This window comes from Pan paniscus, chromosome 6, assembly GCF_029289425.2.
Source record: "Pan paniscus chromosome 6, NHGRI_mPanPan1-v2.0_pri, whole genome shotgun sequence".
NCBI classification, from domain to species: domain Eukaryota; kingdom Metazoa; phylum Chordata; class Mammalia; order Primates; family Hominidae; genus Pan; species Pan paniscus.
The window spans coordinates 37,280,339-37,412,886 of NC_073255.2; the positions used below are offsets into that span (position 1 = coordinate 37,280,339).

At 41.3% G+C, this 132,548-nt stretch overlaps 2 protein-coding genes and 1 pseudogene across 10 annotated transcripts; 2 read left to right on the top strand and 1 right to left on the bottom strand.

Moving 5' to 3' along the window:
• The window catches only part of LOC100980870 (ADP/ATP translocase 2-like), a 2,352-nt pseudogene extending 1,608 nt beyond the window's left edge, over positions 1-744 (top strand).
• A 13,157-nt stretch (positions 745-13,901) lies between these two features.
• LSM5 (LSM5 homolog, U6 small nuclear RNA and mRNA degradation associated) lies at positions 13,902-22,188 on the bottom strand. 4 transcript variants are annotated; one of them, XM_034963902.4, is made up of 5 exons: positions 22,115-22,188; positions 16,124-16,219; positions 15,494-15,521; positions 14,553-14,625; positions 13,902-14,161 (listed from the first exon to the last, which is right to left on the bottom strand). In XM_034963902.4, the coding sequence occupies exons 2-5, from the start codon at positions 16,176-16,178 to the stop codon at positions 14,129-14,131; spliced, it is 189 nt and encodes a 62-aa protein (XP_034819793.1). In that variant the 5' UTR covers positions 16,179-16,219; positions 22,115-22,188; the 3' UTR covers positions 13,902-14,128. The 4 variants fall into 4 exon arrangements, with proteins under 4 accessions (XP_034819793.1, XP_003833447.1, XP_034819792.1 ...); XM_003833399.7 differs by lacking the exon at positions 22,115-22,188 and adding an exon at positions 17,195-18,267; XM_034963901.3 differs by lacking the exon at positions 22,115-22,188 and adding an exon at positions 17,006-17,177.
• Positions 22,189-22,245: 57 nt separating this feature from the next.
• AVL9 (AVL9 cell migration associated) lies at positions 22,246-112,608 on the top strand. 6 transcript variants are annotated; one of them, XM_034963904.3, is made up of 16 exons: positions 22,246-22,831; positions 68,588-68,708; positions 70,136-70,221; positions 74,303-74,374; positions 76,776-76,865; positions 77,676-77,742; positions 79,166-79,206; positions 79,996-80,034; positions 84,001-84,070; positions 84,372-84,907; positions 94,809-94,943; positions 97,359-97,578; positions 100,134-100,251; positions 104,133-104,186; positions 104,710-104,798; positions 107,700-112,608. In XM_034963904.3, exons 1-16 carry the CDS (start codon positions 22,739-22,741, stop codon positions 107,813-107,815), a joined length of 1,947 nt encoding a protein of 648 aa, XP_034819795.1. In that variant the 5' UTR covers positions 22,246-22,738; the 3' UTR covers positions 107,816-112,608. The 6 variants fall into 6 exon arrangements, with proteins under 6 accessions (XP_034819795.1, XP_063461746.1, XP_063461745.1 ...); XM_034963903.3 differs by having other exon boundaries at positions 22,318-22,831; positions 94,809-94,955; XM_034963906.3 differs by lacking the exon at positions 104,133-104,186 and having other exon boundaries at positions 22,378-22,831.
• Positions 112,609-132,548: the final 19,940 nt, after the last annotated feature.

Sequence of the window (132,548 nt, forward strand, 5' to 3'; positions counted from 1 at the left end):
TCAAAATGTGTTCTAAACAGTATGTTCATCTGTATTTGAAATCTGAAGGCACATTTTGTAGATAAAACTGAATTATTTTCATGGGGGCAAATACCCATCATGTGACTTGAAACATTGCTGCTCAAGATCATCGCTGCATTTTAGAGTTTTAATGCCTTGGGTTATTCTGTTCCCACTGCTTGGAATGCGTTTCCCCCTAGCAGGAAAATATTAACATGCATTACCTCTTCATGCATTACCATGACTACCTCTTCAGGAAACCCTCTCCTGACTTCTCCCAGGGGAGCTGATCACACTTCCCCTTCCCTTTGTGTGCCCATGGCACTTTCTTTTTTCTTTTTTTTTTTTTTTTGAGACGGAGTTTCACTCTTACTGCCCAGGCTGGAGTGCAATGGCACGATCTCGGCTCACCGCAACCTCTGCCTCCCAGGTTCAAGCAATTCTTCTGCCTCAGCCTCCCTAGTAGCTGGGATTACAGGCATGTGCCACCACACCCGGCTAATTTTGTATTTTTAGTAGAGACAGGGTTTCTCCATGTTGGTCAGGCTGGTCTTGAACTCCCGACCTCAGGTGATCCACCCACCTCGGCCTCCCAAAGTGCTGGGATTACGGGCATGAGCCACCGCGCCCGGCCTGCCCACGGCACTTTCTTTCCACTCCCCTGTACAGCACCCTGCAGCTGAAAGGGCGTGCCTGGTCCTCCGTCTAATTAAGAACTTTTTTGCTAGCTTCTCTTGCCATTTTTTGTACTGTCTCTAAACAGCACTGGCATATAATGGGCACTCAACATACATGACATAAGAGGCCATAGATCAGTGAGTTTCAAATGAACCCATATGTTAAATAAGTTAAGTCAAGGGCTGGATTTAAATCAGACGCTAGAAGTGTCTCACCCTTACATTGTTCACTTTCAACGAACCACTCCAGGAATGAATTATTGCAAACATAAAAAATGAAAGAAATCACATATCTTTGAGTAAATCAGGGACCTGTGGATGGGATTATCTGGCTTGTGCATCCCCAGACCTGCTGTTCTTTACCTCCCTCTGGCTGTCCACTCTCCAAGAATAGGCAGAGTTATAATAACCCTATCCTTCAGATCTTGTCGTTGCAGCAGCTCTCATTAAAGTTTTGTTGATGTAACAGCCAAATGTAATGAGTAGACTTGGCTTGAATTCTAATTCAGAAACCCACTGTAAAAACACAGTTTTGAGACAACTAGGTAAATGTAATACAGCTTTAATCCTAGGTATTAAATAATATCAATGAATTACTTCCAATTTTATTATATGTAATAATGGTATTATCCTATAAGAAAATATGCTTATATTTAAGAATTGTATACGGAATTATTTAGGGATACAAAGACATATTGACAGAGGTTTCCTTTAAGAGACTACAGCCGGCCATGCGCGGTGGCTCACGCCTGTAATCCCAGCACTTTGGGAGGCTGAGGCGGGCGGATCACAAGGTCAAGAGATCGACATCCTGGCTAATACGGTGAAACCCCATCTCTACTAAAAATACAAAAAATTGGCCGGGCGTGGTGGTGGGCACCTGTAGCCCCAGCTACTCAGCAGGCTGAGGCCCAAGAATGGCATGAACCCGGGAGGCAGAGCTTGCAGTGAGCCGAGATTGCACCACTGCACTCCAGCCTGGGTGACAGAGCAAGAGTCGTCTCAAAAAAAAATAAAACCCCACAGCCAAAAGAAAAAACAAAAGAGAGAGAAAAGAAGGGCAGAGAGAAAAAGGGGGGAAGAAAAGGAGGAGGAAGAATGAAAGTTGAAGCAAATATGGCATTATGTTCATCACTGTTGAATCTAGGAATAGGTATTTTCTCTAGTTTTGTGAATGTTTGAATATTTTCATAATAAAACAGGGTTTCAAAAGGCTTTATGGGAAAGTAAATGTAAAGGAGTTGATAAAAATAATGTCAAACAATCTTTGGATTCATTTCATTCCTGTAGCTTTTCCCAGGCTTCTGCGAGCCAGCCCCTGAAGGCTTCGTTGGCCACAGACATCTGAACCAACTAAGAGCAGGAATTCCCCTGAGGCAAGCTGTTCCAACTTTCCTTGCTTTGGAAAATTCTGTCTTGTCTCCAACAAGCTCCGAATCCAGGCCCAGGACAGCCTCCAACCTGGGCAGCAGAAGTCTTCTGTATAGTCTGATCTCAATCAGTAGGACGCTATGGCTTGCATTTGTGCCTGTATCGGTTAGGCTTAACCAAGTGGGTTAAATAAGATGGCTTACTCATACAAACGGCCAGGTAGGTGGTCTACAACTGGTATGGCAGCACCACTACTGCCTTCTTCCTTTTCCTCCGCAGCACTCATCTCATCCTCTACCACTTCATCCATACTTCATTGGCCACGATCTTGTGACATGATTCTTACATGATTAAACTTTGCTGAAATGGAGGCATAGAAATGTGTCTTTAGCTGGGCAGCCATGGAAGGAAAGAGTGAAAAATGGAAGCCAACCAGCCATTTCTTCCACCGTGCCCAAGCAAGAAAAAATGCTTATAATCCTCTGTGCATATATTTTTCCTGGGGGCCACTTAGAAAAAGGTGGATGGTCAAAGGCAAAAAGCAGGTGTCCAGGGCCCCCTACAAAATGCTATATTAATATCACTTCTATTGATGGTCTTTCTGCTGGGCTTTCTGCTGACACCAAAATGTGGGTCTGCATCCTTGCTCTTAACTCCATCAGGGAGAGTGTGCCTCAGAATGGAAAGAACAAGGAGGAGAATAAGGCAAAGAGATGGAGAGACTGCATCCTGATGACATCTTTAGAGCCCGTGGAGCTAGGCATGCCAGAAACTGGAAGGTTAAACTACATGAACCAATAAATATACCCCATTTTTTCTTAAAAAAAAAAAAAATACTGCTTAACCTTTGTCACTGTAACATGTCACCTGCACAATTGGAGAAGTCTTGAGGGTAGAGAGCTCTGCAAAGGAAGGAAGATAGGAAGCGCTCCAGGCACTGCAGCTGTTGCCAGGAGTGAAGAAACTCCCTCCTGTGGGGCACCTACTGCCCATCCCGCACCGTGGGGTGCTGTCATATCACATATATTTCATATATATTAGCCCTTATATATTACATCTATAATATAATATATATTATCAAATACAGTATTTCATATCATTCTCATATAACCCTGAAGTACATGTTACCATCCCCATTTTGCAGAGTAGGGCACCAAGGCTTAGAGATATTAAGTAACTTCTCCAAGGTCACACAATTGAGAAATGACAAAACAGGTATTAGAAGCCAGATTCCCCCACCCCATCCCCAGGCTGCCTTTAAATTCCTCCCTGGGCCCTCTTCCTTGCAGGCTCCTGTCCCATCAAAGTCCCTCCTCCTGATCCCCCCACATCATTTGTCTTCTGCTGCTGATTGTCAGCATTTCTCAAGGTCCCAGGGGCTGTGAGTTGGAAGAGGCATCACTCTGAGAAGTAATGCACCTGCAGGGAAGAGATGGCTCTTTAGAAATAAACTAGAAATGAGTATCTCTATGATACCCATGGAGAAAGTACAAGAGTTTGGACACAAGTGGTTTCAGCCTCTGGGGGAGAGGAAGGTAATTTTATCCAGGGTAACCCAACCATCATCATCCAGTCACATAGGTGGAGAGGCACAGCCAAGAGCTCTGAATCAGGTTCCAATGATCTAAGCACCAGTTCCAGCACAGCCCCTGAATCCCTTATCAAGTTAAGGCCTCTCTTTGAGCCTAGGTCTCCCCACCTATAAAGTGAGGGACTGGGCCTAGAGGTGATGTAAGCTCCCTTCCAGCTCATCCCACTCTGGACCCGTGCCTTGAGAAGCCACAGATCTCAATGCAGGCTTGTGTCATACTCAAGCACTAGTCACTGGAAAAGCAGGAAGTCCTTGGGTGAGGTGCTTACCTCTCGGAGTTTATTTTCCCAACACAGGTGTCAGATGGAATAGAAGAAACTAGGTGTCTATGCATGCTCATTTGTGGTTTCTATCACAATGGAAAATTCCTTGAGCATCTACAATCCCCACCTGTGGTAATGTGAACACCCAACCTGGGCCAAATTACTCCACTGAGCATTTCCCTTCTTCCTCAGCCCTTTCTCACCCTCCTGCTGGCACAGGCTGCCACTTGCCTGACTCAAGTTTCTCCACTTACTAAATGTCACACTTCCAGCTGCAATCAACAAGAGATGCTCTCCAGGCAATTCAGTACAGGAAAAAATAAGGTCCTTCCCACTTCTTATTACCCTCATGAGATGCTGACTGTGGAGCTGGCTAAAACCAATGACAAATAACAGGGTTACTATGAGGAAGTATGAATGGGACCTATGGCCCAAGAAGCAGCAATTATGGACACAAAAAAATGCATGAAAGGAGGTAAGCAGAGTCCTTCCCAGAGAACAGAGGAGGCAGCAGAGCCCATGACCCACATCTGAGTCACCACACCCCATGGCCACGATCTTCTATTCTAGTACATTTCCCTATTGTTATAGCAGATACAATGATAACTTATTTTATAGGATGCCACAGCTCTTTTTGGAAAGCAATATAGATGTAAAAGCTAGCCAGGATGTTATCAGCTGATATCCAATGATGAAGGAATAGGGATCCAGTTAGCCCTCATGTCAACATGGAAAGTTAATTCAAGTTAAAGCATTTCACACCTATGAGCCCTTTGGATCTCCAGAATAACTGTGTGGAGTAAGAAAGGTCTGAGTCACTGCTTTGGCTTAAAAGATGAGAAAACCAAGACCCAAAGAGGGAAAATTGCTTGCCGGGGCTCACTCAGTCTGTAGCATTAGGGCTTCTACACCAGACCATGATTCCTCTTGAAGTGGCTTTCAGTCTGATGGTTTTCAAGTTTCTTCTCATTGAAACAGAAGAGAAAAGGAGAAGGAAGCAAGGAAAGCAAGGAGCATTACAGCTTTAAAAGATGAGCTACAGTGGCCGGGCGCAGTGGCTCACGCCTATAATCCCAGTGCTTTGGGAGACCAAGGCGGGAGGATGGCTTGAGTCCAGGAGTTCCAGACCAGCCTGAGCAACATGGTGAAACCCCATTTCTACAAAAAATACCAAAAATTAGCCAGGCACTTGCCTGTAGTCCCAGCTACTCAGGAGGCTGAGGCAGAAGGATGGCTTGAGCCTGGGAGGCAGAGGTTGCAGTGAGCCAAGATTGTGCCACCGCACTCCAGACTGGGCAACACAGCAAGACCCTGTCTCAAAAAAAAAACAAACAAACAAAAGGCCAGGTGCGGTGGCTCACGCCTGTAATCCCAGCACTTTGGGAGGCCAAGGCGGGCAGATCATGAGGTCAGGAGATCAAGACCATTCTGGCTATCACGGTGAAACCCCGTCTCTACTAAAAATACAAAAAAAAAAAAAAAAAAAATGAGCCAGGCACCCTGGCAGGCACCTATACTCCCAGCTACTCTGGAGGCTGAGGCAGGAGAATGGCATGAAGCCGGGAGGCTGAGCTTGCAGTGAGCCGAGATAGCGTCACTGCACTGCAGCCTGGGCAAAAGAGTGAGACTCCATCTCAAAAAAAAAAAAAAAAAAAAAAAAAAGATTAGTTACCATATCCAAAACTGCTAAATTCCCACAGGACATTAAGTCAGAGCAATCCACAGATGTGGGGACAGGCTCCTAAGTTCCCAAAGACTCCCAATTCACCTCAGATTCCAAACACAGCATGGCCAGCAGTGATGGGATGCCCATGGTTAGAGGGAAGAGGGAGCATGCCTGAGCCCCAAGGACATGACCCCTCACCAGAGGTCAACCTCCCCTTCTCCCCACTGAGGCCTCAGGCCCTGGGCTGATGTCCTCTTCCATTGAAGTGCAGACAACCAAGGCAGAGAGTCAGTGCTAGAAAGGAACCCAAACATTCAGCTTCACTCTTGTTTTATAGGTAAAAATGTTGAAGCCCTGAAAGAAAAAAGAGTGACGTGCCCCAAGGTTACACAGCCACTTGGTGACAAACTCAAGTTTCCTGATTGTTCTTCCATCTCCCTTTCCAAACTGTTGACCTCCCTTCTTCTCCTGTGTGTGGCTGACACAGTCCCCGGACTCCTTCCTATCAAGGGGCCCAGGGAAAAATACTGGGTCCAGAAGATGCATAGTTTACATCTGGAAGCTGTGCAGCTCTTGTCACTGGTTTGGTTTTAGTTTTTACTTAACCCCTCTACTCTCCAGGGTAGGAGATTTAGCTTTGTCAAGCAGAGTCACTATGCGCTCCCGGGATCTTTACTCCTTTCTGAACTCATGCTGTTTTTTGAAGCCACTTCATCATACCTATGACTCTTTATTCCCCTGTGATAAAACCTCCAGACCTCTAAAATCATCCCTTCATCCTGGCTTCCAAAGCACTCTCCTCTCAATTCTATTTTACAATAGAAAAGGCACCTCATATAGAAAATATGAAATAAATGAATGAAAAACAGATTCCTCTTTTGCAAAAAAAAAAGGGAAGGAGGCGTGAAATAGTAGTATATTCAACCCTTTACCTGCCCTTGTGGTGTGATCCGATAGGAAGTTCAGCAGAGTAGGAGACAAGAAACCTGAGTTCAAATGAGGCTCTGGGGAAAACTAAAAAGCCTTGGCTCTAGCAACTAGCTGCCTGCCTAGTTCCACAGTGTCCTCTTGTGGTCAGTTGGTGTCATGCATGATTTTTCTTAAATTCAAGAATGAAATGTCTAATAAAGCAAAGATTCAGTCAGGGTCACTCCTGGATAAAGTAGATGAGGTCTGTTTTCTGACCACTCTCTATTCCAGCCTCATGCCCACTAACCTCAACTCCTTGTGACTGAAGTATATAGAGCATCAATTTGGGTGTCAGGTTGATGTGAGAAGTACCAGCTCCACTTCTTAGAGAGATGTCAGCCAGGAGGGCTGCTGTCTTCCAAGAGTGGTACTCATAGAGCACCAGGACCCTGCTAGAGCTCCCAAGCTTCTGCCTCTGATCTTCCCAGGTAACAGCCAGAAGCCCACTTGCATCACTGCACTGAGGGCCAATCGACCACACCAGCCAAACTCAACAGCCATACTCAGATGATGGGGGCCCATACTCTAGTCTATGGTCCAACAATGTAATAGGATTTGTTTCCTTTGAAACCAGGACTGTGCATGGTATGAACTGCTTGAGGCTGTTGTTTTTCTAGGAGAGAGTAGCTACTCAAGACAGTTTCACAATATAACAAAAGCCTCCATGACCTGTCCCATATAAGCATTGAGTAGTGATAGAGGGCTGAGGGTTCCCATAGGACTTTCTGGAGGAAGAGACATTTGAGCCTAGTCTTGAATACAAGTAAACCAAATGAAGATAGGTTTGGAGATAAGGCTCTTCCCACAAAAGTCCAACATGAGTAAAGCCAAAGGCCAAAGAGGGGAAACAGCCAGTGTTATAAATTCTGTGCTGTGAAGGCAAGACTGAGATGTGACTGAGAAGGTCAATAGGCACCCCTCATGGTAACCTGTTAAGGAACCTGGCCTTTCATTGTATAGAAGGTAACTTACTGAAAAGTTTGAAAGCCGGCCAGGTGGAGTGGCTTCACCTGTAATCCCAGCACTTTGGGAGGCCAAGGCGGGTGGATCACCTGACGTTGGGAGTTCAAGACCAGCCTGACCAACATGGAGAAACCCCGTCTCCACTAAAAATACAAAATTAGCCAGGCGTGGTAACTCATACGTGTAATCCCAGCTACTCAGGAGGCTGAGGCAGGAGAATCGCTTGAACCTGGGAGGCAGAGGTTGCTGTGAGCCGAGATCGCGCCATGGCACTCCAGCCTGGGCAACAAGAGCGAAACTCCATCTCAAAAAAATAAAGCCAAACATAGCATGACCATATCCTGCATTTTAGATCAATCAGTCAGTTGCTCTGATGGTCTGATGGCTGGGATGGACAGATATGACAGGGTAGAGATGGGAGGCAGGCAGGAAGGCAGAGGAGGTTTTTGTCTTAGTACAGCAGAGACTCAAGGGCTATTGGAGTCTTGAGGGGGGCCAATAATTAGCACTCTTCTTCCACAATTGAGTTCTGAACCAATTGAGAACAAAGGCAAAGTAGAAAACAGACAGCGGTCATTGTTACTACTACTACATTGGATGATGTAACTTATATCTACAGACTGTAGTTAACTTCTTTGTTTGGAACTCCAGAATTATTCAGATGTATCCACCAAACCATAGGCAAACCACAAACCACCCCAGACTTCTTCATGTGGAAGCAGACACCTCTAAAACTTACAGGAAAAAGCAGAGCAGAACCCCCACTCCCTCAGGCAACTCAGTCTGCATGTCTCCGGGCATACAGAATAAAAGGACAGAGAGAGGGCAGATGTGTTACACTAATTAAGCTTTCATGTAGAAGAAAACATCAGAGGTAGAAAAGAAGCATTCTTCCCTTACATTCCCCATCTTTTTGTTCTTTTCAAACTCACTGAACTTAACCATTAGAGCCATAGAGAAGAACACAGTCTATCACTCCCAAATCCAACTGCCATTGGGATCACTGGAAGCAGTTTAGATTTTGCCCCAAAAGGCTCTAAACAGAGTCAGAATAATATATTAATTAAGGCAACTCCAAGGCTTCTGTAATTCTAAGTCTGAAAATTCACTCCATTTCCCACCCAAAGTATGCCCACCACATGGTTGAGGCAGGAAATTAAAGAAAAATAAACTTAAAAAGAAAGAGAAATAAGTTTTCCTGTATTAGGCTGACTTGTCCCAGAGGCAGCAAAAGGCACAGCCCAGACCCAGGAAGTCTTGATAATATTATCTAATGTGCTCTGGAAACTCTCCCAGCATTCCCTCAACATACGGAGAAGAAAAACAAATTTTCCTTCGTTTTATGGAATGAGTTTATAGATTCCTGTTCTCTGTAACCAGTGGCTTCAAACATTCTATTTTATCTAAGCAGTAGAGTGAAGGTCAGAGCCTCTGAGCAGGCCTGTGTTATGGCCACCTGGGCGCCATAGTGAAGGTTATAGGATAAGCCCGTGCCTAGGCAAAACCTAGATAACAGACATCTGGGTTGACTGGCAATGGTCATGTGTAATCCTGAGTTATGATCTGTTACAATTTGATTAACTGTCTTTGTCCTGCCTCTGTATCCCTGCTTTCAGGCCACTGTAAGCTTGCTTCAAGCTAGCCCACCCCCTTTTGTGAAGTGTGCATAAAATCAAGTGCTGTCTTTGTTCTGGGCCCAGTCTTTGAATGTTAAGTCTGCAGGGTCTGAGTGCACTCAATAATAAATATATCCTCCTCTATACACCCCAAGGTCTCTCTCTGGTCCTCCTGATCCTGCAACATGATCTGTGATGGCTAATTTTAGGTGTCGAGTTAACTGGATTAAGGATATCTAGAAACCTAGTAAAGCATTATTTGGCTGTGTTTATGAGGGTGTTTCCAGACTACTTTAGGGTGTGAGTCTGAGTGGACTAGGTGAGATGCACCTTCAATGTGGGCCAGCATTCAGTTGACAGAAGGTCCAAAGAGAACAAAAACACAGAAAAGGCAACATGTCTGTCTCCCTCCTAGAGCTGGGATAACTCTTCCTTCTCTGTCTTTGGATATAAGAACTCCTGATGTTCTGATGATGTTGTCCTCTGAGGACAGAGAAGGAAGAGTGATCCCAACTTTAGGAGACCTCTGGACTCCAGGACTTACACCAGTAGCCCCCTGGGTTCTCAGGCCTTCAGCCTCAGACTGAGAATTTTATCATCAGCATCCCAAGCTCTGAGGTCTTTGGACTTGGACTGAGCCACATCAAGGTCTCCAGCTTGCAGACAGCCTGTTTTGGGGCTTCCCAGCCTCCATAATCGCATGAACCAATTCTCCTAATAAATCCCCTTATATATCTATATACATATACTATTGATCATCTCTGGAGAACCCCAACTAATAAATGGTCTAACCTGGCATATCAGCACACCAACACCCAATAATAAAATGCCAACAACAGAGATGCCCAAATCTACATAAAATCCTGTGCCATTATCAAATTTACTGGAATTCAAAAATTAAACCTCCTTCCAAATCAAAGTCCAAAAATGTTAAACTCCACTAGAATTAAAATCCAAAACTAAATACCCTTATTTTTGTAAGTTAAGAATCAACCAGCCTAGGCAACATGGTGACACCCTGTCTCTACAAAATATTAAAAAATTAGGCCAGGCACGGTGGCTCACAACTGTAATCCCAGCACTTTGGGAGGCCAAGGCGAGTTGATCGCTTGAGCCCAGAGTTTGAGACCAGCCTGGGCAATATGACAAGACCCGGTCTCTATCAAAAATACAAAAAATTAACCAGGTGTGGTGGTGTGCACCTGTAGTGTGGGAGGATCACCTGAGCCCGAGAAGTCGAGGCTACAGTGAGCCATGACCACTGCACTCCAGTCTGGGTGACAGACCGAGACCCTATCTTTAAAAAAACAAAAAGAGAAAAGATAGCTGGGCATGGTGGCACCTGCCTGTGGATCCAGCTACTTGGGAGGCTAAGGGGGGAGAATCGCTTGATCCCAGTGGTTCGAAGCTGCAGTGAGCACTGATCACACCACTGCACTCTAGCCTGGGTGACAGAGCAAGACCTTGTCTCAAAACAAACAAAAAATGTCCAACATTCTTAAGTTAAATGCCCAAAACAACCTTCCCCAAATCCTTATTCTGTTCAGTCTTAACCAGAGGGGGGTTTGATGCTTAGGTGGTTAAAGTCCTTTCAGCTGCCACAACCCAAGCCGTCACTCATGGGAAAGTAATTTCTTTAGGGCCTCAGAAGTTACACTAGATATGCCTCAGATACATCACTTTTTAAAAATTGGGATGTAATTCATGTAACATGAAATCCACTCTTTTAAGGTTACAATTCAGTGCTTTTTAGTATATTCACAAGGTTGTGCAACCATCTAATCCCAGAACTTTTTCATCACCCGAAAAAACAAACCCATACCCATTAGCAGTCACTAGTATAGTTGTCTATTTCTGTGAATTTGCCTGTTCTGGATCATATAAATCAAATATGTGGTCTTTTGTGTCTGGCTTCTTTCACTTAGCATAATGTTATAGTTCATCCACACTGTAGCATACACAAGTACTTCATTCATTTTAACAGATAATATTCTATTGTATGAATATACCGCATTTCAGTTATCCATCCATCCATCGATGGACATTTGGGTTGCTTCCACTTTGAGACATTAGGAATAATGCTGCCGTGAATGTTCATACAAGTTTTTGTGCAGACATGTTTTTAGTTCTCTTGGGTATGAACTGAGGAGAGGAGTTGCAGGGTCGTATGGTAATTGTTTAACTTTTTGAGGAATCATCAAATTATTTTCCACAGTGCATGCATCATTTTACATTCGCACCAGCAAGGTACTGGGGCTCCAATTTCTTCATATCCCAGCCAATACTTGTTACATTAATTTTTGTACAATTCTTGTTACAATAATTTTTTTATAATTATAGCCACTCTATAGCACCCATGAAATGGCGTTTCATTGTAGGTTTTGAGACGGGGTCTCACTGTCACCCAGGCTGGAGTACAGTGGTGCAATCATAGCTTACTGAAATCTCAAACTCCTGGGCTCAAGCAATTCTCCTGCCTCAGCCTCCCAACTACGTAGGACTACAGGTGCATGCACACTACCACACCTCACTAATTTTTTAAAATTTTTGGTAGAGATGGGGTCTCACTATATTACCCAGGCTGGTCTCCAACTCCTGGCCTCAATCTATCCTTCCACCTCGACCACCTACAATGTAGCACTGGGATTACAGACATGAGCCACTGCACCTGGCCTAACTCCTATGATGAAAAAAGGAAGAGCTTGGGTATGACTATTAGCTCCCCTGGGATAGCAAATAATAAAGGGGTGGAAAGAAGCAGGTGTTACATCACTTACTCCCCTCCAAAGGGAAAGAAACAACAGTGGAGGGAAAGCATTGCCCCCAAGAGTTAGAAGCAAAGTGTGAGGCAACCAGCTCATACTGGCTCCTGAGAATCAACCGTCAAATCCTTGAGAATTTTGCAAACCAGTTGTTAAAGCCTTGGTAGCTTGAAATTAGCCAAGGCAGTAGTACTGACAACATGTAAATCAGAGAAAACTACAAATCAGTGCTTTGTGTTTTGGAAAATAAGGTTGGATCCTTTTTCCATGTGGTAATACCAAAATTCCAGATAGATTCCAGATTTAAATCAAACGCAGAAAACATAAAGTGCCCAAAGAAAAGTATAATCAAAGCAAAGGTTTTCCAATCCACGTGGACCAAATACAAAAACCATAATGGACTAGGTCAACATGCAACTACATTAAAATACATCATTTATGTCAAAAATAGCACTAAGTGGCAAACTACAAACTAGGGAAATTATTAGCAAAATACATGACTAACAGAAACCCATCAAGAATTCTTACAAATTAGTAAGAAAAAGACAAACATCTCAATGGCAAAAGCCTCAACAGATAAGTCATTTACAAAATACAAATGAGATCAAAATTAATCAAGAAAATTTTAGGCCAGGCCTGGTGGCTCATGCCTTTAATATCGGCACTTTGGGAGGCTGAGGCAGGTGGATCACTAGAGGTCAGGAGTTCAAGACCAGCCTGGCCAACAAGGTAAAACCCCATCTCTCTAAAAATATAAAAATTAGATGGCAGTGGTGGCGCCCACCTGTAATCCCAGCTACTCAGGAGGGTGAGGCAGGACAATCACTTGAACCTGGGAGGCGGAGGTCGCGTTGATATCGCGACAAGGCACACCAGCCTGACTGGAGGTTGCAGGGAGCCAAGATCATGCCACTGCATTCCAGTGAGACTCTCCAAAAAACAAAAAAAAAAAAAAAGGAAAAGAAAATTTTAGACATGCCAGGTTTTCTTGTAAAAATGGCAAAGAGGAGAGAACGTAGAACACAGCTAATGCTGGGAAGGATATAAATGGTACTATGAAAGACTCCTGGCAAAAATATACAATGGCACAAACTTTTTCTTGGCAACACAATATACACCCTTTGATCTTACACATTTTTGAGTTTATTCTAGAAAAATACAAATGTATAAAGATCTAGTTAGACTACTGTGGCCAGTAAGAATAGGCTAAATAATTTATAGTAAATCCATTTAATACTATGTACATATTAATGTTGAAATACTTGACACAGAAAGATATTCACCATTTAAATTCAAAAAATGACTTAAGTGGAAGGTAAAAACAGTATAATCAGGATGAGCAAGTAAAATAAAACGTGTACTGAGAGTGGACTGAGAAAGTCTACGAAGACATAGAGCAAAGCATGATCAACCTTCTCCTTTTTGCTTACCTACAATTCTACAATGTGCATATATTACCTGTTTGTTTTTAATAGGAGTTCTTTGACTTAATTTATGCAGTTCAATGATCTTATTATCAGTTCCTTGATTTGACCTGAGTCCTGGAGTTCTTAGCTGTTTTTAGTATCCTTTATCTTAAAGCTCTGTCTCCACTCATTTCCTGGCAATTCAGTAATAACTACATTAAGGTAATAACCTTCTGAACCAATTTTATAAGCAAATAGATAAAATTTCTATCTTTAGGGTAATTCCAATAGATAATTCCTGCATTTCTACAATGTGCATATATTACCTGTACATTGTTTGTTTTCAATAGGAGTTCATGGAATTTGAAATCAGAAGAAAAATCCTCATTACAAAACAACAGCATTTTAATTGAATTTTCTAAGTGATCATTTCCGGTTGTTTAAATGCACCTGTTCAAATCAAAGTTCATCATTTTGTTTGGAACAACTTTTGTTTGAGAATCAAATGGTCACGTAAATGACAAAACAAACAAGCATATAATGACAGAAAAGTAAGTGGCAAAATAACTACAAACTTTGTTCCACTGGCTACTGCAGTACAATAAACAAAATGACAGTTAACCAAAAACACCTTTATTTTCATCTGCAAAGAAGAAGCTCTTTTCTTCTTTTTCCAGGATAATCATGATTAACTTACAAAAATGGGTACACATCTTCAAAGCACTTCCCTTTAACGGGAAACTTAGCTTTATGGGATTTAAACATTAGAAAGGTGGGAAAAAAAATTCCATTTTCTTGTCATTATAAGCCAAAACAAAATCTAGTGTAAGTCAAGGAAACTCATTCACACTTCAGGTCCTTCTCCTCCAGGAACCAGCTGCATAAAGAGGAAAAAGAGTTTATTAATAACACTACCACCATGTCATCTAAAAACCCCTTGCTCTTCATTAAGCCACCTTTGCCTGTCCCCTGCACTCCACATTCCCATTTTCTCCAGATTGTCAGTATCTATTTACAATTCCCAATGTCATCAATTAATACTTACTATCTCAACAGCGATTAAAAGTTCCAAGCAAACTAACCTTTAGACCCAATGCCTCTTCAATAGCTGAGCTTTAGGACCCTGACCACAGAGAACCCCTTTCCCATCTTATGCACCACTGGGCCATGATCATTTAGTCAAGCAAGCAACATTAAGGTTAGTTCTGTAATCACTGCTCCCCAAAAATGGGCTCCCATCAAAATAAAACAGTTTCAATGTGTCTTACCATTGTTATATTATTTCCATTTAGCAAAATCTGATCTAATTTAGTAATCCTTCTTCCTTCTGGTGTGATTTCACTAAATGAATAGACAAAATACAGTCAGGACAAACAGTGAAAATCAAAGCCAACATTTTGGAAATACTTACCCTCCCTAAAAAGGTTATCCTTGTATACAAATTACACTGAGGTTGAGCAATTATATCCACAATTTTCAGATACAAAGGTTATCCACTAGGTAATGTAACCTTCATTAAAAGCAACAGAATGAACTCACTGACCTAAGACCCACGTCTATCAGACAGAGCTTCATAAAAAGAAGTGAAAGCTTGCCCAGGAGATCAAATATGAAATGAAATGTTTTTTGGGTTTTTTTTTTTTTTTAAGAGACAGGGTCTTGCTCTATTGCCCAGGCTGAGTACAGTGGTACAATCATAGTTCACTGCAGCCTAGAACTCCTGGGCTCAAGGGATCCTCACCCTCCAGAGCAGCTAGGACTACAGCTGCCCCCCACCATACACAGCTAATTTTTAAATTTTTTATAGAGACAGGGGTCTCCCTTTGTTGCCCAGGCTGGTCTCAAACTCCCAGGCTTAATCCTCCTCCTTTGGCCTTCCAAAGTGCTAGGATTACAGGAATGAGCCACCATGTCCAGCCTAAATGCTCTTACTATCAGTTCCTTTATTTGACCTGAACCCTAAAATTCCTGGCTCTTTTTGTTATCTTCTACCTTAAAACTGTGTCTCCACTAATTTTCTAGGTGTTTACTAATAATTACATTAAGGTAATAACACTCTGATCCAATTTTACAAGCAAACAGATAAAACGTCTATCTTTAACGTTATTCCACCAAGAGGTAATGTTTTCTCATAAATAATTTTACTCAAAAGTAGTAAAACTGTCTTTAATTAAGAACAGATTCCCCCCAATTCTTTAACACTACTCACAACTCAGTGACATCTTCCAGTACCATATCTGAAATTTGGTGTTAAGAAAATAAATACAGAATTTACTCTAGCTTCTGCCTTTGTTCAGCTTTTGTTTTTTGTTTTTGTTTTTGTTTTTGTTTTGAGACAAAGTCTCGCTCTGTCATCCAGGCTTAAGTGCAATGGTACAATCACACCTCACTGCAGCCTCCACCTTTTAGGCTTAAAGGATCCTCCTGCCTTAGCCCCGGAGATTAGCTGGACCCACAGGTGTACATCACCATGCCCAGCTAATTTTTGTAATTTTTGTGGAGACAGGGTTTCATCATCTTGCCCAGGCTGGTCTCAAACTCCTGGGCTCAAGCGATCCACCCACCTCGCCCTCCCAAAGCGCTGGGATTACAGGCGTGAGCCACTGGGCTCGCCTGTTCAGTTTTAATTACAATGTTTAATACAATGGCTCAAATTCAAAATGCTTGTTGTTGATAGGAACTTTACCGTCTTTCAATACATACCTCTTAAAACATTATCATAAGTTCCCTGAGAATGAACTGATTTTTATTATAATAATCACAAATATACTGATTGTCTATAGTTCCTATGTTATTACTTAAGAAAAACCTATACCACCACCACCTTTTAAAAGGATACTGACAAAGTCATCAAATCCTAGAAGAGTACCAACAATTTCCTTATCACTCTTCATCACGATGTGAATTCTTGATCCTATACATTTGTCCACAAGCTCTGAGGAGGGAAAAAATATTATTTTACCATTCATTATTTCAACAAATATTTGAGTGCCTACTGGCACTCTTACTTGCATATAGTGAAAGAAAAACCAGGAAAAACATTCATTCAATAACTTTAGGTCTTATAATACAAATCTCAGTTCAAGCACAGCATCTGGCACATAATGAGCATTCCAAAAGAGTCTGTGGCATGAAGGAATGAAAACTTTTCAATCACGGCCACGACCACTAGTTCAATCACTCTTCACCAACTACAAAAATATAAGAGGAGATAGGTATAATTATATTCACCGGAAACTCTCCGGTCACTGCTTCCCTTTCCCAACTCTGTCTATCCTCTGTGCTCTGACGGTAGCTTGAACATCTCTTTAGCTAGCCTAGCATTATGTGGCATGATGTCTACTTGTCCAGTGTTCTCTCCTCCACTGGCTTGTGTGCTATTTGAAGGCAATGGCTATGGTTTATCATTGAAAAATGCCCAGGCACGGTATCTAGTGTATAGATACTCAGTTACTACTTATTGAATGAATAAATAACAAACAGAGCTGGTTTCCAGATTCCTCATTTAAGGCTCATTCCGGACCAGGGTGTTAGTGTCACTAACCAACCACATACATAACATGGTCTATCTAATCTGGGGATCGTAAACGCCAGGCTGAGAAGTAGGCCTACTACCTATAACACTGCAGAGGCGGGCTCACAACAAAGGAGGCCGACGACGCGTTCACTAAATGTGGACCTTTTCCAGTGAAGGTCTGGTTTGAGAAGTCAAAGTCCTTGCCTGGAGGAGCCCGACCACGTTAAAGAGCAGGGGCGGCCTGCTGTCGCGAAGACTTGGAGCTCAGAGTCGAACCGCATTTGGTCTTATACATTTCCCCACACTCGGCCAGGGCCTGCCTCGGAACAGCCCCTCGGCCCCCAATCCTGAATGTCAGCTCCCTGTTCCTGCTCCCCAAAGGACGGCGATTACCTAACGGCAGCAGCTGCGACGGGTTGGTAGTAGCGTTAGCCGCCATGGCTACGCCGGAAGTGGCCTGCCTTCATTGATGGTGGGACGACTTTGAAAAGCGCGCTTCCGCTTTTTCCGCAGCCCAAACAGGCTCGACCAATCTGAGGCCGAGCGCACGATCTAGTCAGCTGCGTGGGTCGCGTTCACTGGCTTTTTTCCCCGGCAAGTGAGATCCGGTGAAATATTTCCTGCCCACTGGACATTTTACCATCTCGGCAGATACCCATTCTGCCCTTGAAGTTTTGGAGAGACGTTGAAGATATTTTGCCTTGTGAATAAATTGTTCCTGTAACGTTTGAGTCTTCTTCCCCCGTAAAGTTGCATTTCCTCTCAAGCCAGAATCTTCAAACCAGTATAAATCAATTCGTATTTCCTGCCATCAATTAACTGTTACAATTTTCGTTACAACTACTCATTAAGGAATCTATTGTTTCTTTTTAAAGTCCAGTGGATTGAAAATCTGCAGCTAGCATTTTTTAAAATTTTTCTTTAGTGAGGATTTAAGATATGTTTTTTAAACTTTTTACTACTTTAATTCATCGTTCTTATCTTTTTATGTCTGGTAGTCTTATTTATTATAGGCTTTTAAATTCAGTTTCTTCAACAATTCTTGTCTCACAGGCAACCACCAGATGTCACTCTAAATTATTCCAGAAGTGTAAAATCATGCTTTCCACTTCTGTGTTGAAAACAGCAAAGTATCGGCCCTAGTCTGTTTTATATTTGTATCCTAGGAACTTAAACCTGAACAGTCTAGGTCAGGCGCAGTGGTAACGACTGTAATCCCAGCACTTTGGAAGGCCGAGGCGGGCGGATCACCTGAGGTCAGGAGTTCGAGACCAGCCTGGCCAAGATGGGTGAAACCCCGTCTCTACTAAAAATACAAAAATTAGCTGGGCGTGGTGGCGTGCGCCTGTAGTCCCAGCTACTCGGGAGGCAGAGGCAGGAGAACTGCTTGAACCCGAGAGGCAGCGGTTGCAGTGAGCCTAGATCATGCAACTGCACTCCAGCCTGGACAACAAGAGCGAAACTCCATCTCAAAAAAAAAAAAAAAAAAAAAAGCTAAACAATAAACATGAGCGGCCACAAAGAACGTCATTCATTCATACAACAAATGGTCATTAAGCACCCATCATTCCTTCATAGACTGAGTTCCTCAAGGCTGAGAATTATGGGAAGCAGTAGTTTACGTGATTAAATTTCTTCATTTTGAATTAAATGACTTTGGTTCAAATTCCATGGTCAGTTATTTGACAATGGGCAAGTTATTTTAACTTTTTAAGTCTCAATATACCCATTGGAAAAAATGGGGACAATAGTATCTACTCATAAGATTAATGTGAAGATTAATTGAGATAATCTATGAAAAGTGGTCAGCATAGGACCTGGCACATAGCCCTTTTAAACATGAGCTGTTATTACTTATCCTTGTTTTCTAATACATGATGTCTGGCTCAGAGTGAAGCTACATAAAGCTAGCATTGCTAGCTGGTTTTGCATTCATCTTATTTTTATAACCAGACATAAGCCACTTTAAGGAAGCAATTTCTTATTTTATACACTGTGCACACTACATTTTCAGGCACACTGTAGGGCCTAATGAATATTCTTTAAATTGATTCTCACTATTTCATTCACACCCATCAACATTCTCCTTACTCTTCATAAGATTTTAAATACAAAGTAATGCCAGATTTGTTTGTGATGCTTCTTTCTTTCTCTTTCTCTTTTTTTCTTTTTGTCCAATCCTCATTTGGTTGAAAACTACCTCTTTTCCTGGTTTTCCTTTTCTATTCCTATTTTATTTTCCCCATACCATACTGACAGTATGGGAGAATTCAAAACATTGTTGTTATTTGATAGAGTTTTTAAAAATTAGAAAAATAGGCCGGGCACAGTGGCTCACGCCTATAATCCCAACACTTTGGGGGGCCGAGGTGGGCAGATCACGAGGTCAAGACATGAAGACCATCCTGGCCAACATGGTGAAACCCCATCTCTACTAAGAATACAAAAATTAGCTGGGCGTGGTGGCACAGGCCTGTAGTCCCAGGTACTCAGGAGGCTGAGGCAGGAGAATCGCTTGAACCTGGGAGGCAGAGGTTGCAGTGAGCCAATCGTGCCACTGCACTCCAGCCTGGCGACGGAGTGAGACTCCATCTCAAAACAACAACAACAACAACAAAACAGAATAAACATTAGCAATTTTGAATGCCACTAATAAAGAATAAAGAAAATCTCTTTAGAATCTGAAAAAAGGAATGATATATAGTTCACTTACATAGTAGAGTTAATGGGGATTTCAGGGAGTGGTATTTTTATTATTTTCTCTCCTGAGGCAAGACACAAAAAGGAAGAACAGGCCAATTCCAAATGGAGAGTTGTTATGAACTTGAAAATATGTCATAGCTGTATGTCTCAAGGATTTTTCTCCCTTTAAGTCTTAAGTAGAAGACATAAAATAGAATTTATAATTTATCATAAAATACATGTAACTACCAAAGGCTCTTCCATGTATTATATGTTCAGAAAGACATTTCTAATTTTCTCCCTCGAGTTAAATTAGAAATTTTATTATTTTCCCAATAGACATTTGTCCTTGTGGACAATATCTTGTTAATGAATTTATTCTACATTAATGCAACTCATTTAAAACATAATGTAAGATGTGCATGGTGGCAGGCAACTGTAGCCCCAGCTACTTAGGAGGCTGAGGCAGGAGGATCCCTTGAGCCCAGGAGTTTGAGGCCAGCCTGGGCAACATAGCAACACCCCATCATATTTTATTTATTAATTTAGAGACAAGACCTCACTCTGTTACCCAGGCAGGAGTACAGTGGTGTGCTCGCGGACTCAAGCAATCCTCCCATCTCAGCCTCCTGAGAAGCCAGTACCACAGGCGCGTGCTACCAAGTCTGGCTATTTATTTTTTATTATTTTTTGTAGAGATGAGGTCTCATTACATTGCTCAGGTTGGTCTCGAACTCGTGGACTCAAGTGATCTACCCACCTTGGCCTCCCAAAGTCCTGAGATTACAGGTGTGAGCCGCCATGCCCCACCTATATTCTAAATTCTTAAGTGGTCCAGTCTGTGTATTTAGAGATGAAAAAAATCCTGGAAATTCCCTTGTTCACTTTCTGTCTCAATTTTCCCAGTAACTAACTTTTTATTTCTCTCTCTCTCCCTTTCTTTATTTTTTTGAGATGGAGTCTCATTCTGTCATCTGGGCTGGAAAGCAGTGCAGTGACACCATCTCAGATCACTGCAACCTCCACCTCCCGGGTTAGGGTGATTCTCTTGCCTCAGCCTCCCTAGTAGCTGGGATTACACACACCACCATGCCTGGCTAATTTTTGTATTTTTAGCAGAGATGGGGTTTCACCATGTTGCCCAGGCTGGTCTCCAACTTTTGGCCTCAAGTGATCTGCCTGCATCGGCCTCCCAAAGTGCTGGGATTACCAGCATGAGCCACCACGCCTGACCCTGTTTTTATATGTATCTTTTTTTTTTTTTTTTTTTGAGAGGAAATCTCGCTCTTGTCCCCCAGGCTGAAGTGCGATGGTGCAATCTTGGCTCACTGCAACCTCCACCTCCCGGGTTCAAGCAATTCTCCTGTCTCAGCCGTCCGAGTAGCTGGGATTACAGGTCTAATTTTTGTATTTTGTACTAGAGAGGGGGTTTTACCATGTGAGCCAGGCTGGTCTAGAACTCCTGACCTCAGGTGATCTGCCTGCCTTGGCCTCCCAAAGTGCTGTGATTACAGGCATGAGCCACCACACCCGGCCCTTATATACATCTTTAAAAGGTGTTCAATTAGACAGTAATTTTAGCCATGCCAATTGTGGAAAATATCAAGACAGGTTATATCAAGAAAATATTAATAGTTAACACATCACACAGCTGACAGCTCAAAACAGTTAATATATTAAGAAAACAGTTAATATATTCTGCATACAGGGAGCAATATAGTTTTAAACAGTTTTCTGAGCCAATGCCAATAATTTTGTAATACAGAAAAGAAATGTATAGCAGCATCTTGAAAAATGTCTGCAGTATTAGCATTAAAACAGTTCTACTGAATCACAGAAACTAAATTTGATTTAGGAAGCCTACTGTTTTTCTCAGCTATGCTTAGATTAGAACAGAGCTCCTTACTTTTCAAGACCAGAAGTGCAAAATATCACAGTTACTGTAGTAATCTCGAATTCTGTTTGAAGCAGACACTTATCCTTTAGGTTATTTGAAAACTGTCCTAGATAAGACTTGTTAAATCTTTTCTATAATGCACTTTAAATTGACATGAGATTCACTGCTTAAAAAAAAATTGTAGTACAATCAGTAAAGGAATTAAAAAACCCTGGTGACAACAGAGCCCATATATTTTGTATTGACCAGAGTACTACACCCAAAATGAGATGGTATGAAAAGAATATTCTTATAAAATCGCAGGACTAGAATAATCATTTTACACGTATCCAAGTAAACTTCCTTTGTTGTCAAGGATATTCTGTTTCAGGTTTTAAATGCGTCTCAGATTCCTACACATAATATTTAAACGAAGAAAAAAAAACTCTAGAAAGAAACAAACAAGAATTCTCGGGTAAGCAAGTAATTTAAAGGCTGAATACACAGATACGCAACCTCACCAGTATGCTCCATGTTACTACATATTTAAGAATAAGGACGGGGGCCACAGAGGCAAAGGCAAGGAGGTGAAGGAATCGGACACTCGGAGAGTGAACCGAAAAGATGTGAAAAAGCAAGGAAAACAGAAGAGAAGAGGGAAGTGGGAAAACTTTGAGGAAAAAAAGAAGGCAAAAGAGAAGGAAGTGCTTTGAGATTGAATCCAGGGAGGAAAAAGCAGGTGTGCCACGCCGCACCTCCAGGTCCCGCGGACACCACAGGCTCTGCAAGCCCAGCCGCCCGGGTCACGTAAGCCCCACCCCGCCGCTCCTCGTCAAGTCCCACCCGAACCCGCCTGCCCCCCGCTCCTCCCCCCGCTCCTCCCCCCGCTCCTCCCCCCGCTCCTCCCCCCGCTCCTCCCCCCGCTCCTCCCCCCGCTCCTCCCCCCGCTCCTCCCCCCGCTCCTCCCCCCGCTCCTCCCCCCGCTCCTCCCCCCGCTCCTCCCCCCGCTCCTCCCCCCGCTCCTCCCCGCCCCACAGAGTCGATCTCTCCTCTCCTAGACCCACCCCGCTCCCCCAGGCTCCACCTCGGCCTCTCAGACCCCGCCCCGTCAGGGCCCTCCCGGCCTTGCCCAGCCCTGCCTCGCCGGCGGCGGCCGCCGTGTCAGGTGACAGCCCGGAAGCTGCGGAAGCGGATGAGGGAAGGGCGGCTGTGGCCCTGGGGGCGGCGGGAGCTGCTTTGCCTCCACCGATCTCCCTGTGCGGCCCTCATGTGCTGTGCTCGCTGACACCCGAAGTCCGCGGCTTTCCGCACACGGTGGGGTCGTCAGACCCGCTGCCCTTGGCGGTCGAAGTCGTCGTGCGGGCCCGCGGCGGCCGCCCATGGAGAAGGCCAGGAGAGGCGGGGATGGCGTCCCCCGGGGGCCCGTACTGCACATCGTGGTGGTCGGATTTCACCACAAGAAGGGCTGCCAGGTGAGGAAAGGGCCCGCCCCCGCCCCCAGCCGTTCGGGCGTTCGCCCCTTCCGGGGCCCCCCTGCCCTGCTTCTGTGTGCTCAGCTCGCGTCGAGCAGTCCTCCCCACAGCGCCCGCGACCCTTCGCCTCTCAACCTGACTCCTTTGCAGCTCCTCCCACCCGCCCCACATGAAGCCCAGCCCCCACAACCTCTTCCTTCTGTCCCTGAAAAATGGTTGTGAGCAGCGGAGGAGCTGGTTGATATGTGTAGGTTGTAGGTTTTTAACTCCTGCTTTGGTGGAGTGGGAGGAAAGCATCGAAGACCGGCCCCACTCTCTTCCCCGTCCATCATTGTCTCCACTGGCTTTCTGGGTGTCCACCTATAATGGGAGTCTAGAAAAATTCAGTGCTTGGACTCTGCTTTCAAGGTAATAGGCTCAGTGGGCTTGCATACTAATGCTTCAGGTAGCTTGCAGCACATGCAGCCTCCGTAGAAAAATCAGCTTCCTTTGTTTATCTGATGGAAGCCTTGGAATCTGTCCTGTTAGGTACGGTTGTCGATTGACCTTGCCTCCCCCTTCCCATTGGTCCTTAGTTTTGCTATTTCATCTTCTCCAGATTTTGCCTTTTGGTGAGAGATTAATCTCTCCATATCAACCGCAATAAGAGAAAGTGTATTACCAAACCGTTCAAATATAAAGGCGTTTTTCAGCAGCCTCACTGAATCTTTCATGCAGCATCTGAAATGGAATATTTGCAATCTATGTATTGAAGGCAAGAGAACAAAATAGAAACAGGATTATTGAATGAGCAAGCAAACACTGGAAGGGAATGATGTCATAATGTGCTAGTGAACAGTAAATTGAAATGCTTTTTTGAAGTATTAAAAATAGTAATTGCCACCACTAGCTAATGAAGCATTTAGTTTCTTGCATTCCACAGGAAATGTAACATTTTAGAAGACTTATTGGCAAAAATTAAGTTCTCTAGGGAATAACAGAAAAGTGATGGGAGTGAAAAAATCGTGTTTGTGCGTAATTTTGAAATATATCCTCACACCTGTAATGCCAGCACTTTTAGAGACTGATATGAAAGGCTCACTTGAGCCCAGGAGTTTGAGACCAGCTTAGATAACAAAGGGAAACACTGTCTCCACAAAAAAATTAAAAAATTAGTTGCATGTGATAGCGCACTTGTAGTCCCAGCTACTCGGGAGGCTAAGGTGGGAACATCGCTTGAGCCCAGGAGGCTGAGGCTAGTGACCCTTGATCCCACCACTGCACTCCAGCCTGGGTGAGAGAGCAAGACCCTGTCTCAATCCCAGCACTTTGGGAGGCCGAGGCGGGTGGATCACCTGAGGTGAGGAGTTCGAAACCAGCCTGGACAACACGGTGAAACCCCGCCTCTACTAAAAATACAAAATTAGCTGCGCGTGGTGGCACATGCCTGTGATCCCAGCTACTTGGGAGGCTGAGGCACGAGAGTCGCTTGAAGCCGGGAGGCAGAGGTTGCTGTGAGCCGAGATCACGCCATTGCACTCCAGCCTGGGCAACAAGAGCGAAAAAAAAAGTTTTGGAAAGTGTGTGTTACATGCATAAGTCTTAGAATGACTGGTCTAGAATCTGTTCTTTATAACCTGTACATCAGGTGTTTTCAGAGGCTTTAATTAAAGTATGTAAGATTTGCCCCAGGATAGATTAATCAGCTACCTAATTCTCCACTTTACTATTTTACTTCCAGGTGTAAATTAAAGGTGCATGGCTCATTGAGTTGTGACTCTGACTTAACATGGTTTTAACTTGTGTGAGGGTACTTAGACTGCTCTTCCAAGTATTCAAAATTGCCGTGGGTCATGTTGACCATTAGTTCTTTTTTTTTTTTTTTTTTTTTCTTCAGATGGAATCTCACTTTCTCACCCAGGCTGGAGTGCAGTGGAGCTCGGCTCACTACAAGCTCTGCCTCCTGGGTTCACACCATTCTCCTGCCTCAGCCTCCCGAGTAGCTGGGACTACAGGCGCCCGCCACCGCGCCCGGCTAATTTTTTGTATTTTTAGTAGAGACGGGGTTTCAGAGTGTTAGCCAGGATGGTCTCGATCTCCTGACCTCGTGATCCACCCGCCTCAGCCTCCCAAAGTGCTGGGATTACAGGCGTGAGCCACCACGCCCAGTCATGACCATTAGTTCTAAATGTGCGCTGAGATTGTGCATAGGGAAGATTCCTATACTTGGTCGTAATTTGTAACTTTTAAATAGAAGTGACTGAAGTAAAACCTTTGTTTTAAAAGTGATGCCTTTCAGCAGTCCGCTTGGTTAAGCATGATAACTTTGTCATTTGACATGGACCTCAAAGTAAAAGCCATCTTCTAATACTGCTGTGTTGAAGACCCAAAACTAGGCTTGTGGAAAATGTTAGTTCATTTTGTTTCTAGCACTTTTTCCACCTTTGAAGTCCTCAGATGTATTTTTTTTTTTTTTTTTTTTTTTTTTTTGAGACGGAGTCTTGTTCTGTCACCCAGGCTGGAGTTCAGTGCAGTGGCGCGATCTCCGCTCACTGCAACTTTCACCTCCTGGGTTCAAGTGATTCTCCTGCCTCAGCCTCCCAAGTAGCTGGGATTACAGGCATGCACCACCATACCTGGCTAATTTTTTATATTTTTGGTAGAGACGGGGTTTCACCATGTTGGTCAGGCTGGTCTAGAACTCCTGACCTCAAGTGATCCACCCGCCTTGGCCTCCCAAAGTACTGGGATTACAGGCATCAGGCCAGATGTATTTTAAATGAAAAATTCCTTCATTTGAATTTAAATGAACATCTATTAACTTCATCACTTGATCTTTTTTTTTTTTTCACTTTTATTTGGGTAACTTGTGGAAGTAAATTCTTCTGTAGATAGCGTGTTAGCTTCTAGATGTCATTTTTTTAGTTTACTGATATACTTAACATTTAGAACATTTTAAGTGATTTTTTTGAGTTCTACCATAACATTTAAAGTTGTTTCAAAATATTTACTCATTTCAACTTTTTACTGAATTGTTTAAAATTTAATATTTAACAAGGGATAATTTAACATTTAACAAGGGATAATAAGTGTGGCCGGGCGCAGTAGCTCATGCCTGTAATCCTAACACTTTGGGAGGCTCAAGTGAGGTGGATCACTTGAGCTCAGGAGTTCAAGACCAGCCTGGGCAATATGGCGGAACCCAGTCTCTACTAAAAATATAAACATTAGCTGGATGCGGTGGCGTGTGCCTGTAATCCCAGCTACTCAGGAGGCTGAGGCAGGAGATTTGCTTGAATCTGGGAGGCGGAGGTTACAGTGAGCGAAGATCTGCCTACTGCACTCCAGCCTGGGCGACAGTGAGTCCCTGTCTCAAAACGAAACAAAACAAAAATTTATCTGACATTAGACCCTTTGGCATGAAATAATTTATGGATACCTTCTCTGTAGTAAATTGGCTTGTTATAGATTGTGTATTCCAGAGTTTTGTTTGTTCCAATATATAAATTATACTTGTCGGACTACCAAAATTTTTTGCTAAGTAGCATCAAATATATATCACATTAACTCTGTTTTTTTTTCATAAACAGGTTAGAACTTTTTTAACTACTCAAGTTAAAAGGGAATAGGTTATTTTCCAAAGTGATGTCATAAAAAGTTGAAATAATTACTTAATTTTTGGCCACTTTTCTGATAGTTTATTGTTTTGTATACATAGCTAGCAGTTTTAAGTCTTAAGTAAACTGGATTTACCAAACTGTATTTCTAATACAAAAAAGGCAGAATAACAATTTTTTTTTTAATTATACTTTAAGTTCTGGGATACATGTGCGAAACATTCAGGTTTGTTATATAGGTATACATGTGCCATGGTGGTTTGCTGCATCCATCAACCAGTCATCTAGATTTTAAGCCCCATATGCATTAGGTATTTGTGCTAATGCTCTCCCTCCCCTTGCCTCCCATCCCCCAACAGGCACCGGTCTGTGATGTTCCCCTCCCTGTGTCCATGTGTTCTCATTGTTCAACTCCCACTTATGAGTGAGAACATGCGGTGTTTGGTTTTGTGTTCCTGTGTTAGTTTGCTGAGAATGATGGTTTCCAGCTTCATCCATATCTCTGCAAAGGACATGAACTCATTCTTTTTCATGGCTGCATAGTATTCCATGGTGTGTATGTACCACATTTTCTTTATCCAGTCTATCATTGATGGGCATTTGGGTTGGTTCCAAGTCTTTGCTATTGTGAATAGTGCTGCAATAAACGTGTCTGTGTGTGTCTTTATAGTAGAATGATGTATAATCCTTCGGGTATATACCCAGTAGTGGGGTTGCTGGGTCAAATGGTATTTCTGGTTCTAGATCCTTGAGGAATCACCACACTGTCTTCCACAATGATTGAACTAATTTACACTTCCATCAACAGTGTAAAAGCATTCCTATTTCACATCCTCTCCAGCATCTGTTGTTTCCTGACATTTTAATGATCACCATTCTAACTGGCATGAGATGGTATCTCATGGTTTTGATTTGCATTTCTCTAATGACCAATGATGATGAGCTTTTTTTCATATGTTTATTGGCGGCATAGATATCTTTTGAGAAGTGTCTGTTCATATCCTTCGCCCACTTTTTGATGGGGTTGTTTTTTTTCTTATAAATTTGTTTAAGTTCCTTGTAGAGTCTGGATATTAGACCTTTGTCAGATGGGTAGATTGCAAAAATTTTCTCTCATTCCATAGGTTGCCTGTTCACTCTAATGCTAGTTTCTTTGGTTTAATTAGAGCTCTTTAGTTTTTTTTTAATTTAAGCTCTTTAGTTTAATTAGATCCCATTTGTCAATTTTGTCTTCTGTTGCAATTGCTTTTGGTGTTTTAGTTACGAAGTCTTTGCCATGCCTATATCCTGAATGGTATTGCCTAGGTTTTCTTCTGGGGTTTTTATGGTTTTAGATGTTAGTTTAAGTCTTTAATCCATCCTCTGTTAATTTTTGTATAAGGTGTAAGGAAGGGGTCTAGTTTCAGTTTTCTGCATATGGCTTGCCTGTTTTCCCAGCACCAGTTATTAAATAGGGAATCCTTTCCCCATTGCTTATTTTGTCAGGTTTGTCAAAGAGCAGATGGCTGTAGATGTGTGGTGTTATTTCTGAGACCTCTGTTCTGGCCCGTTGGTCTATATGTCTAAAAAGCAGAAGTATAAAAGAGCTAGAACTAATCTTAACACTAGTTCCACCAGTGAGTAAAGCAACCAGCAGCAGTGAAGAAAATGGCAGATTTTCCTGTTGGTGTGAGTGGACTGGTCACAAGAAAGTCTCCATGGGGTAGCAGAATGTTGCATTGCAAATTTAGAAATGGGTTGATATTAGGGGGATTGTTTATGTTGGAGTGCTACAACTATACTCAAGCCCTGAGTGATTCAGGTTTTGGTGACAGATGACTCACTGACAAGCCTTTTTTGGCAACTGCTATTAATGAAATCCTGTGGTGACAATAATGAAACATTTGGGAGGGTTTGTTTGATTCTTGTTGCAATAAGTAGTTCTTTGGAACAAGAAAGAAGAAAACTGAAGGGTTAGCAGTTAGGGAAGAATAACCTTTTAAGATTCTTTTTAGCTGCTAGTTTTACAGAAACTTTGTTCTGAAACAAGATTGCATTTTCTGGCCCTTCACTGCACTTTTATTTCTTCAACTTTAATATTTTGGTAGATGGTTTTTCCTGATTTTGGCCATGCTTTTTGTATATGCTGAAATTATGAAAATCTCTGACTTAGCAGGGCTGCAGCATTGACAGAACAATGGAATAGTTTTCATTCAGGCTTTGGCATTGTGGCTAAGCGGAGTGGGTGTCAACTTGTGTACTAGAACTTTGAAATATCAGGAAGATTCCTTCGTTCTCTTATGGGTCCTCCCAGCTAGCAAGAATGTGCCTAATTTCTTTCTTTGGCTTAAGCCTTTGATCCCTAGTAAAATACTTATACACCATGAGTAATCATCTACTTCATGTCATTGATATGATTCAGATCCTTTGCTGAATGTAGATTTTTGCTAAAGGGAAGACTGCAGAAGGGCCCTAATCTACTAGGGATGGACAACAGAAAGATGCAGACACATAGGGAGAAAAGCCTACTTACCTACTTAATTTTAAGACTGCTCCTATTTTATATGGATTAAGAACTCAGGTTCTCCCTAGGATATTTTTAGAGGATATTATCTAAGCTGATATATTTGGCAGTTTTTAAATCATATTTCAGTATTTTTGAAAATAACATTTATGATAAAAAAATATATATATATGTACTGGCCAGGCACAGTGGCTCATGTCTGTAATCCCAGCACTTTGGGAGGCCAAGATGGGAAGATCGCTTGAGCCCAGGAGTTCGAGACCAGCCTGGGCAACATAGGGAGACCTCATCTTTGCCAAAAAGTAAAAAAAAATAGCCAGGTTTGGAGGTGCATGCCTGTAGTCCCAGCTACTTGGGAGGCTGGTGTGAGTGCACTGGTCACAAAAAAGTGAAGCAGGAGTATCACTTGAGCCCAGCAGGTCGAAGCTGCAGTGAGCCGAGATGGCACCACTGCACTCCAGCCTGGGTGACAGAGTAAAACCCTTTCTCAAAAAAAAAAAAAAAAGAAAGAAAGAAAAGGTATCAAACCATAATCATGTTTCATGGCCTACCTTTTTCATGTGAAATATACCATTAATATTTTTCTGTATTAGTAAATAATTGAATTATGTTTTAAAATTGCTGAATAGTATTTTGTAGAAATGCTGTTATTTATTTGACTGATCTCCTTTTTAGATACTTAGGTGGCATTCTAATTTTTCACTATTTTGAATAGCGCTGCAAAGAACATCCTTGTGGCTTTTTGCACCTTTTCTCATAAGTATAAAGACTTCATTGTAGCCATTTTTTCGTGAAGTTTGTATTAAAATGGATTTTGAAAGAGAACTTACTGAACACAATTTAAGTTACTCTGGGTGACTCTCTTCAGAGCAAATGTCACTCATACTGTGGCATTCTCCGTTTAACATAGAGTGATTTGCACATGGCTCTGACTTCGTTGGGCCCTAGCCGGCCAGACAGAGAGGTGACAGATATGTTAGTAATTATTTCCCAATGTCAATACTATCCATAGTGATGGTGGTGTTTTCCGCTTCCCTTTATTTGATGCTTTTCTTCCATTGATTGGGAGACCACGTCTACTGAATCTGTTGTGTGAAATAAAATGACTCAGTCATGGGTTTTGAAAGGAAACCTAAAGCCTTCTTGGTATACTGTCAAGAGCTTTATAATAGCTGGTTTTGCTGATAGATGTTTTTTTCATTTGTTTCTGGTTCTTGGCAGTTTTGTAGGTAATTAAGTTGTCAGAAGTGTGACTTCTGAATAAACTCTGGGTGTTCATTTAGATTTCAAATATGGGCCAGGTGCGGTGGCTCACAACTGTAAATCCCAGCACTTTGGGAGACCGAGGCAGGTGGATCACTTGAGGCCCGGAGTTCGAGCCCAGCCTGGCCAACATGGTGAAACCCCCATCTCTACTAAAAGATATATATATCTATATCTATATATATAGATATAGATATAGAGAGAGATACACACACACACACACACACACACACACACACACACACACATATTAGCCGGGCTTGGTGGCACGTGCCTGTAGTCCCAGCTACTCGGGAGGCTGAGGCAGGAGAATCGCTTGAACCTGGGAGGCAGAGGTTGCAGTGAGCCGAGATCTTGCCATTGCACTCCAGCCTGGGTGACAGAGCAAGACTCCGTCTCAAGGGAAAAAAAAAAAAAAAAACTAGATTTGAAATATGGCCCTCTGCACTTGTGCCTTTCATCACATCACTGTGCTCATTGTCACAGGGTATGCTGAGTGTTCATATATGTGCACATGGCTACAAGGTTCTTTTTTTTTTTTTTTGAGACGGAGTCTCACTCTGCCACCCAGGCTGGAGTGCAGTAAAATGATCTTCGTTCACTGCATCCTCCACCTCCTGGGTACAAGCAATTCTCCTGCCTCAGCCTCCCAAGTAGCTGGGATTACAGGTGTGCACCACCACACCCGGCTATGTTTTGTATTTTTAGTAGAGTCAGGGTTTCACCCTGTTGGCCAGGCAGGTCTCAAATTCCTGAGCTCAGATGATCTGCCTGCCTCAGCCTCCCAAAGTGCTGGGATTACAGGCGTAAGCCACCGCACCTGGCCTTTGCAAGATTCTTAATGAAACCCACGTCTGCCCCATGGCCTTCACTGACGGTATTAGGAATGTGTTAGGCTCCCTTTGGTGGGTGTGATGCACTCCCAGAAATTATAATATCTTTATTGCCTCATGAAATTTCAATATTGAAATGAAGAAAATTGAAATGTTAAACATGAATTGATGTATAAAAGATTGCCAGGATAAAGTTCATTAACATTTCAATTAAATACATTGATTTAATTTAATAAATCAATTGATTTGATCATTTGTTGGGAAAGTTCTAATTTTTTTCCTGTAAGAAAAATGGTTTTTATAGCTTTGATGACATCTTTGTATATATTTTCAGGAACCTGGAGATAATGTTCCATTTATATCATCTCATTCAGAAAACCAGTCTTTATCATTACACCTTATGTTTTGTACAAATCGTTGTCTTATCCTCTAGCAGAGGATCTTTATATACAATATTTCTTTTTTTTATACTTACAGCTCTGATAAATTCTCTCTTATCTCTTTTACCATATGAGAATCAAGATGTAAGTTTGGACCTAATTGTCATTAGGTGCGTAAGCTGGGGCAAGTTGCCTAATGTTTATGGACTTCAGTTTCTTCATCTATAAAATGAGAGTTTTAAAGTAGGTGACTGCTAAGATTATTTCCACTTCTATGATTCTAAGATGAAATTAGCAAACATTTGCTGAATACCTGCCATCAGAGGCTACATTCAGAAACATGCCCAGGACATTCCAGGACAGGCAGAAGTAATATTTAATGATAGCAATCTGAACAGAGGAACTTTCTAGGATGGTGAAAAATCTGTGCATTGATGAGGTATTTGCCCATGAATGTGTGGATCCTCAAAACCTATGAACTCTGTACACTAAGATTTTTTATTTTATTTTATTTATTTTTTTGAGACGGAGTCTCGCTCTGTCACCCAGGCTGGAGTGCGGTGGCATGATCTCAGCTCGCTGCAACCTCCACCTCCTGGGTACAAGCGATTCTCCTGCCTTAGCCTCCCATGTAGCTGGGATTACAAGAGTATGCCACCATGCCCAGCTAATTTTTGTATTTTTAGTAGGAACAGGGTTTCACCATGTTGGCCAGGCTGGTCTCGAACTCCTGACCTCAAGTGATCTGCCAACCTTGGCCTCCCAAAGTGCTGGGATTACAGGTGTGAATCACTGCACCCAGCCTGATCTTTTTATTTTATACTTCGTAATATATATCAAATCTAATTTAAAAGTTTTAGAAAATAAACCCTTCGGCCGGGCGTGGTGGCTTACACCTGTAATCCCAGCACTTTGGGAGGCCAAGGCGGGCAGATCACAAGGTCAGGAGTTTGAGACCAGCCTGGCCAACATGGTGAAACCCCATCTCTACTAAAAATACTAAAATTAGCCGGGCATGTAGCAGGCGTCTGTAATCCCAGCTACTCGGGAGGCTGAGGCACAAGAATCACTTGAAACCGGAAGGCAGAGGTTGCAGTGAGCTGAGATCACGCCACTATACTCCAGCCTAGGCAACAAGAGCAAAACTCCGTCTCAAAAAAAAAAGAAAGAAAGAAACCCTTCTACTTTGTAGCAAATCACAAAACCCTACATTCTTTAGTACTTTTGAAAGAGGCTTTTCAAAATTGCCATTTAATTAATATGATTTTCTTTCTTTAAATTGCTTATACTAGTACAGAGGTAGGAGATATAGTGACAGTTCTCCACTTGCGTTCTTTAATTTTGAGACTTACAAGTATGTAATTTAGAAAAAAAAGAGTAACTCAAACAATAGCTCTGCTGTTTTTTTATATTCTATTTTCCACATACTGTTCTAAGCAAACATTGTGTCTTAGAGAAATAAAAGCCACTACTTAATATAGGAACCCAGACCTCTCTTGGATGCTCATATATATATTTATGTACTGAGAGCATAAATTTCTATTAAGTAGAGTCGTTTTCTTCACTCTTTGTAAGCAACAGCAAAGATTCTAAGTCCGTAAAGTGTGCCCTAAACATAATCTCTGCTTGTTATGAACTATTTTTAAAAACTATCCGTGAGGGTCACCATGCAGTTCATTATTGTAATTCTATGAAGATGTATATTTTTCTAATTTTTTTCCTGTACATACATATGATAAAGTTTAGTTTATAAGCTAGGCACAAGAGATTAACAAAAAATTTTTTTTAATTTTTAATTTAAAATGTTTCAACTTTTTAATTTTAAAAATTTTAAACTTTTTAAACAAAATTTTTTAAACATTTAGAAATCAGGCATAAGAGATTAACAAAAATAACTAGTAGTGAAATAGAATATTTATAACAGTATGCCAACATCACTACTCTTGGGCTTTGGGGTCATTATTAAGTAAAATAAGAATTACTCAAACACAAGCACCTTGATACTGCTGCAGTCAATCCGATAACTAAGATGGCTGTTCAGTGACTAATGAGAGGGTAGCCTGTACAGCGAGGATAAGCTGGATGATGGGATGATTCACAAGTCAAGTGGAATGGAGAGGGACAGTGTAAGATTTCATCATGCTCCTCAGAATGGCACACAATTTAAGACTTATGAATTGTTTATTACTGAAACTTTCCATTTAAAATTTTCAGAATGTGGTTGACCATGACTAACTGGAGCCATTGAAAATGAAACTGGGCAAGGTGCAGTGGCTCACACCTGTAATCCCAGCACTTCAGGAGGCCAAACGGGAGGATTACCTGAGGCCACAAGTTTGAGACCAGCCTGGACAACATAGACCCTGTCTCTATTTAAAAAAAAAAAAAGAAAGTGAAACTGCAGGTCAGGGGGACTACTGTAATGAAGAAAATACCAGTCCTTCACAAACTCTGTCAGAAAACAGAAGAGGAGGGAACATTTCTCAACTTATTTTATGAGGCCAGCATTACATTAATACCAAAGCCAGACAAATTATTATAAGAAAAAAACAAAGATCAATATCCCTCATGAACATTGATGCAAAAATCCTTAACTAGATAGTTGCAAAAAAAATCCAGTAATATATGAAAGGAATAATACATCATAACCAAATGGGGTTTGTCACAGGTTGGTTTCATATTTGAAAATATCCATTCACAATATTAATAAATAATAGGGTAAAGCTATATGGTCCTCTACAGTTGGCAAATGGGAAGGGAAGGTAGAAGGGGAAAGCTCCTGGGGTTTTTATGTATATCCTTGTCCCTCCCACCCAGAATCACAACTTGTCAGAATTCACTTTTCAAAGTTAGGCCTTCTTGATAGGCACATTCTTTAAAAGAAAATGTTTAATGTGAAACATCATACATACACAGAAAAGTGCTTCCCTTCCCAATATATAGATCACACTGATTGATCACAATTGTGTGTAATTACCTCACAAGTCTAGAAATATTAATATTGACAGCACCCCAGAAGCGACTCTTGTGTCCTTTCCTACTTTTCTTTTTCCTCAACGCTAACCAAAAACACAAAGATTTATTGTTTTTACCCTTTCACGTTATATCTTATGTTCCACCTGAAAATGATTTTTTGAATGAATTGTGAGGTAGAAATCATTACTTACTCATTTGGGCATCCAGTTGCCTTAAGACCACTTTATTGAATATAAAAACAGTCCTATCTTCACTGTTCTGTTATGCTACTTTGGTATTAAAGTGTCCACATATGTGTGTCTTGTTCCTGTATTCTGTGTCATTTGTCTATTTTTCTATGCTTGCACCAGTATTACACTATCTTATTATAATTTTTGTAATAAGTTTTGATACCTGGTAAAGAAGAATTTCTTCTTAGGAGAGTCTTGGCTACTCTTGACCCTTTACATTTCCATATAAATTATAATCAGCTTGCCAGGTTCTGCAAAAATATCTTTTGGAGTTTTGATTGAGATTGTATTGAATCTAAGGATCAGTTTGAGGAGAGCACTTCTTTTTATATTATCTGTTCATCAGATGCTCTCATCTGGGTAGGATCTGGACATGCTGTGCCTTCCAGACTCTGCTACCTTTCCCTTTCTGGCGTGGAAGCAGCTAACTGAGAGGGAGGCTCAACCCTCAGCTTTGATGAGAGCACTGGAGGGCCCCCTCCCTCTTTTTGCAGGAGACTTTCCTTAAGGGCAGAAAGTCCCTGGCAAGATTCTGGATTCTAGGATGAAGAAAAATGAAGTCTGGGAGGAACCAGACCCAAAAAAACACAATAAAAAACAAAACTCTGTCCCCTGTATCTATATAGCAGGGGCCTTGTACCCTGTGTGTGAGTTCTCAGGGGTCATCTGTTCTTGCATTGACTTGAACCTAGGGCACATCAACACAACTTACCCTACTTGAGAACAGATTAACGCTTTTTACTCCTCACTCTCCTCTTTCTCTGTCATCAGTCCTATAGTTTGCTTTGTGGTTTCAGACCAAGTTCCATTGAGAAACCAGTTCCAAAGGCAGAGGCTTGTATATCCTAGCTGACTAGACAGGAGAGGAAAGGAACAGACTGTCTTGGCCGGGCGGGCGGATCACTTGAGGTCAGGAGTTTGAGACCAGCTTGGCCAACATAGTGAAACCCCTTCTCTACTAAAAATACAAAAAATTAGCCAGGCGTGGTGGCGGGCGCCTGTAATCCCAGCTACTCAGGAGGCTGAAGTGGGAGAATCACTTGAACTGAGAGGTGGAGGTTGCAGTGAACCAAGATCACACCACTGTACTCCAGCCTGGGCAACAGAGTGAGACTGTCTCAAAAAGAAAAAAAGACTGTCTAGAAAAAGGTAATCTCTAGAATCTGAAGAGGGTTAACAAAATGAGGATTAAGGCAAAATACAGTTAGTAATAAGATAACAAGGAATCTGATCATGGAAAAGGGGTCCTTGTAACTTACTGAGGCTGAACGTTGGTTTACCATCTTACATTTTCTACGTCCATTAAATCAGCCTTCTGGGAATCCGCAGTCCTGGCAATTCTGAACTGCCCCAGTAGGAGGGAAGCCATCTCTCTAGGGTGAGATAGGTGAGCCATCAGGTCTGGTCGTGGGAGTCCACAGTCCTGGCACTTCTGAACTGCCCCAGTAGGAGCGAGCCCATCTCTCCAGGGTGAGATATGTGAGCCGTCAGGTCTGGTTGTGGGAGTCCACAGTCCTGGCACTTCTGAACTGCCCCAGTAGGAGGAAAGCCATCTCTCCAAGGTGAGATTTGTGAGCTGTCAGGTCTGGCTGAGAGAATGCACAGTCCTGGCAATTCTGAACTGCCCCAGTATGAGGGAAACCATCTCCCCAGGGTAAGATTTGTGAGCCGTCAGGTCTGGCTGTGGGAGTCCACAGTCCTGGCACTTCTGAACTGCCCCAGTATGAGGGAAGCCATCTCTCCAGGGTGAGATTCATGAGCCATCAGGTCTCGTTGGGAGAATCCACAGTCCTGGCACTTCTGAACTGCCCCAGTATGGGAGAAGCCATCTCTCCAGGGTAAGATTTGTGAGCCGTCAGGTCTGGTTGTAGGAGTCCACAGTCCTGGCACTTCTGAACTGCCCCAGTATGAGGGAAACCATCTCCCCAGGGTAAGATTTGTGAGCCGTCAGGTCTGGTTGTAGGAGTCCACAGTCCTGGCACTTCTGAACTGCCCCAGTATGAGGGAAACCATCTCCCCAGGGTAAGATTTGTGAGCCGTCAGGTCTGGTTGTAGGAGTCCACAGTCCTGGCACTTCTGAACTGCCCCAGTATGAGGGAAACCATCTCCCCAGGGTAAGATTTGTGAGCCGTCAGGTCTGGTTGTGGGAGTCTACAGTCCTGGCACTTCTGAACTGCCCCAGTATGAGGGAAGCCATCTCCCCAGGGTAAGATTCGTGAGCCGTCAGGTCTGGCTGTGGGAGTCCACAGTCCTGGCACTTCTGAACTGCCCCAGTATGAGGGAAGCCATCTCTCCAGGGTGAGATTCATGAGCCATCAGGTCTCGTTGGGAGAATTCACAGTCCTGGCAATTCTGAACTGCCCCAGTATGAGGGAAACCATCTCCCCAGGGTAAGATTTGTGAGCCGTCAGGTCTGCTTGTGGGAATCCACAGTCCTGGCACTTCTGAACTGCCCCAGTATGAGGAAAGCAATCTCTCCAGGGTGAGATTTGTGAGCCATCAGGTCTGGTTGTGGGAGTCCACAGTCCTGGAAATTCTGAACTGCCCCAGTAGGAGGGAAGCCATCTCTCTAGGATAAGATGCAGGGGTGTACTAGGTTGTGGGGATTAGAGTACAGGGGACTAGCAAGAGGGGCTATGAGGAGGGCGAGGGGGAAAGATAGGAGGACACTTGGAAAGGGGTGCCTGACGAGCAGGGCGGTGGCATACGGACGCTCTGGAATTAACAGAGGAAGAGCTGGATAGGGAGTTCTGGGAGGTAGGGTGCTGGGAAGGGGCGACATTAATCAGCTGGGGGAAACAGGTACGCTGGAAAACTGAACAGCTTGGACGGTCCTGGAGAGGAGGCTGAGGGCAGGAAGTTTGAGGAGTAAGGGGAGGAAGGAGGGCTGGAAGACGAGAGCCAGAAGGAACAGAAAGAAATGGAGGCCAGGGTTGAGGCCGAGAAATTGGAGGTAGCTTTCTGGTCATTTTTCCAAATGAGTGCTGTAGTAACTCACTTGTCCAAATGAGTCAGAATGAATAACTGAGATGTGCTGAGACCGACTCCAGCATTTATCTCCTCAGGACATTCCATCACAGAATGCCTATTATGAAACATACATTTATCTCCTTAGGACATTTCTTGACGGAATGCCCATTATGAAACATACATGCTCCCTTTTGTTCTAGTGAGGAGGCCCCATCAATCAGGGAAATGGTCCCAGTTTCTCAGTTTAAGAGTGGTCATGGGAAGTAGCAAAGAAAATAAATGGATCTGTAATTATTGGTCCTTGTTCTTGGGATACCATGTAGTTTTGCCCCTCCATAGGCAAAGATTGATCAAGGGGCTAACAGAGGCAGGGGCTTGGGGCCTAGGAGAGCAGTTCTGAAGCAGGAATTGGGAAAATGGGAAGTCAGTATCCTAGTCTCTTTTCCTTACTACATTGTTCAAAGCCCTTTCACATCATTTACCTCACTGTGTGAATGCACATGATTAGAGATGTTACATTCATTTTATCGATGAGGACACTAAAGACCAGAAGACGAACTACCAGTAGGCACAAAGCAGGTGGGACTAGAACTTGGCCAGAAAGAGGGCTGGTGGGAGGGAGCACAGAATGGCACAAAGTGCTTACCAGCATCTTTGCCTCCTCCTATGTCTCTGGACAGGATCTTGTAGGAGGAGCTTAAGAGCAGAACTGTACTTTTCGTAGCTTACCTCTTAGTTCCTGTGTTCCCTTGGTTTGATGCCTTTCTGTTCACTGGAACCAGAAACAAAAGGCCAAAGCTGGTACACTCTCTGCCCATTGAAACTGTGCCCCAAAGAGCTGAAGAAAGCAGTAACAGAAATCTTCGAGCTTGCAGGATGGCAGATAAGAAACAACTTGCTAAAATAAAACTCCCTCCCCTTCTAAGAGAATGAAATTGGCTAAAATTGGTTAAAACTAATATGGCCAATGAATATATGTAGAATGAACTCGCTGATATCACAACCCAAATTTCTACCACATGTTTCATACTGACTCCTCTTGTTTCCTACTAACTCCCCCTGAATTTGTGTATGGGATCCATGAGGAGGCATGGAGAGATAACTGTGCATGCCTGAGGGACTTTGCAGATGTTCCCTTTCCTTCTACCAACCACTTGCTAATCCCAGAATCAGCCCCTTAACCTTTTCTAATAAAAGTACTGCCTTAAAGCCAGCACAGGGAGACAGATTTGAGCTGGACTCCTGTCTCCTTGTTGAGTAACCTGCAATGAAAAGCTTTTCTTTTCTCAAAAACCTGGTGTCATAGTATTGGCTTTGGAAACCAAAAATAAAATTCAAAGGCACCCCTGCAACCATCCCAGTGGATTCCCTCCTCAGCCAGGGCACCCTAAAATTTAACCAAAAAAGACTGGTTCAGGCCTTGAAGCCAGGTGGGGGTTGAACTTGCTTCATTATACCCTTCCAGCATTACTATCATCACAGACCTTAAGAAACATTTACAGTCTATTCTCTCTAAAGCCTGATACTTGGAGGCTTCATCTGCATGATAAAACCTCCGCAACCCCTTGTCTTCACCCAGACATTCTTTTCTATAGATAAAAACTCTTTCAACCAATTGCCAATCAGAATATGTTTAAGTGTACCTATGACTTGGAAGCCTCCTTCTTTGAGTTGTCCCACCCTTCCAGATCAAACCAATGTAAATCTTAATGTATTGGTGGATGTATTGAAGGGGGCCTGCCCCTCCACACCTGTAGGTATTTCTCGCAAGGTGGAGATGAGAGACTGAGAAAAGAAATAAGACACGGAGACAAAGTATACAGGACGAAAAGTGGGCCCAGGGGACCGGTGCTCAGTAAGTTAGGACCTGCACCAGCGCTGGTCTCTGAGTTCCCTCAGTATTTATTGATCACTATCTTTACTATCTTGGTGAGGGGAATGTGGTGTAACTATAGGGTGATGGTGGGGAGAGGGTCAGCAGAAAAACATTTGAGCAAAGGAATCTGTGTCATAAATAAGGAAAGGTGTTGTGCCTGGATGGGCACATAGGCTAGTTTTATGTTTAACTTTACATAAACATTTCAGTGCAGTAAAAAGTAACAGAGCAGTATTGCCACCATGATGTCTCACCTCCAGCCATAAGGCGGTTTTCTCCTATCTCAGAATAGAATGTATGCTCAGTTTTACACCAAGTCATTCCATTCCCAGAGACGTGCAGGAAACAAATGCCTCCCTCTTATCTCAACTGCACAGAAGTCTTCCTCTTTCACTAATCCTCCTCAGCACTGACCCTTTACAGGTGTCGGGCTGAGGGGCTGTAAGGTCTTTCCCTTCCCACGAGGCCATATCTTAGGCTGTCTCAGTGGGGAGAAACCTGGACAATACCCAGGCTTTCTTGGGCAGGGGTCCCTGCGGCCTTCCACAGTGCATTGTGTCTCTGGTTAATAGAGAATGGAGAATGGCGATGACTTTCACAAAGCATACTGCCTGCAAACACATTTTTAACAAAGCACATCCTGCACAGCCCTGAATTCCTTAAACCTCGAGTCAATACCGTCAGGCCTCTGAGCCCAAGCCAAGCCATCGCATCCCCTGTGACTTGCACGTATATGCCCGGATGGCCTAAAGTAACTGAAGAATCACAAAAGAAGTGAAAATGCCCTGCCCCGCCTTAACTGATGACATTCTACCACAAAAGAAGTGTAAATGGCCGGTCCTTGCCTTAACTGATGACATTCCCCCACAAAAGAAGTGAAAATGGCCGGTCCTTGCCTTAAGTGATGACATTACCTTGTGAAAGTCCTTTTCGTGGCTCATCCTGGCTCAAAAACCTTCCTTACTGAGCACCTCGTGACCCCCACTCCTACCCGCCAGAGAACAAACACCCTTTGACCGTAATTTTCCTTTACCTACCCAAATCTTATAAAACAGCCCCACCCCTATCTCCCTTCACTGACTCTCTTTTCGGACTCAGCCCGCCTGCACCCAGGTGATTAAAAGCTTTATTGCTCACACAAAGCCTGTTTGGTGGTCTCTTCACACGGACACGCATGAAAAATACAGCACATGTTTTTGTGAGCACAGGGTTGGGACAAGAGTTACAGATTAACAGCATCTCAAAGCAGAACAATTTTTCTTAGTGCAGATCAAAATGGAGTTTCTTATATCTTCCTTTTTCTCCATAGACACAGTAACAATCTGATCTCTCTTTGTTTTCCCCATAATGTATTATGTCTCCATAAAATGTATAAAAGCAAGCTGGAGCCTAACCACCTTGGGCATGTGTCCTCAGGACCTTCTAAGGATGTGTCACAGGTACGTCTTTAACCTTGGCAAAATAAACTTTCTAAATTGATTCAGACTTGTCTCAAATACTTTTTGGTTTACAAATTGGCAACCGATGAAAGAGACTCTGAGTATAGGTGGCCTCAACCGTTGACAAATCTATTGATATTTAGTACCAGCTTTTAGCTGTCTTTATGGTCGAAACCAACAGGACAATTGGCTGAGACCTGGGAGCCCTCCTCCCTCCAGAGAATCCTCATCTCCCCAAATTTGGTTGAGATCCAAAGTGTATTTTGCTGTACAACTCCTTTTCTAGAGTTTTACTTGCTTCCAACAAGGAAAGCAAGTTTTCCTGCTTCCATGACAATAGAAGGCAGGTAACTCCTTTCTGGAGTTAGAGCTCACTTCCAACAGAGAAGGCGAATTTGAGTTTTCCTGCTTCTAGAATGGTAGAGAGCAGTCTTCAGCCTGAGACCCATTCCTAGGTAAGTGACTGAATTGGGGTTTCATCTTGGTTAAAGTTATGATGCAGCTGGTCGTAGTTTCTCCTTACTGTTATAGCGCTCAGTAATCATATTGTTGGGTTTTTGTTGTTGTTTGTTCTAGTCTTTCTCCCGTCAGATTTGACCAATTCTGCCTGACTTAGTCAAATCTGAATAAAAATTCCAAATTGTAGGGAACAAGGCCTCTCTGAATTAGCTAAAATTCCTTGCTGCTGCAAAAGAAAAAAAATCAATTTCTGGTTGCTTCCTGTCTTTAAAAAAAAATTGTTCTTTCATTTACTTTTCTCTACCCTATTCCTCCTTCCCCACTTTGCCATACTCAGTACGAAGAAAAATCTAGAGATGACTCAAACCCCTTAAAGAACACAGAACAAAGGCACCACTCACCCCATTTGGGGGTGTTCTGTTTTCTTTGTGGAGTTTCAAGAGTCATGGGCAGATTCTTCTTAGGTCTAAAGTTCTGCTTTCCTGTATTACATTACCTCACCTCTTTGGCTTTTGTGAGTGGCAGAGATTACCTTGTACTGTGAGAGGATTTGACCTTGATGTGTGTACTGGCGGATGAGAGCTACAAAGTTAAAGCTGACTGAGGACAGTTTACAGGAAGCAGTCTTCACTGTTTTGTTTTTTCCACCTAGGAAGTTGTTTAGGATCCTAATTCTAATTCAGAGGTGCATTCTACAGAGTCTTCTCCATTGCCTTTCCTCTCAAAATTAATCTTGATTGGCTTCTCTGGGCATTTGCGTGAGGAACTGAAACTCATTTTCATAGATAAATGAGAGAATGAGTTTCCTCAGCTCCCTAAAGGGCATTTTGCTTCTCCCAGCTGAAACGCTCCCCTGGATTACTAGGGGCTAAGTGGGAGTGTCTAGTGGGTTGACCCCCAGCAACGTGCAGCAGCCCTACAGGGAATCCCCAACAAAATTAGTTTTAAAAGGCTTGTCCAAGAAATGAATATAGGAGCTGGTCATTCCATGCTTTGAGCCCTCCTGGAGGTGCTAGACCTCTGGAGACAAAAATGACTCCGTGGATAACACGCTATGGAGTTGTGCCAATAACCAGCACACTTCAACCCATTCCACTAAACCCTAGGCCTTTAAAAAAAAAAAAAAAAAAAAAAAAGATGGGAAACAATCTAAGAATGGGAAAAACAAGGAGAATGACTCCCTTCCAGGCACTCTGTTGGTTTTATGGCACCTCTGCTTGCAAGTGTTTGTGTAAAATGGTCTTTATGGTCTTTTTGTGCACAATTACATCAAGGAAATTTCAGAGCCCAAAGGTCAACCTGCAACTATAAGGTTCCTAAGTTATCTATCTCTTTCTTTTCTGCCTGCTTTAAGTCTGCTGTTACTTTTCTACTGAGATAGAATCCACTGTTTGTATTCAACCATTTCGTTTTTGTTACTGTTAATTGTTTTTGCAAACCAATGAGTTTGTATTAATATCTCCTGGCTAGAGTTCTGAAGTAAAAGCTATAGAATCTTTGTGTGAGTGTGTGTGTGTGTGTTTATGTGTACATATGCATATTTTGTTATGTGTTTTGGCCACAGGGACCAAATGTGGCTTAAACTTACAGAGTACTCATAAATAAGCCCAAACACTTTTCAAGTTCACGTGACAGTAAAATCTTTTTTTTCTTTTTCTTTTTCTTTTTTTGAGACAGAGTCTCACTCTGTTGCCCAGGCTAGAGTGCAGTGGCATGATCTTGGCTCACTGCAAACTCTGCCGCCCGAGTTCAAGCGATTCTCCTTCCTTAGCCTCTCTAGTAGCTGGGATTACAGGTGCTTGCCACTGTGCCTGGATAATTTTTGTAGTTTTAGTAGAGACGGGGTTTCACCATCTTGACCAGGCTGATCTTGAACTCCTGACCTCGTGATCCACCCACCTCGGCCTCCCAAAGTGCTGGGATTACAGGCATTAGCCACCACGCCCGGCTGATAGTAAAATCTTTAATCTAGCTTTAAAATTACTTGTAAAGTAGTATGAGAAATGTCTTAAGAATTGTCAGCATACATTTTTGTTTGCATTTATTGATCAAGAGATTTCATACTTATCCCTGCTAAATACTATAAGGTGTCAAAATTTGGCATAAGCATTATTAAACTATAAACCTAGCCCAAAACAGAATGATCTTTGCTTGTGTGTGTGGTTTTTTTTTGTTTTTGTTTTTGTTTTTTTTGAAACAGTCTTGCTTTGTCACCTTGGCTGGAGTGCAGTGGCGCGAACTTGGCTCACTGCAACCTCTACCTCCCAGGCTCAAGCGATTCTCTGCCTCAGCCTCTTGAGTAGCTGGGACTACAGGCATGTGCCACCATGCCTGGCTAATTTTTTTATTTTTAGTGGAGACGGAGTTTCACCATGTTGGCCAGGCTGGTCTCAAACTCCTGGCATCAAGTGATCGACCCAACTCGGCCTCACAAAGTGCTAGGATTTACACGTGTGAGCCACCATGCCAGCTGTGCTGTGTAATTTTTGATAAAGAAGACATTGATATTAGTTTAGTGAAAATAACCAAATCTTGAATTATGTGGTAAAATAACCATATATTTAATGTTAAGTTTCTTACTTAGGTAAAACACCTGAAATTCACAGACTATAAAATGGTTGACAGGGAAATAACTTTAAATGATGACTATTTGCAGTTTTCATAAATAGGTAAACGATTAAAATAAAATAATTAGTTAAATGTAATGGAATAAATACTTATAGACAAACTTGTCATAATTGAGAATGTAAAGTTAAATCAAATACATATTTCATTAAATGTTTGGATATTTTCCAATTAAAAAATTATATTGTAGGAAAACATTGTTTCAAAAAAAAAGTATGCCCTTATTAAAAGGTAATTTTTGTCTAATTCAAAGCTTTAAAGGTTATGTATAAATAAAGAGGAACCAGCAAATAAGAAAGAAGTTATATAATCAAAGAGGTATTTTTGGTAAGAAAGCTAAAAGAAAAATATGTGAGAAAGAGTCTTTTATGGTGAATTTTTTTCCTAAAATAAAATGACAGGGTTGTTTAAGAAAGAAGGATATGTAGGACAACCAGAAAGTCCAAGCATGTCGTGAATGGTCTAGGTCATAATACAGTTAGTAAAAAGGGAATTTATAAAAATGTTATGTGATTAATTGACTATAATGAAATTATAATAGTTTTTCTAAAAAACTGGACTTCAGTATTAAAAATACACTCAATAATTGGTTAAAACAAGATTTCATTAGAAAAATTATGTTACTCTTAGTGCAAGAAGTTTTTAATTTTTAAATTCAATAATCTTTCTTTTTGAAACTACTCAAATATCTCAAGCTTAATAATCTATAGAAGAAAAATTTTGAAAAGCAAATGAAAAATCTTTTGGTTCTGCTTTTGTCTGCATGTCTGTTACATCTATGAATATATGTGCCATGTGGAAGTGATATTTCGCTGTTAAACTCTATGAAAGAGTTCTAATTTGACTTAAAGAAATGTAAGGACTTGGCCGGGCATGGTGGCTCACGCCTGTAATCCCAGCACTTTGGGAGGCCGAGGTGGGTGGATCATGAGGTCAAGAGTTCGAGACCAGCCTGGCCAAGATGGTGAAACCCCATCTCTACTAAAAATACAAAAAATTAGCTGGGCGTGGTGGCAGGCACCTGTAATCCCAGCTACTCAGGAGGCTGAGGCAGGAGAATCGCTTGAACCCAGGAGATGGAGGTTGCAGTGAGCTGAGACTGCGCCACTGCACTCCAGCTTGGGCGACAGAGCGAGACTCTGTCCCAAAAAAAAAAAAAAAGAAAAGAAATGGAAGGGCCTTCAGACTGATACAAGCTAGTTCAGATGCCTTTTAATTCACATGACTTTGGCAATCTTTGGTAAGATTAATTTGGTAAACTTAATCTCAAAATTCTCTGCAATAGTTTAAAATCTTAAAATCATGTTAAGTAACCTTGGTTTTTTTCACTAGGAATTTGGGTTACTAAGAGTTAAAATAGTAGTAATATTAAAGAAGTAAAAAAGTATAAAAGAAAATGTAATTTTTTCCTAGTTAAGAGGCTATTTCAGTCGTTTTAAATTAAAGAGAAAATTATACTGTATTAGTTCATTCTTACATTGCTGTAAAGAACTACCTGAGACTAGGTAATTTGTAAAGATAAAAGGTTTAATTGACTCACAGTTCTGCAGGCTGTACAGGAAGCATGAATGGGAGGCCTCAGGAAACTTACAATCATAGCAGAAGTCATAGAGGAAGTGAGCACATCTTCACATGTGGAAGTGTGAGAGAGAGAGTGCAAAGGGGAAAGTGCAACACACTTTCAAAAACCAGATCTTGTGAGAACTCACTATCACAAGAACAGCAAGGGGAAAACCACCCCCATGATCCAGTCACCTCCCACCAGGTCCCTCCCCTGACATTGAGTATTATGATTCAACATGAGATTTGGGTGGGGACACAGTGCGAAACCATATCATTCACAAATAACAATACATGGATAAAAAGAAAAATTAAGCCAGGGCAACAAAATGTACCTCCAAGACCTGTGGTTACCAAGAAGATAGTTGATGCATGGGAAGGATTAAACCAAGTAACTATTAAAAGCGAAGAGTATGATGTAAAACAGTTCCATTTTATAGATTGGTATCATTAGCTTCTTGAGAAATCTCTAATGGATTGTAAAAATAACCACTGTAAGGACAAAATTTTTTATTTTAAATGCTACTGAATGAAAGAGCTTGTTTGTATTGATGCACGACCCACAGCTCACTATTGAACAATCCCTGATGAGTATATGTGATCCAAAGGCATAGGAGGTTATTCCGGAGAGAACAACCAGCCTAGTAGACTAGATAAATGCGACTGTAAGGTCTGTTGTAAGGTCTATTTGCCCTGAAAAGGAGACTTCCTAACTCTTCCTGTAAAACACCAACTGGAGCACCCCAGATGAAGCAGTTGATACGCTTCTTATGCAAGCCATGTAGGACTAGCTTTTTGATGACTGGGATATTCTCCCACTGAATATGCCTATAACCCAGGTCATGGTAAATTTTGGGCTGAGAGGGGCACCTTTTACATGGGTACCCCTCCCACAGAATCATATGACTGTTTGAGAAGCTTTATCAAATTTGCTGTCCCTCATGGGTGTACAGATGGTTAATAAAACATTGGGGTAATTGGGCTGTGTCCCCACCCAAATCTCAACTTGAATTGTATCTCCCCGAATTCACATGTGTTGTGGGAGGGACCCAGGAGGAAGTAACTGAATCATGGGGTCCAGTCTTTCCCATGCTTTTCTCGTGATAGTGAATAAGTCACACGAGATCTGATGGGTTTATCAAGGGTTTCCACTTTTGCTCCTTCCTTATTTTCTCTTCCCGCCGACATGTAATAATTGCCTTTAGCCTCCCATCATGATTCTGAGGCCTCCCCAGCCATGTGGAACTTTAGTCCAATTAAATTTTTTTTTCTTCCCAGTCTCGGGTATGTCTTTATCAGCAGCACGAAAACAGACTAATACAGTAAACTGGTACTGGTAGAGTGGGGCACTGCTGAAAATATACTTGAAAATGTGGAAGCGACTTTGGAACTGGGTAACAGGCAGAGGTTGGAACAGTTTGGAGGACTCAGAAGAAGACAGGAAAATGTGGGAAAGTTTGGAACTTCCTAGAGACTTGTTGAATGGCTTTGCCCAAAATACTGATAACAATATGGACAGTAAGGTCCAGGCTGAGGTGGTCTCAGATTGAGATGAGGAACTTGTTGGGAACTGGAGTAAAGGTGACTTTTGTTATGTTTTAGAAGAGACTGGTGGCATTTTGCCTCTGCCCTAGAGATTTGTGGAACTTTGAACTTAAGAAAGTTGATTTAGGGTATCTGGCAGAAGAAATTTCTAAGCAGCAAAGCATTCAAGAGGTGATTTGGATACTGTTAAAAGCATTTAGTTTTATAAGGGAAGCAGAGCATAAAAGTTTGGAAAATTTGCAGCATTACTATGCGATAGACAAGGAAAACCCATTTTCTGGGGAGAGATTCAAGCCAGCTGCAGAAATTTGTGTAAGTAGCAAGGAGCCTAATGTTAGTCCCCAAGACCGTGGGGAAGATGTCTCCAGACCATGTCAGAGACCTTCACTACAGCCCCTCCTATCACAGGCCCAGAAGGAAAAAGTGGTTTTGTGGGCCTGGTCCAGGGTCCCCTTGCTGTGTGCAACCTAGGGATGTGGCGCCCTGTGTCCCAGCTGCTGCTTCAGCTGTGGCTGAAAGGGGCCAATGTACAGCTCAGGTTGTGGCCTCAGGGTGGAAGCCCCAAGCTTTGGCAGCTTCCACATGGTGTTGAGCCTGCAGGTGCACAGAAGTCAAAGAATTGAGGTTTGGGAACCTCTACCTAGATTTCAGATGTATGGAAATGTCTAGATGCCCAGGCAAAAGTTTGCTATGGGGTGGGGCCCTCATAGAGAACCTCTGCTAGGGCAGTGTGGAAGGGAAATGTGGGGTTGGAGCCCCCACACAGAGTCCCTACTGGGGCACTGCCTAGTAGAGCTGTGAGAAGAGGGCCATTGTCTTCTAGACCCCAGAATGGTAGATCCACTGACAGCTTGCACCATGTGCCTGGAAAAGCTGCAGACACTCAACGCCAGCCCGTGAAAGCATCCGGGAGGGAGGCTGTACCCTGCCAAGCCACAGGGGCAGAGCTACCCAAGACCATGGGAACTCACCTCTTGCATCAGTGTGACCTGGATTTGAGACCTGGAATCAAAGGAGATCATTTTGGAGCTTTAACATTTGACTGCCCCCACTGAATTCTGGACTTGCATGGGACCCGTAACCCCATTGTTTTGGCCAATTTCTCACGTTTGGAATGGCTGTATTTACCCAATACCTGCACACCCATTGTATCTAGGAAGTAACTAGCTTGCTTTTGATTTTACAGGCCCATAGGCGGAAGAGACTTGCCTTGTCTCAGATGAAACTTTGAACTGTGGACTTTTAGGTTAATGCTGAAATGAGTTAAGACTTTGGGGGACTGTTGGGAAGGCACGATTGGTTTTGAAATGGGAGGACATGAAATTTGGAGGGCGCAGGGGTGTGATATGGTTTGGGTGTGTCCTCACCCAAATCTCAACTTGAATTATATCTCCCAGAATTCACATGTGTTGTGGGAGAGACCCAGGGGGAGGTAATTGAATCATGGCAGCCAGTCTTTTCCGTGCTATTCTCATGATAGTGAATAAGTCTCACAAGCTCTGATGGGTTTATCAGGAGTTTCTGCTTTTGCTGCTTCCTCATTTTCTCTTGCCACCGCCATGTAATAAGTGCCTTTTGCCTCCCGCCATAATTCTGAGGCCTCCCCAGCCATGTGGAACTGTAAGTCCAGTTAAACCTTTTTTTCTTCCCAGCCTCAGGTATGAATCAGCAGCATGAAAATGGATTTGAATACAGAAGCCTAATCAAATTTGCTGTCCCTCATGGGTCTACAGATGGTTAATAAAACATTGGGGTAATTAACCAAAAAAAAAAAAAAAAGGAAAGCAAAAAGGGAGCCAAAGGACTAGCCCCAGAAGGATGATAGAAATTTGGGGATGGTTATTCACCATTTGCCCCAGATTGGAAGATTAAGGGGAAAAAAAAAATCAGAAGGCAGAGTTTATCATGAGAAAGCTGACATTGCCTGGGGCAATGCTGAGGCCAATTAAGATGAAAATTGATAAAAATTAACAAAAGAGCCTTAGTCCCTTGGCTCGACTCCCTGCTGGGAACCTAAACTTTTTTTAACCAGGTAAGGTAAAATGGTCTGGGGGTAGAAAAGTTCCTGGGACCAAAACATTAAAAACATACATGTTAATAGAATTATAAATTTCCTTTTTTTTTTTTTTTTTTTTTTTTTTTTGAGATGGAATCTCGCTCCATCTCCCAGGCTGGAATGTAGTGGTGCAGTCTTGGCTCACTGCAGCCTCCGCCTTCTGGGTTCAAGCTATTCTCTTGCCTCAGCCTCCGGAGTAGCTGGGACTATAGGGGCGTGCCACCACACCTGCCTAATTATTATTATTATTATTATTATTTTGTATTTTCAGTAGAGATGGGGTTTCTTTTCTTTTTTTTTTTTTTTTGAGACGGAGTCTTGCTCTGTCACTCAGGCTGGAGTGCAGTGGCACGATCTCGGCTCACTGCAAGCTCCGCCTCCTGGGTTCACGCCATTCTCCTGCCTCAGCCTCCCAAGTAGCTGGGATTACAGGCGCCCACCACCACGCCCGGCTAATTTTTTGTATTTTTAGTAGAGATGGGGTTTCACTGTGTTAGCCAGGATGGTCTCGATCTCCTGACCTCGTGATCTGCCCACCTCAGCCTCCCAAAGTGCTGGGATTACAGGCGTGAGCCCCTGCACCCAGTCGAGATGGGGTTTCAACATGTTGGCCAGGCTGGTCTCAAACTCCTAACTTCAAGTGATCCGCCCATCTCAGCCTCCCAAAGTGCTGGGATTACAGCAGTTAGCCACCACACCTGTCAAATTATGAAATTTGAGATGTTTAAACAGACTTTATGTAAGGTAGTTGTGACTCCTTTACCTGTCTTATGAAAATGGGTATTATATCGCTGGGCACGGTGGCTCACGCCTGTAATCCTAGCACTTTGGGAGGCCAAGGCAGATGGATCACCTGAGGTCAGGAGTTTAACACCAGACTGGCCAACATGGCAAAACCCCGTCTCTACTAAAATACAAAAATTAGCCGGGCATGATGGCAGGTGGCTGTAATCCCAGCTACTCGGGAGGCTGAGACGGGAGAATTGCTTGAACTCAGGAGACAGTGGTTGCAGTGAACCGAGATCATGCTACTGCACTCCTCCCTGGGCGGCTGAGCGAGACTCCATCTTGTGGGAGGGAGAAATACACACACACACACACACACACACACAGAGAGAGAGAGAAAAGAAAATGGGTATTATATCTAACTGAGGGATGTTTCCCCTATCTAGTGCTATAAAACTGAAGGCATGTAAATCTGCTCTTTGAGAAATGTTAATTGGACACACTAAATGGGAACTAGTAAGATTGCCTGAGCCCACAAAATATGGGTTAGAGGCTGCAGTGCTAGTTGGGAGAAATCCTCCACTTCATAGCCTTTTGTGGAGCATTTATTGGGGCTTATGGCAAAAGACTGTGAGTACTTCCCAGTAATAACTACTGGACTAGAGAATTTCCACTTGAGGGGCATGTACTGTCTTGCTATGGAATGTTAACTGAAGCCACCCCTATGCTAATGGAAATAATGGTGCCCAAGAGTTCCATGGTAAAATAAAAGTGGTTTACATAGATCTTGCTACCTGGATGTTCAAGGAGGACAATACTCATGAGCAGGGAGCTTCCTTTTACCCTAGGACTGTTTCTAACTGTATGACGGGCTGCTAGATTCCACAGTGCCTGATGGTTCTCATGAGCTGTTTGGCTCGTGAATGGCAGTTCAAAGGTAAACAAACACCTTCTTTGGAAGGCTGCTGCTCTGGCTAACGAAGGGTCAAAAAAATTTATTTTTCCTTTATTTCCAGTTTAGAACATTTGGGTGAAGTATATTTTTGTAAGCAAAATTACATTTCTGAGTTCTCCAAAATTCAGATTGTGATTTTATGACAGTATACTTGTCTGCATAAGTTTAGTAAGAGTCTTTTAGAACAAAACAGTTGGAGACACTGGTTATTTTACCAAGACTTTCACTAGAATAGCATATTTTTAGGTAAAGTTCCAACAAAGCCAACTTAAGAGCCTACATAGTCAATGAATTCTTGCTGCACTTTATGTAAATCATCAGGCAAAGTATAATAAGCTTAGAACTTATTTTGCACACAAATTGGTCTTACTATAATTTCTCTTTAATAGAAAAGGAGGGCTAGAGAGAAATTGTTTCAAAGGAAAAATGTAACGCTTTATACTAGATTTCACCCCTAACTTTTTTTTTTTGAGTGCAGATTGAATCATGAATTATATCTTGGCTACAGTAATCTCTAGAGAGTATCAGATTATAAGATTATAATTTTTTCATATCTTTAGTTGGTGCCCTAATGGAATAGGTTTATTTTTCTGCTCTGACACACAAATAATCTTTTTATTGTCAAAATATTAATGTTATTTATTTCTCCTTGTTTTACTTTCAAGGAAACCAAACCAGTCTCCCTCCTTTGGCATCCCACTGGGCCTGATTTTTTTTTTTATCGCAAATGCCCTACTACTAAAACTGTTTTTGGGGGGGAAAAACACTGGTTTTTGTCACACAACCCAGATAATTTAGGCACGCGGATACATTGTAGGGTGAGTAGGGCAGGGTTCATTGAGTGAAAAGGGGAAAAACGGGAAAAAGGAACCCTCAGCAAATTGAGAGAGTACTGCTATCAGGTTTCCTAACTCACAGATTGAAACCTAGGTTACCACACAGGCACAGGAGAGGCCAGGCTTCTCCCTCCCCTCTGCAAACGGCATGAACTTCCTGAGGCTCCATCCTGTCCTCCTGGTGCGCAGGCCAGTCAGAGATTCTCCAGGGACCCCTTTTTACTTAGTCTCATTCACCCTTCTAAAGAAATACATTTAACTGCCATTAGAAGGATAAGGATAAGGATGAAGACCAATCTTAACTGCTTCCTGCTGACAGGAGGTGCTGTTTTGGGAAAATGGCAGTCAGATCTCCTTCAGAGACCAATCTAAGGGTCCCTAACAAAAGGGGCCGTCGTCCAAGGCTCCAGTTCATAACCACTTGGAGTGTGATGGTCTGAAGGCAAGAAGAGACAAACCGGGTTATTAGAAAACATATATCAAAACGAAATAAGTGGCGAAGGGTAAGGACCTCTCAAAAATCCTGAGGCCTTTTATAAACCAGTTTGCACAGGGACAGAGGGGCCCAAAGCCTGACTGGCTAAAAAAACACTTACCCTTTTGTCAGCATGTCAGGCTTCTGGGTTCCCTTCCCCTAAGCCCAATGCTAAGCTAACAAGTTTAAGGTTTGGGAAATTAACCCTTCCCAGTTTGGAGGGTGCATCCTGGGGAGGCATCCTGTTTCTATCTGTGAAGAGGATAGAGGAGGAAAAAGAAAAAAGAGACATTTTTTCAAGAGTCCCAGCGGTTTCATACACATTATAGGGTGAGTAGGGCAGGGTTTGTTGGGTGAAAGGAATAAAAAGGGAAACAGGAACCCTCAGCAGAGTGAAAGAGAGTCCCAATAGCAGTTTTCCCACCTCACAGATGAAATTCCAGGTTACCACACAGGAAAAAGAGAGGCCAGGCTCCTCCCCACTGCAAATGGCACAAATTTCCTGAGGCTGCATCCCATCTTCCCAGTGTGCAGGCCAGTTGGATATTCCCCGGGGACCCCTTTTTACTTGACTGTCTCAAAACTATGCAAGCACCCTCCCTCTAGGCCCAAGGACTATCGCAGGAGAAGTGGGCTCGTGAGATTGCAAGGGCTGGTTTTGAGGGATAGAATTAGGTCAAGGTCAGACCCTCCAAATCAAGGATGGGTACAAAGATGCCGAAACAGCTGATAAAACAAGGGACTTTGCCTCCTGAGCTATTGTGTGGCACCTTTCCATCCACTTCAGCCATAAATAATTTCCTGCTTCCTGTAGAATTAAAACAATTACTGAAGCTACCCCTATACTAATGAAAATAATGGTGCCCAAAAGAGTTCAATTACTGATAGGATAAAGATAACTTGCGACAAAGCCTGCTGGGTTAATACCCTCAGTTATGAGAAGTGCAGATCTATATGTCTTTTAAAAATTTTTCAAGACAATGCTTATGTTTTGTATAGCTAATTGCTGTGAGTCTATAAAACCGAGACTACAGTAGCTCAGTGCATACAAGTTAAAAATAAGTCAGTTTTGTAACTTCGCCTTTGGTTTTTTTGATTGTTGGCTTTCTACTTAAAAAAAATAATTTTAAGGGGTAATGAATGCCTGGCCATGTCTACCCAGTCTGACCTAGAACAGTGAATTGGCTGTAAGTCTTGTTGACTCTAACACCCTTGACCATAGGGAGTCCCACCGAGGGACAGGATGGGCCCAGGGCAGGCAGCTATGCCACACCAGCAACACTATGGGACAGAATTAGAATTGGGTGGCCATTGATGTTGCCTCTGGCAAATCTTGGCCAGAAGTGGGAGAATGTAAACCAAAAATAAAATTCAAAGTGTGTTCCACCCACCCACCCACCTACCTCCCACAATCATCTGAATAGACTCCCTCCTTGGCCAGGGTACCGTAAAATTTAACCTGGGAGACTGGTTCAGGCCATGATGAGAAATAGGGGAGTTGGGGTAGGACATGCCTCATTATACCCCTCCAGCATTAACATCAACACAGACCTTAAATCTGACAAACATTTACAATCTATTCTCTCTAAAGCCTGATACTTGGAGGCTTCATCTGCATGATAAAACCTAGCTCTCTACAACCCCTTGTCTTCACCCAGACATTCCTTTCTATGCATAACTGTCTGAACCATTTCCAATCAGAAACTGTTTAAATCTACCTATGACCTGGAAACACCACCCACCCTGACACCTACCCCTACCCCACCCACGCCTTCGAGTTGTCTCGCTTTTCTAGACTAAGCCAATGTAAACCTTAACATGTATTGATTGATGTATTGTCTCCCTAAAATGTATAAAAGCAAGCTGGAGCCCAACCACCTTGGGCATGTGTCCTCAGGACCTCCTGAGGTTGTCATGGGTGCATCCTTAACCTTGCAAAATAAACTTTCTAAATTGAGACTTGTCTCTTGTCTCAGATACTTTTTGGTTTACAGCTTCTAACTCACTGAGGAGAGAGCCCGTTTTGCTCAGTAACAATTCTGGCAACCCAGGTGGGATGAAACCTGTGTGAAGTACTGTAGCCCCTTGATGGGGTACAGGCCCCCTTCACCAACCCTGAGTAGTCACCTAGACCATTTTGTCCAGAGGCTTGGCATAGGGCTCCTGCTTGTCCACCGACGCTCCCTTGGTACTACTCTTTTTTTCAGAAAAGAAACTGCTTCTGGATTAGATATCTTTCTGATAAGTCAAAGATGTTAATCATAATAGCTGCCGTTTATTAAATGTTTATCATAGGCCGGCGCAGTGGCTCACGCCTGTAATCCCAGCACTTTGGGAGGCTGAGGCGGGCAGATCACAAGGTCAGGAGATCGAGACCATCCTGGCTAACATGGTGAAACTCCATTTCTACTAAAAATACAAAAAATTAGCCGGGTGTGGTGGCGGGCGCCTGTAGTCCCAGCTACTCGGGAGGCTGAGGCAGGAGAATGGCGTGAACCCAGGGAGCGGAGCTTGCAGTGAGCCAAGATCGTGCCACTGCACTCCAGCCTGGGTGACAGAGCGAGACTGCATCTCAAAAAACAAAAAAATGTTTATCATATACTAAGCATTGTGTTAGTTGTGTGCCCGATATCATTTATTCTTTACCACAAACTATTAAAAACAGTATTTTGTCAGATTTACTTTAAAGATCTAATTGACTTTCATTAGCAATCCATGAATGGGATGCCTCTCATTTAAGATTTAGGAAAGGCACTCTGATGAGCTGAGCAGAAGAGGTTGGCTTTGTAGGCAGGAAATGGTTGAAGAAAGCAGAAACAGAACAAAGGGCAGATTGGTCATTTAAAAGTTACCTATGGGGTTAAAACAGAGGGGACTCCCCTATCACGCCTGCTCAGGTAAACTGGGTCCCTTCTGATTGGTTGCTGTAAATCTCCTGGTTTTAGGGGGAAACTGGTTTCAAAGTACAGTTTGTGAAGTACATGGCACCTAGAATAAGTGACTCCATTCTGGTTTGGTCTGGTTTGTTAGTCCTAATACACCCTATAGCTCAGTCCAAAACAGTTATTTCCCTTAAATTTCATTTAGAAAAAGCAAGGATTTATTAGCCTTCTTTATAGATAAGGAAATTGAAGTTAAAGTTAAGCAATGGCCAGTGACTTGCTCTGGGTTACATAGCTAAGTAGCAAGCTAGGACTGGAACTCAATGCTTATTCAGTTTCAAAGGCCCATGCATTTGAACACTTCATCTTCATATATTTTTAAGCATTTTCTTAAATTGAGGTGTAACTTATAAACAATAAAGTGCATGAAACCTAATGCAGTTCAATTAATTTTTACATATGTGTATGTAACAAATATCCAGATCAAAACAGAGAACAATTCCAGTGCTTTAGAAGATGTCCTTATGCAACCCTTCCTATCCAGTTCCCACACAAGAGTAACCATGTTTTGACCCATGCTGTCTCTTTTGTGTCTTTTTTCTCTTAGTATTATGTCTGAGATTGGTCCATGTTGTTTGTATCAGTAACTGCTGTATAGTATTTCATTATATACATAGACCTTGATTGATTTATCCCTTATCCTATTAATGGACATATGGGTTCCCAGCTTTTGGTTATGACAAATAAGACAAAATGCATTCTATTTTAAAAGATTTTTTTTTAATTATTGGATTTAAGTTTATAAAAGTTGGGATTTTTTTCCACATAGTTATACACATTTGTGCTACATGACCAAGGTGTGTGTTTTAACTTGGAACTTAGGGTAATATAAGAGTCCCAGATTTCTTCAATATAAAAGATCAAGTCAAAGTCTAATACATTTAAGATCCTTCATAACTATGTTTTAAGTGAGAGTTCACTCATAACTAGTAAATGTATTTGATGCTGTCTAGCTTTACATAAAGTAGCTCTCCAAAACAAATCTGGTATTACTGGAAATTATTTGTCAGAAACATAAATCAAATTCTATTAATGCCATATCTGAGGGCATTTCTGATTTTCTAAGTTGTATATCTGCAAATACTTACGTTTCAATAAATGCCAAATCCTTATAACAATGCTATTTATTCTCATATCAGGTAGAGATTAATACTTAGTAGAGTTCTCAATTTTGCTATTCATATGTAAAGATTTTTCCTTTTTAGAAGAAATATTTCTTTTAAACAAACATAATTCAACCTAAAATAATCAAAAGTCAGAATGTAGTTTAAAAGAGAATTTATTTGGCCAGGCACGGTGGCTCACACCTATAATGCCAGCACTTTGGGAAGCCAAGGCAGGCAGATCACTTGAGGTCAGGAGTTCGAGACCAGCCTGACTAACATGGTAAAACCCCATCTCTGCTATTAATAAAAATACATAAAAATTAGCTGGGCATGTTGGCATGTGCCTGTGGTCCTGGCTACTCAGGAGGCTGAGCCATGAAAATTGCTTGAACCCAGAAGGCGGAGGTTGCAATGAGCCAAGATCATGCCACTGCACTCCAGCCTCGGTGACAGAGCAGGACTCCACCTATTAAAAAAAAAGAGTTTAAGAACAGAAGTTGAGGACTGCAGTCCAGGACACATTTCCAGTTTGCCTTGGGGAGTACTCCAGAGAACAAGAGAGGCTCAAGTTTTAAAGAAAAAAGATAAATGAGGGGCAGGGACAATTACAAAAGTTGTTCTTCAGGAATTCTCACTGGCTTACAGAAATGGCATTAGTTAGTGATTGCCTATACATTGTTGAGCTATAGGGTGTAAAGCATTTTTTGGCTACTTGGCCTCAGTCTAGAGCTTGCATAGCAAGTGGCTTTAAGCGGTAATTATTTAGCTCAAGGTGGAATGACTTCTGGGCCTGCTAATTTAAAGGGGCTTGCATTCCTCAGATAAGTTTTCTTTTTTTTTCTCTATTTTATCAAATCTTACTTCAGTTTGCTGTGTATATGCAGTTACATGTTAATGACCTTTATATGAATATACATGTTAATGAACATGTATATGAACATGTATATGTTAATGAACATGAATATACATGTTCATATACATGTTCATTAACATGTATATTCATATAACGTTCCAATGACTTTAAAGTGGAAAAACAGAATGATAACGTCTTAATGTTAGTGCCTCAAGTACCATTAGCATGAAAATCAGCTTCCTTAATACTGAAGCAGGATATATCCCTGAGCCCTTTGCAGGACTCACAACAGGGTACCTCCTTTATTCAGCCCACTGTTCTCAACTCCTCGCAGGAGGGAGCACACGAGCGAATGAGGCGGGAACTGGAGTGCACGAGCACTGGAGCTGACTGGCTGCTTCAGAGCTGATGGGATCAAACTCCACTCAGATCCACTGCATTCCACCCCTCGTGGAGGGAATGCACAGGCGAGTGGGTACAGGAGCCAAAGCGAGTGCTTTTGGGCACCGGCAGGAGCAAACTCTGTGCAGGCCCTGCAGCAACATCTAGGTGGGGGTGCTTGTGACCCCCAAAAGCCCCAGAGAGTGTGTTACAGTGTTCATTTCGCTCTTCCATCTGCAAACAGCTTAAGTGTTAACAGATCAGTGGGCCCTCTGCCTTTTTGCATGAGGCAGGTGTCCTCCACCAGGGCAGTGTGACCGCCTTTTGTATCCACACTCGTGGCTCCCAAGCTCTTGTCCAGCGTCCAGGAAAAATGAGGTTGCTTGAACGAATTGAAGGGTGGTAAATGCAGGGGATTTTATTGCCAATGAAAGTGGCTCTCAGTGGAAAGGGGAGCTGAAAAAGAGATGGGGCAGGTAGGTAAGCTTCCCCTGAAGTCCAGCCATCTCCAACCAGATTCTTTTCCAAAGTTAGGCCATCAAGCTGTCCCTCTGAAGTCAAGCCACTTCTCTCCAGTGTCCAGCCATAGTCCCTGACATCTAGCTGCGTCTCTCTGCCAGCTGAGTCTGGGGTTTTTATAGGCACAGGATGGGGGCTGGGCAGGCCATGGATAGTTTAATGAAAGGCAATATTCTAGTGGAAAAACAAGTTCTCACTTTGGGCCACGGGTTTCAGGCTTTTCCACTTCAAGGTGGTGTTTTATTGGGGACCCACCCTTTTCTGCCTAGAATATCTCTACCTCCATCCCTATCAATATATGTTGACACAAGCAAAATGTCATTTTATATAATAGAGTCCTGATATTCTGTTTCACTGTGGTGGGATTCTCATAATAAAAATTTCTACGTTAAAATTAAAATACACATTATCTATTTTCATGCTCATAATCCAAGTACTCCAACTTAAGGAATGTGAAATAATAGCTCTTTAATTCTAGGGAAAAAATAGAAGATAACAGCCTTTATTCACTTGAATGTATAAAAGTACATGCTTTAAACTAAGATACTTATTTCCATTTAATTTAAAAACAAACTTCTTGATGGGCTCAGTGACACATGCTTGTAATCCCAGCCCTTTGGGAGACCAGGGTGGGAAGATTGCTTGAGCCTAGGTGTTTGAGAGCAGCCTGGGCAACGAAAAATGAAATAATTAACTGGGTGCAGTGGTGCACGTCTATAGTCCCAGCTACTCAGGCTGAAGTGGGAGGACCACTTGAGCACAGGAGGCCGAGGCTGCAGTGAGCCCTGATCACACCAGTGCACAGCAGCTTGAGTGACAGAGCAAGACCCTGTCTCTTAAAAACAGAACAAGGCCAGGCACGGTGGCCTATAATCCCAGCACTTTGGGAGGCTGAGGCGGGTGGATCACTTGAGGTCAGGAGTTCAAGACCAGCCTGGCCAACATGATGAAACCCTGTCTCTACTAAAAATACAAAAATTGGCCGGCTGTGGTGGCAGGTGCCTGTAATCCAAGCTACTCGGGAGGCTGAGGCAGGAGAATCGCCTAAATCCAGGAGGTGGAAGTTTCTGTGAGCCAAGAGCATGCCACTGCACTCCAGACTGGGCGACAGAGCCAGACTGTGTCTCAAGAAAAATAAAAAATAAAAAATCTTACTTTTAATTGGTAAGTCTCAAAAGTACCATTTTACCTCTGCAGTATACACTTTATATTTCTGAACATCTAATGCAGTCATGAAAATGTTGTCATATTGAGGTATAGGAGTGTAAAGCGCAGCTGTTTCAAATCTATACTTGACAAATACAGTGATTTGTTGCCAACTTTGTAGTCGAGTGAGGAATAAATGCCAATTGCTTTGTAGTATTGACTTTTCAAGAGATATGAGAAAGAAACCATAACTGAGAAGAAAACATGTCTGATGCCCAGGGCTTTTTCGTTTTCTTTTGTTTTAAGCAGAAAACATGACAGAGCTTTGACTTTGCTGCCTAAAATATTATGACTATTAAGAAAATAAATACTTTGTGCTTCTGAGTGAAAAGAAAAAATCTCTGAGATACCGAGAAAGGAAGCAAAGAGGCAGAGCAGTTGTGAAGCACTCTCCTTCCTTCTGTAAGCCGTTGATATATGTAGGGTCCATGGATGTGGTTAATGTGTGTGCTAATAGTTTGGCAGTGTGGCTTCTATTTGCCGTATGGTTCTCTGGCAGTGGAACATAGTGCATTGTTAAAAAGTGAACAGAGGTTATTCCTGAAGTACTCAGAGTTCACACTAGGGTACTATGTTACTTTGTTTTTGTAGTTTTCTTGTTTTCTCAGTCTTTTTTTCTGAGGACAAAGTAAATGGAATCTGACTAGAGGACACCAATTTGGTTTATAAACTATGACAAAGCATGGTAATTTTTATTACTGGAGGACAAACATGTCACCCTTTCTTGCATAGTTCATTTAGCATTTAGAAAAATTGCTTTTTTATTCCTTGTGATCAGAGTCAGCTTTTACTTTTTAGAAATCAGCTATTGTCTTATTTTTCCCTCCTCTTCTCCCTTAGTAATCTTGTAAATCTAAAAATTAGAATCAAAATAGATTTGGCCACATGAATATTGGTTACATACAAAGACATATTTGAAATTTGTGTGATTTAGTAGCAGCCTTTCTGGGGATATTTGATACATTTGTTATGCATTGTATGTATTAATGCCCTACCAGACATCTTTTTTTTTTTAAGAGAAAAGCAAACAGAAGTTTATTAACATGATTACCTTGTGAATACATGGGAGATAACTCAGAAATGAGAAAATCTCAAGAGTAGATCTCAAAGAGGTGGCTTCAACTTCAGACTTACACACTTCATTCCCCAAGACAAAGAATGAAGGGTGTAGGCCAGACAACCCTCATTCTCTGTTAAGACTACCTGGTGAAGAAGTGCAGGGTAAACAAAAGTGAGGTTTGTTATGCAGATTGAACTTGTGCTTTTTGTGTTGATAAGAGTTTCCAGTGATTTAGGCCTTTAATCCCAGCACTTAGGGAGGCCAAGGCAGGTGGATCACTTCAAGTCAGGAGTTCGAGACTAGCCTGGCCAATATGGTGAAAACCTCATCTCTACTGAAAAAAATATAAAAATTAGCCAGGTGTGGTGGCAGGCACCAGTAATCCCAGCTACTCGGGAGGCTGAGGCAGGAGAATCGCTTGAAACTGGAAGGTGGAGGTTGCAGTGAGCCGAGATCACATCAATGCACTCCAGCCTGGGCAACAGAGCCAGATCCTGTCTCAAACAAATAAATAAAAGTTTCCAGTGATTTAGTCATCCTTCTCTTCCTGGTACAGAAAGGAAGACACTCTTACAAATGTAGATATTCTTTATAAAATAAATTTCTCTTACAAAAATATAACTTTTACTGTTTTCAGAGCTTCTCCTGTGTCTGTTTCCCAAAATAATCAGTTTAAAGTAATCCTGTGCCAAAGAGGCATATTTGGAATGGCATATACTGGTGTCCTACAGACATATTTTGGGGTGTCATGTCCTGAACTCTACAGTTGGCTCCTTCCGCCTTATGGAAATGTAAATAAAATCTTTGGAGACCATTGGTTTCCACTGAGCTCCTTCATCAGCTCCAACAGACCAAACCAAGTTAGAGGTCCCTCCTGCTAAAGTTCGACATCACCAATCTAAGTTATCTGACCTGAGAAATCTTCGAGAAAGAGAAACAAAAGTCAAATCCCCAAACAGGCCAGTTTTAGCTGGCATGATAAGGGAGTCTCCTCTGCTTTAACCCTTAAAAGGAAAGTAACTTTGAAACTACTGATTTACTTTTTGTTCCTTATTTCTGCTTTACTTTTTGTTCCTTATTTCTGCTTTCTTCAGCCTTTTACCCATCCCAAAATACTCACTACCCACATTGCAGAGATGAGCTCTCTCAACTTCTTGTTCTGAAGGTTACGTGACTGGTGAATTGTTCTTTGCTCAAATAAACTGTTAAATTTATCTTGGCAGACTCTATTTTGATCCCCAAATTTGATTTAGATTTGGGGCCATTAAATTTCACTATTTAATAATAACCCTACTGGATGAGAATACGTGTTTCTCAATTTCTGGTGATATGGTTTGGCTGTGTCCCCACCCAGAATCTCATCTTGAATTATATTCCCCATAATCCCCACGTGTCAATGGCAGGACCAGGTAGAGGTAATTGGATCATGGGGGCAGTTTCCCCCATGCATTTTTCTTGATAGTGAATGAATCTCATGAGATCTGATGGTTTTATAAATATCTGGCATTTCCCCTGCTTGCACTCACTCCATTCCACTGCCCTGTGAAGCAGGTGCCTGCTTCTCCTTTGCCTTCCGCCATGATTATAAGTTTCCTGAGGTTTCCTCCCTAGCAATACAGAACTGTGAGTTAATTAAACCTCTTTCCTTTATAAATTACCCAGTCTCAGGTGTTTTTTCATAGCAGTACGAGGACTGATATATCTGGGTACTTAACATTGGTTTTCGTCTGTGGTTTTTTACATATACTTAGGGCTGCCATGTACAGCTATATGTACTTCACGACACAATTGCAGGGAGAGCCATTCATGTAAATGACAATGTTTGTGGTTCTCCCTGGAGCTGTGCAGTGAGGCAGCCTACTACACTTACCATCACTTCTGTGGTGCTGGTTAGTTTAATTGGCATTACTATTTAAATTGTCTTGATTCAACTGAGTATTTGAGTCTCATGTTAACTTCCAAGAGAATTCCTCTTTAGCCTCTGTGCCATGAAATTTTGTGTCTGTGTGGATTAATTTGGATATATAGAAAGGGGACAGATAGAGTATTCAGTCAGTATTTAAAACATGAAGAACATACAATTTAAGATTTAAATATACCATCAATTTGGAAATAACATTCTTTTTTTTTTCATGCTTAATCTCTGATAATTAGGGATTATCAGATAGCAACTGGGCATTCTACAATTCAATCATATTGTGACATTACTCAGTTAACATCAAACTCTGTAAGGGCTCACTCAGTCCCACAAAACTGCCCTCACTTCAGGCACCAATCACAAGTCCTGGGTCCCCAGGCCACCCCACCTCTGTCTGACTTTGCTACCAATTCAGGGCTTCCCATAACCTTCTCTGAGGTTTGATAATTTGCCAGAATGACTCATAAAACTCAGGAAAACTCTTTGCTTGCATTCACTGGTTTATTATTAAAGGACACAATTCAGGAACAACCAGATGGAAGAGATGAATAAGGCAAGGTGTTGGTTGGTGGGTCAGGGAGTTTCCATGCCATCTTTAGCATGCTGCCCTCCCAGCACTTTGATGTGTTCAACAACCCAGGAACTCACTGAATCCCATTGTTTAGGGGTTTTTATGGAGGTTTCATTACATAGGCGTGATTGACTAAACCATTGGCCATTGGTGATAGAATTCAATCTCCAACACCGTTCCTGGTAGGTCAAGGGGTATGGCTGAAAGTTCCATCCCTTTAATCAAGGCTTGGTCTTTCTGGTGATCAGCCTCTGTCATGAAGCTATCTAGGTCCTCCTACCACTAGAGTCACCTTAGCATAAACTCAAGTATGATTGATTGGGGCTTATTATGAATAACAAAAGATGCTCCTATTACTCAGGAAATTCCAAGGATGTTAGGAGTTTTGTTCCAGGAATGAGGGACAAGTACCAAATATATGTATTTTTAATTATATCACATTTGAATATTCTGAACAGTTTGCAGTAGTATAATGTTCTAAAAAACTAGAAAAACTCAACAATAGAGGATTGATATTAAAACAATGAAATAATATATATCCATTAGAAAGGAGTATTTTTTTTTTTTTTTTTTTTTTTAGACAGAGTCTCTCTGTTGCCCAGGCTGGAGTGCAGTGGCGCCATCTCGGCTCACTGCAACCACCACCACCTGAGTTCAAGTGATTCTCCTGCCTCAGCCTCCTGAGTAGTTGGGACTACAGGCGCCTGCCACCACACCCAGCTAATATTTTTTGTATTGTCAGTACAGACAGGGTTTCACCATGTTGGCCAGGATGGTCTTGATCTCCTGACCTCGTGATCTACCTGCCTCGGTCCCCCAAAGTGCTGGAATTACAGGTGTGAGCCACTGCACCCAGCCAGAAAGGAGTTTTAATAAACAGTTTTGAACTTGATTAGCAATTTCAGCAGTTTCCAAATGGAAGTATTCGTTGGTAGAAAATCTACCAGCAGGAGAAGAGAATTATAGAAAGCTGCCAACACAGTACAGGCAGTCTGCAATTTATGAAAGAGTTGTGTTCTAAAAGTTGGCTGTTTGAAATTCTGAACACTTTCCCAAAGAAACAATGTTGTAAATACTCTGGGCCCAAGTCAGGCTAGAACAGCCTTAATTTTACCCATGGAATTCTTGGAATACATGTAGTATCCACACTTCTATTTGTGACAGTTTTGAGTCAACTGCGTCTTCAGTTTCAGCTAGAACCATCTAAAACTGATCTTCCTTCAGTAGAGTTGGGAATTCGGAGAATATGTTAAGCATAGCATAGCTTCAGATATTAATTAAACTTCTGGCCAATGGCAACCTGTTAACTAAATCTTCAGAACAGAAGATAGATTTCTACACCTGCCCTTAACTCTGAGATTATAGGATGGAAATAAGATTTCCTTCAGAAGTTAAGAACTGCTTGTGATTGTCTTATTTATTTATTTATTTTTAATCCTAAAAGCAATACATATCCATTTAAAAATAATTAAAAGTAGAGGTAGTATGCTCCACTTGCTGTTAAATCATTTAGAAAATTGTTTTTGTGTACACATACAACACAGCTAGAACAAGTGTGGCTAAAAAAAGCAATGCAGTTGGTAAATAAAGATGAAGGTTTGTTAGGTTGTTCATATTCTTTTAACTTTCTGTAAGTTTGAAAATTTCAAAACAAAATGGTGGCGATTTTTTTTTAAAGTAACAGGAGTATTCGCTTATCTTCAATCCCCAACCTCATTCTCCTCTCCAGAGTTAAAACCTCTGCTAGCAGTGTATATAGATTTTCAAGTGTCTTTTCAAGCATGTTTTTTAAATCCATTTACAGAAAATTTTTTTTGCACAAACGGAATCACAGTATATATAGAATCATACTACAGTCACCAGTCAAGGGGTTTTGTCCAAGACCCCAAGAGCAGGTTCTTGGCTCTCATGCAGGAAAGAATTCAGGGCAAGTCACAGAGTAGAGTGAAGTTAAAATGATTTACTACAGACTACTGAATTACAGAATAGGGCATCCTCAGAGAGCAAGAGGAGGGTGCACCCATTTCAATATAATGCTAATATGGGTTATTAAGAAAAGTGTACTTTGGCCAGGCGCAGTGGCTCACGCCTATAATCCCAGCACTTTGGGAGGTCAAGGCGGGCGGATCACCTAAAGTCGGGAGTTTGAGACTAGCCTGACCAACATGGAGAAACCCCGTCTCTCCTAAAAATACAAAATTAGCCGGGCGTGGTGGTGCATGCCTATAGTCCCAGCTACTTGGGCAGCTGAGGGAGCAGAAACGCTTGAACCCGAGAGGCGGAGGTTGCGGTGAGCCGAGATTGCGCCATTGCACTCCAGCCTGGGCAACAAGAGCGAAACTCCATCTCAAAAAAAAAGAAAAGGAAAAGAAAAGTGTGCTTGTGACCAGCTTGTGACAGGCTGTTAGTGTTGTTACTTTCCTATGTTACTATTGATTTTAGCAAGAATTTATGAGTGTACTAATATTTTTAAAGCAAAACCTATTCTTAAACTAAGAATGCTTTTTGTTCTTAAAGTACTGGGACATTTCCATAAGTCCTGGGTCTTCAGTTAGTTAACATCATTAACTTGTTCTCTCAAACATAAATGCCTTGTGACCAACAGTGCCCAGTCCCCGGGAACATAACACAGCAGGTTCGGCTTTATCCAGCCTTTATTCAAGATGGAGTCACTCTGGTTAGGGTGCCTCTGACACTGTTGACTGATATTCTACTTGCTTTTAAAATTTAACAGTATTTATTAGTTTTCTCTTGCTGCTGAAAAATTACCACAAATGTAGTGCCTTAAAACAACACAAATTTATTAAAGTTCTGAGGTCAGAATTCCGAAATGGGTTTCACTGGGCTAAAATCAAGGTGTTGGCTGGGCTCCATTTCTTCTGGAAGCTCCAGGAGAGACTCGATTTTCTTGCTGTTTCCACCTCCTAAAGGTCTCCTGCATTTCTTGTTTCATGGCCCTTTCTTCCATCTTTAAAGCCAATGGAATAGCATCTTCAAATATCTTTTTCACTGATTCCTCTGCCTCTCTTATAAGGACTCTGATTACACTTTACCCGCCTGGATAATCCCTAGCTCAAGATCCTTAATCATATCTGCAAAGTCCCTTTTGCCAAGTAAGGTAACAAATAGAGTCCGGGGATTAGGATATCTTTGGAAGGCCATTATTTCGCCTACCACATAGGATATTGTGGCCGTCTTGCTTTATCAGTATATGTGAATCTGACATTCTTTTTAACAGCTGGACAAAACTGATATAAACCACTGATGTAACCACTCATGATGAATATTTAGGTTTCCCTTTTATGCTGAAATAAATTATACTGCTATGAACATTTTTGTATGTATCTGAATATGTGAGAGTATCTATGGGATAAATTTCTAAAACTGAAATTGCTGAGTCAAAGGTGGTAAAAGATAAATTTTGGCACATTAAGATTTTAAGAAGTGTATGTGAGCAGACAGTGCTTCATGAGTCAGGCAGCTCCAAACCAGAAGTGGTTGGGGCTCTACTAAAGGAGCATGGGGAAAGCATTTATAGGGTGAATATAGAAGTAGAGCAAAGAAATTATTTCATTAAAATTTGAGCAGTTGCCTTATTTGGGTCATGCCTGTGGGAAGTTCAAGAAGATGTAACTAATGCCCAGTTGGCTGCCTGTGATTGGCTGAGCTAAGCTTGGTGATCTTTTAAATTCACTTTTGGTTTGCTTAAGTATAAAACCCTGAGCCTTAAAGCCACCTCAGTCTAAGGGCCTCTCATTTTGTTATCTTAATAAAGGGTAAATGTGTTGTTGATAATACGGCCAAGTTGCCCTCCAAACTGTTGTGCCAGTGTACCGTACATTCCTACAGCCGGCTTCTCCACTCTGTTGTCAAAATATTCAGTCTTTTTAATGTTTTTCAGTAGATGGGTAAAAATTATATTAATTCAAATTGCATTTCCATGATTAAAAATGAGATTAAGCATTGTTGTACTACTTTTTTTAGAATTTTCTGTATTAAACTTTTTGGACCCTAAAGAGAAACATATTTCATGATGCATCATGAGAATTGGGGTACATAATGTTTGTTTATTTAAAACCATGTTTATTTCATACAAAGTTCATTTAAAATAAATATCTGTACATCAAAATTTAATGATTTTCAAAAAGATTGTTTAGTAATAATTACTAGGACTCCTTATGATAAATACTATATATGGGACTTTGGTATTGATTACATAAAATATGATTATTTTTTTACATTTATTTTTGGTGTTAAAAAATAATTCTGAATTGGTAACTTTTTTAACTCTAAAATTGCCAACTTCATAACATCATCTTTGAATTTGTGTGTATCTTACCTCATTGTCACATCCTGCCTTCCCTCACACTTTAGAAATTGTCCAACAAAGCAAACTGGGATGAAACCTGTATGATAAATATATAGAGAAGATACAGAGAAATGTAACTGGAGGTTATTTATGCCTCACCTTCAGTTCATTTTTTTTTTTTTTTTGAGACAGAGTCTCACTCTTGTTGCCCAGGCTGCAGTGCAGTGGCGCAATCTCGGCTCACTGTAACCTCCACCTCCTGGGTTCAAGCGATTCTCCTGCCTCAGCCTCCTGAGTAGCTGGGATTACAGGCATGTGCCACCACACCTGACTAATTTTTATATTTTTAGTAGGGACGGGATTTCACCATGTTGGCCAGGCTGGTCTCGAACTTCTGGCCTCAAGTGATCCACCTGCCTCAGCTCCCAAAGTGTTGAGAATTCAGGTGTGAGCCACCGTGCCCAGCCAATTTTTCAGTTGATTTTAAATGATCTCTGGAAGAAAAGTTTTACTCCTTAATCTAAACTTTTAAAGAGTTCTTCTAAATGGAAAACGTTGATTGCTTCTGGAGATGGGAGCAGGGACTGGGTAGGTGGGGTGGTGATATCAAGGGTGGGAGGCAGTCTTTTTTACAGTCCTTTTTTTTTTTTGCTGTCTTTAAACATTTTAAATATGGAATTGGATCACCTTTAGAAATAATCACGAATTGGCCGGGCACAGTGCCTCATGCCTGTAATCCCAGCACTTTGGGAGGCCAAGGCAGGCGGATTACCTTAGGTCAGGAGTTCGAGACTAGCCTGGCCAACGTGGTGAAACCCTGTCTCTAGTAAAAATACAAAAAAAAAAAAAAAAAATTAGCCGGGCATGGTGGCACACGCCTGTAATCCCAGCTACTCAGGACCCTGAGGCAGGAGAATTGCTTGAGCATGGGAGACAGAGGTTGCAGTGAGCCGAGATCATGCCACTGCACTCCAGCCTGGCTGACAGAGCGAGACTGTCTCAAAAAGAAAAAAGAAAAAAAGAAGAAACAATCACGAATTTTAAATTCAGTGGACAAAAATTTTAAATCATTTTTAAAGCCCTTTTACCGTTGGCTTTCCTGTGATTCAAGTGGCAGCTTGATTTCATTGAAATGTGGAAAGATGAGCCATCCTATTTTTCCACATTAAAGGTTTGGTTCCAAAAGTGATTCTGGGCTCAACTTGGGGCTCCTTTGTTGGACCTCTCCTACTCAATTCAGTAGGCTGTTGGTTTTCCTCAGGGCCCTGTGGCTTCAATTACCATCTGTTTGATGACAGCCCCCAGATATCAATCTGCAGTTCAGTCACCAACCCCACTACCATTATGCACATTAAAGTTTAACCGACCTTAAATCAGAAAGTGGAGAAAGGCTTATAAACTTTTCCTCCTTTTACTGCTTTTTTTCCCCCTCTTCCATGCCATAGGTTTGCTGATGATATCAAATGACATTATACAGTGTGGCTTATCCCGACTTCTGTCATTCAGGGTTTAAAAGCATTTTTACCTATCAGAATAAAATGCTTCCTTTGGTCAACCACCTTTTGGATAACATTCCTTACTATTTTAGGTTGAATTCTCTTACCCGCCCCTGATTCCAGGAGATGGACATGACAGCCACACTTTACCTGAAGAATGGAAGTATTTGCCCTTCCTTGCCTTACCAGATGGCGCACACAACTACCAGGAAGGTATGTAACAAGACAGTGAAGCAGTTAGGTGCCATTTTTGAAAAAATTTGCCAAGATATCTTAGGTTCTAAATACTTAGAAATTAAAGGCCTTCAGCCTGTTAGAACTATTTATAAAATATTTACATGCTTGTTTGGAGATAACTAGTCATTCACTAGAGCACCTCTAAAGGAGTGCCAGGCTTACATTGGCTGTGGCTGGTGAACCTTGGCCACGCTTCTGCCAAGTGATTAGCCAGAGCAGGACAGCCACCACTGGAAGCACTTCCTACATCTATACTTCATACTCCTCAGAGGCAAATCAGGGGGCTTACCAGCACCAGCTGTACATTGCTTGGGACTCTAGCTGCATACTTGCAGTACTAAGTTATCACTCCAGTGCCCACCTTAGAAACAGCTGAGATTGTTTTTGTGCCTCTGGAACCATTGCTGTCACAAGTACTCTGCTTGCAAGGTTGCTTGCTTGCATGCGGAGCATGTTAACACCCTCAAAGAAAGCAGGGCTGTGAAGTTCTTACCGAATCTCCTACCACCCTATAACTGAGTACTTTGCCTGACTTAATGAAGGACTGTATTTTACTATGGTATTTGATGCTCTACAAAAATGTTTTTGTTGTTATTGTTGCTATTGATTTTCTTTCTTTCTTTCTTTCTTTCTTTTTTTTTTGGAGATGGGATCTCACTATGTTGCCCTGTTGCCCAGGCTGGTCTCAAACTCCTGAGCTCCTGAGCTCAAGCAGTTCTCCTACCCCAGCCTTCCCAGTAGCTGTGGTTATAGACGTGAGCCACTATGCCTGGCTCTGCCACCATGCCCAGCAAAAGGACTGCTACAAACATGTGAATTAAGATTATAGCAAATGTTCTACAGATTTTCTTTATATTTGTGTATGTGTATAATTTTGTCTGTACTATCTATCTGAAAGTCAGTTGCAAACATTGTGACACTTTAAATACTTAAGATCTGAGAATGAGATCATTCCCCAGTGTAACTTCCAGTACCATTATTACAGCTAAGAGATGTAACAGTAATTTCATAATACTATCCAATCTGTGCTCAAATTTTCTCAGTTGTCCCCCAAATTTCTTGTATTCATTCAAGGTTCGTGTGTTGCTGTTGGCTTTTATGACTGTCTACTTTCTTTTCATCTAGAACGATTCCCTAAAGATTAAGTATTTTCTGTAATTGTAGTCTCAGTTTGACCTGTTATAATTCAGTCTCTTGGGCTTTTTGTGATGAGTATTTACCATAAAGCAATGAGAAAAATTCTAGGAAACCATTGGTTGTGGTGCTACAAATAAGTATGATTTGGATTCCTTGTTTTATCATCATTTTTGTGTTAATGACTGCATTATGATAGCTTCAGATTATACTACTTATTAATAAGGTTAATTCACCTCACTATTTACATTTTTCTATGTATCTCTTAGATACTGTGTTTTTTCACTTGCCACCCAGAAATGGAAATGGAGCCACAGTATTTGGTATCTCTTGCTATCGACAAATTGAAGCCAAGGTACGATAGTTAATAGTGAAAAACAATTCCAAAGTCCCTTCTTAGATGTTGGACACTTAAAGAAACACAGTCTTTATTTTTCAGTGGTGCCTGTAATGTTGTTTTAGATTTTTGTATACAATTTGTAGCTGTTTTTTCAATAGTGCCAGTTTATTCACAGAAACATTTTATTAAGTTGACATTGGTGGCTATGCTTATATTTGTATCACAGTATTTTGTACATTGCTTTTAGATAGTGATACATAAATTATCTATTTGTCTTTTAAATACTGTATTTACATTTCAAGATGTCTTTGAATTTTCTGTTTCTAGTGTTTGGCATATAACTTAGAAAAATTGAGTGGTAATGCTTGTGTGTTTTTTAGTTTTTTAATTTTTTTAAAGACAGGGCCTTGCTATTTTGCCCAGGCTGGTTTTGAACTCCTAGACTCAAGGAATCCTCCTGCCTCAGCCTGCTGAGTAGCTGGGACTACAGGTGTGCACCACTGTGCCTTGCTTTTTTTTTTAAGCAGCATTTCAGAAGTAGTGGGACGTGCTTAGAGGGGCTCCCAACTACTCATAAGCTGTCCTAATTATCTCTAAGATTTCTTTTTTTTTTTTTTGTGGGGAAGAGTCTCACTCTGTTGCCTAGGCTGGAGTGCAGTGGCACAATCTTGGCTCACTGCAGCCTTGACTCTGAGCTCAAGCCCTCCTCCCATCTCAGACTCCCAAGTAGCTGGGATACAGGTGTGTGCCACCACACCCAGCTAATTTTTGTATTTTTTTATGGAGACAAGGTTTCACCATGATGCCCAGGTTGGTCTCGAACTTCTGAGCTCAAGTGATCTGCCCATCTCAGCCTCTGCAGGCATGAGCCACTGCGCCCAGCCTTGATTATTCTTAAACTACCTGCTAGCTTAATGCCTGACTTACTATAATAGCTCTAATTGATAAATTCAAATAAGCCAAGATGGTGGCCCCACCTTTCATGGTTTGCTTATGTGTAGCACTGTTTTTTTTTTGTGGTGGGGATAATCTTGATGAGTTAAAAGCTCTTTCCTCTCAAAAGGTCATTAATACTCTAAAGTAGTGAGTGGTTCTCAGTCTCAGCTGCACATTGCAATCACCTGGAGAGCTTTAAAAGCTAGGATGAGTGGGTCTGCCCCTGCCCCAAAAGATTCTGATTTAATGATCTAGACATGGGAGGTGGGAATGTTTTAAAAGCTCCCCAGGTGATTTTTCTGCCTAGTCAAGATTGACAACCACTGCTCTAAAACAATGATTTTTAACTAGAATTACCTGGAGACTTTTTTTTTTTTTTTTTTTAATATCTGTACCTAGCTTTTCCTCCTAGTGACTGAATTAGAATCGCTGGGATTTGAGCCTGGACAATTAAAAGTTTTAAAAGCTTCCTCGGGTGAATAATTAGTAAATCTTTTTCTAACTTGTTATGAAGGAAATTTCAAATATGCAGGTAAATTTAAAACGTAGTACCTTGAGTACCTGTGTACCCATCACCTAGACTCATAGACTGTGTGTCTCTTTTTCCCCTGACCCACTTAAATGTAAACCATGGGTGTAAATTCCAGGATACCCAAAGTAGGTAACTACCATGAAGTAACCCTCTAAGCACAGGGCCTGGAACCTGGAACACCCATGTTATGTCATGAATAACTGAATCTAAAGCTAAAGATATTATGTCAAATAATAACATACACCTTAAATGTATACAATTTTTGTCAATTATACCTCAATGAAGCTGAGAAAATAAAGATAAAAGAGGCTGGACCCCGGTGGCTCACACCTGTAATCCCAGCACTTTGGGAGGCCAAGGCGGGTGGATCACGAAGTTAGGAGATCAAGACCATCCTGGCTAACATAGTGAAACCCCATCTCTACTAAAAATATAAAAAAATTAGCCAGGTGTGGCAGCGCACGCCTGTAGTCCCAGCTACTCGGGAGGCTGAGGCAGGAGAACTGCTTGAACCCAGGAGGGCGGAGGCTGCAGTGAGCCGAGATGGCGCCACTGCACTCCAGCCTGGCAGCAGAGCGAGACTCCCTCAAAAAAATAAAAAAAATAAAAAATAAAAAGATAAAAGAAACCTGAGAGTAAGAGTTTGCCTGACAGCTTTGAGCAGTTGATGTTTTCATATACTATTGTAATCGAACCCAGGTTTGGCTGCATGCTGCTCAAAAGACAGGAGAGAAGAGAGTTGCTGGGAGGAAAAGCAGATTTATTTGGAAAGCCAGCTAGATGGTGAGCTAGCATTCTAAAGTAGCATCTTAAATTTTTCAGTCTGGCTGGAGGATTTTTATGGGAGAGGGATATGGGGAAGAAGAGGAAGTTGGTATCAAGAGGTGACACACAGACATCTGGGTACCAGTGAGGGTCCAAGGAATTTGGATACTTCTTTGTCATTGGTCAGGCCACAATGCTCCTATAAATCTTTAACAAAACATAGTTAGTTGTTTACATACTTTTTAAATCCCAGAGTTGGTTTTAAAACCTGCATGATTGCCATTTTTGCATATTATCTTAGTGCTCTAAAATTATCCTTGCCTATGTGCACAAATAGGGAAACGCTGCCTAAAAAATGGAGTTATTTATGTTCTTTTGCTACTTCACTGTTACACTATTACCTTTACATACTTATATGTGAGATGAATTGAGCTGCTGCCCGTTCTTGGAAATCTGTTCCTTTTAATACCTTTTATTACCCGTATGTCATGTAAGCACTAGTAAAATTATTTCTACCAAGTGGGTCTTATCCCTTAGTGCTGTTTAACAGCCCTCGTGCTCTGTATAGCCTTTAAATACTGCCTGTCTCCCCACTCCCTGGTTCTGACCCACTCAGGAGTACATTAGAGTTGCCCATTTTCCCAGTGATTGCTGTCCTTCTCAATAGATAATAGGCAATAGAAGCAGACAGATAAACCAATTATTGGAGGGACCTTGAGCCTGGAAGAAAGACTTCAACTCCTTTTGAATGAAGATAAGACAGTGGATGAATCCAATCAGGAGGAAGGATTCTACTCCACAGCTAATTTAAAGTCTGTTCATCAGTCATCAGTTGAAAACATGGGGGCCCCTTGGTCCTCAGGATAGATCCAAGGTGTCAGGCAGTACACTAGAGGAGGAAGTCTTTCTTACTTCCCTCACAGCCTTGCCTGAGGTTAATCAAATGAAGATTTGCTCTCTACTAGTAGAGGACTGTAGAAATCTCACATAGTCATCGTCACAATCACTGAGAAATAAGTTATGTGCTTGTGTTTGGTGCTGGGCGCCAATACAAGTGTCCAGGCAACATGGAACAACTAACTTAACAAAATTGCTGGCAGTTCTTCCATCTCTGGAGAACAAGCTGTCTGTTTTTGTCATCTCTTTTTTCTTTTCTTTGTTTTTTTTTTGTTTTTTTTTTTTGAGACGGAGTCTCACTCTTTGGCCCAGGCTGGAGTGCAGTGGCGTGATCTCAGCTCACTGCAACCTCTGCCTCCCGGGTTCAAGCAATTCTCTTGCCTCGGCTTTCCAAGTAGCTGGGATTACAGGCTTGTGCCACCACACCTGGCTGATTTCTGTATTTTTAGTAGAGATGGGGTTTCACCATGTTGGCCAGGCTGGTCTCAAACTCCTGGCCTCAGGTGACCCACCCACCTCAGCCTCCCAAAATGCTGAGATTACAGGCGTGAGCCATTGCTCTTGGCCTTTTGTCGTCTCTTAAACTAGCCCCTTCTCACCAGAAACAATGGTCTCTGAAAGGACTGTCCATTTATAACCAGAATCAACAGTGATTGATTTGCATTGAATGGCTGATTTGGGCCTGGTGACTTATACATAAAGTATTCTCCATGAGATTATAAATTCCTTGAGATTCGGGATTGTCCATTCACTATTATATTCCCAGTGCCTCCCACAGATTCTGGCACATAGGCCCAAACTGACATTTATTTGTTCAGTATTTCCTGAGAGTCTTAATAAAAAACTTTTTGAATTCAACTGAATGTAAGAAATTTCTTATATATAATTGCTATTTTTATGTTGAAAAAATATTTTTGAAATATTGCTATGAAATATTTCTGATAAATTGCTCTTTGTTCATAATAGGCACTGAAAGTAAGGCAAGCAGATATCACCAGAGAGACTGTTCAGAAAAGTGTCTGTGTTCTAAGCAAGCTGGTAAGAGACGAAGTAACTTGTTCATTATGTTAAACATTCATGGCAGATCTTTCTTTAAGGATAAGGCACTATTAGAATAAGAAGAGATTTAAATGACATATTAAAATTATTTATGCCCTAGCATCTCCTCATTCTCTTTCCCTTTCAGCAGTTTTCATTTGCACCTCTACCCAAGACTTGGTAAGAGAAAGGAGATCTTATAGCTATTGGAAAGTAAGTTGACACATAAACAAAATGAGGTAGCTGATATATTTCATTTATCCATTTTGGTTTTGTCCAAAAAAAAAAATTATATATAATTTTTTTTTTTGAGACAGAGTCTCACTCTGTTGCCCAGGCTGGAGTGTGGTGGCATGACCTTGGCTTACTGCAACCTCTGCCTCCTAGGCTCAAGCAATCCTCCCACCTCAGCCTCCTGAGTGGCTGGGACCACAGGCATGCACTACCATGCCTGGCTAATATTTTTGTATTTTTGGTAGAGACGAGGTTTTACCATGTTGCCTAGGCTGGTCTCAAACTCCTGAGCTCAAGCAACCCACCCGCCTCAGCCTTCCAAAGTGCTGGGATTGCAGGAGTGAGCCATCGTGCCCATCCAAAATCTTATTTCATCCAAAATAAAATTTTGAGGATGAGAATATTTCTTCCAAGAAGTAATTTTATACATAAGGCAAGAATAGTCTCCTAGAAAAGGAATGGCTGTGGCCGGGCATGGTGGCTCACGCCTGTAATACCAGCACTTTGGAAGGCCGAGGTGGGCGGATCATGAGGTCAGGAGTTTGAGACCAGCCTGACCAACATGCTGAAACCCTGTCTCTACTAAAAATAAAAATAAAAAAATTAGCCAGGCACGGTGGTGCACCCCTCTAATCCCAGCTATTCAGGAGGCTGAGGCAGGAGAATCACTTGAACCCAGGAGGTGGAGGTTGCAGTGAGCAGAGATCAGCCACTGCACTCCGGCCTGGGCGACAGAGGGAGACTCCGTCTCAAAAAAAAAAAAAGAAAAAAAAAAAGAAAGAAAAAAGAAAAGGAATGGCTATTATAAAAGACTCCAATGTCAGAAAATTGATCGATTATTCATCTGATTCCTGTACACACCTTTGAGAAGAGTAGCCTGAAAAATATACATGAGTGAATAGCTCTTTTATACTGGACCAGATGACAGAAGAGTAAGAGTACCAGATATTAAAGGAAGTGCAACATGTTAAGAGGCTTCCTGAGTAATCATTCTTCAAAGGACGATTACAATAATAATAGATGCCATTTATTGAGTGCCTATATATCAGGCATTAATTCTGTACCAGACACTTTTTATATGTAATTGTCATTTCCATCCTTATAACAATATTGAGACATATTTACTGTTCTCATTTTATAAATAAAGGCATATCTCAGAGAAAAAATGTGTAATTCTCACAGACATGTAACTACGAAGTGATAAAATTGGGGTAAAAAAATCGAGTTTTATCTGTCTCTAAAGCAGACACAAGGGATGGGAAGAGGGTAGCTTACTCAGAAAGGTCTGGTTGTGGTTTTTCTGGTCTATGTATTGAAGTCTATGTATAAAAATAAATGATTTTATACTTTGATAGGAATCATGATATATTAACAGGGATACTGGGAAAGAGACTCTTCCAGTATTACTTGTTTTTAATTAATTAGATATATACATCATTGGTCATTACATCCTGAAATGGACATAGAAATGAGAAAACATCTAGAAAAGAACATTACAAATAAAAAGATGAAAATGGTAGAAGATTCTAAATAGAGAAATAAGCATTAAGGGATAACTTTGCTCAAATATATAATATTATGATAAAGGACACAAACTAGTTGTTGTGAGCTTCCACAGAGGACAAAAAATGTAATCATGAATGTTCAAATAGATATAAAAACAAGCTGTTATAAGGATGATTAAATGTCGCTACAGGCCAGCAAAAAAGTGTGCAGAATTAGAATATGTTTTAAATCATATAATAGTAATCACTAATGTTTGGATACTTTCTGTGTGTCAGATACTTTTTACCAAGTGCTTTTACCTGTTATTTAATCCTTAAAACAGTCAAGTAAGATGTACTATTTTCATATGCCCATGTTCAGATCAGCAAGCAGAGGTGGAGAGGTTAAATTCCCAGAGCTGAGTGATGGAGCCAGGCCCAGCAAGTCTGAGCCCACACTCTTAAGCACTGTACTCAGTGTTTCAGGTACTTTTCACTTGTAGCCAAAGAACAGATGACTTCACGGCTTTCAACTACGAATAATACGCACTAAAGTTGATAGTTACTAACTTTTTTCTCCAAATTAAAAAGTTGTGGGGTTCTGTTTGTTTTACTATTATCAACCAATTTTACTGTTATCAACTAATTATTAATCAATGGTAATTTCTCTTTTTTCCTTTAAGCCTCTGTATGGTTTACTTCAAGCAAAACTTCAACTCATTACACATGCATATTTTGAAGAGAAGGATTTTTCCCAAATTTCTATTCTAAAGGTAACTTTATACCCCTCTATAGATGTGTTTGGCTGAAGATAGACTCATGAATCAAGTAAATATTGTCAGTAATACTGTGAAGGATAATTATTACCTTAAGAAAGACATTCTAATGTGAAAACACATTTGCATTAAAACATTGAAAGACTAGGAATCTGCCCAAATACTAAATTTAACCAAACTTTTTTTTTTTTTTTTTTTTTTTTAGGAAATAATGACTACAAATAACTATAACTAACAGTAATGTTTCTCTTAGTGGATAATAGCCCTTTTGCTATGGCATTGCTTCTGTAAATTTGCTTATCTTATTAATAAACTGCACAGTATTTTTATATATTAGGTTTCTGGTTCCTAGTTCCCAATACATAGATCAGAAAAACCACATGATTATTTTATTGAAAATGGACAGCATGTTTTCCTCAGTGCTGCCATTCATGTAAAGAATATGGATCTCTCTTGGATTCTGGTGGGAGTAGGACATCTAGGGACTTAGCAAGGGAGCAGAGGGGATTTATACTAGGAATTCATACCGCTATGTGAATGAATCACGCTCTAAAATGTAGAGGGAGAAAGGAATACCCTGAGTAGCTTTTCATACTCACTGCCCACATCTCTTCTGATACTGCTCATATCCAGAAGAGAAGAAATGAGAACTGGCAAGGTTGCAGAGAGGCTTGATTGTTTTTAAATTTAGCGCCTAGCAGAACAAACTACCTCAATTAAGGAATCAGCTTTTTTCTGATCAATATATTTCTAATTCAGATCTAAAGTGATAGTAAAATGTGCTAAATTCAATCTATATTTTTATAGGAGCTTTATGAACATATGAATAGTTCCTTGGGAGGTGCTTCATTAGAAGGATCCCAAGTATATCTTGGTAAGTAACTGACTTACAAGTTAAAAGAGATCCCCTCATTTCTATTTGTTTAGCAAACTGAGTTGCGTGTAAAATTTTGATTAGAATTACATCTCTATATGGGATCTAAATTCTTCAACATTTGATGCTGTTTCTTCCTTAAATATCTTCTTAGCCAGTGTTTATACTGAGAAGAGTATTAGAACATACCAGGTTTACAACTATTAACGTACAAGATGAATTTCTGCCTTTTTTTTTTTTGAGACAAACTACCTCAATTATCATTGAAAATGGATAGCATTTTCTCACCCAGGCTGGAGTGCAGTGGTGTGATCATGGCTCACTGCAGCCTTGACCTCCTGGGCTCAAGCAATTCTCCTGCCACAGCCTCCTGAGTAGCTGGGACCACAGGTGCATGCCATCACTCCCAGCTAGTTGGTATTTTTTGTTTGTTTTGGGTTTTTTTTGTAGAGACAAGGTGTCCCTATGGTGCCCAGGCTGGAATTTCTACCTTTTAGGATAGTAATGGAAGTTTTTTATTGTTTTTTCTTTTCTTTGCGTTAATGCTGACCAGCTTAATTCCCTATCATAACAGATGAAGCAAGATAGAAAGCTGCTCAGCTCTTTTATAAGATTCTTCAGGTTAGGGATTTTTGTTTAATTTATACTATCTTGACAACCCAGAATATCCACTGGTAACCAAAATATTCAATGGGCAACTCAATAAATATCCATTTTGTGATTAAAACTTTTTAATCACATAGTGGTTTATGCTCACTCAATTCCAATTTCAGCATGCAGTTGCCAATTGTGGTAGTTTATGATTGCAATCCTCTGTGTAATGTAAACTATTATTCTGCATAATATGAGGTCCTATTCTGAGAACATATTTTTGTCTAAATTATTTTCTCTTGTACTGTGTTGTTTCAGGCAGGTGATAGACTGTGTCTCAGAAATAATAACATATGAAGTGCCATGACCAAAAACCTTGTTTAATCATTGATTGCCACTATAATATAAGCTATATCATTTCTAAACTTGTGTAGTTTATGTTTATAGAATGGGGAAATGTGTTAAACCTGCACTGTCCAAAACAGTAGCTACTAGCCACCTATAGCTGTCTACATTTAGATTAAAATTAATAAAATTTTAATAAAACTTAAGTCAGTTTGTCTCAGTCACACATGCCACATTTCAATTGCTCTGTATTGGCTACTGTATTGGACAAGACAGGTTTAAAATATTTTCATCCTTGCAGAAAGTTGTACTGAACAGCACTGTTTCTGAGTATATGTGTACCTAATCAAACATTACAGAAATATTTGGATATTTGCATATTCCTACTTTTTTTTTTAACCTTTCTTTCTGTTAAGGGGAAAATAACCTTTCTGCAGCAAAAACATTACATTGTAGTCACACTTGAGCTTTTTTGTTAACATTGTAGGTCTGTCACCTCGAGATCTTGTCCTTCATTTTCGACACAAGGTATGGTACCTTATTTAAATAAATTTATGATGTACAGTACTAAAATGGCCAACACTGTTCTTAGTGTGCTCATTTAACTGCCAAATTCAGTGTGCTAAATTGAATGCAGATTGTGGCATACCATGCTTTAGTTCTTCTAAGATGTACTTGGCCTTATAACTATACAAAATTAAAAGTGTTGGTAGTGCTTGTATTGTAGAAATTTAAAAGAGCACAAATACTGTTTACTTCTTTGCAGGATAGGGTAATTTTTCTATTGTTTTTGCAATTTCATCGATCATGAGATTAGAGTGGAAAGAAACATGTTTTGATCTTGCAGAATATTTTATATGTTGCCCTGAGAATGGAGCATTTTTCAATAAAACATCTATATGTACTTATACCTTCTGATCTTTATTATTAAAGCAGATGTTGACTAGGATATAAACACATTGATTATTTATTTAACAAACATTTACTGAGCACCTGCTATGTGAACACTCTGGACATCCAGAAATAAAGTATTTATTTAAAGAGCAGGGTCTCCTTTAAAGAGCTTACAGATACTTCAAGCAAAAATGGTACCACCCCTTCAAGAAAAAATAATTTCAGTTAGAGATTTAAGTGATTCTCACATTTAAGAGTACACAGGTAATATTTAACTTCTCAGTATAAGTTCATAATTTTTCACGTACTTTTTAAAGTGCTGTATTTAGTATTACTGATTATGGTTATGTTTTAGGAGGGGAAAAGATGAATTATAGGCGTGAGTCTCTCATTTCAATACAACATTTTTTTTTCCTTTTGCAGGTCTTAATCCTATTTAAGCTAATTCTTCTTGAAAAAAAGGTACGATCCTAAGGGATGAAAGGAAAGATGGAGTATTTAACTTTTATTCACTTTTTTTTACATTATTTCATAAAATTGAAACTAATGATAAAGTATTAAGATACTTTTTGCCTATCATTGTGGTGAGCTGAAGCACATTTTCTTGTTCTCTGCCATAAAAATATAAATTCATGCAGCTTTTCTGTAGGTAACATACAACTCAATTTTAAGCTGACTTAAATTAAAAGGACATACTGGCTCACTTTAGATTTCAGGATTTGACTCAGTGGCTCCATAGTGTAATTAAGTGCCTAGGTTTTTTCCATCTCTTTGCTCTACAGTGCACAGTGCTAGCTTGTTCCAGGGCCTAGTTTCCCTGGTAGTATAGGGAACTGCCGACAGTAATTGGGTTATTTGCTTCCTCAGTCATAACTGCTGGCAGAAATAATACCTCCTCCTAAACAATCTAATAAGAATTCTTGGCCAGGCACGGTGGCTCACACCTGTAATCCTAGCACTTTGGGAGGCTGAAGCAGGAGGATCACTTGCGCTCAGGAGTTTGAGACCAGCCTGGGCAACATGGTGAAAGAAACCCCATCTCTACAAAAAATACAAAAATTAGCTGGGTGTGGTGGCATGTGCCTGTAGTCCCAGCTACTTGGGAGGCTGAGGTAAGAGGATGGCTTGAGCCTGGGAGGTGGAGAATACAGTGAGCTGAGATCGTGCCACTACACTCCAGCCTGCAAACAGAGCCACTGTCTCAAAAAATAACAATTAAAAAAGCAATAATTATTTCCTTCAATTTGTTTGGGCCTATTACAGGCCACACACATGGCTACTCCTGTGGCCAAATACATGTTTGCCCTGATTGGCTTAAACTTGGGTTCCTGACCACTCCCTAATACAAAGGGATGGGTTTGCCATGATTGGCTTAGTCCCAAGGCCAAATCTGACCTACTACCTATTGTTATACATAAAATTTTATTGGAAATCAGACTCATTTATTTACTTGCTGTTTATGGCTGCTTTCACACTGTAGTGGCAGAGTTGAGTAGTTGTGACAGACCATATGGCCCGCAAAGCAAAAATATTTATCTGACCTTTTAGAGAAAAAGTTCACCAGCCTTTGGTTTAGACTAATCAGGAGCCATCCTTGGATCTGGGCCAGTTTTATATACCGTATTACTGTGCCTAGTGGAGTCGGGGTTGAAAGAATGTTGGGGAGTCGACCATGCACAATATCCACTTTAGTTCATTACCTTAAAAATATTCCTTTGACCCAGTAATTCTGTTAGAGATCTATTTTCCAAAATTAATCTGAATTGGACACAAAGCTCTAAGAGAGTCTATCACAGAATAATAAATTATAAGTGAGTAACTATTAGTTTATCTTGTATGTTGTATAGAATTTCAGACAATAAAAAAGATACTAAGATGTTTTTATTGTTTTAAAGATTTTCATGGCATGTTAAGTGAGAAAAGTTGGTCTACAACAAGTCAAGCCTATGATCCCATTTTATAAATGAATGTATATTAATTGAAAAGGGACTGGAAGTAAAGATATCAACCTAGTTTGGTGAGAACATAGGTTATTTTTTTTTAAGGGAATATTTTTCTGTATCCTATTTTTCTATAAGAAATATATATTCCTTCAGGCTGGGCACAGTGGCTCACGCCTGTAATCTCAGCACTTTGGGAGGCTAAGGTGGGTGATCACTTGAGGTCAGGAGTTTGAGAACAGCCTGGCCAACATGGTGAAACCCCATCTCTACTAAAAATACAAAAATTAGCCAGGCATGGTGGCAGGTGCCTGTAGTCCCAGCTACTCAGGAGGCTGAGGCAGGAGAATTGCTTGAACCAGGGAGGCAGAGGTTGCAGTGAGCCAAGATCACACCACTGCACTCTAGCCTGGGTGACAGAGCGAGACTCCATCTCAAAGCAAATAAATGAATGAATGAATGAATGAATGAATGAGTATTCCTTCAAACAGAAAAAAAGATAAAGTTTTTTTTTAAAAAATGAACCCAGCATACTAGTGTGGTGTTTCAAAAAATTTTATTTAATTTCTAAAATTGTGATAAAATACACATAACATACAATTTATCATCGTAACCATTTTAAGGTGTACAATTCAGTGCTATTAAGTACATTCATGTTATGCAGCCATCATCACTATCCAGCCACAGAACACTTTGAATTCCTTTTTATTTTTTGAGACAGGGTATAGCTCTGTTGCCCAGGCTAGAGTGCAGCGGTGTGATCATGGCTCACTGCAACCTCTAACTCCCAGGCTCAAGCAATTCTTCCACCTCAGCTTCCTGAGTAGCTGGGACCACAGTGCTGGGATTACCAGCATGAGCCACCACACCCAGTCTGTATTCCTTTATATATGTCCATTTTTTCCCCTGAATCATAATACCTTGAAAGTAATTTGTAGACATTATGGTACTTCACTCCTAAATAAATACTTCAGGATATATTTCTTAAGAAAAAGAAAATATTCCTACATAATCGGAATACCATTTTCACATTCAGGAAATTTAACATTGAGATAATAAGAGAAATCTGACATACAGTCCATTTTCAAATTTCCCCAGATATGATAATGTCCTTTGTAGCTGATGTTTTCTTTTTTTATTATTATTTAATTTTTTATTTTAAAGAATAGAGATAGGGTCTCGCTGTGTTGCGCAGGCTGGTCTTGAACTCCTGGCCTCAAGTGATCCTCCTGCCTCAATCTCCCAAAATGCTGGGATTACAGGTGTGAACCACCACACCTGACCTGATTGTTGTTTTCAGTCTGGGATCCAGTCAAGGATCATGTACTGCATTGCTAGCTCTCTTTTATTTCAAAAAGGTATTCCACCTTTGTCTCTTTTTTTGTTTGTTCTTTTCTTTCTATATTTTGTGACACTGGCATTTTAAAAATAATCAAGACTAGTGTTCTAGGGTGAGATTTGTTTGTTTTCTTGTGGCTAGTTTCAGATTAAACCTTTTTAGCAAAAATCCTACACAGGTAGTGGTGTGTCTCTGTCAGGACATAATATCAGGAGGCCCATAACTATTTGTAGTTAGTAGTATTGGTGATGTGAAGTTCGATCATTTGGTTGAGGTGGTGGTTGCCACCTTAATAGCTAATCCGTAGAATGATAAATTTCAGACATTGTGACTATCCTGTTGTTTCACAGTAGTTTTAGCATCTGTTGGTAATTTGTACCTAAATCACGGTGGATGCTAAATGGTGATTTGTCTGTTAGTACTTCTATGTTTATTAGCTGTTACTTTTTTTTTTTTTTTTTTTTGAGACAGAGTCTCGCTCTGTCGCCCAGGCTGGAGTGCAGTGGCGTAATCTCAGCTCACTGTAACCTCCACCTCCCGGGTTCAAGCAATTCTCCTGCCTCAGCCTCCTGAGTAGCTGGGATTACAGGTGTGTGCCACCATGCCTGGCTAATTTTTGTACTTTTAGTAGAGACGGGGTTTCAGCATGTTGGTCAGGCTGGTCTCGATCTCCTGACCTCATTATCTGCCCGCCTTGGCCTCCCAAAGTGCTGGGATTACAGGTGTGAGCCAGCCACCAAGCCCAGCAGCTGTTATTCTTCTTTTTATGAGACAGAGTCTCGCTCTCTAGCCAGGCTGGAGTGCAGTGGTGTCATCTTGGCTCACTGCAACTCTGCCTCCTGGGTTCAAGTGATTCTCCTGCCTCAGCCTCCCGAGTAGCTGGGACCACAGGCGTGTGCCACCATGCCCAGCTAAGTTTTTGTATTTTAGTAGAGACGGGGTTTCAGCATGTTGGTCAGGCTGGTCTCGATCTCCTGACCTCGTGATCCACCCACCCCGGCCTCCCAAAGTGCTGGGATTACAGGCATGAGCCACTGCACCCGGCCAGCTGTTATTCTTATATAAAGAATTTTCCCCTCTTTTTTATTTGTTATCATTATGGACGTCTTCATGGGTTTTCTAATTTGATTTTGATTGACTCCATTCCAGGTTCTTTTTTATATTTCTCCAGTGAATAAATTGGTGGGTGCACTGATGACTGTGTTATCCCTTTTTCCAGGTAAGAAAACAGCAGTATCTACTCTTTCTTTTGTTTAACTTGTACTGGAACCTAAACTTTTAGAAATAAAGTTTCAAAGATAAATTCGTTAGGGTTATCCTTTCTATTTTAATATGACATCTTCCTTTTGGAAATAGGTTTCCTCTCTTTTGTCTGGGTTTCTTTCTGTTCTTTTTGTTTTTAATTAAAATGTGTACAAGCATAGCTTATTAAATTTTATAGGAGAGTCTACTAATATATAGCTCTCAGGTTCTTCCATATTATTATAAGCCAAGCTGTTCTTTAATATTGCATATTTTAGGCATGATTGAACATGGTCTCAGTGACTGTTCTCAGTATAGACCCCGGAAGAGTATGTCTGAAGATGGTGGGCTTCAGGAAAGTAACCCATGTGCAGATGATTTTGTTTCTGCATCCACTGCTGATGTTTCACATACCAACTTGGGAACTATCAGGAAAGTCATGGCAGGAAACCATGGAGAAGATGCTGCCATGAAGACTGAGGAGCCTTTGTTCCAAGTGGAAGACAGCAGCAAAGGGCAGGAACCCAATGATACCAATCAATATTTGAAACCTCCATCTCGCCCATCTCCAGATTCTTCAGAAAGTGACTGGGAAACTTTGGATCCTAGTGTCTTAGAGGACCCCAACTTGAAAGAAAGGGAACAGCTGGGATCAGACCAGACAAATTTGTTTCCAAAGGACTCTGTCCCCTCAGAGAGTCTTCCAATTACTGTACAACCTCAAGCTAATACGGGACAGGTAGTCCTGATACCAGGGCTCATTTCGGGTTTGGAAGAGGATCAGTATGGCATGCCCCTGGCCATCTTCACAAAGGTAAAGTGTAATATTTTTTATCGAATTCCTTAAAGAATTTGAAAAATCCTTTCGGAGTTTAACTTTTGAACTTTTGGTATTCAACACATTTTCAGGTGGAAAAATTTCCTTGAAAACTGTAAAGTACATACCAAATACATAGTACTGTGGCATCCGTGACCATAGTATAAGTCTATAGGGAAGTATATTTTTGATTGGTAAATGTTTTGAAACTTAGTAGATGTGAGTCATATGCACAATCACTCTCTTGGGTCTATTTTTAATTATTCGGGTTTCTCCTTAAAAACAGAATTAAGGAAGTCCAGACAGCCTTGATTGCACTCAATAAATACAGGCACACCTCAGAGATACTATGGTTCAGTTACAGAACACTGTGATAAAGCGAGTCTCAGGAATTTTTTTGTTTCCAAGTGCATATAAAAGTTATATTTACACTATACTGTAGTCTATTAAGTGCGCTGTAGCATTATGTCTTTTTTTTAATGTACATATCTTAATTTAAAAATACTTTAGGCCGGGCACAGTAGCTCATGCCTATAATCCCAAAACTTTGGGAGGCTGAGGCAGGAGGATCACTTGAGGCCAGGAGTTTGATTAGCCAGATGTGGTAACTCGTGCCTGTGGTCCCAGCTGCTTGGGAGGCTGAGATTAGGAGGCTCGGTTGAGCCCTGGAGGTTGAGGCTAAAGTGAGCTGTGATCACACCACTGTACTCCAGACTGGGTGACAGAGGGAGACTCTATTATTTTTTAAATAATAAATGTTTATTATTTAAAATTTAATAATTATTTTAAAAACACAACAAAGTGAATAAAACTTAAACAATAATTATGTTAAAAGCACAATAAAGTGAAGTACAATTAATTATTAAATAATTTTTAATTTATTTAAATATAAATGAATAAAAATCCTTTGTTGTCATTTCAACAACATTCACCACATCTTCTTCACTAGGAGCAGACTCCATCACAAGAAACCACTCTCCTTATTCATCCCTAAGAAGCAGCTCCTCATCCGTTCAAGTTTTTATCAGTAGTTTGCAGCAATTCAGTCACATTTTCAGATTCCACTTCTAATTCTAATTTTCTTGCTGTTTCCACCAAATCTCCCCCAAGGTCTTGAACCCCCCAAAGTTATTCATGACAGGGTATCAACTTCTTCCAAACTCCTGTTAATATTGATATTTTGACCTCCTCCTGTGAACCACAAATGTTCTTAATGGCATCTAGAGTAATGAATCTTTTCCAGAAGACTTTCAATTTACTTTGCCCAGATCCATCAAAGGAATCACTATCCATGGCAGCTATAGCCTTATGAAGTGTGTTTCTTAAATAATAAGATTGGAAAGTCAAAATGACTCCTTGATCCATGGGCTCCAAAATGAACGTTGTGTTCCTAAGCATGAAAATACATTAATCTCCTTGGACATCTTCATTAGAGCCCTTAGATGACCAGGTGCATTGTCAATGAGCAGTAATATTGTGAAAGGAATCTTTTTTTTATTTTCTTCTGAGTAGTAGGTCTCAACAGTGGCCTTAAATATACAGTAAACCATGCTGTAAAGAGATGTGCTGTCATCCAGGCTTTGTTTTTCCATTCTAGAGCACAGGCAGCAGATTTAGCATAACTCTGAAGGGCCCTAGGATTTGGGGAATGGTAAATCATCATTGGCTTCAACTTAAAGTCACCAGCTGCATTAGCCCCCAGTAAGAGTCAGCTTGTCCTTTGAAGCTTTAAAGCCAGGCATTGACTTCTTCCCTACCTACAAAAGTCCTAGATGGCATCTTCTTCCAATAGAAAGCTGTTTTGTCTTTATTGAAAATCTGTTGTATTCAAAACCTGTAACCACCTTCATCAATGACCTTAGCTAGATCTTCTGAATAACTTGCTACAGCTTCATCAGCACTTGCTGCTTCACCTTGCACTTTTATGTTATAGAGACGGCTTCTTAAACATTGTGAGCTAACTCTGCTGGCTTCATACTTCTGCATCTTCTCAGCTCTCTCAGCTTTCATATAATCGAAGAGAGTTAAGGCCTTGCTCTAGATTAGGCTTTGGCTTAAGGGAATGTTCTGTTTGGTTTGATCTTCTATCCAGACCACTCAAACTTTCTGCATATCAGCAATAAGGCTGTTGTTTCACTTTCTTACCATTTGTGTGTTCACTGGTTTAAAAAACAAAACAAAACAAAAACAAAAACACTTTTAGTAGCACTTTTAATTTCCTTCAAAAACTTTTCTTCTGCATCGACAACTTGGCTAACTGTTTGGTGCAAGAGGCATAGATTTCTGTCTGTCTCAGCTTTCGACATGCCTTCCTTACTAACTTAGTCATTTCTAGCTTTTGATTTCAAATAAGATGTGAGACTCTTACTTAAACACTTAGAGGCCATTGTAGGGTTGTTAATTGGCCTAATTTAAATATTGCTGCATCTCAGGGGATAGGGAGGCCTGAGGACAGGGGAAGAGACAGGAATGGCCAGTCATTGGAGAAGTCAGAACACACACAACATTTATTAAGTTTGCTGTCTATGTGGGCGTGGTTCGTGTCACTCAAAACAATTACAATAGTAACATCAAAGATCACGGATCACAGATCAACATAACAAACACAATAATAAGGAAAACGTGTGAGATGTGAGAATTACCAAAATGTGACAGAGACAGGGAAGTGAGCACAGGCTGTTGGGAAAATGGCACTGACAGACTTGACGGTTGCAGGGTTGCCATAAACCTTCAGCTTAGAAAAAGCACAATAAAGTGAAGTACAATAAAAAGAGGTGCCTATGTATATTAAAATACTACAGTTTTAAAAGAAAAAAGCTTAGATGTCTAACTTATATCACTTGTAAGTGAGGTAAGTTATAACTAACAAATACAAATATTATACATATGTATTTACTAAGTATACTTAACACATACACTTATTAAGTGTACTTATATTAGTAAACTTCATTTGAATATAACTGTTTTGGCTAATTGTTCTAACCCTATTTTTTAATCTTTTTATAAAAACCATTCAGAATGTATTTGAAATTTTTTAATAACTTAAACGCAATATAGTAAATCAAATTGAATCTTTAATTCACAGTCTTTTCAGGATATCATTTCTTAATGTCAGTAATGCATTAAGATGAAGCAGTCAACTTCACTGGGTCAAAAGTTACACTGGACTGGACATAGCGTCTCACACCTGTAATCCCAGCCCTTTGGGAGGCCGAGGCGGGGAGGATTGCTTGAAACCAGGATCTAGAAACCAGCCTGTGCAACAAAGCAAGACGTCATCTCTACAAAAAAGTAAAATAAATTATCTGGACATGGTGGCATATGCCTGTAGTCACTGCTACTTGGGAGGCTGAGGCAAGAGGATCTCTTGAACCCAGGACTTTCAGGCTGCCGTGAGCCATGACTGTGCCACTGCACTCCAGCCTGAGCTTTAGAGTTTAGAGTAAGACCCTGTCTTTATATAAAAATAAAGTTACACTGATGCTGAGACATATTCTGGAAGCTACATTGTTTGGATGTTTTTTCATCCTTTGCAGAACAACTTTTATTGCTATTTGTGAATTGTTTTTCAAAGTAGAGCAGAAAAAAAAATCTATTTCATTTCTTATTCTACAAGTACAGTTATCCCTCATTATTCATGGGGGATTAGTTCCAGGAACATCCCCCATACCAAAATTCGAGAATGTTCAAGTCACTTATATAGAGTGGCATAGTATTTGCATATAACCTGTGCACATCCTTCCATATATGGTTTTTGTTTTGTTTTGTTTTGTTTTTGATACAAAGTCTTGCTCTGTCCCCCAGACTGGAGTACAGTGGCGTGATGTCTGCTTACTGCAACCTCCACCTCCCAGGTTCAAGCGATTCTCCTGCCTCAGCCTCCCTAGTAGCTGGGACTACAGGCACCCATCACTCTGCCCGGCTGATTTTTGTATTTTTAGTAGAGACAGGGTTTCACTATGTTGTCCAGGCTGGTCTCAAACTCCTGATCTCAGGTGATCCACCCACCTTGGCCTCCCAAAGTGCTGGGATTACAGGCATGAGCCACTGTGCCCGGCCTCTCCCGTATACTTCAAATCACCTCTAGATTATTTATAATACCTAATGCAATGTAAATGCTATGTGAATAGTTACTATGCTGGGGTTAATTTAGTATTATTATTTTTCTCAATATTTTTAATCCAAGGTTGGTTGAATCTGGTATGTGGGAACCCATGGATGTGGAGAACCAACTGTATTTCTTGCCCTTCCATGAGCCAGACACCATACTAGATTCTGAATTCTTGCCATCTGTGATCTTGCAGTCTACCATGAAAGGCAGTCTACCACCTTTTCAGTTACTAGAACAAAGTATTCTGTTTTTCCCTGAATACTGTCTGGTATCCATGAAGTGGTATTCCACTTTCTGTGGAAAAGAAAGATGGGTAGTGTTGGCTTGAACAATGTATGTATTCCTCTCCTATATTATTCGAGAAATTATTTCTGGGTTTACCCAGCTTTGCAAAAATGTACTTGCCCAGAGTCGTTGGTGAATAGTTAATACAGAATGCCATCTTTGTTTATTTTGTAACCTGCTTGGGATTCTGAAATTATCTTAACTGATTTCATGATTAAATCAATGCAGTTTCTTAAAACTGGAATTTAAGAACTTGGGGAGAAAACTCGGGTTTCTCAGACTACTGGTAAAGCAAGTAGCCACAAATTGCAGGCTTTCTGAGCTGTGTTATGACTTCCTATACCTTTCGGAGCCCTGACTTTGCTATTTCACCGACCGGCCCTCTAATTTTTACTATTGTGAAGATATCAAGAGGGAAATTAACTGGAGAGGGATTTTGGTTTTGTCAGGTTGCTGACAAAGCAATGTAAAGATGTATTTTGTGTCTTGTCAATAAAGCATGTTTAGCGGAATATTAGATTTGTGTGCCGTATACAATATCAGTATTAAATACATGATGGGCTTACTAACATCCCTATAAAATATTTGTCTTTTTGGTTTTATGTTTTTTGAGTGTTTGGATGAAAATCTAATTTCTTTAATCACAGTTTCAAATGCCAATGCTGACTTTTTCATGTCAGTAACTTTGGAATATAAAATATTCTTAAAACCGAATTGTCTTTAGGCTTTTTTCTCTTGAAGATCTTAAAATCCTTGTACAGAAGGAATTAGGTTAGCAAAACATTTTGAAAAGTAATTTGAGAAATAGCCAGAGAGAAGCCTGGGTGCCTGGGGAATATTGCTGAAGTAGAGTAGTTATCATATGAATAAATGGAAACAAATTTCTACATAATAAAACAATTATTTCCGGAAGAAAGTCTTCAGCTTCCCAACTTTCTAATCCTCTCTCTGGTACTTGAACTTGCCTGAGGTTGATGCCTTTCATGTCAGTTTCAGAGAGGAGGCTTACTATGTAAATGCTGTGGATACTAGCTTCTAAAATATCCTTCTCAGGAAAGCCTGAGAGCTGATTCAGGAAGTGTAGAGAAGAAACAGCTGCTAAGGAATAAGAGGCAGGGCTAGAGGCAGCTGTGGGGTAGGCTGCCCATAGGGTGATGGGAAGGCAACTGGGACACTGAAGGAGAAGTAGGAAAATTAGAGGATGATTTGTGCCTGTGTAATATTTATGCTCTGCTGCTCCATCACTTTCTAACCAGAGGAACATTGAAGTGGAATGAGGGAAGTGGAAAAAAAGATAACGAGGAAGATACAGTAGCTATTTTCTGATGTGAAAAGACAATCCTGAGGGCTTTTCTTCCATTCTTCCCTGATTTTAAGTCTTCCCATCTTGTTACTGAAAGTGTTCTGGAATTGGCTGCACATTGGAGCAAAATAGTTAGTGGAGGACTGGCCAGAAAGGACTGGAGCCCTTGGAGCTCGGAGTCCCACCTGACTTAATCTCATGCATCAATTTTCTCCCTCTTTTCTAGTTATGAGATTATTGCCATTATTTAGTAAAATTAGTTGAGTCACTATAATGGAACTCTATTTAGAAATTACCTCAATGCGACTGGGCTTGGTGGCTCACGCCTGTAATCCGAGCACTTTGAGAGGCCAAGGCAGGCGGATCACCTGAGATCAGGAGTTCGAGACCAGCCTGACCAACATGGAGAAACCCCATGGAGAAACCCCGTCTCTACTAAAGATACAAAATTAGCTGGGTGTGGTGGTGCATGCCTGTAATCCCAGCTACTTGGGAGGCTGAGGCAGGAGAATCGCTTGAACCCAGGAGGCAGAGGTTGTGATGAGTGGAGATCGCACCATTGCACTCCAGCCAGGGCAACAAGAGCAAAACTCCGTCTCAAAAAAAAAAAAGAAAGAAAGAAATTACCTCAATGCAATTATTGGCGATTAAAAAACTTTAAAACAGCCAAGGCAGAAGAATCACTTGAGCTCAGAAATTTGAGACCAGCCTGAGCAACATAGTGAGACCTCAACTCTACTAAGTAAAGTCAAAAAATTAGCTGGAGCCAGGTGCGACGGCTCATGCCTGTAATCCCAGCACTTTGGGAGGCCGAGGCGGGCAGATCACGAGGTCAGGAGATCGAGACCATCCTGGCTAACACAGTGAAACCCCATCTCTACTAAAAATACAAAAAAAAAAAAAAAATTAGCCAGGCATGGTGGTGGGTGCCTGTAGTCTCAGCTACTTGGGAGGCTGAGGCAGGAGAGTGGCATGAACCCGGGAGGCGGAGCTTGCAGTGAACCGAGATCGCGCCACTGCACTCCAGCCTGGGCGACAGAGCGAGACTCCGTCTCAAAAAATAAATAAATAAATGTGACTTTTAGTGTCTGAGAGATAGGGAAGATTATTTCAAGTATTGTTCTGTTTTGCTGAGTCTTAAAACTTTTTTAAAGAGCAGTAGCCATTTCTTTGGCTTTTATTGTATCTGGTACTTTTTAAAAAAATACACAATTGCCTCCCCCAAAAGATGACTTAATTTATAATTCTCTTAAGTTTCATTTTATTTGTAACTTTGTTTGTTTGTTTTTGAGATAGAGTTTTGCTTTTCACCCAGGCTGGAGAGCAGTGGTGTGATCTCAGCTCACTGCAGCCTTGACCTCCTAGGCTCATGGGATCCTCCCACCTCAGTCTCCTGAGTAGCTGGGACCACAGACGCAGGCCACCATACCTGGCTAATTTTTGTATTATTGGTAGAAATGGAGTTTCACCGTGTTGCTCAGGCTGGTCTCAAACTTCTGAGCTCAAGCAGTCTGCCCGCTTTGGCCTCCCAAAGTGCTGGGATTACAGACATGAGCCACCACACCTAGCAAGTAATGCTACAATTCTAAAGCTATTTTGAACTATTTTAAATAATTTTATAAATATGTAATGTTTCCACTTAGTTCAATATTTGAAAGATTTCAAAGCATCGCTAATAAAAAGTCTCTCTTCCATTCCATCCCCTGCTATCCAGCAGCCCTCTCCAGTGGCAGCCAACATTGTCACTGTCTTATGTTTTCTTCTGGGGGTATTCTATGCAGAAACAAATGCATATTTTCCCCTCCCTTTTTACAAATGGTAGCAGAATGTGCCCATTTTTGCCCTTTATTTTTTATTTATTTTATTTTATTTTTATTTATTTATTTATTTATTTATTGAGACAGAGTTTTGCCCTTGTCACCCAGGCTGGAGTGCCGTGATATGTCTCAGCTCACTGCAGCCTCCACCTCCTGGTCTTTTCAAGCGATTCTCCTGCCTCAGCCTCTTGAGTAGTTGGGATTACAGGCACTCGCCACCACGGGTCCAGCTCATTTTTATAGTTTTAGTAGAGACAGGGTTTCACCATGTTGGTCAGGCTGGTCTCAAACTCCTGACCTCAGATGATCTGCCCTCTTCAGCCTCCCAAAGTGCTGGGATTCCAGGTGTGAGCCATCGCACCCAGCCCTTTTTTTAATTTAATTTTTCTTTTTTCTAGACACAGTGTCTTACTATGTTGCCTGGCCATTCTGGAACTCCTGGGCTCAAGCAGGCCTCCCACTTTGGCCTCTCAAAGTGCTGGGATTACAAGTGTGAGTCATCGCGCCCAGCCCGCTTATTCTTTTTTTTACATCGTATTCTTTTTTTTTACATCATATTCTTTTTTTTTTTTTTTTGAGATGGAGTCTTACTCTGTCGCCCAGGCTGGAGTACGATGGTGCCATCTTGGCTCACTGCAACCTCCACCTCCTGGGTTCAAGCGATTCTCCTGCCTCAGCCTCCGAAGTAGCTGGGATTACAGGTGCCCGCCACCATGCCTGGCTAATTTTTGAAATTTTAGTAGAGACAGGGTTTCAGCATGTTGGCCAGGCTGGTCTCGAACTCCTGACCTCAAGTGATCCGCCTGCCTCAGCCTCCCAAAATGCTGGGATTACAGGCATGAGCCACCATGCCCAGCCCATACTATTCTTTGGAGATGAATATCATCACTTTTTATAGCTGCAGGTTCATTGTATGGATGAACATTTATTTAGTCCCCTATTCATGAAGAGTTTGGATTCGAGTTTTTTGGTATTGCATTTATTTTCATAAATATAATATCACATATGATATAATATTTGTAGGATACTGTAGGATAAATTACAAGTAGAATGCTGGGCCAAAAGGCATAAATATTTATAAATTTTTAAAGGATTTTTAAACATTTCTTGAAAGCTTTGACCTACTTACTTTTTGAAAACATACTTTTTAGTTTCGTTATTTATTATGAAATATAATACTGATTCTGAATGAGGAGCCTGGGTTGAGAAGCTCTATACTGAGCATCTCTAATGCAAAGGTATGGATTTATTTTTGCTGCTTCTGTTAGGGTCTGATCAAGCAACAAAAGACATTTTCAAGAGTAAGAATATAACCAAATTACTAGACATATATTCCAACTTTTGGAAGTCTTCCCTTTCATGTTAAGTATTTAACAACCACCTGTTAGTTACACACAAAGCGCTCTCCTAGTTGGAATAAAGAATATCAAGTTGCAAAGCGGGTATCCCCTGCCTTCAGAGAGATTTGTCTCATGATGTAAACACGATATTATCCAGATGACATAATTCTGTGTTTTAAAAAGTGATGAGATGTAAAAAAATAAAACTTGTAGAACTTGAGGCTGAAAACAAGTTGAGGGGCTCAGTGAGTCTGCCTTCCTGGCTGTATATACAAGTCATGCCACTTGTTGAAAACCCATTCTGATTTAGAATCTTTCAGCAGAAATTGCATATCTTCCTTCAGTGAATCATTCCAGTGTTAACACTTGTACTCTCAGGAAGTATGCTGGATTTTTTGTATACTTAGATGCCTGCTGCAGTTTAGCAATTCCACTGTAATTTTTGGAGCAATGCTGTTTTCAAATAAAATTCAAATGGAAATTAATTAAATACACAGATACTACCAGTGTCATTTTTGCTTTAAATATTTAGTAACAAATATCTTGAAATCTTTTTGCATGATTTTTAACATAGGACGGTATAACAAATGCTATGCAGTACCTTGCTGTTCTCCTAATAGTGCTTCGGTGGTTATGTGCAGATGCATGTATTTTAAATTTTTAACAGCCTTCTACTAAACAACGTACTTACTAACAGGCTTAATGCTTCATTTCCTAAGTGAAAAGGTTCAATTCATTAGTTACTGTGGAGACTTTTAAATTGAATGAGAACAAAGTGATCAAGAAAGACAACCTTCATATTAAACCACCTTGCCAAGATTTGACCATTCATGGAGACAATTAGCTAATCATTAACTGGACTTACTGTAGTCAAGACTTGAAGTTCCCCTGGAATATTATTTTATTGAGTCAAAGATTAGCTGACTTACAGACAGGGCAAGGAAGAATGGAAGTTTCTTTTCCTACTGTTAGCTCGCTAAGTTTAAAGAGAAAGGTAACCTTTTACTTTTCTGATATTTTCTATTACTCTTCTAATTCATAGGGATATCTGTGTTTGCCTTACATGGCATTGCAGCAGCATCATCTTCTCTCCGATGTCACCGTTCGGGGGTTTGTTGCTGGAGCTACTAACATCCTTTTTCGACAACAGAAACACCTCAGTGATGCCATTGTGGAAGTACGTTTATGTGTGAGTGTGTGTATTTGGCCCTGCTCATCCCAGTTTTCCTTTCTTAACTACAATTACGAATACATAGTAACAACATTAGTAATGATAATAACTGCATACTGTATGCCATGTATTCTAAGTATTTTATGTGTATTAACTGGTCTAATTCTCATAAAAACACAGTCAATAGCACTGTCCTATCCACATTTTATACCTGCAGAGGCTAAGTAACAGAGAGATGAAGTGATTTGTACAATATCAAACAGCCAGTAAACAGGTAAACCAGGATTCCAACCTGGGCAACTGGGCCTACCACTACCTCATGATTTTTAACATGTGTTTTTTGTTTAAGTAATTTCAATCCTTCTGGCCTGTTTAGAATGCTCTTGATACCAAGACAAAAGCTAGGAATAAATATTTGACATCAATATATAAGAAATTTAAATCATTTGTTATTTTACAACTGAAATAATTTTTTTTTTTTTTTGAGACAGTTTCATTCTTGTTGCCCAGGCTGGAGTGCAATGGCGCGATCTCGGCTCCATGCAACCTCCACCTCCTGGGTTCAAGCGATTCTTCTGCCTCAGCCTCCCGAGTAGGTTGGATTACAAGTGCCCGCCACCATGCTCGGCTAATTTTTTCTATTTTTAGTAGAGATAGGGTTTCACCATGTTGGCCAGGCTGGTCTCGAACTCCTGACCTCAGGTGATCCACCCACCTCGGCCTCCCCAAGTGCTGGGATTACAGGCGTAAGCCACCACGCCCAGCCTGAAATAATTTTTGAGAAATTTTATGAGGCTCGGCACAGTGGCTCACACATGTAATCCCAGCACTTAGGGAGGCCGAGGTGGGTGGATCACCTGAGGTCAGGAGTTCGAGACCAGCCTGACCAACATGGTGAAACCCCGTGTCTACTAAAAATACAAAAAAATTAGCCAGACATGGTGGTGCATGCCTGTAGTCCCAGCTACTCGGGAGGGTGAGGCAGGAGAATCACTTGAACCTTGGAGGTGGAGGTTGCAGTGAGCCAAGATTGCACCACTGCACTCCAGCCTGGGTGACAGAGTAAGACCCTGTCTCAAAAAAAAAAAAAAAAAAAAAAAACCAGCTGCAGTGGCTCAAATCTGTAATCCCAGCACTTTGGGAGGCTGAGGCGGGTGGATCACGAGGTCAGGAGTTCAAGACCAGCCTGGCCAACATGGTGAAACCCCGTCTCTACTAAAAATACAAAAATTAGCTGGGCATGGTGGCAGGTGCCTGTAATCCCAGCTACGCGGGAGGCTGAGGCAGGAGAATCGCTTCAACCCGGGTGGCAGAGGTTGCAGGGAGCCGAGATCATGCCACTGCACTCCAGCTTGGGCGACAGAGTGAAACTCTGTCTCAAAAAAAAAAAAGAAAAAAAAAAATTCAGCCACACTAAGGTTTTTGTAGTTTCTGACAGAAAGTATGAAAACATGTTTCTTAGGTGAATGGTTATAATATAATGAAAGTCCAGGATTCAAAGATGTATTTATTATAATCCCAAATTTGAAGAAGAAAAAGTATATACATTTTCCAAGACAGGAGGATACAGATGGGAGGACCATAAAGCTGCTTCAACATTATTGGTTACATTCTAGTTCTGTAGTTGGTTGGTGGGTTCGTAGGAATTTCTTTTATTATTATACTTCAAAACTAACCTGTAAGTTACATGTATTTTTTAGTATATCAAATATTACATAATAAGATATTCTAAAGTATCTGGCCGGGCACGGTGGCTCACGCCTGTAATCCCAGCACTTTGGGAGTCCGAGGTGGGTGGGTCACAAGGTCAAGACATCGAGACCATCCTGGCTAACATGGTGAAATCCCATCTCTACTAAAAATACAAAAAATTAGCCGAGCGTGGTGGTGGGCGCCTGTAGTCCCAGCTACTCAGGAGGCTGAGGCAGGAGAATGGCATGAACCCAGGAGGCGGAGCTTGCAGGGAGCCAAGATTGTGCCATGGCACTCCAGCCTGGGCGACAGAGCAAGACTCCATCTCAAAAAAAAAAAAAAAAAAAAAAAAGAATATTCTAAAGTATCTGCACTCAAAAGAAAAAGTATTTAAGGAATTATACTTGTTAAATGTGTTCATTTCTGCTAGTGAAATAAAGGTGATTTTTACATGTATTTCTATATTTTCCCAAATATTTGCAATCTAGGTGAGTAATTTTGTAATTTAAAATACTATATTTATGTGTGTATTTTCTAAAAACAGAAAATGAGCGTTTTATAAATAGAAAACTTCAGTGTACAAACCTCTTTCTTAGACTCACCTTTTGAGAATGCTATTATTCATATTTTTTATTTCCAGCTCCACCTTCCCCGTAGTTACTCTGTAAAGTGTGGCATGGATGTCTGCGTGAATGCCCAGACTCTGACTTGTACCTGGATACCCTCTAGGTAGAAGAAGCTCTGATCCAGATCCATGATCCAGAACTCAGGAAGCTGCTTAACCCAACCACTGCAGACCTAAGGTTCGCAGATTACCTAGTGAGGCACGTGACTGAGAATCGGGATGACGTCTTCCTAGATGGCACGGGCTGGGAGGGAGGTGACGAATGGATCCGGGCCCAGTTTGCGGTCTACATTCATGCCCTGCTGGCTGCCACACTGCAATTAGGTAAGAAACCACACGGAGCATACAGCTACCTGTTTTATTATAATTTTTCATTTTGTAACATTTATGAGATTTTGGATTGCACAATAAATACATATTCCTTATAGAAAAATTACCAGTTATTCCCTCATACAGAGATAGCCACTTTTAACGTCTTGAGTACTTTATAGCCTTGCAGATCTTTTCCTATGCATGTATTTTGGATTTTGGTTTTATGGTACTTTTGGTGGTCCTTTTACAAAAATGGATCCCTTTATACATGTTTTCTGAAACTATTACTTTATAATAGAAACAACACATACCAACATAACATGAACATATATCATCACTTTTACATGACTGCTTCATATTCATCAGTATTTGGCAGCTGTTTGTGAATACTGCCTACATGTTTTTTAAGATGTATAAAGGGAGAAAGAATATAAAAAATAGAAATCATTGAAAATCGTGTTGTAAATGATTAAATCTTCAAATTTATAACCCATTCTAAGAAATATTATTATTCCTATTAAATGGTTAAAATGGGGCAGGTAAACATGGAGTTACTCCTGCATTAAAACTATCTCATTCTCCTTGGGAAAGAAATATATAAATAGTGAAAATGGAGCTCTGCAGTGAGCTTTTCACCTTGGACATATGGCAGATATTTATTAGAGTTGTTAAAAATGTGTTGAGCTTGTGTTTTTGTTTCAGTTAACCATTATTTTTTTAATTGTGATGAAATACACATAGCATAAAATTTACCATCTTTACCATTTTTAAATGTACAGTTCCACAGTGGCATTAGATACATTCATTGTTGTATCAGTAGATTTTTTTAATCAACACCACCACCACCACCACATGCTCCCAGGTTAGTTGTTTACAGTGCACATAGGAGTTTTAAAGTAGGTTTCGGGAGAGTTTTTCATTTGTAAAAGACAGCTGAGGAACAAGCCCTCATTTGTTAATGGGATATTTTTAAATGTTTGCCACCACTAACAATGTAGCAGCTGAGACACCAAAATTAAATCCTTTAACCCCAAATCATTTGGTAATCTAGAAAGAAAACTTCAGTCTCCACTGTCATGTAGCTTAATTAATTTGCTTTTAAGCAAATTAATTAATTTGCTTTTTTAAAAATATTTGCCCAGGAGGCTGTAAGCACTGAATAATAGTAGCTCACTCTTTTTTTCGAACATTAAATATATGCAGGGACCAGTGTTCTGAGCACTTTACATCTAGTAATTCATTTCATCCTCACCGCAATCCTGAAGGTAGGGACCTTGTCATTGCCTTTTACAGAAGAGAAAATGAAGCTCACAGAGGTTAAATAGCTTGCTTATCCATCTGATAAGAGGCTTAGGTGGGATCTGATCCCAAACAGTTTGGCTTAGGCCCATACTCTTACAAGTAACAAGGTCAAAAGAGGAAATTCAGCCCAATGAACTGCTTGAGGAAGTGTTCTTAGAACAACTTCTTTATGCTGTGTATGGAACTGTGTATCTCATTCATTTCCTTTCCTGGCAACAAAAGGTACTTTGTATTTCACCTTCAAAGCAAACAACATGAAATTAATATATGAAGTAATAGCCATTTGTATCAGTTCTCCAAACTATTTCTAATCTTCCAAGCGGAGGAAACACATATGGATGCTTTCCCATGGTATTAATAAAGCTGAAAACTTTATCAGTTTTCAGTATATTCTTTTAAGACTTTTTTTGTTTTGTTTTGTTTTTGAGACAGAGTCTCGCTCTTGTTGCCCAGTCTGGAGTGCTGTGGCATGATGTTGGCTCACTGCAACCTCCATCTCCCGGTTTCAAGTGATTCTCTTACCTCAGCCTCCCGAGTAGCTGGGACTACAGGTGCCCGCCACCACGCCCGGCTAATTTTTGTATTTCTGGCAGAGACAGGGTTTTGCCATGTTGGCCAGGCTGGTCTCGAACTCCTGACCTCCAGTGATCCGCCCTCCTCAACCTCCCAAAGTGCTGGGATTACAGGCATGAGCCACCGCACCTGGCCTTTTTTAAGTGTTTTTGACAGTGAAATGCTAGAAAATTCAAGAGTGAAACACCAAATAAAGTCCAAAGGAGAGAACATCATGACTGAAAGAACCACTTTGTGTATTCATTCTTAATCTTTTTTTTTTGTAGAAAAATGACATTTATAAAAAAGTAGAAAGATATCCCAATTGCCTGTGCCATACATATCAATCAGTATGTTTATTCACTGTCAAGCATACAGTTTTTGATTAATTAATACTATCCTCATAATGGTAAGGAGAACATGGAAATATTTTGGAGTTGTAAGGAACCTTGGAAAATATCTGGCTCAACCCTCTTATTTTCCAGTTAGGAGAATGAAGTTCTGAGTGATTAAGTGACTTGCCAAAGGCCACATAGCTCCTTAACAGGATTTCTGGAACTAGACCCAAGTTTCCTGACATCTGGTAGGCTATCTCCCCACAAATATGGGAGGGCAAGGGGATAAAGTCGTTCCTTTACCCTTTTTGGTTATAATCTTCACATCCCTGAATGGCTACAGCCCAGCTCAACTTCTTTCAAATATTTACTTGACAGACAATGAAAAGATATTATCGGACTATGGGACAACTTTTGTTACAGCATGGAAGAATACTCACAACTACAGGGTGTGGAACAGCAACAAGCATCCAGCACTTGCAGAAATAAATCCAAAGTAAGCGCATCCTCTGAAGATTGATAGTACATAAATGGTTGGTTTACAAGTGCCCAATACAGAGAAAAATCTATTTTAACTTTGATATTGTGAATATCCTCAAGAATCCCCTTAAGTAGGTCATAAAAAGGCTCCCAAATGTAGAGAAACAGCTTAGAAACTGCTTCCATATTCAGATTGTTATACAAAAAGCATGAGCATTATGGGAAGCACTAACATTTCCCTGGCTCTCGATGTGATTCAGAGAGGAAGTCCCTGGCACTTGGTGATGCTCAGTACACAATGATTCTTCTCTTTCTCCCTGGAGCTGTTCTTTAACAGAATGGTTCAACAAGATAGAATCCTAGAAGGAAATACCACTGGTTTACTGCATGAGTAAAATTAGGAGGCAATTTTAAAACATGACGTATGCGAAACCAATTAAAGTTAATATCTGAAGCTGGGCTCATGCCTGTAATCCCAACACTTTGGGAGGCCAAGGTGAGCAGATCACCTGAGGTCGGGAGTTCAAGACCAGCCTGGCCAACATGCTGAAACCCATCTCTACTAAAAATACAAAAAAAATTAGCCAGACGTGGTAGTGGGCGCCTGTAATCCCAGCTATTTGGGAGGCTGAGACAGGAGAATCCCTTGAATCTGGGAGGTAGAGGTTGCAGTGAGCCAAGATCATGCCATTACACTGCAGCCTGGGTAACAAGAGGGAGACTTTGTCTCAAAAGAAAAAAAAAAGTTAATATTTGGACTCCTGGATATATGGTCATACCTGGTTTCCACACCAGACTCTAAAATTCAACAAAACTTAATACCTGCTGTAATACTGAATGTTGACGATGAAGGCTTTATCCCACATAGGCATAAAAGGCCATTGATTACAGCCATTATGAAACAATAACATCTGAGTGTGAATACAACAGAGAGCATTGAAGGAGATCAGTTGATATAGTGTATACAGGAACTTGTTTTCTAAATTAAAAGATAAGGCCAGGCACAGTGGCTCACGCCTGTAATCCCAGCACTTTGGGAGGCTGAGGCGGGTGGATCACAAAGTTAGGAGATCAAGACCATCCTGGCTAATGATGTGAAAACCCTGTATCTACTAAAAATACAAAAAATTTAGCTAGGCGTGGTGGCGGGTGCCTATAGTCCCAGCTATTTGGGAGACTGAGGCAGGAGGATTACTTGAACCCACGGTTTCGAGGCCAGCCTAGGCAACATAATGAGACCCCATCTTTTAAAGTACTAGGTTCAACACCAATTTTGGTGAATTTAATTATCATACTTGGCTATAGCAGAAACCTATATTGCCATTTGAATATAGTAAAAACAGAATTAAAAGGCAAAACCATTTTAATAGTATTAAATGAAAGGGCTGAGTTCAAAGTGTTCTCCCTCACTGACTACAAAGTCTCTATTCTCAGCGTGCTGAAGGGAAACAGATGTGGAGGTGCTTAGCAGGGTGGCACTCACAGGGTGGTGCTGGGAAGGCAGGTCGGCCTTGACTGTCCAAGCAGTCAACACGCAGAGCCATCCTAGTCTCCTCCCTGGGCCCTGCACTGGGAGGCCTGGTCAGATCTTTATCTGTCACTACATCTGGTGCTTTTAACTTGAACCAGCTCTACAGATGTTAGTGCAGGTCCAAAAGAGCCTTAGCTGAAATGAGTTTTAAAAGGATTATGAAATAGTGCTTAGAAGAACATGTGAAGAAATTGAGGCTATTTAGATTGAAAAGAAGGCTGAAGAAGGACTTGTTAACTGAAATATACAGGTAGGAAAATCATGCAGATATGATAGTGCAGGCCAAGGGAGAACTTCCCTTTCATCCTCTGAAGGGTCACTGGAAAGTCAGCTGACAAAAGGCAGATTAATAGGAGAAATGGCATGCAAATTTGTTAATGTGCATGAGGGAGAGCTACAGGGTGATTGGATTGTGTACCCAAGCTCGTGTACCCAACCCGCCAATGGGGTACACAAGTTTATATACATACCATCTTTAGGTTACAGAAAGAATTGGGGGCTTGGAGCATGGCCAAAAACAGGTTATGGTGGTAAGTCAGATTATAGTGGCAAGATAGGTTGTGGGAGGGAGAAGAAAGGAGGCCTGGCTAGCAGAGTTGGTCTTGTTATAGAGATAAAACTTCACAGGTAGCAGCCCTCAGAGAGAATTGATGGTAAATATTTCTTTCAGACCTTTAAAGGTGTCAGACACTCGGTTCATCTTTCCTATATCTTGATATTGGAGGGCCTCAGAGCAAACCAGGCTGCATTAATGCAGATTTTCTCTACAGATGCAAATCTACCCCCAAAAAGACAGCTTTTCAGTAATTCTTGCATTTCCAGCCTTTCTGAATAGCCATCTTGAAATACATCAAAGAAGTATATTTTGGGGTGAAATAGTTTAGTTTTCTTCAATAGCAAATTTTCAACATTTTTACCAAATTAAAAATAACAAATGTGGCCAGGCCTGGTGGCTCACGCCTGTAATTCTAGCACTTTGGGAGGCTGAGGTGGGCGGATCACGTGAGCTCAGGAGTTCAAGACCAGCCTGGGCAACATGGTGAAACCCTGTCTCTACTAAAAATACAAAAAAGTAGCCGGGCATGGTGGTACATGCCTATACTCCCAGCTACTCAGGAGGCTGAGGCAGGAGAATCGCTTGAACCTGGGAGGCAGGTTGCAGTGAGCTGAGATTGCGCCACTGCACTCCAGCCTGGGTAACAGTGAGACTCTGTCTCAAAAAAATAAAATAAATGCTAGACTTCTGTTGTTATCAGAGGGTGTCATTTAGAAATATTTCAAACTAATTATAACTTTTGAGAAGTATGAAACCCTTTAACTCCTAAAGATTAGGGAAGGCAGCATTCTAACTTAACAAGCAGCAGGTATATTTCATCCCTTAAATATAGCCATTCCAGGAACATAGAGAATGATCAAGTGATGTGTCAGTATTTCAATCCTGTGATTCAGGAATCTAAGAATAAGAAGTGTCACATATACTTACTTTGGGCCATGAAGAGTAGTTTGTTGTCATTTGAAGAACCATTAATTTTATAAGTAGCTATGGATTTTACTAGGGTCACTTTCTTTGTTAGACCTTGACAGAGGGACCCCTGAGATAAGAATTGGATATTTATTGACCCCTCCATTTTATGTGGTTAAGTTGCTTGATTTTTTTTCCTACTGCCTGTATAATTGCAGAATGCCTGATTTTATATATATATTATATATATTATATATATATATTTTATATGTAATATATAATATATATTATATATTTAAAATACACTTTTTTCTTTTAATATAATGGAAATAGGGAAGTCTGAATAATGTATTTTCTTACAAAAATAATGATACTGCTGTTTTTTTTTAAGACCTGCCTTTTGAGTTGCTTTTCTAACAGAAAGTAGAGATTTTGTTGATCCATCCACAAATCTTTGCATAACCAATAGCACACATTTATAAGATGGCCAGGATCAAGGTATGATCTATGACCATGTCCTAAAACCAGTGACTCACCTTGACTGTCCTGGGGAGCTTGTAAAAAATGTGTTGATGTTTGAGCCCCACCCAAGACAGACCAAATAAATTAGAATGTCAGGATAGCACTAAAACAGGCTACACACACACCCACACACACACAAAACACACAACACACCTGTTTTACAAGTGAGGAAACTAAAGCTCAGAGGGGTTAAGTAATCTTTTCTGGATGTTGTCACTGTAAGTGGAGAGCTGTGACCAAAGCCAAGTTTCCCGATACCAAACACAGCACTACCACCCAGCTGTGTCGTCCATGAGAAGTTTACTAATATTTTCTTGTGATAACTCTTTTTGCAGCCTTTTTGGTAAAATACTGATAGTTTAAACTCAAACTTTTTTTACAGCCATCCATTTCAAGGCCAATACTCAGTATCAGACATGAAGTTAAGGTTCTCACAGTAAGTACTTAGAGAAAATACTGGGAAAATTCTTAAGTCTGAATTTATGCCATGTGTTTCATTGCTAATTGGGAAGTGTTTTTCTCTACTTGATAGACTTATGCTTCAAATAGTAACCAAATATGTGCATAACATTCTTTAGCTCAGCAGTGTGTATGTTCAAAGTGAAAACACCACTGTTTCATACAGGATGGTGTGAACTAATAACAGGATTTACCACTTTTATTTTGGTGAAGTGCTTTTAGCAAACCATGGCTGTCGGAGAGAGGTAGCCATACATACATCCTTATGTCCTCACCACTTTTTGGTTCATCTGTATGTTCTTTTCGTGTATTCTGAAAATGCACATGCTTAAAAGGTTAATAAATTAATTCATAACAAATAATAATTTAGCTTCTTTTTTCAGTAATTGTAATTTTGGATGGTTACAGAGTGATTATTGTGTGTGTGTCTATATGTGTCTGTGTGCGTGTATGAGATTTTTTTAAAATTGTACTTAAGACTTCTTTTATCTTTTACCCAGTTCTGTTCAGAATAGTGAACGTGGCAAAAAAATTGGAAACGTCATGGTCACAACTAGCAGGAATGTTGTACAAACAGGAAAAGCTGTTGGTAAGACATGCCTTTAGCCAGGAACAAATTGGAATCACAACACATCCATTTTCTATCTTTAATATGTAATTGATAAAACAAACATAAAGTTGTAAAGATCTGTGTTATCACATAGTAATACAAGAGTTTTTTAAATTTTTGTCATATTCATTTGAAAAATTCCAAATTCCAAATGGTCAAACTCCATTATATCTAATAGAGAGTGACAAAATTTTCTGATGAAGTCACTGTTTTGCTACCAAGATTCAAGCTGCACCAGAGTTTTCTTCCCCCATTCCCTGCGCTGTCCACAGTTCTTTATAAATGGCAGAGACTCATAATAAAAGTAGGTATTAGGAACTGCTGTCCTCTAAGGTAGTATTACACAGTAAAGAAAATGAAGCCAACAGTTGGTTTTTCAAAAAGATCAACAATATTTATAAAATCTGGTAAAGATAAAAAGAAAGAAGATACAAATTACCAACATTAGGGATGAAAGAGGGATATTACTGTAGCTCTTACAGAAATTAAAAGAACAGAAAATAGGGGAATATTGTGAAGAACTTTATGCTAACCAATTTAACAACATAAATGAAATATACAAATTCTTTTAAAGATTCGCATTACCAACACAGTTGCAAAAAGAAAATAAGAATAGCCCTATTATCTATTAAAGAAATTGGGCCGAATGCAGTGGCTCATACCTGTAATCCCAGCACTTTGGGAGGCTGAGGTGAGAGGACTGCTTGAGTCCAGGAGTTCAAGACCAGCCTGGGCAACATAGTGAGACCCCATCTCTACAAAAAAATTTAAAAAGTCAGTAGGCATGGTGGTGTATGCCTGCAGTCCCAGCTACTTGAAAGGCTGAAGTGGGAGGATTGCTTGAGCCCAGGAAGTCAAGGCTGCAGTGAGCAGTCCAGCCTGGGTGACAGGGCAAGAGTCTTAAAGAAAGAAAGAAATTAATTGAATTTAACGTGAAAAGCCTTGCCATAAGGTTTTTAATTTAAACCAGGCTGCCCAGGTGGCTTCATTTTGAACTCTGTCAAATGTTTAAGGAAGAAATAATACTAGTTTTACACAAAATCTTTAAATAAGGTAATACTCCCCAACTCATTGGATGAGGCCAATATTAGTATCTAAGTCAGACAAATGGTAGCATGCTCTTCTGCACCTAGCTATTTTCGCTTAAAATATTTTGAATATTGTTCCACATCAGTTCTAAAATTTTTCATTCCTTTTCTATATTTTTAACTTTTTATTTTGATGTAGTTTCAAACCTGAACATTGCAACAGTGCAAGAAACTCCCAATTATCTCTGATTCACCAATTATTTACATTTTGTCCCATCTGCTTTGTCATACAATGTGTTGTAAAAATAGGGCATTAATACTTCCCTAGCTTCTGAAAGAGGTTGACTAACCGTTACTGAACACAATTCAAAAGCCCCAGAACTAAGTAATCTTTGTGTAGGTGTCCTTATATCCCTAGTTTTCTGAATACCTAGAGAGAGACAGAAAACTCTACAGACTCATTTGTAAAGACAACACACAGCGCTACCACTAGGTTAGTTTTATTGCAAAGGAATGGAATTTAGCACACAAACATTTATTTCCAAACAATATGCCTTTGACTTATTTTGAATTTTTATTTTTTAATAGAAAAACTATGCTATATTATAGATTATTATAGATACATCATTATACATTATTACTTTTTAGTGATGCTGCTACTGATAGTTAAATTCTAAAGCCAAATCTCTTCTATACTCTTCTGTCCAAGAATAGTGGGAGTGTATTAGTCAACTTAAATAATTTCACTTAGCATCACCTTTTTTTCTGAGACAGGGTCTCACTCTGTTGCCCAAGCTGAAGTGCAATATGGTGCGATCTTGGCTCACTGCAATCTCTGCAACCCCTGGCAGGATCCTCCTGCCTCCGCCTACCAAGTAGCTGGGACTACAGGCATGTGCCATCATGCCTGGCTAATTTTTCTATTTTTTGTAGAAAGAGGGTTTCGCCATGTTTCCCAGGCTGTCTCGAATTCCTGGACTCAAGCTAACCACCCGTCTCGGCTTCCCAAAGTGCTGGGATTACAGGTGTGAGCCACCATGCCTGGCCTAACATCAACTTTTGAGATACTGTTCTATAAAACACAATAGACCTGGGGCAGATAGAGCTCTATACATCTTTGTGTAACATAACTTCATTTTAGATGACAAAAGCACATTTCCCTAAAACAGTCTAACCACTCTTCCCTGTTTAGATGGTTATTGATTATCAAGTTGGTATTGAAGATACACAAAGCAGTTTGACTTTTTAAGCTCTCTAATAATTCTGATACATAGCCAGTGTTGCTAGCACTGAGGGTATTAAAGAAACAGTTTGATGAATACTTTCAGAATGCTTAGGCAAGTAGGCTCCTAGGCTAAAAAATCATCTATTTTTCCTTAAGACATTCCCATGGAAAGGGATTGTTTTGAAACTAAAAATTTAAATGATATTTTGGCTACTATTAACATATTGGTGTGTTCTAGTAAATTAACATTTATTGGCTGGGCACAGTGGCCCACACCTGTGATCCCAACACTTTGGGAGGCTGAGGCAGGAGGGTCACTTGAGCCAAGTGTTTAAGACCAGACCCTGTCTCTACAAAAAATCAAAAAATTACCCAGGTGTGGTCACACATGCCTGTGGTCCTAGCCACGTGGGAAGCTGTGTGGGAGGATCACTTGAGCCCAGGATGTCAAGGCTGCAGGGAACCGTGACCACTCCACTGCACTCCAGCCTGGGCTGGAGTAAGACACTGTCTCAAAAAACATTTTTTTAAATTTTTAATTAAAAATGTATTAATTATGTTGGTCTTTCACTGTCTCGTAACAAAAGTTAAGACATTTTTCCTTTTGTTTTTCTCCTCTCCATCCAGGCCAGTCAGTTGGAGGAGCTTTTTCCAGTGCAAAGACAGCTATGTCTTCATGGCTTTCCACTTTCACCACTTCCACCTCCCAAAGTCTCACTGAGCCACCGGATGGGAAGCCTTGAGCAAGGTGTCAGAGGCTGCTATTGCTTTCTGAGGTTTAAGTGTCCCCTGTCTGTCTGCTGCTCCCAGGCTGTTACCAGCCACAGATCCACAGCAGGGGACCTATGTCGAACTGTTTACATGGATGTTGCTCTAAGTGAATGTTTTGGGATGCCGAAATGATGAAATCACAGCCATAACAGGGATGGCTTTCCAGGTTGGGGTTTCAATTGACTACTTTTATTTCAGTCTGAGCCTGATTAAAACATACAGTGAACCTTCTAATGAATTTTGAGTTCTGATATTGTACATTGGTTTACTTTAGAAGAGTTTTTACTTATGTAAATTTTGTTCTGTTTTGGTGTTTGAATATCTACATGGTCATTGTAATTTATACTTGCTAAAATTAATTTATATTACCATTTTCTCTAAAGTTGGCCTTAAAACGTGCTTATAAAGTGAAGGGGTCATACAGTTGGGCCTTCATTATTTTGCTGAATTATGTGATGATTTTTTTGCTTTCTACCCACAAAACATTTATTAATTCACTTCCTCCCAGAAACATGAAAGTTAGGGGTGGTAGTTCTGAGGATTGGGTGTTTTGTTTTACGTTTTTAGTTTGTTCTTTCCACATCCTTAAAAACTTGCTTTCAGACATCAAGGAGTATCACTGTGCTTTCCTCCTCTTTATAACTGTGCAGGTGGGTGTGCAGAGAAATAGCAGAGTGATGGTTCGATGATACTGAAGCAGTTTAACATGAATGTGTCTGTAGGGCAATACTTTCAAAGACCTATGTGTTTATTTTTCAACCGCAGTCATGTTGCAGTCTTTTACAAGCACTTTTTTTTTATTCCAGAGTTTGTGCCATCTGTTTCTCTTTTTTTGGGGGGGGGGGGGCGGGGTCTCACTCTATCGCCCAGGCTGGAGTGCAGTGGTGCCATCTCGGCTCACTGCAACCTCCATCTCCCGGGTTCAAGCAATTCTTGTACCTCAGCCTCCCAAGTAGCTGGGATTATGGACATGCGCCACCATGCCCAGCTAATTTTTGTATTTTTAGTAGAGACGGGGTTTTGCCATGTTGGCCAGGCTGGTCTTGATCTCCTGGCCTCAAGTGATCTGCCTGCCTCAGCCTCTCAAAGTGCTGGGACTACAGGCATGAGCCACTGCGCCTGGCCTGTTTCTTTTTTAAACAGTTTTCTATTGGGTGTTTGCAGACCTACAGCTTTTCTCGTAGTCTTATTCATAAAGCTTTTCAAAGCACTTAGTCTTCTACTTCCCTAACTGAAAGTCCTCCTATAATCAATCCCTACCCCCTTCTAGAAGTATCTTAAAAGAAAAGCAAGGTGATTGTAAGTATTAAATAGAAATCTCATCTTAGTTTATATTCAGCAAAGTAAGAGGCAAGAGAAGAAAACTGCAGCCTTGACATCTGTCATCTGAGAAAGGACATCTGGTTTCATGTTAGGCACATACATGCATGTGTGTGCCATCTACTGATGATTTGTACACAGCTGGACCTCGTGTGTTTGCCATGCTCAGCTCTCATTTGCTTTTCAAGGATACCTGGGATGGCCGTTCTCAGAGAGTACTTACGGGGAACAGACTGCCTTTTAGTAACAAAGGATACTTGGGAAATACATTGTGAGTATGATCTATCCCAGATTGCTGGGGAAATAAAGGAGGGCGCTGATTATATTTGGTTTATTCCTCACTAAATGTTTAAGAAGTAAATGCTCCCAAGGCATTTGAAATGAACATAGAAACATAATCTAAATGTCTCTAAATTTTCCACTTTGTGTTTTCTAAACACAAATTGTATTACTCATTTGAGCATAACTCAAGAATTCAGCGATGATAAATTGAAGGGCTCAATGTGAGAACTCCATTAATTCCACTTCTTCCAAGAAAGTTAACCTCAGGAAATACTGTTTGAAGAGAAGAAAGTAGTACCAAACAAAACCTTAAACAGTACTTGAATCTTTTTTGCGCTGAGACTATAAAGAATTCATTCTAACATCTTGTTTCATAAGGGCCACATCATTCGTTGGAGCATGATAGTGGGATTTGTGTACAATTGTTACCTCTCAGCTGCTGAAGTTCACACTTCAAGGATCTAGGAGCTCTGTGAGGGGTCGTCCAGCAAGATGCTGATTTGTCTTTCAGTTGGTATGGTTTCTGTGATCGGGGTAAACTCCCGTCTCCCACTATTCAAAAGCAGCCCAACTCATGCTTTGGAATCCACTGAAATAAAAATAGTTACATGAAGTTTAACTTTGCTTTAATATCACTTGTTCCCCATTGAATATACACTTTGATCGGACTTTCTATTAACATTTCTAGCTAAGAGTTTGACTCTTAGTGGTCACTTTACTGACTTTCCAACATAAAACAAGTATCTCAGAAGATACAACTTTCATCATAGAAATGGTCAAAAGACCATAGCTATATTTCCTTCAGGTTCTGGGAGGTGGAGTTTTTCAAGGAACACTGGCCGTTGTATTGTTGGCAGGGGCCCCAAGGCAGCTCGCACAATCAAAGGCAGGAAGCCTCACCCCTGGTTGTGTGACCCCCCCCCCCAAACATACTTCAGGCTTGGATTCTAGGCTCCAAGTGGCCAGCATAGAAGCAGCAGCCTCTCTCCAAACCCTGGCTCTGTGAGCCATAGGAACCAGCACTAGGTCATCTTCTGACATAGCCCTGGTAAAGGTGTGTGTGTGTGTGTGTGTTGGTGGCCACACTTGCTAAGGCTTTTGTGTCTGAGAATTGAGTATTTGTACCTAGGTGTGAGGGAACCAGGGTCAGCCAGCCTTTTTCAGATGTGCCAGGCACACACACTACATCAATGGCTAGGTGGTGGCTTCACCACTATCCAGGTGACTTAAAAGAGTGTTTGGAAAATGTCCCTGGTATACTTCAATTCCTACTAGACATTGTAATGACAATGGTGTAGGTAAGGAAGAGAGAGTTAAAGCTACCAGTTGTGGAATAGAAATAGTTGCATGTCCAAAGAAGGCTTAGAATGATTGTGCATATGCAGTTGGCTCACATAACCAGCATGAACAGTCTCTCCCCAAATCCATTAGTGATTCACTACCCACCGCCAAGCACAGGCCTAAAACAATTCTCGTCCACTTTCCTGTTAAGAAACACAGCAGCAATATACTTTGGCAGCAAACCAGAGCATATGATGTAACTTGCTCAACCTTATCTTCCTTTCCAAATTCTATACTAAGCATCTGATGTTTTTTAGAATAATTTCCTTTGGAAAGCCAACGAGAAAACAAATTAGGAAGAGAGAGAAGTGAGAAATTGTTGCATGGCTGAGAAACAAGATGCTTAAAATCTGAATCAAAGTATTTTGAGAGCAGTATTTCATGTGCTAAGGGTTATAAGAATTCTTTTAGAAAGGGATTAGAATTTTACTCTGCTAGTTACAAGTTTTAAAGTCACGCTACAGCATTATCACCCTGGCAGGTAGGTTTTGTTATTGTTTTATATTTTGTGAAAAAAAGTTTTGTAGAAGTTACAGCTAGTGGTCTTTTCCCTCCAGAGCCAGTGATGAGTGTGGGAGCACTTCAGCTCTGTAAGGGGCCAGCGTTCTGACCTTTAACCACATGAACTAACCTGCGTCAGCAGTTGCAGAAAGTAGCCTGTTAGGACAGCAGCTGCTAAGCGTTGCCTGGTATTTTAGTGGGGAGAAGGCTGGGACTCTTCATGGCATCAACACTTGCATGCTCTGAATCCTTGATCAGAGATGAGGTGCCACTTGTGGCATTTCCACCCCGTCTCGTGGTAGCCTTTAAAAGTGGTAGAAGATGCTGCCCTAATTCCTCGAGGATGATGGTCATTCCACGCAGCATAATGTGCCGTGAGGAGTTTTCTCATTCCAGTTCTTTGGACTTCATAACATTGGAATTGTTTTTCCATAATTTCCGGCATTCCATAAATATTTGTCAAGGACAAAGAAAAGGAATGTGGATGTTTATTCTTTTCATATGAATGACTTTGTACACATGACTTCCTGCTTTCATTATGAAGGAGGGGAAACTAGTTCCCTTGTATGGTAACTCCAAAGTTAAAAAATTGTGCATGTCTGAGGGGTTGAATATATTTTGTAAAACTCTAAATACATTTGTATTTCTGTGCTGTTCTAAAGTTTACCTTTTTACGTATATGAAAGATAACTATATATTTAAATCATGTAAATGGAACACAGTGTAGGGGGTTTTTCCAATCTTATTTTTCATCAGGTTCTCACACCCACGTAGTATGCTGCTCAAATTTTTTCGTGTGTGCAAATGTGAACATTTGAACATTTCAGTCAGGTACTGAGCCAGAAAAGGTAACTGAAGTTTTCAGAAAGCTTCTGTGCTTAGGAAATATTTTGTTGTTTTCTTAAAATATTAGTATTTTGTAGCTGGAAGAATAAGATCAAGGCTTACATGTTTCCGGCCACTTGGTCACTGGTTCCTGAATTTAGAAACATTGGATTAATGAGTTGGTGAAGGCATTTAGTGGTTACAAAAATAGTTTAAATATTTATGATTAAAGGCTTTTCACAAACCTTTTTTAAGAAAATTTAGCTGAGAAAACTTAAAAAGTTTTCTAAGGAAGTTTAACTGTGGCACATGTTTTGATCAGAAAGGTAGTTCTCTTTGCTCTGGTAGTTTTAAAGTTTGTACTAGTTCTTTATTTCTGTTGTTTTTTTTTAATTGTTAAAATTATAAATCATGTCTAATCATCTGAATTGTAAAACTTCAATTGTATCTTTATTTTAAGCATAAATGAGAATAAAATGATCCTGTTCACCCTGCCTACAGTTGGATTTGACCTGTCCTTCTAGAAGTACCCTGTGTGTTGTCCATGTGGTTTCTGGCCTCCTTCACAGTTAAACGGCAGCTTCATTTATTAAGAAACCACACAGAATGAACTAAAGACTCATGACTCGTTTACTCTCATTTTGACATCGCTTTGACAGTGGTGCCCAGCTTTCAAGGCAGTGACCTCTGCAGGAAGAGGCCCTTAGCTTCTGTGGAATGCTAAGTGCAGAGAGCTGCAAAAAGTATCAAGCAGAGCTTGGTCACAAGATAATGTCTCATTAGGATATTGTCCCAAGCAACCCATTTTGCACCTGGACTGATAAGTGTCAAAATAGCCCTTGATATTGCCACTGAAGACTCCTGGCACATTTTCATGTATACGTTCATGTACTGGGTTCCCTTACAACTGTTCTACAAAACGGGCTTTGGGATGTGCTTCACAGAAGAAGTGACAAACTTCCTTGCCCCCTGGGAATGTGTGCTTCCTTGAGTGCTGGTGCAGGGTTAAGCTGGAGTTACCAGTGTTCTTTGATGCGGACCGTGAGAGCCCTGGAGCTGATGGGATAACTTGAGGACAGTGGAGCTTCCTCTACTCAGGGAAAGGAAGGCATCTCCTTCCCTTTCCAGATGTCCCCCTCAGACTGAGCTCTCCTGTGGGGATGTGATGGGTCCCTATCACCCACCAAGGAAGAGCTGCCTACCCTTCATTCTGATAGGATAGGAGTTGCAGTTATTGAATCTGGTAACATCTGGAAGGAGTGTGATTAGGGAGCCTGTTCTTTCCAAGGAAAGTTCTTTCCATCCTTCATGAAGGGCTTCTCTCTGCCTGAGGTAATGTACACAGGGTTGGGGAAGCCACTGCAGCAGGACTGACCTGTCCAACTTCACCATCAACAGATCCTCACATGGCACGCATAGACACTTTGTATGATCATGAAGATCAGAATGGTCGTGTTCTGTGTTCTTGATCCCATGAACCACCTGCCTTTGGAACCACTGACATCCCAACATAACATAATTAGGACTCAAATGTTTTTAAACATTTCACTGGACTGGGCTGCACTCCTGGAGCACATAGATGTAGGCTAGGCCCAGAAAAATGATGAAAGCCACTTACTGAAATGCTGATCATTGCTGAGGGCAAGTGATGGGTACATAAGGGCTTCTTAGACTATTCTGTTTGTGTATGTTGGAGAATTTCCATAATAAAGAGTTAAAAACTACTTGCTAGCCATTAAACAACTTCGTTACCCATGAAAAGGCACTAGTTCCTGTGCGGCGGACCCTGAGTGCCTGACTTAGGAATTGGCTTAATTTCGTAGCTTCTCCATGGATGCCCTGGCCTCCGCAAGCCCTCTCACCAACTGAAACCTTGGCTGCTGTTGTTGCCTTCCCATCCCTCTGGTTGTTGGAGGAGCACTATTGAGAGAACCCGTAGTACACAGTAATCGAAGACCCAGCCCAACCTCTCTTCCTCCTGAAAGTCTTCCCCAAGCTACTCTGAGTCCTTTCTAATACCTGGATTCTCAGGGGCCAGTGGCTCACGCCTGTAATCCTGAATATTTTGGGAGGCTGAGGCAGGAAGACTGCTTGGGCCCAGGAGTTCGAGACCAGCCTGGGCCACATAGGGATACCTCGTATCTACAAAAAATTTAAAAATTAGCTGAAGGCCAGGTGCGGTGGCTCACACCTGTAATCCCAGCACTTTGGGAAGCCAAGGTGGGTAGATCACCTGGGGTCGGGAGTTCGAGACCAGCCTGACCAACATGGAGGAACCCTGTCTCCACTAAAAATACAAAATTAGCTGGGCATGGTGGTGCATGCCTGTAATCCCAACTACTTGGGAGGCTGAGGCAGGAGAATTGCTTGAACCCGGGAGGCAGAGGTTGCAGTGAGCCAAGATTGAGCCATTGCACTCCAGCCTGGGCGACAAGAGCAAAACTCCATCTCAAAAAAAAAAAAAAAAAAAAAAATTAACTGGGCATGGTTGCATCTTCCTCTAGTCCCAGCTACCGGAGATGAGGGGGTGGGCTCGGGTGAGAGGATCACTGAAACCAGGAGGTCAAGGCTGCCATAAGCCATGACTGCGCCACTGCCCTTCAGCTTGGGCAACAGAATGAGACTCTGCCTCAAAAAAATAAAATAATAAAATACCTGGATTCAGTACTTACTGAGGACTACGTAAAGCGGTGCTTCCCAGTCTTGGAGACTTGCCATACAGTGCCACACATAGTCCCTGACATGTGCAGTTCCTACTCCGTGGACCTTGCTGTTCAGCAGGTGCGGGTGGGCGGTCACTGTAGAGGGGAGAGAGTGCTGGGTGGTGAGGGAGCAGGAGTGGCGCCAACACACCACAGGGGGTAACTGCTTTTTCACAGGGACCAATAAATATCTCTTCCCCTGAGTCTAAGTTGAGGCCTGAGGGAGTTTTCCAGGTGAGGTGGGAGTGAGGGGAGAGACCATGAGACGTAAAGGGCTCTGTGGCCTGGCAGAGCAGCACAAAGACTGGAAGCAGCGCGGCTTGAGGGGATGTTTTTTGGAGTGGCCGAAACCGAAATGGCAAGGACGACAGGCTAGAGATGAGGTCAGGAAATAAGGCCATATCTGGAGGAGAGCCCTGTCAGCCCGCGGACAGGGGAAAGCCTTCAAGTGTTTCCCACAGGCAGGTGGCAGGTTGGCTGGGTGTTGCCTGTGGAAAGTTCTTTCGGTCATGGGCACCACTGCTTCTGCTTTGCCCTTTGCTGTAAAGTTAGTGATGTTCCTCAGCTGACCTCTGAACTCAACCACCGCCCCTTTCCCTTCCTCACTGGCCTTCACAGTTTTCCACTGACTTTAAATCACATTTGCCCCAAACACAATAAAGCCAAGAACAAAAGTCTATGGCATGGCCCTCAGTCAAAAACCAGTTACTGTGAGAACACTGTTTTCCCGATTTCCCCAGGCATTAGGTCCGTGGAAGTTGTTGATGAAAAGAACCTGTCAAGTGATGGTGTCCCTGCCAGGAAGCCAAGAGCACAGAGGGCACTTGAGCATCTGTTTCCATTACTCTCTCTGGCTAAGTGGAGACCCAGGAGACATGTGGCACCACCGCTGTGGTGATGTGTTTAAACTTGGAGAAAACCCGCTGTTTCTTCATGTCATTTACAAGCACGAAGGGAGTCATTTATACATTCAAAAAGCCCATCTGCCGCTAACATCTAGACTTTCAATTATATTCAATTCATAGAATTATTTTTTCTGATAAAATTTAACCACATTCATGCTCTCGGGAATGCCAAGGTTAAAAGTGGGGCAATGGAGAATTTCTAAAGTAGCCTGTCCACCTGCCTCCTCAAGCTCTGCCCTAGAAAACCATCACTGAGCAGCACTTCCTAGAAACCACGGAGACTGAAGCAAAATTACCCCGTCCTTGGCTCTCACATCCTGAATTGGTTCTTTGTACAGGATCATCCATCTAGAAACCAAAGCTTCTGTGGCCTTGATAAACCACTCACTCTCGCTAAATACTTTCCAAATGGAAATTCCCAGGTAAAGTTTTAACAGATGAAGATGAATGAGTATTTTTTGTGTCACCCATTTTATGGTCATTAAAACCACAAGGTCAGCAGGACTAGAATTTTTAAATCTTATATATTTTATGACCTTTATAGTGTGTTTTTTCATTAGTGACAGATCCCTCACTTTGGGACTCAAAGTGGAAATCATTTTTGAGTGTGGTTAATTCCATTCCTTTGAGCATCTGGGCTTAATCCTTAAAATTTTCTTTTGGGACCTTATTGGAAATGAAGGATTAACTAGTCACCACTCCTCCGGTTGGAAAACGTGTCTTTTGTTTCCTTTTTTGCTTTTTTTTTTTTTTTTTTTTAATTTTTGATCTTTAAATAGAGACACAGTGTCACTATGTTGCTCAGGCTGGTCTTGAACTCCTGGGCTCAAGCAATCCTCCTGCCTCAGCCTCCCAAAGTGCTGGGATTACAGGCATGAGCTACCATGCCCTGCTTGTTTCCTTTTAAATTGTCAAGTTAACCCTGTGACCACCCTCCCTTGAAGGACAGGCTATTGTGTTTCCAAAGCTTCTAATGTAATTCATAGGGAACTCAAAATGGATTTCCCATATGGACAGTGTTGTTTATGGGAGCTATGTCTCAGCTCATAAAAGGCAGCTCACCAGACAGCCAGAGTAGATACCAAAATACAGTCACACGTCACTAACAACATTCTGCAAAATGCGTCACTGGATAATTTCACTGTTGTGTGAACATCATCGAGTGTACTTAGAATATCCTAGATGGCAGAGCCTACTACATAGTTAGGTCATATGGTATGGCCTATTGCTCCTAGGCTACAAACCTATACAGCATGGTACTGTTCTGAATCCCGCAGGCAGTGTTCACACATTGGTAAGGATTTGTGTTTCTAAACATAGAAAAGGTACAGTAAAAAGACAGTATTGTACAAAATTAGCTGGGTGGTGGGGCATACCTGTAATCCTAGCTACTCGGGAGGCTGAGGCAGGAGAATCGCTTGAACCTGGGAGAGGAAGGTTGCGGTGAGCCAAGATCACGCCATTGCACTCCAGCCTGGGCAACAAGAGTGAAACTCCATCTCAAAAAAAAAAGAAAGACAAGTATTGTAATCTTAAGGGACCACCATCGTATATGCTGTCTGTCACTGACCAAAGGTTCGCTATGTGGCACATGACTGTGTGGTATAAAGGTACTAGAGAACTGTGCAACAGATGGAAACGTGTTAAGTGACAACCTGGCAGCTGAAACCGTAACTTCCATTTGCCGCAGCCCCAGCAGAGTAAGTTAAGCTTCACTCAGTCTTGTCTTAACACAAAACCACTTGCTATGGGTGAGGGCTGTCTGGGTCCAGAAGATAACAGATTAGATCTGTACAGATACATGATATAAAGAAAGTGATGGGGCTGGGTGCAGTGGCTCACACCTATAATCCCAACACTTAGGGATGCTGAGGCACGAGGACTGCTTGAGCCCAGGAGTTTGAGACCAGCTTGGGTGATATAGCGAGACCCCTTCTCTACTAAAAATAAATTAGCTGGACATGGTGGCAAGCGCCTGTAGTCCCAGCTACTCTGAGGTGGGAAGATTGCTTGAGCCCAGGAGATCAAGGCTGCAGTGAGCTATGATGGTGCCACTGCACTGAAGCCTGGGTGACAAAGCAAGACCCTATCTCAAAAAAAAAAAAAAAGAAAGAAAGATGAGTGTGTTGAGAAGTCCAGTAAAGTGCCATCATGGCAATCTTTTCGCTGGGACAGTGAGAGAAAGCTTCCTTGAGGAAGTGTCATTTGAGCTGCTGAAGTGAGGATGAGGCAGTGAAGATGAGAGCAGATTTTCTGTCCTCCGGCCTTGGGGATGGGGCCAGGGGTGGCATGGCCTGAGATGCAGGGGAGGAGCAGGTCAGGGGGAGTGAAGCTCTAGGAAGGGGAAAAGAGTGATGAGAGAGGAGAATTGAAGAAGAATACAGCCTGCAGGGTTGCTAAAGCCAGTAGGAATCTGAGAAATACAGAAACCAGCTCCTCCTGCTCTGCCCCTGGGAGTCTGTTTCTCTTGGTGAGGCTACAGGGACTAAGGGAAAGAGTGTGAGGAGGGGGAAAACCCCTCTTGGCAGACACAGGAAAAAAGAGAAGAGCCTGTGAGGAGCGGTCTGTGCTGAGGACATGTGTGTGATGATGTGGCTGCCTTTCCAGGGGCAAGCATGGGAAGTACCTTCCACCAAGGAAGCTGGAAGGGTTGGGAAAGTGCAACTACCTTTATATCAATATCACAAACCAAAATGTTTTGAAAATAAACATCAGTTTTTCTTGGGGACCAAAAGATGTTTTATCCACTTGGAAGCTGCGACAGATTTCAAGGCTAAGCAGATGTTAATTAAAATCAACTATTTCATCTGATTTAGGTGGTTACGTAAGTATACACATAGTTAAAGTCAAGCTGTACATGTAGGATGTATTTTAATGTTCCTAATCATTAAAAAAAAATACCCAATCATTTCAAAATGTAATTTACTTCTCAGGGAAGTATGAACAGTGGAAGGAATATAGCTTCCACTTTTCAGACACATCTTTGAAGAAAACTACAAACCCAAGAGGCTGGTGTTTCTGACAAGTAAAAATTCCATATAAAATTGCCTGCATTTCATTTCACTCAATTTTGGCAACAATTAGCATCACTCTTTGCATTTGTTCAGGGCTTTATAATAAAGTCGGGATGCCATAAATAGGTCAACAGGCCTGGGTTGGAACACCAGCACCCACACTTGCTTGTTACTTGACATCTCTGAACCACACATTCTCCTTCAGTACAGTGGGTTTAAATGAGATGATGATGCATGTGTTGAGGCTGCACTTGTGTACCTTCACATTCGTCTATTGTTCATCATCCTCTATGGCATGTGAACAGGGCTTTTTTCCTGTTTTATTTATCTTCAGAGCCTAGAACAGTGCCTGGTGCAGAGTAAGCACTTAGTGGACACTGGATGAATAGACTGACAGACAATTCTGATTTGTAAATGGAGAAGAAGCGAGATGTTTTCTTACTGGGAGAAGCAGCAGAACAAAGGAAAATGAAAAGAATGGCGTGAGTTCCTGTGGTTAGAAGAGAGGTCATCAGAAAGGAATGACATAATTGGATATGAAAAGGAAGTGTGAACTTATACATACTCAAACTGGCATTATGTCTAATATATGGTTGACTCTGAATACGTACATATGCACTATTACTATTTTTTTTTTTTGAGACAGAGTCTCGCTCTGTCACCCAGGCTGGAGTGCAGGTGGTGCAGTCTCAGCTCACTGCAACCTCCGCCTCCCAGGTTCAAGCAATTCTCCTGGCTCAGCTTCCTGAGTAGCTGAGACTATAGGTGCACAACACCAAACATAGTTAATTCTTGTATTTTTAGTAGAGACAGGGGTTTCACCATGTTGGCCAGGCTGGTCTCGAACTCCTGATGTCAGGTGATCCACCCACCTCAGCCTCCCAAAGTGCTAGGATTACAGGTGTGAGCCACTCGCCCGGCCTGCTATTACTATTATTTTTAATTCTTTTTTTATTTAATTTTTTTTTTCTTAGAGACAGTGTCTCACTCTGTTGCCCAGGCTGGAGTTCAGTGGTGTAATCATAGCTTACTGCAGCCTTAAACTCCTGGGCTCAAGCGATCCTCCCACTTCACCTTCTTAAGTAGCTGGCACTACAGGCTCATGCCACCAGGCCTAGCTAATGTTTTTTAATTTTTTTTTTTTTTTTTGAGACAAGAGTCTCGCTCTGTTGCCCAGGCTGGAGTGCAGTGGTGCAATCTTGGCTCACTGCTACCTCCACCTTCCGGGTTCAAGTGGTTCTCCTGCTTCAGCCTCTTGAGTAGCTGGGACTACAGGCGCGTGCCACCACGCCCAGCTGATTTTTTTTGTATTTTTAGTAGAGATGGGATTTCACTGTGTTAGCCAGGATGGTCTCGATCTCCTGACCTCGTGATCCGCCCACCTCGGCCTCCCAAAGTGCTGGGATTACAGGTGTGAGCCACCACACCCAGCCCTTTTAAATTTTTTTGTAGAGAAATGACCTTGGTATGTTGCCTCAGATGGTCTTCAACTCCTGGACTCAAGCGATCCTCCCACCTCAGCCTCCCAAAGTGCTGGGGTTATGAGTGTGAGATACCACACTGGCCTATTTTTGATTCTTTATATTAATAACTGAACAGACCCAAAAGAATTTTTATCAATGTGTATGATATAAAAAATAATAAAATGAACAATCCACCACCCAGCTCTAAGAGTGTGTCTCTCATCCCTCATTTTGCTTAAAAATTTGTCCAGGCATTGTGGCTCACGACTGTAATCCCAGCACTTTGGGAGGCCGAGGCAGCTGGATCACTTGAGCCCAGGAGTTTGAGACCAACCTGTGCAACATGGCACAACCCTATCTCTATGAAAAATACAAAAAAAAATTAGCCAGGCATGGTGGCACATGCCTGTGGTCCCAGCTACTCATAAGGCTGTGGCGGGAGATCACCTGAGCCAGGGGAATCAAGGCTGCAGTGAGCTGTGATTGTGCCACTGCACTCCAGCCTGGGCAACAGAGACTCTGTCTCAAAGGAAAAAAAAATTACGATATATTTCCCTTGTCAACAACAGATTGTTTAGTGTGTCAGATTTTTGAACTTTATACAAGTTGAATCATACATACATATTACCCTGTGACTTGCTTTTTCTTGCATATTAAGTTTCTGAGTGTCATGTCGCTTTGTCTATCTGTAGATCATTTTCACTGCCAGGAAGTATTCTATTGTGTGAAAATACTGCAGTTCATTTCCACACTCAATTGTTCATGAGTTCATGAACAATTTTTTTGGTCTTCCCCTCCCCAATCGATGTTTGCTATTATAGTAGGCCCCCTTCGAGCATCATGTGCCTGGAATTAAAAAAAAAAAAAAAAAAAAAGAAAGAAAAAGAAACAAAAAATACAGTAGTCCCACCATACCTTTGGAGGTTACATTCTAAGACCCCTACTACACACATGAAACCACAGATAGTACTGAACTCTATATATTACTATGTTTTTTTCCAATACGTACCTATGACAAAGTTATAAATTAAGCACAGTGAGAGATTAACAATAACTAACAATAAAAATAGAGGCTGGACACAGTGGCTCACGCCCGTAATCCCAGCACTTTGGGAGGCCGAGGCCAGCGGATCCATGAGGTCAGGAGATCAAGACCATCCTGGCTAACACAGTGAAACCCCGTCTCTACTAAAAACACAAAAAAAAATTAGCCGGGTATGGTGGCGGGCGCCTGTAGTCCCAGCTACTTGGGAGGCTGAAGCAGGAGAATGGCATGAACCCAGGAGGCAGAGCTTGCAGCGAGCCAAGATCACGCCACTGCACTCCAGCCTGAGCTACAGAGTGAGACTCTGTCTCAAAAAAAAAAAAAAAAGAACAATTATAACAATATGCTATAATAAAAGTGATGCCAATATGATCTCTCCCTCAAAATATCTTATTTGTACTGCTGCATTCACCCTTCCTGTGATGATGTGAGATGATAAAATGCCTACATGATTAGGTGAATGACACAGGCATTGTGACTAGCGTCAGGCTACTATTGACCTTCTGATGATATGTCAAAAGAAGGACCACCTGCTTCAGGTGATCCTGGATCATTGAGCCATAATGATGTTGATGGTTGGGTGTCAGGAGGAAACCAAATTGATGACTACCAACCAGGTCAACGGTGTAGACCTCAAGGATGCACTGGACAAAGAGATGGAATGTCCCGAGTGGGACAGAGAAGGACAACCTGAGATTTCATCACACTACTCAGAACGCCAAGCAATTTAAAACTTACAAGTTGTCCTCAGCAAATGCAAAAGAACTGAAATCATAAAAGTCTCTCAGACCACAGTGCAATTAAATTAGAACTCAGGGATTAATAAATACATGCAAAACCACACAACTACATGGAAACTGAACAGCCTGCTCCTGAATGACTCCTGGGTAAATAATGAAATTAAGGCAGAAATCAAGAAGTTCTTTGAAACCAATGAAAACAAAGAGACAATGTACCAGAATCTCTGGGACACAGCTAAAGCAGTATTAAGAGGGAAATTTATAGCACTAAATACCCACATCAGAAAGCTAGAAAGCTCTCAAATTGACACCCTAACATCACAATTAAAAGAACTAGAGAAGCAAGAGCAAACAAATCCAAAAGCTGGCAGAAGACAAGAAGTAACTAAGATCAGAGCAGAACTGAAGGAGATGGAGACATGAAAAACCCTTCAAAAAAAAATCAATGAATCCAGGAGCTGATTTTTTTTTTAAAAACTAACAAAATAGACCACTAGCTAGACTAATAAAGAAGAAGGGAAAGAAGAATCAAATAGACACAGTAAAAAATGATAAAGGGGATATCACCACTGACCCCACAGAGATACAAACTACCATCAGAGAATACTATAAACACCTTTACACAAACAAACTAGAAAATCTAGAAGAAATGGATAAATTCCTGGACACGTACACCCTCCCAAGACTAAACCAGGAAGAAGTTGAATCCCTGAATTGACCAATAACAAGTTCTTAAAGTGTTATTGGTTTAAGTTTTTTAAACCCAGGACCAGATGGAATCACAGGTGAATTCTACCAGAGGTACAAAAAAGAGCTGGTACATTCCTTCTGAAGCATTCCAAACAATTGAAGAGGAGGGACTCCTTCCTAACCCATTTTATGAGGCCAGCATCATCCTGATACCAAAACCTGGCAGAGATACAACAAGAACAAAAACTTGAGGCCAATATTCCTGATGAACATCGATGTGAAAATCCTCAATAAAATACTGGCAAACTGAATCCAGCAGCACATCAAAAAGCTTATCCACTACGATCAAGTCCACTTCATCCCTGTGATGCAAGTCTGGTTCAGCATATCCAAATCAATAAACCTAATCCATCACATAAACAGAACCAATGACCAAAACCACATGATCATCTCAATAGATGCAGAAAAGGTCTTTGATAAAATTTAACATCCCTTCATGTTAAAAGCTCTCAATAAACTAGGTATTGATGGAACAGATCTCAAAAAAATAAGAGCTATTTATGACAAACCCATAGCCAATATCATACTGAATGGGCAAAAGCTGGAAGCATTCTCTTTGAAAACCAGCACAAGGCAAGGATGCCCTCTCTCACCACTCCTATGCAACATAGTATTGGAAGTTTTGGCCAGGGCAATCAGGCAAGAGAAAGAAATAAGGGGTGTTCAAATGGGAAGAGAGGAAGTCAAATTGTCTTTGTTTGCAGACAAAATGATTCTATATTTAGAAAACCCCATCGTCTCAGCCCAAAAACTCCTTAAACTGATAAGCAACTTCAGCAAAGTCTCAGGATACAAAATCAATGTGCAGAAATCACAAACTTTCCTTTACACCAACAATAGGCAAGTAGAGAGCCAAATCATAATGAACTCCCATTCACAAATTGCTACAAAGAGAATAAAATACCTAGGAATGCAGCTAACAAGGGATGTGAAGGACCTCTTCAAGGAGAACTACAAACCACTGCTCAAGGAAATAAGAGAAGACGCAAACAAATAAAAAAAATTCCATCTTCATGGACAGGAAGAATCAATATTGTGAAAATGGCCATACTGACCAAAGTAACTTATAGATTCAATGCTATTCCCATTAAACTACCATTGACATTCTTCAAAGAATTAGAAAAAAACTACTTTAAATTTCATACGGAACCAAAAAAGAGCCCATATATCCAAGACAATTGTAAGCAAAAAGAACAAAGCTGGAGGCATCACGCTACCTGACTTCAAACTATACTACCAGACTACAGTAACCAAAAAAGCATGGTACCAAAACAGATATATAGACCAAAGGAACAGAACAGAGACCTCAGAAATAACACCACACATCTACAGCCATCTGCTCTTTGACAAGCCTGACAAAAACAAGCAATGGGGAAAGGATTCCCTATTTAATAAGTGGTGCTGGGAAAACTGGTTAGCCATGTGCAGGAAACTGAAACTAGACCCCTTCCTTATACCTTATACAAAAAATAACTCAAGATAGATTAAAGACTTAAATGTAAAACTGAAAATCATAAAAACCCTAGAAGAAAACCTAGGCAATACCATTCAGGACATAGGTATGAACAAAGATTTCATGATGAAAATGCCAAAAGCAATTTCAACAAAAGCCCAAATTGACAAATGGGATCTAATTAAAGAGCTTCTGCATAGCAAAAGAAACTATCTTCAGAGTGAACAGGCAACCTAAAGTATGGGAGAAAATTTTTGCAATCTACCGTCCAACAAAGGTCTAATATCCAGAATCTACAAGGAACTTAAACAAATGTACAAGAAAAAAACAACCCCATCAAAAAGGGCAAAGAATATGAACAGCCACTCCTCTAAAGAAGACATCTATGTGGCCAACAAACATATGAAAAAAAGCTCAACATCACTGATCATTAGAGAAATGCAAATCAAAACCATAATAAGATACCATCGCACACCAGTCAGAATGGCGATTATTAAAAAGCCAAGAAACAACAGATGCTGGTGAGGCTGTGGAAAAATAGGAACACTTTTATACTGTTGGGGGAAATGTAAATTAGTTCAAACATTGTGGAAGACGGTGTGGCAATTTCTCAAGGATCTAGAATCAGAAATACCATTTGCCCCAGCAATCTCATTACTGGATACATAGCCAAAGGAATATAAATCACTCTACTATAAAGACACATGCACACGTATGTTTAGTGCAGCATTGTTTACAGTAGCAAAGACATGGAACCAACAAAAATGCTCAATGATAAACTGGATAAAGAAAATGTGGTACATATACACCATGGAATACTACGCAGCCTTAAAAAGGAATGAGAACATGTCCTTTGCGGGGACATGGATGAAGCTGGAAGCCCTCATCCTCAGCAAATTAACACAGAAACAGAAAACCAAACACTGCATGTTCTCACTCAGTAGGAGCTGAATAATGAAAACACATGGACATAGGGAGGGGAACAACACACACTGGGGCCAGTCGGAGGGTGGGAGGCAAAGGGAGGGAGAACATCAGGACAAACAGTTCATGCATGCATGTTGGACTTAAAACCTAGATGACGGGTTGATAAGTGTAGCAAACCACCATGGTACATGTATACCTATCTAGCAAACCTACATGTTCTGCACATGTATCCCGGAACTTAAAGTAAAATAAATAAATAAAAAAGAAAGATATATTTAAAAAAAAAAACACCCTTATGAGTTGTTAATTTCTGGAATTTTCCATTTAATATTTTCAGACTGCAGTTGACTGCAGGGGATTAAAACCATGAAACCTTGGATAAGGGGGGACTACTGTACAAGCAGGTTGCTAAGATCAGTCTAGTGTACATTTCCTGATAGGTGTGTATGAGAGTTTCTCTAGGGTGCACACCTAGGAATGGAATTGCTAAGCCATAGTGTATGTGTATCTTCAGTTTGTTAGGTTTCTATTATCTAGTACTGTATAAAACAACCCTTCCCAAAACTTGGGGTCTCACAGTGAATCATAATAGGGTGGTAGTGGGCTCACACCTATAATCCCAGCACTTGGGAGGCCAAGGTGGGAAGATCACATGAGCATGGAGTTTGAGACCAGTCTAGGTAACAAAGCGAGACCTTGTCTCTACCCAAAAAAAAGCGGGGCATGGTGGCAAGTGCCTGTAGACCCAGCTGCTCAGGAGGCTGAGGTAGGAGGATCACTTGAGCCTAGGAGGTCAAGGCTGCAGTGAGCTATGATCATGTCACTTGCACTCCAGGCTGAGTGGCAGAGAGACCCTATCTCTAAAATGAAAAAAAAAAAAAAAAAAAGTTTTAAAACTGTGGTAATGGTTGCACAACTTTTAAAACGTACTAAAAATCACCCAAGTGTACACTTATATGGTTGAATTCTATGGTATGTAAGTTACAACATAAAGTTATTTTTAAAAAATTACATAGCTTAAAAAACAATAGAAGTCATTTATTTTGCTCAAGGATCTGGTATTTGGGCAGAGATTAGCAGCTATGTTTCATCTGCTCCCAGGATGAACTGTCAATTGGAGGATCCAACTTCCAGGATCCTCACATGACTGCAAGTTGGTGCTGGCTGGCAAGGGAGCCTCTCTCCGGGACTGTGTGGGCTTCCTGACAGCATGGTGGCTAGGCTCCAAGAACAAGTGTTCCAAGAGACCTAAACAGACAGAAACTGCAGGCTTCTTCTGACCTAGCATTTGATGTCCCAGAGTGTTACTTCTGCTGCATTTTTTTTTTTTTTCTGAGACAGAGTCTTGCTCCGTCACCCGGTCTGGAGTGCAGTGGTGTGATCTCAGCTCACCACAGCCTCCACCTCCCGGGTTCAAGCGATTATCCTGCCTCAGCCTCCCAAGTATCTGGGACTACAGGCACGTGCCACAACACCCAGACAATTTTTTTATGTTTAGTAGAGACGGGGTTTCACCATGTTGGCCAGGCTGGTCTCGAACTCCTGACCTCGTGTTCCACCTGCCTCAGCCTCCCAAAGTGCTGGGATTACAAGCATGAGCCACCGCACCCAGCTACTTCTGCTGCATTCTATTGGCCAAGAAGTCCCTAAGACCAGCCCACATTTAAGGAGAAGGGACTCAACCTCTCAATGGGAACAGCATCAGAAAATGTGGCCATCTTCAATGTATCATACTGTTGTACCTGAGCGAGTTAGAGAGAACGCCACACTGAGACGAATTAAGAGTCCTTTATTAGCCTTAGCCAGCGACCGAGAGACAGCTAACGCTCAAAATTCTCTCAGCCCCGAGGAAGGGGCTTGATTAACCTTGGTTTAGGAAGGTGGGGGGGGGGGTCTAGTTAGAACAATTTTCCAGAAGTTAAGTAGTCAAAAAGTTAAAAGGATAAATGGTTACAGAAAAGTAAACAGTTCCAGGTGCAGGGGCTTTAAGACTATTACAAGGTGATAGACGAGGGGCTTTGGGCGTTATCAATAAGATGAATTCTTGGGGACTGTGGATATAGCTTGCCACAGTATCTTATCAGTTAATTGCATTCTTGGATGTGCTGGGAGTCAGCTTGCACAAGTTAAGTCCTTGAGGAAGGGGCTGCCAGTGAAAGAGCCAAAATGGAGTTTGTCTGGTTCTCTTAGCTAAGGGAGAAACAAGGCTAGGTGAATAAAGGAAGAAACAAGGTTGGGCATTACATTACAAGGTAATTCCAAATGGTTTTCCAAGTGGTAGTACCAATGACATTCCCACTCGCAAGACATGCTCTTTGACCTCACCAACACATGATAGACTTAAATTTTTGCTGTTCAAGTATCGGGGGAAATTCAGCCCCCGATATTTCACATGGGTTATTTTCTATTTTCCCTAAGTGCCCGCCAGTCTGAGAAATAAAGGGGAAGAGTACAAAAGAGAGAAAATTTAAAGCTGGGTGTCTGGGGGAGACATCACATGTCGGCAGGTTCCGTGATGCCCCCTGAGCCATAAAACCAGCAAGTTTTTATTAGCAATTTTCAAAGGGGAGGGAGTGCACGAATAGGGTGTGGGTCACAGAGATCACATGCTTCAAGGACAACAAAAGATCACAAGGCAAAAGGTCAGGGTGAAACCAGAATCACTAATGAACTTCCATGTCCTGCTGTGCACACATTGTCAAGGTTCAAGAACAGAGAACCGGTCTGACTAGAATTTGCCAGGCTGGAATTTCCTAATCCTAGCAAGCCTGGGGGCGCTGCAGGAGACTAGGGCGCATTTCATCCCTATCTACATCTGCATAAGGCAGATACTCCCAGGGTGGCCATTTTAGAGGCCCCGCCCTGGGAATGCATTCTTTTCCCAGGGCTGTTAATTATTAATATTCCTTACTGGGGAAAGAATTCAGCAATATTTCTCTTACCCGTTTTTGGTAATAAGAGAAATATGGCTCTTTCCCGCCCGGCCCACAGGCAGCCAGACTTTAAGGTTATCTAACCCTTGTTCCCTGAAAATCGCTTTTATCCTGTTCTTAAGGTGCCCAGATTTCATATTGTTCAAACACACATGCTCTACAAACAATTTGTGCAGTTAACGCAATCATCACAGGGTCCTGAGGCGACATACATCCTCAGCTTACAAAGATGACGGGATTAAGAGATTAAAGACAGGCATAGGAAATCACAAGAGTATTGACTGGGGAAGTGATAAATGTCCATTAAATCTTCACAATTTATGTTCAGAGACTGCAGTAAAGACAGGCATAAGAAATTATAAAAGTATTAATTTGGGGAACTAATAAATGTCCATGAAATCTTCACAATTTATGTTCTTCTGCCATGGCTTCAGCCAGTCCCTCAGTTTGGGGTCCCTGACTTCCACAACACAAGTGAGTATAAAAGTGTTGTGGACTTATTTTGTACTTCCTAATTTCTAAGAAATTTGAGCACCTTTTCAAATGTTTATTGGTTGTTCATATCTCATCTGTGAAATGTTTGCTCAAGTTTTTTATTCATTGTATTATAGAGTAGTCTTTTTCTTATTTGTAGGAAATCTTTCTATATTCTCAATACTAGTTGTCTTAGTTTGTTTTCTGATGCTATAACAATACCACAGATTGACTAATGTATAAACACCAGAAGTTTTTTAGGCTTATAGTTCTGAAGGCTGTGAAGTCCAAAAGCATGGCACAGGATCTGGCACATGAGGGCCTTCATGCTGTCTCATCCCATGGTGGAAGGCACAAGAACAAGAACAGATGGGAGCTGAACTTCACCCTTTTATCACAAACCCACTCCCATGATAACTAACCCACTCCCACAGTAATGTCATTAATACATTTATGAGGACAGATCACTCATTAACTAATTGCCTCTTAAAGGTTCCACCTCTTAATACTACCACAATGCAATTAAATTTCAATGTGAAGGACAGGTATGGTGGCTCATGCCTGCAATCCCAGCACTCTGGGAGAACAAGGCAGAAGGACTGCTTGAGGCCAGTTCAAGACTAGCCTGGGCAACACAGTGAGACTCCATCACTACAGAAAATAAAAAATTAGCCAGGCATGGTGGCACATGGCTTTGGTCCCAGCTACTCAGGAGGTTGAGCCAGGAGGATCACTTGAACCCAGAAGTTCAAGGTTTTAGTGAGCTTTGATTGCACCACTGCACTCCAGCCTGGGCAACAAAGCAAGACTCTGACTCTAATACTACTACTACTACTACTAATAAAACAAAAATAAATAATTTCCCCAAGTGTTTTGCAGAGGACTTTCAAACCACAGCACTAGTCCATTGTCAGTTATGTGGATGCAGATATCTTCTTTCAGTTTGCGGGTTGGCCTTTTGCTTTCTTTACAATATCTTTGGATGAACAGATATACGTGTGAGTCTTTTTCTTCCAGACAAGGTCTCACTCTGACATTCAGGCTGGAGTAACGTGGTGTGATCATGACTCACTGTAGCCTCAACCTCCTGGGCTCAAGTGATCCTCCCACCTCAGCCTCCTGATTAGCTGGGACTACAGGCATGTCCCACCATGCCCAGCTAAGTTTTCTGAGTTTTTGTAGAGACAAGGTTTTGCCACACTGCCCAGGCTGGTCTCCTCCTCCTGGGCTCAAGTGATCTTCCTGCCTTGGCCTCCCAAAATGCTGAGATTACAGGCGTGAGCTACCACAAGTAGCCTGGGTCCTTTTCAAGATATTTCCTCCCATTCCTTTGGTCAATTTGACTATCTCTGCATTAAAGCCATTCTGTCTTTGTTGTTGCTTTATAATTCAATAATTTACAATTTTATAATGGGGGAGAGTTTCTACAAAATTATATCATCTGTGCTGGTCAGAATAGCATATCTCATTATGGAAAAGGCAACAATAGGTCACATCCCAGTTTTATAAATAAGGAAATAAGGTCAAACTCAGGACTCCTGACTTTTAATTGAGTTTTCACTTCATCTCCCTAAAAAGTTCCTATCACTATATAAATTAAAAGTGTTGTTTGAGGAAAATGAGGGGCTGGCTTTGCTGCATGTATTCAATCATTTCTGCTCAACAAATATTAATTCCTTCTTTTTAGCAGTTATCAGATACACAGGCATGTAGACACTCTTTGTAAAGTGCTAGGTATGTGTAAGCTATTACTATTATTATCATTGTGGTACAAGAGATATATTTGGGGCCAGGCGCAGTGGCTCACGCCTGTAATCCCAACACTTTGGGAGGCCAAGGTGGGCGGGTCACGAGGTCAGGAGATCGAGACCATCCTAACACGGTGAAACCCCGTCTCTACTAAAAATACAAAAAATTAGCGGGGCATGGTGGCACGCGCCTGTAGTCCCAGCTACTCAGAAGGCTGAGTCAGGAGAATCGTTTGAACCCAGGAGGCAGAGGTTGCAGTGAGCCGAGCTTGCACCATTGCACTCCAGCCTGGGCTACACAGTGAGACTCTGTCCAAAAAAACAAAAGAAAAGAAAGAGATATATTTGGATCCTAGCACTTTGGGCGGGTGGATCACTTGAGGTCAGAAGTTCGAGACCAGGCTGGCCAACATGACAAAACCCTGTCTCTACTAAAAATACAAAAATTAGCCAGGCGTAGTAGCGGGTGCCTGTAATCTCAGCTACTTGGGAGGCTGAGACAGGAAGAATCACTTGAACCCAAGAGGCAGAGGTTGCACTGAGCTGAGATCATGCTACTGCACTCCAGTCTGGGTGACAGAGCAAGACTCTATCTCAAGAAAAAAAAAAATCGGCAAAAGACATGAACAGACACTTCTCAAAAGAAGACACACATGTGGCCAACAAGCATATGAAAAAATGCTCTAGATCACTAATCATTAGAGAAATGCAAATCAAAACAATGAGATAACATCTCACACCAGTCAGGATGGCTAATCCTAAAAAGTCAGAAAATAACCGATGTTAGTGAGGTTGCAGAGAAAAGGGAATGCTTATACACTGTTGGTGGGAATGTAAACTAGTTTGGCCACTGTGGAAAGCAGTTTGAAGATTTCTAAAAGAACTTAAAAAAAACCACCATTCAATTTAGCAATCCCATTAATGGGTATATACCCAAAGGAATATAAATCATTCTACCAAAAACACACATGCACATATATGTTCACTGCAGCACTGTTCACAATAGCAAAGACATGGAATCAACCTAGATGCCCATCAGTGGTAGACTGGATAAAGAAAACGTGGTCCATATACACCATGGAATACTATGCAGCCATAAAAAAGAATGAAATCATGTCCTTTGCAGCAACATGGACAGAGCTGGAGGCCATTATCCTAAGCAAATTAACACAGGAACAGAAAACCAAATACCACATGTTCTGGTTTTTTGGGTTTTTTTTTGTTTTTGTTTTTGTTTTTGAGACACAGTCTTACTCTGTCACCCAGGCTGGAGTGCAGTGATGAGATCTGGGCTCACTGCAACCTCTGTCTCCCAGGTTCAAGCGATTCTCCTGCCTCAGCCTCTTGAGTAGCTGGGATTACAGGCATGCGCCACCACACCCAGCTAATTTTTGTTTTAGTAGAGACGGGGTTTCACCATGTTGGTCTGGCTGGTCTCGAACTCCTGACCTCGTAATCCGCCTGCCTCGGCCTCCCAAAGTGCTGGGACTACAGGCGTGAGCCACCACCCTGGCCACCACGTTTTTATCTCACTTTATAAATGAAGTCCCCATGGACACAGAGGGGAATAACAGACACCGGGCCTACTTGAGGGTGGAGGCTGGGAGGAGAGTGAGCATCAACAAACTTCGTATCAGGTAGTATGCTCACTACCCCGGTAACGAAACCATTTGTACATCAAACCCCAGTGACACGCACTTTACCCATGTTACAAACCTGCGCATGTACCCCCTGAGCTGAAAATAAAAGTTGAAAAAAAAAAAAAAAAAAAGAAAAAGAAAAAAGAAAGCTCTTTTTGGGGAAAAACTCACAAATCTGCCCCCTCCGGTGATGGCTAACCGATATAATTCAAACAGCTTCCCGCCATCTTTAAGGAAGCAAATGGCTTTCCCATTCCCCTTCTTTCTCGTAGTGCTGCCCTTCTCCTGGCCCCAGGCTGCTGGAGAAACGGAGGAAAGCAGACAGGGGCCTACCTTCCAGAAGCCTTAGGAACACCACGGCCATGGGCGTGGGAAGGATACCCTTGGGATTCTCGCGAAACATTCTCGTGAAGGGCAAAGTCGAGTGAGACCAGGATGGGAGCTCCAGGTAGAGGGACAACAGAGAGGAAGGAACAGAGGGTGAAATCCCTGTGCCAGGAGGCTTCCTGCAGGGGGAGGTGTGAGGGGCTGGTGGAGGTGAGGAGGAGCCGTGGGGCCAGGACGCTGTAGGTGCCTGGTGAGCAGTGGAGGCAGTGAAGGGCTGTCACCAGGAGAGCGACATAGGAGATGTGCTGTTTTGTT

Coding starts and splice junctions, on each gene's coding strand:
- LSM5 (XM_003833399.7), bottom strand. CDS start 17,240: ATGGCGGCTAACGCTACTACCAACCCGTCGCAGCTGCTGCCGTTAG. Junction 15,522..16,123: donor AGGATTTGATGACTTTGTCA/GTATCCTTTTAA, acceptor ACCAAATTTCAG/ATATGGTACTGGAAGATGTC. Junction 14,162..14,552: donor ATGGAAATAATATAACAATG/GTAAGACACATT, acceptor CTCTTTATGCAG/CTGGTTCCTGGAGGAGAAGG.
- AVL9 (XM_034963903.3), top strand. CDS start 22,739: ATGGAGAAGGCCAGGAGAGGCGGGGATGGCGTCCCCCGGGGGCCCGTA. Junction 77,743..79,165: donor AGGATCCCAAGTATATCTTG/GTAAGTAACTGA, acceptor TTAACATTGTAG/GTCTGTCACCTCGAGATCTT. Junction 94,956..97,358: donor TTGTGGAAGTACGTTTATGT/GTGAGTGTGTGT, acceptor GATACCCTCTAG/GTAGAAGAAGCTCTGATCCA.